Below are 104,833 nucleotides of genomic sequence, written 5' to 3'. Positions count from 1 at the left end.
GTATGGAATTTAAAATGACGCTCTCACAGTATGTATTTGTGTGACACAGGAGTTCAGCAGTGTTAGGAGTAACAGATTAGGCAACAAGTAACGTGAGTAATGTAATCGGATTACTTTTTCAAGTAAAGAGTAAAGTATCACATTACCTTTAAATTTACAACAAAATAGCTGAGTTACTTTTTTTAAATAATGCAAGTTACTTTGTTTTCCCATTGATTGACTGACAGAAATCGGGAGTACGAATGGCAGCACAGACGAAAGGTTTGTGCCTTTTGTCTACAGCCAAAGAATGTACATTTCCTTCAGTCTGAGGCTCATTTATTTCGCTTTACATTTTCTAAAAATATAACTTTTTTTTTTTTGTTATTTAAAACAAACAAACAAGCCCAGCCCAGCCCAGGTGACAAAAAGTAACGCAAAAGTAATGTAACAGATTACTTTCCACAAAAAGTAACTAAGTAACACAATTAGCTACTTTTTTTAGGGGGTAACACAATATTGTAATGCATTACTTTTGTAAGTAACTTTCCATAAGGGACCAAGAAACCTTTGCAACAAGAGATCTGTGTTTGTCAGAGGACAAAATGACTTTAATTAGCTATATATTGTACGTGAGGGGAAGTCGATATTTTAAAACTATTGGTCTTCGTGAAGACAAAGGTGAGATTCTTACTTCCTCAAATTATTAAATCAATCATTACAGATGCACATTTTATACACATATTTACCCAATGCACAGAAATGAAGAAAGTCTGATTTATCTGAATACAACCAACTGTGACAGAGGCAATTTGACTCAGTGGAGCATGTAGTGCTTTTAGGAGGATTGAAGGGTAAAGTCCATGCTGTATGGGAATTAAGGTTTAGGGGTTTCTTAGTTTCAGCAGGATGAATGTGTTTCTGTATGTAGGTCACAGGAACAGCAAGAGCAGAAACATATAGGACAGTGGTTCATCATAAATTAGGCTCCAACTAGGGAGCTTTGGACTTGTACGAAAACAGACCACACTCAAACTGGTTGATATGATGTTTAGATGTTAAAATCCAACATGATCTCATTAGAACTCAAAGATATTTGTTCATATATGAATGTATTAACATATTTTGTCAGCATCTGATACATATAAACAACTTTAGAGATGTTTCTGAATTATTTTAGGTTCATAGAATAATGACTTAAATGAATTAATAGGTTGATTTTGTTGTATTTAATCAGTGAGACTTATTAAATGTTTAATGCATTTACCTAATTTGAGGGTGAGAGTGTATAATAATGTAATGTAATGTAATGTAATATAATATAGGCTAAAAAAGGTTTCAACATAAAGCTGTGCATACATAAATACTTTTATGTTTTAAATAATGTCAGTACATCCATACTGTATGTTTCAGCATATATTGAAACATACAAATGTGTATTTTGTAGGAATACATATGACTACAAATAATTTGTTTCAGTCACCTTTTTCTCAAGTAGAGGGAGATATTGTTAGTGTTTGCAGGTGTTTGTGTGGGCTTTATTACTCTCATACTCCCAAATGTGCTGAAACAAGATACATATACTTTGATTAAAGAAAACAGCTGCTATTCCACAGCACTATTCTATTTTATTGCATTCTATTCAAATCTTTTTAGGAAGATTCTACTACACTCTATCTATTCAATCTAAAACTGAAATAAAGTCATGCTATGTGAATCCCCAGTGTGCACAGTCTGATTAAGCAGTGTATTTCAGAGTATTTCAGCGTGACTGTAATTAATGGTGGATAGATAGATGACTTGGAGTGCACCCAGGAGCCAGTCATCTCCAGAGATACATGTTACGAGTCTTTTTGCTGTTATAAACTGAAGGGATGCCCTTAGGCGGCTTGGTTCCTCTGCTGTATATTGTAAGTGCAAAGATCAGACAGTGAAAGTCTAATTGCATTAGGTTTGGGGGGTAAACCTCCATAACAATTGGAAACCATAGCTAACAAAATAATTTGCCGCTATGGTGTACAACTAGAAAATGTCACGCCTCTAACTTAATGGGAAATTTGTAATTTAATGGTTTGAGGTTGAAATTTATCAGCATTTTTGGTTTTGGTTTGAAGTTATCTTGGGTGGTGAATGCACTTTAATTACCTGGTTCCTGTTGAGTTTTCTCTGGTACTGTTTTGTCAGTTGGAAGAACATCCTCCTCTCTTGAAAGCTTCTGAAGTTGTGCCTCAGATCCAGCCTTCACCTCCTCTCTGCTTGTTTCAACTTCAATCACACTTTGTTCAGTCTTTGCTGCTCCCTGCTCTTCCTCTTCCTGTTCTACTTCATCCATATCAACCACACCACCATCTGTACCCATCTGTGCTGTTACTGCCTGCCATTCCTCTTCTCTACGCTCTGATTCTGTATCCTTTTCTTGCCTTTCCACAGATTCTTCTTCCTGTGGTACTTCTACTTTAACTTCTCCACCACCAATTGTCACCTCTACTTCTATTTTTCCTTTGTCCTCAATAAATCCCTGCCCTGGCTCTTCTGCACCCTCTTCAACCTCTTTGGCTCCCTTGTTCATTTTCGCAGCTCCTCTTCCTGATTCATTTTCCTTTTGTGTGACAGTATATGTCTGGATCGGTGATTCCTCTGACTGGCTTTCTTCTTTCATTGGTTCACCCACTCCAACAATCTCAGGGTCTTGCAAAACTGATTCTTCTGGTTCCTGAATTGAATCTGTTTCCTCAAGGTCCAATGGTTTTATAACTGATTTCTGTTCTGGCTCTGAAATTGATGACTCCTCCTGAGCTATCTGTCCTTGAATCCCCTCTGCAGGCTCTATATCTTGGGCCAGCCCTTTTTGAGCTGTTTCCTCGTATGTTTGTTCATTTGATTCTGACATAAGCACATCTGGTTCTCCTTCATTGAGATGCACTTCTTCAGCTGCTTCTTCTAATGTGTGATCTGCTGTGTTCTCTACTGATGGTGACTCCTGCTCTGCCGGTGTCTTCTGTGGCGTGATTTCCCCTACAACATGCTCCAAGGCTTCGCGTACAGCGCCGGTTGTCGAGATCTGTACTGCATGCTCGAATGCTGCCTTCACTGCATCAATCACATCACCCAGGCTTGGTGGGGCCGGCTCGGGGTCAGGGGACGGGAGAGCATCATCTGTGCAAAGCAGCAAAGAGACTTTAGAGCAGATTTGACCAGGTCAACATTGTCAAGCTGCTAATGTGCAGCAGGTTCACATCTCATCACTCTTTCTGTGAGTTAAAAAAAAAAAAAAAAAAATAAAAATATATATATATATATATATATATATATATATATATATATATATATATATATATATATATATATATATATATATATATATATGAGCAGCAGGGATGGACAGAATTCAGAATTGAAGAACTGGCTTCAGTTTTATGAGTTGGAATTTGTACTGAATTGGTCACAGGAAGTTGAATTGGAGGAAGAATCTATCTATCTATCTATCTATCTATCTATCTATCTATCTATCTATCTATCTATCTATCTATCTATCTATCTATCTATCTATCTATCTATCTATCTATCTATCTATCTATCTATCTATCTATCTATCTATCTATCTATCCATCCATCTTGTCTATCTATCCATCTATCTATCCATCTATCTATCTATCTATCTATCTATCTATCTATCTATCTATCTATCTATCTATCTATCTATCTATCTATCTATCTATCTATCAATCTATCAATCTATCAATCTATCAATCTATCTATCTATCTATCTATCTATCTATCTATCTATCTATCTATCTATCTATCTATCTATCTATCTATCTATCCATCCATCTTGTCTATCTATCTATCTATCCATCCATCTTGTCTATCTATCCATCTATCTATCCATCTATCTATCTATCTATCTATCTATCTATCTATCTATCTATCTATCTATCTATCTATCTATCTATCTATCTATCTATCAATCTATCAATCTATCAATCTATCTATCTATCTATCTATCTATCTATCTATCTATCAATCTATCAATCTATCAATCTATCAATCTATCTATCTATCTATCTATCTATCTATCTATCTATCTATCTATCTATCCATCCATCTTGTCTATCTATCTATCTATCCATCCATCTTGTCTATCTATCCATCTATCTATCCATCTATCTATCTATCTATCTATCTATCTATCTATCTATCTATCTATCTATCTATCTATCTATCTATCTATCTATCTGTCTGTCTGTCTGTCTGTCTGTCTGTCTGTCTGTCTGTCTGTCTGTCTGTCTGTCTGTCTGTCTGTCTGTCTGTCCGTCCATCCATCTTGTCTATCTATCTATCTATCTATCTATCTATCTATCTATCTATCTATCTATCTATCTATCTGTCTGTCTGTCTGTCCGTCCGTCCGTCCGTCCGTCCGTCCGTCCATCCGTCCATCCATCCATCCATCCATCCATCCATCCATCTATCTATCTGTCTGTCTGTCCATCAATCTTGTTTATCTGTCTGTCTGTCTGTCTGTCTGTCTGTCTCTGTCTATCTATCTATCTATCTATCTATCTATCTATCTATCTATCTATCTATCTATCTATCTATCTATCTATCTATCTATCTATCTATCTATCTATCTATCTATCTATCTATCTATCTATCTATCTATCTATCTATCTATCTATCTATCTATGCCTCTGTCTGTCTGTCAGTCATCTAAGGCCCTTTAAAGTCGTAATGAAACGAAAGTACTGACAAATCTTTTCCTCCTTTTGTGGAGCACATTTGAGTGTAACGGATTATCGAAAAAAAAAAAGTAGGGCAGGGACTTGGTTGTATCCATCAGTTGTTGATTGGATTTTGGGATGAGCCCGTTGCATTCAGAAATGAATGTGAGCTTGCAGTCGTTTGGGCGGGGTTTAAGCAGAATAAATCATTGGAGAAGTTTGGAATATGTCACCAGACAGAAGTCGTTATCACTGGAAGATCGAGTTATGTTAGTTTGATTAAACATTCCAAGGCCAAAAAAAAAAACATTAGTTCACAAAGAGATCTATAACATGCCGTTACAAAACAAATAGGATGAATTTTCATCTCATGCCAACTTTAAACTTGTTTCACAACTTTTCACAAGCCAACATTCAAGGTGTGACTTGGTAAAATTTTGTTAAACGGAATATTCCTTTTAAAATGTTGAAAGTCTACCTTTTCTGTTTCCAACATACAGTACACAAGTTCAGTAGCTTTTTTTTCTGATGGATTATTATTAGTGGAAATGTGTGTTGAGTCACAATGGCAATAACTATTTTAAGAAGCTGTAAGATTAAAAGTGAAAGCAATTGTTACCTTGGAGAAAGTGTAAAGCGGAGTCTGACTGTCATCACGAATATGGATCTTAAAATGTATTATATTAATCATTCTAATTAGAAAAAAAAACTAACTGAATGTAAGGAAGTAGAATATTAATTAATTGATATTCACAGAAATTCAAATACTGTAATTTTTAAACTCAAAAATTGTACAAAATTTTCTGAACAACTGAATCAAACTATATATTTAATTTCAGTATAACTTATTTTGTCAAAGACATCTTCAGTGTAGTCTTTGGCTTTCACAGCAATTTTCAAAGGAAAGTGAAATAGATTTGTGTGAATTCCTGTGGAATGTGAGATCTCACAGTTGATGAGCATGAAGGTGTTGCGGTTCTGGGAAAAAGCGAATGAATAACTTTTATAGGCCTGAAATGAAGAAGCTAATGGGATCTCAGTTTGGAGTCTAGAGATATTAGTTTGCTTGTACTACAGCCAAACACAAGCTGAGGCTGCCAGTGCTGTGGTTACTGTCAGCCTAGGAGAACTGATTTGAAGTTGTTATTGGTTTTAGATCTAGTTGACAAGTTGAAAAGTGGGTTTTCAGCCAATCATCAGCAAAAGTGCCTTTGGAATGACCAGGAAAATTGATTATGCAGATAGCACGTCAGAAATTGATTTCAGCCTTAGATGCAGTCCATGAATCAGTGAAACATACTGGCATCTCATGCTGACTCAACATGGACCAAGCTATTTTGCCCTGAGGGTAATTCCCTAAGAATATAGTATCCTTCTTCCCAGTCTTTATATAGACTTTGTAATCCGATTCCTTTACATCTGCTTTCAAGCACAAATTCAGTGTTATTAAAAAAAATGTTACTATACCTTGTGCCTGGCAAAGATGAAACAGCAACATCACTAACAATCCATTATGAGAACACAGTCCCATGGTGGAAAACAGATGTCCAAAGTGGCCTTCTTTCTGTAGGGTCTATTTGTTGGTGTGTTTTTTTAGTGTTTGAGATGGATGAGGGAATTAGCTGGTTCCAGGTGTGTTGAACTCAAAAGCGGAGGTCTCTGGACTGGGATGCTTGATCTCCGTTTGGGATGGCTTCGGGCGCATCGAGGATTTGCCCTCGTCTGGAAAAGTCGCAAGGCTCTGCGGAATGCTGCGTGGAATCCTCGGAGTGGCGGCACCAAGCCATGATGACATGTCTCACTCGTGTAGTAATTAAGGCCTATCTGTGAATTCGTCCGGGCAGTACATCAGAGCACAGGCCCATTCAAGAGTATTCAAGCTCTCAGCCTTTTGTGCCACAGTTTTGATTTGGAACTTCATTTTTTTTTTACTTTGATTAAGGTAAACATGATTAAGGTAAACATTTTTTAAAGTGACCAATACCTTAATTCAAAAAAACATTTTTAAACTTATTATCTATTGTTTTGTTAAATTGGTATCTAAAAAGTATATATATGTATATATATATATATATATATATATATATATATATATATATATATATATGAAGAGTTCAGATGCAAAAGCCTCTAAGTGCCATCTGAAATTTTCTTATAGAATTATCATTTTTATCAAGCTTGTATATTTAAGTTCAGTAATTTCACTTAAATGACAATTAATAGGTCATTTTCATTGCCATTTAAGTGAAATTACTGAACTTATATATACGAGCTTGATAAAAATGATCATTCTATAAGAAAATTTCAGATGGCACTTAGAGGCTTTTGTATCTGAACTCTTCATATATATATTGGTGCTATTGGTGTTAAATTGGTGCTAAGCATATATATATATATATATATATATATATATATATATATATATATATATATATATATATATATATATATATATATATATATATATATATATATATATATATATATATATATATATATATATATATAATGTGATCAATATATATATTGATCACAAGTTCAGTATGTTATGTATTCATTTGCTATTTTTGCTTATTGTTGCCATTTAATTTTTGGTATATCATATACCTACATGCAGTATATATTGTATATTTTTATAAATGTATGACTTCAGGGATGATTTCAGGTGAAAAGTTTTTCCGTGAGATGTGATGGCCATAACATAGCCATAATTATAGCTCTCCAAAAGCAAGTTACATAGACTTTTTAATGATTATTTTTGGAAAGTGAACAAAACATTATTTGAACCATTTAACCATTTGAGTAAAATCAAATTCTTAAATGATTTCATTACACTGAAAAAAAAAAACAGCCAAGAAATCCATTGAATGCTGTTTTGACCCCCTTTATGCTTGCATGCACATCGTGGGTTTGTGAGTTATTAACAGTTGTTTGGATCTATTACAAAGATCCTATTGATTTCCATCATTTTCATTACATAATGTTATAAAAATGACATATATTCAGTTAAAATAGTTTTGGCGATTAGGTCCAGCACCTGAAATTTCTTCTCACTAATGAACAAGCTTTGAATGCCTCATGTGTTCAGTCGACTGGCCTTTACTCGTTCAATTCAAAGAATTCTTGGAATGCTCTTGCCCTCAGTTCACTGTTCTGAATGGGACCCAAAAGCAGGCATGATTGTAGTCATTCAGTTTGCAATTCACATCATAACTAGTTCACATGACCATCATCGTTTCTGGCACATTGCCCCAGCCCTGAAACCCTTAACTTTTTTTTTAGAAGTTTTGTTCCTGCACTTTTTACAGTGTTTTGTATAAGAGTCGCTTTGTGTTTAATAACGCTCGCTCATTTGCTCATATGACAAAACCACTCTTATAAAACAGCTTTATGAAGACTTAATGTATTCCTAAAGGGAAACCGAAGAAGGTGAGAGGGGTCAGACCCCAATCAATGGCTCTGGGTGAGATCGACAATGTCACAAAAGGCACAAATGAATTTTGAATGGTCACTAAAATAGTGTTTCATTATTTCCTAAATAACAAAGTCTGTTTGAAACCCAACGCTGTGGACAGATACTTCTTTTTCAAGAATTTCCTCCTGTTTTATTATTCTCTCAGGCTTTGTTGGTGCTGTGGTTCGTGACTGTACAGAGATTAAACCAGTGTAGTCTGACAGTGAGCTATGCTAATGCAGTCACATGCCGCTCACATTGTGTGTGCTAAGTCCCGGCAGGAGAGAGGCACTGTTAGCTTGTGACTGCACTGGGATTACTGAGCCATGCAACGCAAGACCCAAACACACTCCAACAGCGGGAGAGAGCTGAACTTACACACACACACACACACACACACACACACACACACACACACACACACACGCTTGAGGCCCTGAAATTCACAAGTATAAACAATTCCTTTATTTCAGTTTCAAAGGGAATATTACTGTCACGCTCACTTTTTTAAGATGTTGTCATATATGCATGGACATTGTGACTTGAGATAAGAGATCACCAGAGGGAATGCTTTCGGGACAGTGGCATGATACTCATTTTTTGTATTGTTTTTTTTTTTTTTTTTTTTCTTTGTACAGTATTCATTCAAATGTACTTGAATATCAAGTTTCTATGATTTTTAATTTCTAAACTAAAAATATAATATCCTTATATGACAATAAAGAAAAAGCCCCAATAAAGGAATTCAATTATTGAAAAGAAAACCTTTAATCACAATCTAGTTGTCTGATTCCTAATCCAGTTGTCTAATAAATCTGGCATTGCAAATATATATTTATATAGATGTGGATATTATGTTTCACAGAAGAAAAAAAAATCACACTGGTTTGGAATGACATGATGGTGAATAAATGATCACAGCATTTTCATTTTGGGGTAGACTATTCCTTTAATGATGACAACATAAGGGTTATTTAGAGGACAGCTCTGTCTAACTTTTAAAAGTTTCTGTGGATCAAAGTGCAGACTCTCCTTTAGCCTTCACAGCTTAACGTCACACTCTATCCCCAAAAGTGAGAATTACATAGAGGATACACTTGCACACATCCCTAATACCTTAATTGCAGACAGGTATCAAAGTAGTTCATTCATCATATCTTATTACAGCAGAATCCCTGTGCAAGTTGCGAACAATACGTTTTGCGTATTCTCTAGTAAGATTATGTAGTTGCAGGCATTTTCAAAGAGACCAGCAAAAATAGTATCAAAAGCAGATCATTAAAAACATCACGGCTGATATAAACACCCCAATCGTTAGTGAGTACAGGGTGTGATCAAAGTCTCTCATTTGAATCATTATGACAGCTTCAGCTAAAAAAAATGATTCACTATAGCATATGGCAGCCATGAAAAAAGCAACTAATTATTTTGAAAATCTGACAAAGATGATGTCATGGTACCTAAAAATGGTGGCTTGTGTCCCTGCATGTGAGAGTGTATGTGTGGAACAGAGAGAGGGGGGATGAGAGGGAGAGGAGCATGTTTGATGTGGATTTCGAGGTATCTAGGACATCTTTTTAGGTCAAAAACTTCAGAAATTCTGTTTTCAGAAAGCTTCCATTTTTCATATGTAAATCAGCTTCATGGAAGCAACAGAAACAACAGCTCCAATGATATATGCGTTATTAATATTCAGAGAGAAACTTCTAATTTATGCAGCCTTCGTTAGGAAACTTATCAAAGGAGAGAGCCTGTAACCGTGGCAATACCAGTCGACAGGCAAGCTGATTTTTTGGTGTGTTTGTTGGCATGTATACGTCTAAGAAAGAGATTGTTCCCAACAAAATGGATATTTTGTTGAAAGCTTTCTCTCATTTCCTGTTTACTTCCAATTAGGAGGATATAGGTCTGCTATTGAAACAGTACCTATTTAAAGGTTTATGTTACTTCCTCCTATCTCGGCTGTTGTTTGGCCCTGTGATCCCCTGCTGGTAGATGCTGTAACTACACACACACACACACTTCTTCATTTGTCCTATCGAAGGAAGATGGGGAAACCTGTCTGAAAACAGTGGTTACTTACTGTATACAGTTCCATGTGGTGATCACAGTGGCGCAGAAATTACAATCTTCAAATAATGCAGCCCCTCATCAATGGAAATATATATGCACATCTTAAAAGGATATTTCACCAAAACTTCACGGTTTAGGACTAAACCGATCAATTCATATGGATTCGTTTTACGATCTCTTTATGAACTTTTTAAAGCGTAAAAGTGGTAGTTGCGTAGCTGTCAATGGAGAGTGCAGAAATCGCTCAGATTTCATCAAAAAGATTATCATTTGTGTTCCGAAGATGAACAAAAGTCTTACAGGCTTGGAACGACATGAAGGTGAGTAATTAATTACAACATTTTCATTTTTGGGTGAACTAACCCTTTAATGTATTTACTATACTAATGCTAAATGTATAGTTAATCCATGAGGGAATGTATAGTTAATGCATATGTATAGTTAATTCAATTATTCCTTACATATTCTATTTCAAGAGAAAAAAATATTTATTCAATTCATACATATAATACGAATATGATTTATTCAATTCGTTTTAATTAAAAATATTATCTGCAATAATTGCGAAAACCGTGCAGCAGGATTATCAATTTATATATAGATTCAGTTTAATTTTCTATTGATTATAGATAGGACTATATAGCCTACTTTATTTATCCACATTAAACTGCATGTTTCCATTGATCGTGAAGTTAGACATCGAAATTTGCAGATCAAGCGCATGGGGCTGCATGTTTTTTCTTGTTATGAATTGTATCCTATTTGTATCCTATTGTATCCCGTTATTACGGTCAACTACGCGAAGTGATATGGAACTGTAATGCGGTCAAGACATGCCTGGAACTACTTTAGCCGTGCGTTTCCCTGAAAATAATTGCACATCTTAGAACGTTCGTCAACCAATCAGATTCAAGCATTCAACGGCCCTGTAGTATAAGTAACTGTATGGACCCCTTAACACTCTCTGGTATATTCTGTAACTAATTATAATTAATTATATTTATTTATTTACTTACTTTCAGTTTTCATTTCAATTTTAGTAGTTTTATTGCGTGTTATTGTCATTTCATTATTTTTTTGTTTCCTTTATATTTCTGTTTATATTATTTTTTATTTTTTTGGTTTTAGTTGCTAGCTTGGTGTAGAGCTAACTGAATAATAATAACTGTGTCTCCTGATGATAACGATATCATGATATCTATGGGTTATATATTCCGTTACTTCACCTTTTGACCAGACCTCAGCAGCATTCTTAAATAAAAAAAAGCATATCCAACAATATGAGTTTTTAGAGCTTTTAGGGCCCAAAGATATAATGATATTGTTATCATCAAGAGATTGATAGAGCTATTATTATTCAGTTAGCACCAATAGCTACTAAATCCCAAAAATAAAAATAAAAAAAATAAACAGAAATATTAAGGAAACAAAAACTACACAAACTAGCCTACTATTTAAGAATGCTGCTGAGGTCAAAAGGTGAAGTAATGAAATCTGCTAAGCCTATATGCAAACCTGACCCACCTGCAGCAAAGTCCAATAGCATAGCATATCATTACTTTTTTTCCTCAGTCCATGTGGGACAGCTTGCTCAAATTCATGGGTTTCTGTCCAAATTCTGTTGCTTCATTACCAAACTGATGTCATATTAGTTATCTGAGCCGTATGTAATCAATGGAACCTTTTCGAGAGATCATTAGACAATATCCTGTGCTTAAATGGAGCGCTTATATAAGCATTGTGCATTATGTAAGTACGATGCCTTTATTAATATTTCAGAAATGTGTGGTGGGTGGTCGTCTGTGTCTGATGTCACTCTTGAATTATCTGCGTCCCTTGAACATTCTCGGTGGTCCACAATCACGCCGAGAGCGCGCGCCTGTGAGTCTGTGCGCGTGAGTTCTGCCGTGGGAGGGCGACGGTGTTTTCGCGATCATTATTTAATACAGACAAAGTGTTGAGACAGATATAGACTACTGAGTCAGAGAGGTAGATATCTTTCGTCATTCCTACACGCACACCCTCTTTAAACAAAGAAAGACTGAGGGGATTAAAAAGAGACACGAACGGTGAGATAAAACTGGGTGGGTGCAGAAAAGAGAAAGCAATATCTGTGTCTTGTCGGCAGAGGGCGCATGTGTCTTTATAGAAACCCCCCATATCATCGATGTGAAACCTAAAACCTTACATCAGCATGTCCTTTCTCACACCTCAATAATTTACGCACTTTCTCACACAAACACCTCTGTTTCTTTATTCGTAATATTATTGTTTTAAACTGTCACTATCGCATGCATAATTTGCAGCGAGAGCGAGAAACAGAAGGAGAGAGAAAAGGGAGGAAAGAGAGGGGAAAAGATTCCTCACAGCATCTTCTCTGAGGCAGAATTGGGTCAGGCTGCCTCCAGGGTGTAAGAGCATCTACCTACCAGTCAAAAAACCTGTGTGTGTGTGTGTGTGTGTGTGTGTGTGTGTGTGTGTTTCTATACCAGAGCTGCACTTGAGTGTATAGCGGTATTACATTTTCCAGTGATGTCTTAAGGTCTGATGTGTCTCAGATTTACTTTAATGACTCATAACTGTAACGCCAGCTATCCCAGCTTCCTGAGTCTTAATGGATTTGAGTGTGTGTGTGAGTATGTGAGATGGATGGATGTTAAAGTAAACGACTGACTGAAGGTTATAGCGTTAGAAAGAATGATTGTCCCGAGCGTAACAGCAGGTTCTCTGGCTCTTTGTGTGTGTAGGTCACATTTTACCTTCATTGTTGGGGGTCCAAATGTCCCCACAAGGATAGTTAAACATGAAATCAGCTACAGGACATTGTGGGGACCAGCTAACAGTTCCCATGAAGAAAATGGCTTAATCAACTTACTAAATTGTTTTTTAATTAACACAATCTGACACTTAATTTTACTATACTGAAAGTAGACTACCGGTCAAAAGATACATTGATAACTGATAATAATAACAACAACCATTATTAATAATTGAGCAACAATCATAATTGATCACAATTGAGCACCAAATCAGCATAATGATTTCTGAAGTATCATGTCACGCTAAGTAATGGCTGCTGAAAATTCAGCTTTGACATAAATAGAATACATTACATTTTAAAAGAAATAAAATAAAACACAGTTCTTTTAAATTGCAATCATATTTCACAATATTACTGTTTTTATTGTATTTTGATCAAATAAAAGATTTGGTGAACATAAGAGACTTCTTTCAAAACATTAAAAATGTTTTTTTAATTATTCAAAATTTTGAACTTGTGTATATATAAAGTTTAATATTAACATAAAAAAATGTACATCTGTGTAAGTCTACTGTGGTCTGGTCGTGTCGTCGATTGTACAAAATGAAAGAACAGGTGTTTACATCCCGCTATTGTGGCCACAATTTCATCAACATGTGACATCTGAATCTGGTTCCTTGGCCAAACAGTGGGGGAAGTGGTGCCTTGAATGACAGGCCTCTGGTGTGATGTCATTACAGTCCATGTGGATTGCCTCAAGAAAGTTGATATGGGTTTCAATCATTCATTTTCCATTGCCAGATTGAAAAAAAAAGCCCCAGTCGGATCTAGAAATGGGGGAAATGGTGAACTAAAGTCATCTGAGAGGACAGATGGGTGAACCATTCTTGTATGTGCACTACTGTAAAAGGTGGACACTGGCTTTGTTCTATAAAATAAGATAGGTCATGTGGTCTCCTGTGCCATTTCTCTGGGGGTAGGAATAGATACATACAAGATGTAGTATGGTCTAGCTGTGAGATGACCAAGGGCACGACACATACAGTATTTTTCAGTTTGATACACTGTACATGTTTCACGTAATAATTACCATTAAAAAAAATTCAGATTTTGTTTTTATTTTGAACCAAATTAATACTTTTATTCAGCAAGAACACATTACATTGTTTTAAAGTGACAGAAATATGCATAATGTTACACAAGATTTCAATTTTAAATAAATATATGATGTTCTTCTGAACTTTCTATTAATCAAAAAAGTTGACACAATTCACAGTGATGAGAAGAATTGTCATTTTTCATGGTTGCTGAAAATTGAGCTTTGCTTTGATGGCATCACAGGACTAAAATTAAATAAATTAAAATAGAAAACAGCTAATTAAAAAAACCCACAATGTTATTGTTTTTACTGTATTTTTGATCAAATAAATGCAGCCTTGGTGAACATAAGTGTAACGTATTATCCACTGATGGCGAGTCGAGTTGAGAACTCATGTGCAGTTTATTGAACAAAATACAAAAACTAAAGTACTAGGACTTAGCTTTCGAATCGCTCTCACGGTACAATGATGTCATACACCGATTGGTCTGCACAGCTATTGGCTGCATCCAAAATCGTATACTTCCCTACAATATAGTAGGTGAAAAACAGTATGTGACAAATGATGTTTTATTAACAAGGTTCGGGGGGAGCAGGTGCAGATAATTAACCCAATTAGCACAAGTGGAGATCAATCAGTAATCAACTCAGGACAAGATAAATAACAGCAGAACCCACCTCTGTTCCTTGACAGTTTATCAGCATCCCACCTCCACCCCATTTCCTCACTTCTAGTTCCATCTACCCTTACCAACAGGGGGAGTACTCTGGGTTCGGGCAGAAATTCCAAGCTCGGAACCCTCCACCTGGACAGCACGCCAAATACACATAACCTTTACCGTAATAATTATATATAGATGTGAACTCATGAAAAGAAGTATGTCGGAATTTACAGTAGGCTACTCGTAAAAGAGTAAAAAATAGCCTGATGGCCTACTTCTTCTGGCGAGATTCTGAATACGATGGACAATTTACTATCCCATGAGGCCACGGGAGAGGATTTATGAATGGCAGTGAAGGCTGCAACTGGCGCCGTACAGTAGGTCACATGATGATGACAACATGGCGAATGTAGTACGTCCGAATTACATTCATACTACACGCATTCACACTATAGAACATTCTTTTTTAGCGATCGCAAATTATTTATTCAAAATAAGTACCTACTCAAAAGAGTAGGCCTATGCGATTTCGGACGCAGACATGAAAATTAAAGCTACACTGTGTAGGATTTACTCCCATCTAGCGGTGAAATTGTATATGACTACCAACTGAATATTACTTTAGCTCCTCCCATTCCGAAGGCGTTTTAACTCCTACGGTGGCTGTATTATTTCAAATCTGCCGGCAAACGCGAGCAAATCTCCCTCTCGCATTAAACGCGAAAGGCAAAGCTTGTATGTCCCTCTTTGTATTTTCAAGATGGATGCGCAACATGGCTTCCGCCATTCGAGCGACTCGCTCGTATGTATTCTAAATGGCAGATTATACACTTACGAGAATACTTAATTAGTTGGTTGAAGTGATTACACATTAATGAGAACGTATAATTTTGAAATAACAACGTGTTTTTTGCTAAAAATCAACTTAAAATATTACACAGTGTAGCTTTAACCAATAAACAAAAGCCAAACAGATGTGACATATCCCCCCTCAACGTCTTTGTGAAGGATGCATGACACAAGCCCCGTAACCTATCCTGGAAGAAAACTTGCGTCCTTCTTCTCTGACAAATTTCACCAACTTGAAGGGTTAGGGAACAGGAAATCGCAAGACATGAACATTAACCAATAGACAGGAATTAAAACCCAAACAGACGTGACAAAAAGAGGCTTTCTTTCTTTCAATGTTTTAAGTTTTCTTTCAAAAACATAAAAAAAAAATGTTAAACTGTTTTTTTTATGACAAAATTTTGTTAATGTTAATATTTATTTTATTGTTAGAATAACATGCTTGTAAAATAAGTTTGTATTGATTTAAAAAAAAGATCATGTGAATTTAAAGGGGTAAAATGGATTTTATTATGGGTTTTTGTGGGCGCAAAGCAATCTGACATTACAAATTTGGTGCATCCTATTGAAAAATGTTCCAACGCCCATCCCCGTATCTGTCTTCTTCTCCAAGATATTCCCATGTGATCTAATGAACAGATGATCAAAGCTGTTTCTGGGACTCTGCTATACGTCTAATGGTCCCTCTACTGTTTTAGCCCGTGAAGGAGGAGAATATGAGACAAAGAAGACAGAGGAACATGAAACTGAGGCTGTGTGCGAGAGAAAAAATGAAAAAAAGAGAGTGATAAAGATGTAATGTTGATATAGCGACGATTGGATATAAGACAGGAACAAAATGCAGTGAAAATACCCAGTGCATTGAGCAGTGTGTGTGTGTGTGTGTGTGTGTGTGGCCTGGTAAACCCTAAATTATGGGAACAAAATGTCCCCATAAATTTGGCAATATCCAAAATCCTTGTCCTTGTGGGGACATTTTGTGTGGTCCCCATGAGGAAAACAGCTTATAAATCACAAAGTGATGTTTCTTGAATGCAGAAAGTTTTCTGTAATGGATAGGTTTAGGGGTAGGTTTAGTGTAGCGGATAGAATATTGTACAGGATAAAAATCATTATAATTATGAAAAGTCACTTGCGCGCGTGCGTGTGTGTGTGTGTGTGTGTGTGTGTGTGTGTGTGTGTGTGTGTGAGCGAGCGTGTTCAGACCCTAATTAATCTCTGCACTGTTTCTCTTGAGGGCAAACACATTAAACACCCAAGATGGGTTGAATTTTTTTATTGATCAATAGTGGATCCCATAATTCATATTTCATTGTTTTTAATTGTGTAGCTGAGGCTGCTTTGTAGGATTAATTGTTACCTATTTTATTGTTATTTAGAGAATTATAAACAATAGACATTTAATACATTCTAGGAGTTCCGTGTTGTAATCGTGTTTAATGTGTCCAACATGCTTTATGATCAGGCTTGATTATTTCTTCATTTGCAGTGATGTGTGTATGTGTGTGCGATAAACAGTGGCTCCTGTGTGTGTTATCTGGCAGTGATTCTTATTAGAAATGTGAGACAGTCTTTCACTGAAAGATCCACCACCTGCAGTCTCAGCTGTATGGTGATGAGACACACACACAACCGCACATACTCACACATAAGCTCTCTCTCACACATGTACACAATCAACACACATTCTCCTTCCTCACATGCATTGTCTCCTTATCTCACACTCAGACAAAGCGAGACAAGAAGTGAGAAGAAAGGTGTTTCTTCTTAATTGGGCTTGCATACAAAATCTTATATTTTGTCTATTTCGAATGCTCTTTACTCTTGAGTGTTTTTAATACATTCCTTGACATAGTGGCACACACACACACACACACACACACACACACACACACACACACACACACACACACACACACACACACACACACACACGTAATCACTCCCAGGGGATTGATTCATAGAGAGTTATGGCTGTGCTTCTTTGACCTCTCATCTATTAGAGCAAGGTGCTGAGTTGCAAGTGTGTTCAATATGTGCGTTTGTGTGTTTTCGGACCTTAATAAAGGTGTAGACTCGACCTCTGGGTGTGAGGTCAAAGGAGCTAAAGGGATAGCCCATCCAAAAAATGTCGTTCCAAATTTGTGTTTTCTTTTGTTTTTTGTCCAGATAAAAAACGAATGGCTAACTTTGCCGACATTCTTAAAGAGCTATATAGGCCAGCTAATATCTGAAAAAGCATAATAGGGACACCATTATTTAAAATATATTCATTTGTGTTTCACAGAAGAAAGAAAGGTTTAGAATGGCATGTGGATGACAGAAGGTTTATTTTTTATACAATTTATTTATGTGAATCCAAATACATTTTCAACAATAATTGTTTTAACTCTTGCCATCATTCACAGGTTTTTGCATATTCTCCTTCCCTTTCGTTTATTAAATATTTCAGCTCATTTGATAACGCTTCCAGCTTCCAATAAAAGTGTACAGTACTCTCAGCTCCCTTCATGTAATATATCATATTTGAACTATTATTATATTTCCATTCCACGGATTCTCCCCCAAAATCTGTGCAGAAAGTATATATATAAAAAAAAAATACCGGGTAAGGATTCTGTCTGGGCCTGCTCATTATTCACCTTCTCTCATCATCTGTTTCTTACATATATTTATTTAGCCATGTGAAAACAAGAGATGAAGATAGGATGAAGGCTGGTATTAGGTCATATACATGTTGTGCAATTGAGTGTTTGATGTGTTTGTGTGTGTGTTTTTTTACACAGCCCCCATAAGCACAGGAAGCACTGGGTGGGCTATACGACCTAGTTTTTATTTTCACACAAACACATCCACACTCAAAAAGCATCATACATCGGCACATTGGTGCTCATGGAATATACTTGAATATGTATGCTGTTAAAGCATTGTGTTGTGTTGTTAATGAGCTCACACTCAATCTAATGAAGCCATGGGATGTCCTGGAATAGATGCACTGTGTGTGTGTGTGTGTGTGTGTGTGTGTGTGTGTGTTGTCTTTTGATGAGTTAATGAACGATGATGAGATTTCTATTGCTCTGAGCTGAGCTCCCCTTTGGGCTTGTATTAACATGAAGTTGTTAATTCGGCCCTCTTTTCTTTGTTACATCTCCCACACAAAAACAAGAGGATTTCCTGCTAAAATGCAGTTTAAATGTAATTGAAATCTTTTATGTGAAAAAATCTATTCTAAATCGTCACCCCCCCTTCACGCGCGCGCGCGCACGCGTGTGTGTGTGTGCGTACGGGCTGCATCCTGCATATCTTTGTTCGTGTCTTCATCAGATATGTGTTGAGAATCAACTTGCGCTTCGACTCTTCTGCCTTTTCGCGACCCTGAAGACCACCTGAGAGTCAGGAGAGTATTTTTAAAAGCAGGGTGCGAGCGCGTCGCTTGAAGCTCAGCACTTCAAAAGCTTCTAAAGCCATTCACTTCTGTTGGGCTATGCGCGTGGACTCATCGGGTTTTTGAGAACCGTGCAGACTGCACTCGTCTTTTGTCGGAGTTAGCGGATCTTGGACTCTCACTTGGGCGGATAGAGAGACTGATCTCCACCGGAATCTCCTCGCACCGCGACTGTACCTGGAGAATCCGGTAAGAGCTCGCGCAGCTTCAAAATGATGCGAGGTCGTCCGGTCCTTTGGTCAAGTGTGTGTGTATGTGTGTGTGCACGTGTGAATGTGTGAGAGCTGTGGTATTCGTTGAAAGACAAACTATTGTTAGGCAGTCAGTTAAGAAAAAAATGTCCAGGATGTGCTTTCACAGAACATGTCGTTATTCAGCCACAATGTGCAGAAAGCTCTTAAATTGAATTATTTATTCGATTTGGACGGGCTGTCGAACGTTTTAGGACAGGATGAACTCATTAAAAGTCTCGAAGTTTTGTTGGTTTTCAAACTTGCACTGACTGCGTACTATTACATACAAACCACACTGTAAAAATGTCCGTGATATTAACTGGAATAATGCCAAAGTGCTACAGTAAAACTGTAAGTTACATTAGCATATAGGCCTACGGTACAAAATAGCCTACATTACATTTTAAAAGACAATACATGTAATGGCCTGTATGTAATACATTTTACAATACATGTTAATTGATAAATTATTATAATGTTCGCATTACATTTTGTATTTAACAATAAAGTCTACGGCCTATTATTATTGTTAAAATAATGTTACTTATTTTTAAGTAGGCTATGAATTGAAGGCTATATTTGATGTTTTTAGTTCATGTTTATGGTTATTTTAGTGTCGTATTTGTTATGGTGTTTCTGTGGTGTAGCAAAGAGGCCAATTAAACTTATCTTTGGGTAATCATATGTGACAATTATGTCTTTGTACAGAAAATTAACACGTTTTACAGAAACAAATAGATTTAATAGCTGAAATGTATTATACTAATAATATACCGTTTAATGACATATACAGTCACCAAAATGCACCTTGTGACACTGTCACTGTATTTTTACAGTTCTTTACAATTAAGTCCCCTCCCCCTAAATGTATTTTTTTTTAAATGTGTGTGATTATTTTTGCTTACCTATTGTCTCTATTTTGCCGTCTACTTTTAAATGACATTAAATAATGTTTACATATATGCCTGTGAATGTATATGAATGCTCTTGAGAACCAGAGGTCACTTTAGTCTAGAGATACTCTGAGAGACAAGAGGCTTGCATAAGCAGTTTTTTATTTCTGTTCAGCCCTGTCATATTTTGACATTTTCTCACAAGACTTTTGTAAAGTGCTGACTTCTTCCCGCTGCTCTAATGTGTACTGAAAAGACAGCCCAGTTTGAATATCCACGTCCTCCCTTCCATAACTCAGACACATGACCATATTATTTAAAAAGTAAGAGTAAAATCAAATGGAAAACATCAGTGTTGTCTTAGAATAGAAGCTCTATAGGCGCTTTTTCTCCTATTTTAGCGCCTGTAGATTTAGGCGAAGTGAAAATGAGAGAGAGAGAGATAGAAATGAGCTGTTTCTCCCTCGTGCTGCGAGGATGACTTAGTGTCTCTCACCTTCATCCTGACACCTCATCTATTATCATTAGGCACACAGTCAAACAACTCTCTCAAGATGTGGGTGTGAAAGTGTGTGTACGAATGTGGGGGAGTAGATGAGTGTGAAAAAAAAAGAGAGAAACAGAAAAGGAACTTAAAATCTTCTCTTTCTGAGTTCATGATTGACAGGCCCGGGTCACAGTCTTGACCTGCCCCATTTTCACTCAAACATACATACTAGACTCGTTTGGTGGTCAGTGAATTTACTTGATGTGACCCTTGACCTGTCAGGCAGTTGATCCCTAAATGATTTTACCAACCCGTAGCAGTTCTACACGGGGATAGAGAGACATTAGACCAGTGTTTCCCAACCTTTTTTTTTTTTTGGTCTTAAGTAAAACACCAAACTAGAATTTTACTTGATCAATAGTATACAGTAAAACAGAGCACAGTAAAGCACTGGGCAGAAAATGTATCCTTTAAAGAAAAAAGTCCTGTTTGGGGGATTTATTCTCTTGACATCTGGCAACCCCAAGCAGGAAAGACAGTGGAGGCTTGTTACCAATGCAAGACAAAGGAAACGTCTTAATAGAATAAAAAAGGTTTTCAGGACAAATAATCAGAAGGACAAATATCATGACGATTATTTTTAATTAATCGAGAGAAGCATAAATAGTTATCACGGTATTTATTACAGTAAATACGATACAATACGATTGTGCTGTTTAATATTTTTGTGTAAGCGTGATCATGTTTATTTTGGAATTCTTGAATGAATACAAAAGCAAAAATGGAAATTTTAACGATGTAAATGTCTTTATTGTCATTTTTGATTAATTTAACATGTCGGGCGGAAACCTCAAATGTCCAAAAAAACCCGCTTTTTTCAGGAAATGGAAAACAGTCACTGTATTTAAAAAAAAAATAATAATAATTAAACATTGTGTTGTCAAAGTTAATACTGTGGCTTTATTTGGTCAGACACTTGCATGTGTCATTATATAATTAACAATACTGAAATCAAGCTCAAATGGAGAATGTCGGACATAGCTATAGCCAACGTGTTTTGTCCGCCTTTTGAACGGCCGAACCTAAGGCAGTAAGTGCATCGCATTACATTTTCATCAACTTACAAGGTTACTTCATCAAGGTTATAAAGTTTATTGTAATCTGCTCAAAATCTCATGTAATAAAAGATAAAGTGCTACGTGCGAACAGGCTATTTATGACAGTATTGATATGACTAGATGACAAATGCTAGACTAAAACAGTCTTCTCCGCTCCTCAAATGCATAAAACATTAGCCTTTATATAAAGAGAGTTTCTTGAGTAAAGAAAACAATGTACTTATTCAAACAACCAGTTTATTTACCCTTGCAAACAAGCAGAGACGGTCCAAACTGCATGCGGTATAAGAGTGGTGCAGATACAACGTCACACTGGCTAGGATCACAGTGGTTCCCTCGACAAAAAACCAATAGGATTTTAGGATTTTATTTACCTAATAGGATTCTTACACGTTTTGTCCATCAAGATAATTTTTTACAGATGAACACAACTTTTATGAATTCTGAAGCCTGAATGCAGTCGCCAGAAGTAAAAAGCTAAATGTAGGTTATAAACTAACTACACCACGTCCCACGAATTCAACGTCACCACCAATAAGCTTCCGGCAACTCTTTCAGTTTTTATTTAAAAACATTTTCCCAGAACGTTTGAGTTAGAATAGTTTATAAGAGCACAATTATAAGCATAATGAGGCTGTAATACCGGATTGAGTTTACCTGTTCAGCATGATGACGTTTAATCTCCTCTACAGCCTCTGTAGTCCAATTTAGCCTCTTGTTAGTAACCGCTTTTTTCAAGACACGTAACAGCTTCAGAAATCACGAGTGGGGTAATAGCGATGTGTTTTATGTCGTGTTCACCACAGACCTTATTTCACCCATTCAAAAAACCCATTGACTTCGGGACGATGGAACCGGACATGCTAAAATGCTAACTCGCTAACTCGCTTTGGCCTACAAAGTGATGTCATAACTGCACCACTATACATACAACCGGCACATCCGGGAACTTAACTGTCAATTTCGTAACCGCCCCTTTTTAGGGGAAAACAAGCCAGACTTCCCGTAGACTTCAATACAAAATAGCGGCACAACAACAACGTCCGTACACAGCCGGCAGACGTGTATAACTTCAGAAATCACTTAGATGAAATATGTCGAGTAATTATATGTCCACCCTGCCTTCCATAGAGCGTGAACGATACATTTATAAACTTAATTTGGGCAACTTAAAAACATATCCCGTTTCATTCTACCAGCGTCAAATTGGTCTAACAACCCCACCCAGTGGTTTACCCGGACATTTACTCGTACCTCATCGAGTCACCAGGTAGCCAGTGAATGATTTTACTACGGGTTTAAGAAGTAAACATCTTTAAATGTATAATATTGTATCTTTAAATGTATAATATTGTGTCTTTATATTTAGAGTAGCTACTGAGTGCACTTTTCTGTCCAGCTATACAACTAGCCTGATTTAGCTTTCGATAGCATCATCCGTAATTCATGATATTTCCATAACAGCAAGATATTGATGATGATGGCAGGCAGAGATGGGCATAAATACATGGAAATTTATTTAAAATAAAATAAAAAATACAAAATACTGTGTGGAAAAAAATAATTAAATACAAATACATAATAGGGGTAGCCTACTGTGTGAAAAAAAAATGTTTAAATACAAATTACATGTTTGTAAGGGTTAGTACACGTCCTCAGTCCGTTACTGTGTATGGCGCTCGCCGGATTGTTTTCCCCTAAAAGTGAGCGTGAACCTTTTCAGAGACGTTCTATGACGCTACGCCGGTTGTATGTATAGAGCTGGTAAGTCCCGCCCCTTCCGCTAACCCCACTGGACCTCTAGGTTGAAAAATCGTCAATGCAAGTGAATGTGAGTAAATAATTATTTTCTGGTCCCGTTTGAATTTTGCAATGAATGTGAACATATGTTGTCTATGAATTTTTAATATAATTTTTCGTGTGAAGAATGCTACAATTTAGTGGGTAGAAGTTTGATACGGTTAGACTTTGTGTGAGAGCACTTTGTGGACTACAACTCTTTGCTGCTTTCGACGGGAATCTGAAGAAAGAACAGCCCATTTGGTTTGAATGGTGACATTTGGGTACAAAACACACAGGCATCTCAATCTGTCCCCATAGACTATCGCAGCATTAGCACCGTGATTTGACAAGTGGAGGGAAAATGTGTTATGGGGTGACGTCACATAGGCGACATGTAGTCTTTCTCGTTATGTCTTTTCCACAACTGCTAGCCAAAGAATCATACAATATACTGTCAAACTCGTAACATGAAAAATTATATAAAAAATTCATAGACAACATGTTCACATTAATGGCACAATTCAAACGGGACCAGAAAATAATTATTTTCTCCCATTCACTTGCATTGACAATTTTTCAACCTAGAGGTCCAGTGGGGTTTTACGGATGGGCGGGACTTACCAGCTCTATAGAGGCGGGTGAAGTTATGAGGTTTGATCAGCAGTTTGAGAAACCAATGAAGCTATGAAGTTTACTCACAAGTTTTTTTAAATACGTTTCGTTGGTTAAATATTTGCAAAAACCCATTAACAGATGTAAAGGGTGCCCAATAGTAATGATTTATGAAAAAAAAAAAAAAAAAAAAAGAAATATGGAGATACGAGGTTTCTGCCGGATATTTAAAATTTTGTTAATTTAGATAGTAATTGTCGTACAATTGTTTTACCATTAGATTGAAATTAAAAAAAAATATATATATATATATATTATTTCTCCTCATGCGAGCATAGGCAAGTGTCTAGAATGCTTATGCATAAATCCGGCCCTGTACATGCATAAATCCGGCCCTGTACTTTTGAACGGTAGTTAGTTGTATATATGCAAATATGTTCCATGTCACAAATTGACCAAACTGATACACTTTTTTTTTTTCTTGAAAAAAAAACCCTGAAAATTTAATCTGCAAAAATTGTTTAACATTATTTTAACAATTTGATTGCCCTAATATATTTTATTTTAAAGTCGTGAGTCCTGTTTTAACAGGTTTAAAAAAGCAAAAGCAAAATCTCTCCAAGTATCCTCTTGGGTATTTGTGACCCTGGTTGGGAATCACTGCGTTACATCAACTATGACAGAGCATCTGAAATTGCCACAGTTCATGGAGACTGCATTTTTGATCTTTTGTCTGGAAAACAGTTTGCATGATAATGAAGTGTTGGTGTAATGCTGTCATTTTGGATGACTGTATTCAGCTCACTCCCTTTTCTCTCTTTCTCTCTCTCTCTCTTCCAGATTGACTCAAATAGAACACAGAGGTAAGAGAGGTTTTTTTACAGCTTGAAAAACTAACAAGCAGGGTGACAGAGTAGGAATGAGAGGTGAAATGTGGCACGACAAAGATCAATCTTTACATTTCTGAAACCAGAAACTGTTTTAATTACAAGATATTTGAACAGTCACGAATGAAATCTGCGCAGAGCTCCACAGAATTGGAACACCCGTCTGCACTTATGCCGCTTCTTGTGTGTTTGTTCAGGAAATATTTTGCATAATTTAAAAATGCTTTCAGCTATCACTGAAGACGTAGTACTATCAGCTCCATTTTACACATTTTACTATGATTAAATCCACTAAAATCAGCACAGAAAATGCAAAAAAGTAAGCATATTCCTTCTGGGCCTGGCATGAAAATTATGGTATTCAGTTCAGTTGTTTCATCTACAGTACTTGTCTTCTCTAAATATGAAGAATGCCTATCCAGAGCAGTTAAAAGCATAAAAAGGCCACTTTTGCATATTTTTTTTTTCTTTCATAGCTAGTAGATAAGGCTTGTCTTGTCTCATATTCAACGCTCTAACACTGTTTAGACATTTTAATGTGCCTTTCTGTACAAGGCCATGCTGGAAGGCGCTGATGTCCACTGAGATCAATAAAACCTCCATTCAGTGAGGGGTTGAAATGTCTTCTCTTTCTCACTAAACCCTTTTGGTCTTTCTCTCTCTCTCTCTCTCACACACACACACACACACACACACACACACACACACACACACACACACACACACACACACACACACACACACACACACACACACACACACACACACACACACACAAAGGGCTGACTGTTTTAGACTCTTCAGTTTGTAGACTGTCTCACTCAGGAACGCACACTTTGCATATTAGACCCTACGGATCATGTATTAAACATATTATGTAATAAATAGCCGATGCTGAATTTATGTTCCCAGCATTTCTCAGGTAATATTTACTACCTGTTCACAATCAATATTGTGATTGATGAATGAAAGTGAACAGCACAACCTAGTGGCCACACGTTCTTACTGCATTAACACCTTTCTGCTCTTAAAACCCAAAATACACCCCATCTGTCAGTCATCTCACACGAGAACATGATCTCTCTCGTCGGTGTTCCTCATTTAAAAATAGCTCCTATCCAGATGTTTGCAAGTACAGTATAAAGTGGGGTCTATTATTCTGAGACTGTCATAACATAATGACATATTTTCAGCACTATTTCTAGGTCACTATTCAAATGTAAACAAATTTGTAGCAAAGGTCAGATGTTCTTGCTTCCATTGAAGCACATGAGATGCTCAATGGAATTTTCTCAAATCATGCTAGAAGCTTTTGTCAGCTCGAGTAATTTTAAATTACAATGTCGATTTTATAATCAAATTTTCTATTCTAATCATTTAAAGAGACAAAATGCAAAACAGAAGCATTTTTACTCGTGAACATTTGGGCTCCAAGCAAAATTACTTAAGTTTAAGCTTAAAAAATAACAAATATCTGCCGACGGGGTCAGAAAAATAAACTTAATTCAAAGGGAAAACAAGATTATTTTCCAACCCCATTGGCAGATTATTGTTCTTGTTTTAAGCTTAAATGTGCTTTTTAAATCAGAAAATCTGACTTAATATAGTCATTTTGCTTCTCAATTAAATATATCTTGATTTAAGAACAGGACAAAAATAAGATTTTTTTTTGCGGTTCTCATATGCACAAACACGTTAAAAATACACATACACTATTGTTCAAACATTTGGGGTCAGAAAGATTTATTATGTTTAAAAAAAAAGTATCTTATGCTCACCAAGGCTACATTTATTTGTAGTAATAAATAATTAAATATTATTACAGTGTTAAATAACTCTGTTCTATTTTAATATATGTTAAAATGTAAATATGTTTGATGGCAAAGGCGAATTTTCTGCAGCAATTGTCACCTGATCCTTCAGAAATCATTTTATCATGCTGATTTGGTGCTTAAGAAACATTTATTATTTTCTTTAAAATAAATTAAATGGTTGTTTTCAGGATTCTTGCATAACAGCTTTTGTTTAAAATATATATTTTTTTATCTTTTTTTTTTTTACTGCCACTTTTGATAAATTTAATGCATTCTTGCTAAATAAAAGTATTAATTTCTTAAAAAAAAAACAATCTTACTGAACCCAAACTTTTAAATTGTACATATAGGCTACACTGATTTATATAGATCCATTTTCTGTCATGCAGAGTATATCTTAATACAAAAAGTCTAATAATAGGCAACTTTTCATTCCATCTGGCTAAAGTGACTAGCTCACAGTAAGATCCTCATATTCTGACAGATGTCTGTTGATCTCAGAGCTTTAGTGCTAGAACACCTGAGTCAGCTGTTTCCAAACTAGACTGAAAAAGATCATAAAACAGTCAAATCCCAACTGGTGCTTTCAGTGAGTGTGTGGATGTTTGAGAGAGAAGGATTTAAAAGGGCTGCGTGTTGTGTGTTTAATGAGTTTTTCATCTTTCAGGAGAGTCCTGTGGAGTCTGTCCTTCTTTCACCCAGCGAGAGACATCTGAGTTTAGACTCAGTTTAAACTCATTATAGCCCATGTAAGTTGTTTGCATTCTCACACATTCACTCACACACTGGCTCTGTCCAAAACCTAGTGAGCTTATAGCCTTCTAAGTCATAAACGACTGATTTGGAACTATAGGTAGCAGTAGCAGCTTGTAAAACACACAAGTGACCCGACTTACAATTGTTTTATATATTGTAAGACTGATGCCAGACTGTCTGGACCAAGAGAGGGCTACTCTCTGTAAAGGTTTTAAGATTTTAGAGTTTTAATAATTTGCTTACTGTGGTGGGTGTGCTCCTTTCACAGGGTGTTTCATGCAAATTGTCTTCTGTCCTCAGTAAGGTGCAAACTACCCAAATCTGGGACCCTGATGAATGCAAATTCCTATTGTAAGTGTCTGTCTCACTTTGGGCAATGTTTTGTCTGGGTCTCGATATTTAAAAAATGCTGCAAAGGGCTTGAGTGTAATTTGTAGTCAGATCAGACAAAAGTCCAGATTTGAGTGGATCATAGGGCACGCCAACTTAGATTTTAGTGATCCGGCTAAAGATTGGCACTGGTTCAAGTGAACTTTGACTGTAAAGGCTAATAAAGGGAATTTCTGTTTAGGACAACACAATGTTGCTCGACCAACCTAAATAGGGTGAGCCTTATCTCTGTTTATTGTAAAATTACTCAAGCGCTCAGGAAAAAGTAATATTGGTCGGCTTATATCTGTAGTAGTGGTCATGACCTCTGACTAAAGATAGTGTTACTTTAGTTCAAATTTATATAGATCAATGGGGACTAAACAAAATACTTTCAGAGAGAGCAAGCATGGGAGTGGCCCTCTAAACAGTATAGCAATTACCTCTGTCCAGTGACCAAGACTGGCGAGTTTGTGATCGTGGGATCCGCGTTAAACGAATGGCGTGAGACCCCAAGCGACACTGGTATCCAAATGAACGAGTACAATAAGAGTAAAGAGTTAAATAGAATAATCAAATGTCTAGATAAATTATCATATAAATGACCAATAACCAATTGCCAATCTAACCTAAATTCAAGGTCATGATAAAATGGAGTCAGATAAAAGTAAATTGGAATTAATGCCACACTGAAAAGACAGAACGCGCAGTAACCCTTCACCCGCTCTTTTGGAAACCATAGTTGGGGCGTTTGGGCAGGCCTTACGATATACAGTTTGACGTTAGTATGTTGCCAAGCTAACAACATTATACTATACCCACACAAATAGTAGATAAAATGGTACCATTTTTTAAAGCTACACTGTGTAGGATTTTCTCCCATCTAGCGGTGAAATTGTATATGACTACCAACTGAATATTACTTTCTAGCCCCTCCCATTCCGAGGGTCTTTTAACTCCTACGGTGGCTGTATTATTTACACGGAGTGTAAAAACGCAAAAAGGCGAAGCTTGAATTTCCAGGTATGTCCTTTGGCTAATGTATTTTCAAGATGGAGGCGCAACATGGCTGTCGCCATTCGAGTGACTCGCTCGTATGTATTCTAAATGGCAGATTCTACGCTTACGAGAATACTTAGTAGAAGTATTTACACATTAATGAGCACATATCATTTTGAAAGAACAAAGTGGTTTTTTTTTTGCTAAGAATCAACTTAAAAAAAAATACACAGTGTAGCTTTAAGCTAAAGTATAATTATTATTATTTTTTTATAAATAATTGTTTGCCGACAATCTGCTATAGCCTATTGGTCAGTTAAAAAGATAACTCTGCCCCAAATCATTCTACAAATTTCTTAATTATAACAATCTTTATAACTATCTTATAAGCTTATTAAAGTATTTTAACACTGATTTAACACTGTTTGGATTTAAATAGGCAAATCCTTACTGACTGGTTTATTATTGCAGTGATTATTATGTTTCCAGCATGTTATATGTTGGTGGACAACAGTTCTTCTAACTCTAAGCTTTTAGCTTTTCATTTCTTAAACAACCATGTAGGAAAACACATCATGGCCGTATTCAAATGACAAAGCCAAGATTTATCAGGCTCAAATTATATGTTGTGATGTTGTTTCCATCAAGAGGTGCATCAGTTTTTGGTCAAGATCTTATATTGACAATGCTAGAGTCAAGCACTCTGTAAAGTCTCCTTCAGCACATCCCAAAGACTTTCAATGAATTTAAGGTCTGGACTCAGAGGTGCCAATTCATGTGTGAAAATGATTATTCATGCTCCCTTCACAATTTGAATCTTGACATTGTCATCCTGGAATATGGCCATGATGTGTTTTCCTTGGAAAGGAAAATGGAAAGCTACACGCTCCATCAATAGAAGAACTGTTGCCAAACATATAACATGCTAGAAACATAATAATCACTGCAATAATTATCCAGTATAGACTCTTAAAGGGTTGGTTGATTATGATTTCACTTTTCTAACTTTAGTTAGTGTGTAATGTTGCTGTTTGAGCATAAACAACATCTGCAAAGTTACAAAGCTCAAAGTTCAAAGCAAAGGGAGATATTTTCTTATAAAGAAATAGCTTTTTAAGGACTACAACAAACGGCTGGTATGGACTACACAACATTCCTCCTGGGTTAGTGACATCACCAACCCTAGAATTTACATAAACCCCGCCCCCTGAACACTATTCATAGAGCTGGTAAGTCCCGCCCCTTCCGCTAACCCCACTGGACCTCTAGGTTGAAAAATCGTCAATGCAAGTGAATGGGAGAAAATAATTGAAGAGTTCAGATGCAAAAGCCTCTAAGTGCCATCTGAAATTTTCTTCTAGAATGATCATTTTTATCAAGCTTGTATATTTAAGTCCAGTAATTTCACTTAAATGGCATTGAAAATTACCTATTAATTGTCATTTAAGTGAAATTACTGAACTTAAATATACAAGCTTGATAAAAATGATCATTCTAGAAGAAAATTTCAGATGGCACTTAGAGGCTTTTGCATCTGAACTCTTCAATTATTTTCTGGTCCCGTTTGAATTGTGCCATGAATGTGAACATATGTTGTCTGTGAATTTTTTATATAATTTTTCGTGTAAAGAATGCTACAATTTAACGGGTAGAAGTTTGATACGGTTAGACTTTGTGTGAGAGCACTTTGTGGACTACAACTCTTCGCTGCTTTCGACGCGTTTGAAACGTCAGCACCACTAGCACACGGACACTAGCTCACGGATCCCGCTAAACATGGCTGTGTCTTTGGTGCACTTCACCGCCTTATTTCAGGGAGAGGACAAAATCGTTCAGGTTGGCGAAAACCACGGGTAAGTCAACTTTATGGGGTGACGTCACATAGGCGACATGTAGTCTTTCTCGTTATGTCTTTTCCACAACTGCTAGCTGAAGAATCATACCATATACTGTCAAACTCGTAACATGAAAAGTTATATAAAAAATTCACAGACAACATATGTTCACATTCATGGCACAATTCAAACGGGACCAGAAAATAATTATTTTCTCCCATTCACTTGCATTGACGATTTTTCAACCTAGAGGTCCACTTGGGGTTTTACGGATTGGCGGGACTTACCAGCTCTATAGATTATCAAGACAGAATATGCTAATCAATGACTTGAAGATAACTACACAACAGCTTTACAAACCATTCAGAAATGTCCTGTTGCATTCTACATGTTGTCACTTCATCTTGAGTCTCTCCATCATTGTCCGACTCCGGTTTGAACATAAAAGGCTAACATTTTTGACATTTTCAGTGCATGTCTGTGTGAGGTAAAAGGACACAAGCTGTTGTAGCTCCGCCCTCTGTGCTGGGAGCAGCAGCTCATTTGCATTTAAAGGAACAGACACAAAACGGTGCGTTTTTGCTCACCCACAAAAAGTGACAACTTTAACATAACTAAAAATATCTGTGGGGTATTTTGAGCTAAAACTTCACATACACACTCTGGGGACATCAAAGACTTATTTTACATCTTATGAAAAGGGCATTATACCACCCCTTTAAGTATTTGCCTATTTAAATTGAAATTAAATTAAAATAAAATAAAAATGTTGTCGGGCCGGGCAGTGTAATAAGTAAAAAAAAAAAATAAAATAAAAAGATATGATGCATATGATGAAGAAAAGATGCATTAAATTGATCAAAAGTGAAAGTAAAGACATTATCATTTAACAAAAGTTTTCTATTTCAAATAAATAATGTTTGTTTGAGCTTTCTATTCATCAAAGAACCTGAATAAAATGTATCACGATTTACACAACAAAAAATTAAGCAAAACAACTGTTTCAACACAATAATAAAAATGTATCACCAAACCAGCATATTATTAGAATGATTTCTGAAGGATCATGTGGCACTGAAGACTGGAATAATGATGCTGAAAATTCATTATTTTAATTTTTTTAAATGCAGCTTATAAATCAACATTTCTCTTACTTTATTCACCAACTTGGATGTATTTAATAATAATAATAATGCATTTTATTTAATGGCGCCTTTTCATAACACCCAAGGTCACCTCATATTATTTGCAGCTAAGCTCTTTGCAGTGCATTGTGTGGTACCATTCTCTGTGAATGATACACACTTCACAATTTAGCCTAAACTAGCTATATCAGAAGGAGCACAGCCATATGGAACAACCTTTACATGTTTGATGATGTCTTAAAATGCGGCCTTAGAAGGCAGCTCATTAGGATTTGGAACAGAGCCAGTCTTAGGAGCTTTAGACTGCTCTCCTTTTTACATGTGCAAGTACAAATGCCTCTCTGTATTCCCCACATCCCTGTTTCCCTCTTCCTGTGTTCTCACACAGTTGTTCCTGAAGTAGCTTCTCTCTGTCCAGCTGCTGCCAAGCCTTGCAGCAAATAAGGCGCACATGAATACTGTATTTGACCATAAAACCTCAGCGGATTTAGCGCGTTAAGAGTGCGTGTGTGTTTTATAGTGCATACACTGCTGCATTATTGAGAGCTACTCACAGATGCATCCAACTCTTTTTGACACTGACGATGTAATCCACTAAAAATACTTACTTACCTCATCTCTCACTCTCTGTCTCTCCCTCTTCCTGTGTTGGTTTTCTCTCTTTCTTTCAATCTTACTCCCTCTCTCCAATTATTTTCTTTCACTTCTTGATTCACTCCTCATCTCTCTCTTTCTGGCCCTCTCTAGTGTGTGTGTGCGTGTTCATGTCTGACTGTTTTAATGTGCTAAACTGGAGCTGCATTAGATGCATTAGATCGTTTTTCCCCTCTCCTTTCAGTCGCTCAATAACTATCCCTTTCTTTTTCTCACTCTCCTTTCTCTATCTCTTTATTAGAGGTGGTACTTATGAATCTGGTAGTGCATTAAAGTGATAGATGAATATAGTATATTCCAAATTGCTCATCTATAAATAGGTGCAAATAAACCATAGAGAAAGCAGACACAGCACCTCGTCCTCTTCTGTTTATTGGCACTACTTTTACTGTTGATTTTAAGGCATTATTGCATGCTGTGAGACTGCTGCTGCCCTCCTCTGGAGGCTGATATTTTAACATTTTAAAAGCCAAAAGAAATCAAAATATGTTTCTTCTTTTTGTCTCATATCAGCTTTCGTAACTCTGACCAGCAGCATGTGGGATATTAAAAGGTAAGAACACCTCAAGCTCAACATAACACCAGTTAATCCAGGCTTGGTTTGCAGTTTGTTGTTCTCTATTATATAAATCGTACTATTATGTATCCAACCATGTCTCTCTCAGCCAGTTTTGTGCCTCATATCTTGGTAGGAAGTGGAACGGTTCTGCCATGTTGTGTCAAAGGATGAACTAGACTGGCTAGATCATTTTTGCCTCAGGAGTAGGCCTAAATAGCCCTGGCCACATAGTTCAGTTACAGTATATGCACCCCAATAGACTGGAGTCAGACAAACCTACAACAAAATGGAAATTAGTTGGAGATTTGACTTGAAAAGTAATGCACATGCTCTAAAATTTGGCACAGGTGAGAAAGGTTAAATATGGCTGCATATTATATTATATTATATTATATTATATTATATTATATTATATTATATTATATTATAGGCCACAAGTGTTATTGTACTTAACAACAGCGTGATTGATTGCAAGTGTGATATTGATTTAACAAAACAGTTAATCAAAATAAATTCAAATTGAGTCTACATTTTAAAACTTTTTTCAGCATGGACACATTAAATTGATCAAAAGTGACAGTAAAGCAATTTATAATGTTAGAAAATGTTTCTATTTCAAACAAATGCACCTTTATTTATCAAAGAATACTGAAAAAATGTTTCACGGTTTGTGGTGTACTTCACGTATCACCACAAAAATATTAATCAGCACAAATGTTTTCAAAATTTATAATAAAAATGAATTATTCTTGAGCACCAAATCAATCAATTCAATCAAAATATTTTACAAAAATGTGTTTGTTAATTTTCAGAATATGAAGTAATAAATATTTAGTTCAAAATGACAAGTCGTGGACACTTTCTGGTTGTCAAATATTGTGGGACATGTTTACAGTGTGTAGTTTAATATGATATGGTTAACTTAAGGGGAACTGACTTCATATATCCATAAAAAAATGACCAGTGTGACTCAATTTTCCAAATAAATATAGTTCAGTGTAAGACTGGAGAAATTTCCGAACTCACACACAACTGATGCTCTTAGATGGAATATGAGAATATAAGAAATTACATTTTACTCATAAAGACAAGATATATATTTGAATTTGAGAGATTATTGAACTCTGAGGGGGGAACTTAATTCATAACGTTGATCCTTACTTGTGCACATGCAATCACTCGAGAGAGAGAGAGAGAGAGAGAGAGAGAGAGAGAGAGAGAGAGAATGTGTGTTTTTTTTAGGTGTGCAATAGTGTGGATATAAGTAAATAATCTGATTATTGTCACTTCAGATGAACATGAAAATAGATTAGGATCACACATATATGAACTGTGACTAACAGCCCTTTGTGTGTGTGTGTGTGTGTGTGTGTGTGTGTGTGTGTATGCATGTGTGTGTGTTTCTTTTGCAAGTCTGTTCAATTAGTTGTTTTTTAATTTGAATTAAATGGATACAGTACAGTATAAGATCAGATGGAGTTGATCAGTATGAGAATGATAATTTGGCTCATAAAAAAATAGACACTGGTCATGCACATCTTTGTGTGTACGAGTTTGTTTGTGTGCGTGTTAGAGAGAGATAGGAAGGACGGATATCTGGGGGATGGGTAGGGTTGATTTTTCTCTCTTTCTTTTTCACGTGCTCACACTCACACAAGAAATCAGATTAGTGTGAGGATTACTGAGCACCAACCATTTTAGAGAAATCGTATGAGCATCTAAAACACAAAATCAGTGACGGAGAACACTGAATAATCTATAATCAACAGTTCACCAGTGAATACAGATCACAGATGATAGTTTCTGTTACCCATTCTTCTCTTTCATTTTCAAAGGCCAGATCAAGATTAATTAAATGTCAGCACGCTGATGTCGTGCGCGTGCGAGTGCATACGTTTGGTGTCTTGCTGGGTGTTAATTTGGTGCGAAATTTCGAGTGTCTTCTGCTCTTACGATGATATTCTGATTAAAAGCATTGAATACATCCAACTTTTTTTTTTTATCTGTATGATGCATTATACATAACCTTACATTTGTATGGTCGATTAATGGTGTTTCCAGAAATAACTCTTTTTTTATGTGCGTGCTAGTGTTTGTATGCAAGGGCTGCCGGGTCTGTGGTTACCTGGGCACTTTCTGCAACTAAAGCAAATTAATGCCTTCATTTACATATCGCTGTGGGAACTAGGTTACTGATGAGGCATACATCTTTTTGTGTGTGTGTGTGTGTGTGTGTGTGTTTGTGTGTGTGTGAGAGAGAAAGAGACAGTGAGCATGAGAGAAACAAATTTCATTCTGCATTTATTTTGTGTATTGTTCAAATTCAGCCCACTAGAAAAGTTGGCACCTTAATTTGCATATAATTGAATTCTGCTGCAGTAAACAGTTAATTAAAACAGTTCATCACAAGTGTCCCCGTTATTTCTTGCTTCCTGAGACTGCAAAAAAAGAAAAAATATTTTGCATTTAAATGTTTTATTTTGTGTTGTACATAAAGAGACAATATAACAATATATAATTTCTTTTTTTTTAAATATATATACAGTACCAGTCAAAAGTTTGGAAACATTACTATTTTTTATGTTTTTGAAAGAAGTCTCTTATGCTCATCAAGCCTGCAATTAAAAAAAAACAAACAGTAATATTATGAAATATTATTACAATTTAAAATAATGGTTCTCTTTTTTAATATACTTTAAAATGTAATTTATTTTTGTGATGCAAAGCTGAATTTTCATCAGCAAGTACTCCAGTCTTTGGTGTCTTATGATCCTTCAGAAATCATTCTAATATGATGATTTAATACTCAGTTATTAATGATGGAAACAGTTGTGCTGTTTAATATATTTTTTTGGAATACTTTTTTCAGGATTCATTGAGTAAAACGTTAACAGCATTTATTCATAAAAACAGCATTTATTCAAAATAAAAACATTTCTAAGAATATAAATCGTTATCACCTTTTATCAATTTAACGTGTCCTTGTTGAATTAAAGTACTAATTTCTTAAAAAAAAAAGTTATTGTTCCCAAACTTTTGAACGGTAGTGTATATTGTTGCAAAAGATTTCTATTCTAAATAAATACAGTTCTTTTTAACTTTTTATTCATTAAATAATCCTGAAAAAAGTATCTCAGGTTATAAAAAAAATATTAAGCAGCACAACTGTTTCCAACATTGATCATAAATCAGCATATTAGAATGATTTCTGAAGGATCATAAGACACCAAAGACTGGAGTACTTGCTGATGAAAATTCAGCTTTGCATCACAAAAATAAATTACATTTTAAAGTATATTAAAAAAAGAGAACCATTATTTTAAATTGTAATAATATTTCATAATATTACTGTTTTTTTTTAACTGCAGGCTTGATGAGCATAAGAGACTTCTTTCAAAAACATTAAAAATAGTAATTTTTGCAAACTTTTGACTGGTACTGTATATTTTAAAATATGTCCTTATAACATATTTGCATTACAACTTGAATAAGTATAAGCCAGATGAAATAATATTCACCATTTGTGAATATTATTTCAACAAAATCCAACATAGCGGCCAATGGTGTTGTTTGGGGGTGAGGCTATCTATTTGTTTGACCAATGATAGATGGGTTAGTGTTTGGGGGAAACATGCTTGAAAACAGTACTTAAAAAAATAATAAAAAAAATCCATTTGATGATGCATCCAAACCATTAGTCTCCAGTGCCACCATTTTTCAGAACTGCATCATACCTGGAGTCTCCAGAAAAACAAGGTGTCTGGATCTCAGAGACTCAGAATCCTGAAATAAGACGCACAATTAATAAGAATCACAAGCTGAAGTGTTGTGAAATACATGAAGACTGTTCATAGACAGTTCATAGTCTATGACTATGTCATACTATGTCAGACTGTTCATAGATCTGTCTCAAGGCTTTATAGACATAGGATGAGAGTGACTTTTAAGGGACCAGCACAAGTTCAAGTCAGACAACAGCAGCGGTGGCGAGGGAGTCGTGCTTTGAGCTGCTACTATGAGCAAGACGGACCTTTCAGGGTAGGAGATGGACTTAAAATCAACTCCCAAAACTTACTGCCAGATTCTGGAAGATGAATTCTTGTCGTGCTGGTCCTTCAAGAGTCAGTCCCACCCTTTCTGTCTATCTTCATGTATTTCACAACACTTCAGCTTGTGATTCTTATTAAGTGTGCGTCATATTTCAGGATTCTTTACTAAAGTCTCTGAGATCCGGACACCTACTTCTGGAGACTTTAGGTTGCAGCTCTGGAAAACGGTAGCGCTGAAGACTAAATGGTTCCTAATGGTTTCCCACCAAATTCTTTACCTTAATTCTTTTTTTTTCTTTTCTTTTTTTTTGCAGTTAACATGTGTTTTTTCTTCTTGGCCTATTTTTGACTGACCCTGCTAAAGCAATGAGCATCTTGCTGTCCATTGGTCACGCCTTAATTTAGCAATTTCAAGCATTGCATTAGTATTGCATCCTTCTCATGAGCCCTTAAAGGAGAACTCCGGTCAATTTTAACATTGAGCTCATTTTTTTGTAAATTTGGAGTGCTGTCAATACAGAGAACAACGACAAAAATCGGTGTTGCCTACACCGTGTTATCCTCTTTTTAAAATTTGCACCCTGTTGACTTCAGTGGGGCAAGTTTTAAACCTGCTTTTAGCCTCTTAACATCCTTGATGTGTCATTTATTTCCTGTTTTCGGTCGAAGTCCACAGTAGTCCATTGTCGAGTTCACGCGCGTGATCATAGGTAACTAACTAACTGCGTGAACTCGACAATCGACTACTGTGGACTTCGACCGAAAACAGGAAATAAATACAGGTATGAGCGCTGGCTGAATTAACTTCATTTTTATTCCTATCTTTCACATCTACTGCAGTCAGATTCACCGCGTGTTGACTCTGAAGGAATCACTCACATGGCTGGGCACTTGTAATGACACATCAAGGATGTTAAGAGACTAAAAGCAGGTTTAAAACTTGCCCAATTGAAGTCAACAGGGTGCAAATTTTAAAAAGAGGATAACACGGTGTAGGCAACACCGATTTTTGTCGTTGTTCTCTGTACTGACAGCACTCCAAATGTACAAAAAAATTAGCTCAATGTTAAAATTGACCGGAGTTCTCCTTTAATAATTTTTTACTTTACAGTAAATCTCTTTTTGGCCACTTTACATGTAAAAAAAAACCTGCTTAATAATTATGCAAACCTGAATATAAGGCGTTTTTCACTTCCAGCGTTCCATAACAATTATATATCACTTATAAATGATTAAATATAAAATGAATAATAGTTATTAAGATTGATGTGGTTTGGAATTGGTAAAATGTGCTTGGAGAAAAAATATGATTAGAATATTAACTTGCATAATAGTTATGCATGCATGCATGCACTGTGTGTGTGTGTGTGTGTGTGTGTGTGTGTGTGTGTGTGTGTGTGTATACAGTGCAATGCATAAGTTAATACACCCATGCTAAAGTTGACTAAAAAGAGGAATGAAAAATCATATTTTGGAAATTGAACTTAATGCCTTAATTTAAAAAATTAGGAAAAATCCAACCTTTTAGGACACCTATTTTCTTTGTGAATGAATAATGTATCGTAAATAAATAAATGTTCTTCAAATACTGTACATGGTGCATAAGTGTGTACACCCCTATGTTAAATTCCCTTAGAGGCAGGCAGATTTTTATTTTTAAGTATTTTTTTTTTAAATTAATTTTTAGGATACTATGCATCCTGATAAAGTTCCCTTGGCCTTTGGAATTAAAATAGCCCCACATCATCACATATAGCCTTCACCACACCTAGAGATTGGCATGGTTTTATTTCAGTTAGCCTAAAAGCTAGTTTGATTTGCATTGAGAGATGATCTTATGGAAAGTACCCCATGCCAATCTCTAGGTATGGTGAAGGCTATATGTGATGATGTGGGGCTATTTTAATTCCAAAGGCCAAGGGAACTTTATCAGGATGCATAGTATCCTAAAAATTAATAAAATAAAAAAATACTTAAAAATAAAAATCTGCCTGCCTCTATGGGAATTTAACATAGGGGTGTACACACTTATGCACCATGTATTTTAAGGAAGAACATTTATTTATTTACGATACATTATTCATTCACAAAGAAAATTGGTGTCCTTAAAGGTTGGATTTCTCCTAATTTTTTAAATTAAGGCATTAAGTTCAATTTCCAAAAGATGATTTTTTATTCCTCTTTTTAGTCAAGTTTAGCATGGGTGTATTAACTTATGCATTGCACTGTATATATATATATATATATATATATATATATATATATATATATATATATATATATATATATATATATTACAGTTTATTTTTATAAATTCTACTTTATATTAATATTATTACAAAGACATTTTAGCTGAGCCAAGTGCTAGTTGTCATGCTGCATGATAAAGGTGTCACAAGGCCTATATCTAAGTTTTGAGCGTGCTGGTTGGTACAGGTTGTCAAATGTGTTTTACATTTACACACATAATTAAAATATTTTCTGTTTTAAAATTGTTTTACTTTTATATTTTCCTGAAAAGCCTGTAATAGGCCATTTCATGCAGGGAGGATCAATTGTGACAACTTACCCCTTCTTATTTTGGTAGCCATATGCCTAAACAGAACTTAAGAAAAGAAATATGTTAAAAATGACTGGAGTTAAAAGTGACAACTTACCCCAGTCTCCCAATTCAAATTATTAGCCTACATAGCCTACAGGTTACTTTAGGCTTGTGTCACACATTAATATTAGGCTATCATATAGGCTACCTTTCAAAAAGATGAATAATTCCTTTTTAATATCGGCCAACCATGTGAATTAAAACAGTGCCATGTAGGCTATGGTCTCAGTAGCCTACATCAAACTAAAAAATAAAAATAAAAACTATTCTGGATGAGTGACCTGGTTTCTGGACACTTACCTTAAGTGTCTCCGATGTGCAAATGCAATTCCTCCAAATTATTTATTTTCCCTGAACCGGAGATTCATTCCGGGGCACCTGACGTCACTCCGCCGTCGCCGCTCTGTCCTGCCTCGAGCCCGTCCCTCATATTCCGCTGTGCGTGAGTGTGTGCGTGAGTGAGTGTGTGCGCGAGCGCTTTTGTATGCCCGCGCGCTCGGCTGCACACACAGCATCAGCATCATCAAAAAGAGAGACCTGCGAGCTCTTTACGAGCGCTGGAAACACGCAGTGCTTCTGCTGCTGTTGTGCTTTTTATAGTTCAGCCCTGAACCGGTGAACATCAGAAAGGAGAGGACGGGCTTCTGGATTATATCTCTGGTGCTTATAGATGATTTCACGAAGGTACCGAGCCGGTGAGACCCGAATGAAAACCTGAACCCGACAGCGATGTTGATCAGGTAGGCGAGGAGTAAAAGCCTCATCCGCTCCCTGGTTATTATAGAGGAAATGATGAAATAATTTCATTGTTATGCTCAGTCATCCACTCGAGTCGATGAATCGATTGTCATTTTTATTTTTTAATTTTTTTAATCATTGGCAGGCTAATACAGAAGACCATATTGCATGCACATTCCCACTTTTTGTGGGTGCTGCTTTGCAAGCATATTAACATTATGATAAGGACGGAGTATTGCATCATGTTCCTAATATTTCTATTTGTCATATTGTTTTACAAAATCACAAATATATTATTATATATAAATATATATTATTCATCTATATATACACACACACACACACACACACACACACACACACACAGTATACAATATACAAGCATATGTTGTTAAATGATCATTTAGGCAATTGCAATTGTCTTTATTGTCTTAAGTGGCATGTATTTTTGTGGTGGTTTCCCCACTGCTTTTTAGATCATTCAGTGATGTTCGGGGAACCCAGTGCTCCAGGGTATTATGCTGAGCTTAAAGTATTACTGTTTGTGATGGAACGTTCTCCACGGATCATTAAAAGCATATTCTTAATGGACCAATAAACTGAATGACTCTACATTTGAACAAAGTTCACGTTGAAGGGGATTATGTGTGATGACTTTTGCTATACCTCGTAATGCTCTTAGTGTGTGTGAGAGAGACTGAAGGGGGAGCAGGGAGAGAGTGAGGGATATTATGATGTTAGGGTATTAAGGTTTGCATATGCAAGAGAAAGGAAAGGAGCGGAGAGTTTGGTGGTTGGTCTGAGGTGTAAAAGTTTGACCTGTAATGCCCAGAGCATGAGCCGTGAGAAAATGACAGATGGACGAAGAGAGAGAGAGCGAGAGAGAGAGAGAGTGATTTTCTGACTTTTGAATAATTTATTTCATTCCACCTGCAGACTAAGGGTTGCTCAGAGCACACTTGAAAACCTGCACTATTTGAAAAGCAGATTGCATCAGCTTTGGTGGCATATGGTTTATATTAATAATGTAGATATCACAGAGGCACAATCCCTGTGCTTATTGCCCAGACGTGCGTCTTTGATACCATTTATAGGTGTGGGTCTTAAGTGCTTCTGCTAGTGAAAGTTGTGCTTATGACACTGAGCTGAAAGCTAGCTGTAAAATCTCTTCCTGAAACTGGAGAAGACTTTAATAGCACTGATGTGCTCAGTGCTTAAAGCTTGATCAGCTCAAGTGTTCTGCATGTGCATTACTGTCAAAACCATATGGTTCAAGTACTTTTTGTATATGATTTCTAACCTTCTTGAGAACAGCTTGCACTCAGTAGCCATTAAATAGTGGTAAAGCTGGCCTGATGGACCAGGACAAGTATGACTGAGTTTCAAACAACTTCATGGGACTGTGACTGGCTCAATTGTTGCAATACTGTATTTATGACAGACCTGTAAGTTATGTTTGGGTATGCTTCTGTGTTTAAAGCTAAACTGTTGAGCAATAGATATACAAAAGAGTGAGGAGTCGTCAATGTGTGATGCATCCCTGCTGTTGAATACAGCTAGACGAAGCACAATGGAATAGAACAGAACTTCTGCATGCTTTTTTGTGCTTGACAGTAGAGTTTTAAAAACTGAACGCTCGTAGCGCTAGATGCTAAAAAACAGTAAGATGAATTGCAAAGAAGTCTTATCTGATGCATGTCTAATGTTGACAACAATTAAAAAAGTATAGAACAGGAGCACGTTCTGTCCGTTCACCATCTTAAAGTCAACATTACTTTGCAAACTTACTTGTGGAATGAAATATTCAGTCAGAAAATTGTATATTTGTTTCTTTTCTGTTATTTGATGTAAATTTGTAAATCTTAAAGAAGCCATAATGTTTAATATAAAAAGTATTTTTGTTGAAAAAAACAAATTTTCATGGGCCGTAAAAATGTGTCCTGTCTGTATTTGTTAAATCATATTTGTTGAGTCCTGTTTTGACTGACTACATTATTGTAATATTTGAGCATACACAGTCAGCTCACTCACAGCATGATGAGGATTACAGACAAGAGACAAGATTGTTGCTTTCAGATAAGAGACAGAATAAAGCATGGCTCTCTGGAATATTTCATTGCATTCTGTATTTAAAATGACTAATAAACTGTACAATTGACATCTGATTTCTTACATACTATAGGGCTGTCAAAAGATTAATCACGATTAATCTCATCCAAAATAAAAGTTTGTGTTTAAATAAAATGTGTGTGTACTGTGTATAATTAAATTTGTATATATAAATACACACACATGCTTGTATATATTTAAGAAAAAATTGTAATTTATATATAAAAAAATTATATTTATATATATATAATATAAATATAAATATATAATATAAATTATATATAAATATATACAGTATATGTATGCAAATATTTCTTAAATATATACATGCATGTGTGTGTATTTATATATACAAAATAATTATACACAGTACACACACATATATTATGTAAACACAAACTTTTATTTTGGATGCGATTAATTGCGATTAATCTTTTGACAGCCCTACTACATAGCTGTGCTAGTTTCTTGTTTAGAAAAATACAAAATACAGTCTGATAATTTACAGAGACGATCGTTATTGCAAAGTAAACCTCAACAGGGTGATCCGAAAGTGGGGTTTATTTTCCAGTAATGACTGGCTGACTGTACATTATCACTTACTTGTAAGTCTACGTTTTGAGCATTAACATACAGTAATTATCTAGGAGGCTATTTTTTTACTTCTCTCATGTCACATCTGTATTCAGTCATTATGCTTACCAGTTTAACATTTTTAAGGTGACGCATGTAATTTCAATGACACTATTGTCTCCAAATGGCACCGCAAAATTTTGTCTTTAAACAAGTTTTCCAAACATCTGCCATTGTTCAGAAAAACATAATTCCGGCCCAAATATATGCCATTAACAGCCATTGTTGGTATTTCGGGCTTGTCAGGAAGTAAACAGAGCAATGTTTTGAAAGCGACACAGTAAATTCATATAAATAGCTTCTAGTTGTCTGTACATTAACATTGAACAATTTACCACTTTACCTTTAAAAAAGCTCATAGTATGTGAGGTTCCATGAACTTAAAGGGAGATCTTGCAGGATGCAAGTATTTTCTAGCTTAATTTCCATAAGCTAAACATCAAAGAGTGGTGATCAAGGAGACCTTGTAGTGATGTACAATTCATCAACCAGTTTCAGATCTTTTTTTAAAAAAAATGTATGCCTCTTTTTGGATAGTGGAGCCAACTGTTACATAATCACCATGGCTTAATGTGGTAGGCAATACAAGTTATTCTGACATGTTGTTTTAATGAAACATTGCACCTGATTCACGAAACACACTGAATCGGTCTAAATCACTCATGAGTTAATGCTCATGTTCAGTTCAACAACTCTCAGTTCTTTCAAACTGGTTGTTACATGAATCAGTTTGATTCAGTGATTTGTTTACATATTTTAACATGATGTAGGAAATATATATATATATATATATATATATATATATATATATATATATATATATATGTTTCAGCTGTATATTTTTGAATATGTTAAACCAGTTAAAGAGTATTTATCATATTGACTGTAATTTTGTGTGTTTCAGTCTGTTCAGTTACACCCTAATAGTTATTGTCTTCATGCCACATAAAGGAACACACTGTTAGTAACAGCACTGTTCCTGTTGAATGGAGAAGTCTGATTCAAGGCCCATTTCTCTTTGGACCTGTTTAGAACTACTAATGATTTTACGTTACGTTTTATTTCTAGTTTTTCTGCCCACTATATGGAGATGGAAACTACCTTATGTATTATGCTTTGCATTCCATGTTCCACTGAAAACAAATATAGGAGTATAAAAAGAAGTGTAAAAGTATAAAAAGAATAAAAGTGATCAGGCACTTTAAAAAGGCTTGTTATTGATTATGGTTTGTTTTAACTTGGTGCTGCAAACCCCATTTGTAGGATATAAAACAAAATTATGGTAATCCATTTATACAAGCTGTTTGTCTTCTCAAGTATGTTTTTCCCCATATTATCTAAGAATATTTTGATCTATTCTCAAAATATGTATTTTGGGGGTGTTCAGATATTTGTTTCCTATTTGAACCATTTAGCAATAATTACATAAAAACTGAACTGAAGTTTTGAAATAAACAGGCTTTCATTTGTTTATTCACTGCAAAAAAAAAAAAAAATTCTTCCTCAGTATTTTTGTCTTGTTTTCCAAAAATAAAAATCTTAAATCAAGAAGATACATTTAAATGAGAAGCAGGAGAACCGTTTGACAGATATTGTTCTTGTTTTTTTAGCTTAAACTCACTTAATTTTGGAGATATTTTCAGAAAACAATACTTAATATCATAAGTCATTTTCCTTCTCAAGTAAATGTATCTTGATTTAAGAATGTTTAGATATTTATAATGGAAAACAGGAGAAAAATACTGAGGAAGGACATGTTTTTGCATTTGTGCATATTTGTGACTTACATACAGTATGTAAGGGATAATCTACGGCTAGCTGTGCATTGAATGCTTTTAATGTGACATGGAGACAAGGAATCGCCCGATGTTAAGTATTCAAATTGTCATTTTCCAGCATTAACAAGTTAAAGCTACAATATGCAAGAATTTTGCGAAAGAAAACCGGTGGATCCGAGCTCTCATTTTTGAACTGTTTTGTGCGTCGCGGTTGCCACGGTGAATGCGCGTTGTGCGCGACTTTTGTTTGTTTTGTTTTATTTTAATAAAGTCCCAGTCACTCCGATTCCTGTCTTCTTCCTTCCTTACTCTTGAACCTTATCACACTTTTATTTCATTAAAATTAATTAACAGCAATAAAAGTAAGGTTTAATACTACATTGGTTATCATAGATGTTACTGTATGTCGAATTCATTGTTGTGATAACGCTGCGCAATTTTGCGTGTTCTAAACAAAAGTACATTCGAACATACCCACATCATTTGCCAAAATACTGATTAATCTGTATGTATAACACATGCTATATTTATTTACATTGCCATAAACACCAGATAAACAATGTCAATAAACTAATGTTAAACACAAATCTAAAGCAATAATACTTTACTTACATAAACATAACTGAATGCTACATGTGGAAAATATAAAATTAAGCATGCTTTGTCGACAGAACCAGCTGCAATCGGTAAAGAATAATTGTGTTCCATAACGACAGCACGAAACAAGCTAACGTTTGTTGCTTGATAGACGCTACAACTACAACTTCCGCATTTGTCCAGGACTCCACGTAGTACGAGCGGAAACCGAGGGTAACGCGGATATGACGCAAGTGACTGGAATTTTATTTTTTGCAGGGTGGTAGGTAGCGGAAAACTCATTAATATTCATTAGGGAAGTCATCCCTGATTGGTGACCCCTAACCCCGCCCCTAAACCTACCTGTCACTGGGGTCTATGTGAGGACCTACCCCAGCCCTGCCCCTAAACCTACCCGTCACTGGGGTTAAGACCAATCAGGGATGACTTCCCTAATCAATATTAGTGAGTTTTCCGCTACCACCCTGCAAAAAAAAAATCGCTCCCAGCTCCCCCCTGCTCTAACGGCCCGTTTCCTTGGTTAAAATCGCAATTTTCTCACAATTTAAAAATAGTTGGAAACATTTAGGATATTGAAAGTAATCAACTTAACAAAATATATAACACTGGCCTTGAGATTTTGGGATATTTTAATGCAAAATTCTTACATATTGTACCTTTAAAGCTGTTATTTATGTTTGCTGCGCAATATTTGACTGGAAGGATAAAAATGACAGATATTTCCGTCAGTTATGGCTAGTTAGATCTAGCATTCTGCCCGCTTTAAATCAGACAGAGATATAGTAGTGTGGTAAGATTGCATTAATTTGAATGAATGAAATATTGCATTTATTTGAATACATTTATTGCATTTATTAGCGTAATCATTGATTGAGAGAGAAAGAGCGATAGATGAGACGTGAATTACCTGCATCTGTGCAGCATCTCTCTCTTCTAACAATGAAGCAGTGAGTTTAATTCCTTCAAAAACAACGAAGTTACCCCCTCGTTGCTGAGAAATAGAATGTAGCGATTATGGTTGGGTATCGTTTGAATTTGAGCAATTCTGATTCTGCTTATCGATCCCGATTCTTAACGATTTTAGATTCCAATATAAAAAAAGTCAAACATTTAGATATCAAGCATATTTATCTGTCTTTTTGCAAAACATTCTGTTGCAGCCGAATACCATGAAAAAAACTGCAGCCTAAAGACCTAATTAATAAACTATAGACAAACTAATAAAAATTATGAAAAAGAACAAATTAGCAACTGGACAAATAAATACAACTGAACAAGTTCAGGTTCAGAAATTGAAATCAAATTAAAAAGATTAATCCTTATTAAAGTTACAAAAGTTATTCAGTGAGTGAAAAATAAACTTCAAAGGCAGATTTGTAAAAACCAACAAAGTGTCTTTATAAGGTTTTTATTCTTGCAAGAAGGACCCTCTTACATACAGAGAAGAGACCAAAAGGGAATTCACATTAAAACACTTAAAGTTGCCCTAGAATGTGAAATTGAATTTATCTTGGCATAGTTAAATAACAAGAGTTCAGTACATGGACATGACATACAGTGAGTCTCAAACACCATAGTTTTCTCTTTCTTATTTAAATCTCGTTTTTGAAAAACACCCCTGAAAAACAAGCGAATCTCCACATAACACCAACTGTGACGCAACAGTTGGGATCATTAATATGTACGCCTCTAAATATTTGCATAAGCCAGCCCATGCTCAGTGCCAGGCGAAACTGCACAGCCGAATCATCGGAAGTTCTGCAGGTGAAGAAACAAGCGAGGATCATAGAGAAAATGGCAGATCTATCTATAATCTATCTATAATCGGATACCGCTACAGTTTAATTCGAAGTTGTTAGTTGCTCTGCCCGTTTCACCACGGACTGTTTTTCTAACCTGGAACAATATCAAGCAGCCAGGCTTCTCTCGGCGTCTCAAACGGACGAAGGGTGCAATTTCAACTAACGTTATATTCCCGCAAGCGGTAAGTAGTGATTTTATTAACGATAATTTACACTGTGTTATCTAGATCCAGCGCGATATTGTTTTTTCCTCGAGAGACATCGTGGCTTGCAGACGAGCGAACAAAGCATGGCAGTTGTTCAGTGTTTGGATGTAACTACAAATGAACACAAAAATATTTGTTTAGCTCCTTCATCCGAGCCTCTGGAGAACCAGTGGGTTATGTGAATTTCTGATGTGTAATTGTTCAAGTCCAGACAGATAATCTTTCTCTCAAAGTCGTTCAACACTGTTTATGCATCAGTAAATCGCGTTGCAGTGAAAAGATCTTCATTCACGCGATCAACAGGCTGTCATCTGCTCAATGCTGGAATAGATCTAAATACTTAAAAAAACTTATCATGATTCGTTAATCCCGATAGCTGTAATAGTAAAAACGTATAATCGTTGTAATAGTAAATGTTTTCCAGATAGCTCTACATGTAATGCCAGATATTTCATATGCAAGCATGTCAGCCAATCACAGCAGTGGGCGTTTACACTGAAGTCTCACAGCAGACACGCCCCTTCAAACAGAGTGTCCAGATCAGGGTATGAAATCAGGCTAGGAAATATGCCTTTTATTTCTAAATTATAACAAATTTTGATCTAATAAACATACTAACATTATAAGGGCACCCCAGGAAACATTATAAAATAATAAAATAATCCATTCTACGGCACCTTTAAAGGCCACCCATCCCCTGTGGTCGTTAGATGTGTGAGAGCTTCCTACAGTATTAGTCAGGTAAAACAGCTCCTTACATGGTATTCTGTTATCTGCACATGTGGCACTAACAAAAAAAAAAAAGAAAAAAAGATGCACATAGATTGCTCAAGGCTGAGCCACCAAACATGTTTTTCACCTGTCTGGTTTAATTTCCCTAATATTGGACAAAACAAATTCTAATACTTACCATGTTAAAATGTCCATCACATTTATTTAATTCATTTAACAGTAATGACACAGACAGCAGCAGGTTTAGTAGCCTGCTGTAACTTTAAGACAATGCACAGTAGGGATGTTGCGGTGACGGATTTTTTCCACCGGTTAATCGACGTGTAAAAAAACCGGTAATCCCGGTGTCACCGGGGTTGCGTGTCGGGGATTTCGGGTGGCCGAAAATGCGGACGTGCACACGTCTCAATTTACTTTCACTTTAATTAGCGGCAATTCAGTAGCATTTGTTTGAATTAATCATGGGTTAATTTATTTTATTCTTAATAAAAATACACAAAACAATAAGATAGCCTACTCGCTTGTATTAGGCTACACACATCTTTATTGCAAAATGAATAATAACTTAACACACCATGTAAAAACTAAACAAAAGCACTTATGAAACACCTTTAAAGTGCATTTATTAACAAAACGAACCACTGCACACATCGTGCAAGTATCAAACAAGAAATTATATAAAAAAAATCACTATTCGTTAAATAAAGTGCCTGCCTTTTTCAGCAAAAAAAAAACAAAACAAAACAAAAAACACCGCACAACCATCGAATATGAAACGAACGAACATCAAAAACTTCGTTAAATAAGGTAGCCTACCCGAATAATCACTGGACACTTAAGTGCAAAAAAAAACTAATATAAAAATTAAACTCACGTTTGCATTTCTCTTTGAAACCAGATCTTCCGCCATCCTTTGCCAGTTAGCTCGCCTCACTCTCCTCAAATGATAAATGAAATCGGACACCTGCTGCTTTACTGCGGCGCTCGTTCCGCTTAAATTACGAAGGCACGTAGTCACTAACTGAATTAAGTGCTTTATTATATATAGGCTAAAACTTCAACACGATGGGGACGGTGCCGGTGGTCAAGTGCTATGACCGGTAGGTGGGTTAAACACCGTGTATCACCGGTAACACCGACTATCGCAACAAGCCTAATGCACAGATCCAATATACTGTTACACATGTGTTTTCTTTCTCAACTGTTTACGTTCACTTATTAAGACATAACTAACTGTGTTTACAAGGATATTTGGACATCATTTTTGTGTGTTTGTCCGTTCAACCGCAAGAAGACACGGAAGAGGAATCAATTCAGTACTCGTGCACTACATGAGAGGCGGCTTTTCAACAAATTACAGGCATAGATAAATACAATAGAACAAAGATACAAATGAAATAAGCAGTGCTTTATGTTTTTCAGGTTAACCTAACAGTATTCAGGTACAGAAATTTAATAATCAAATGTAGAATAACACTGCCCTCACTTAATAAATGAAATATAATTAATTCATTAATACAATTCGTCTTTATAAAAGCTTCAAAAAGGGGTTTTCTCTTTCTCTTTTGTTGGTTGATTAACATTGGTGACACAAACAGATGCAGGTTTATTAGGCTGCTGTCACTTTAAGACGAATGCGCGGATCCAATATAATGATGATATCTGTTTTCTTTTTCAATTGTTTACTGTGTTTACCAGGATTCTCGCAGAGATGGGCCTTTTGACTTAATTTTGTGTGTATGTGTCCCTTCAAGCACAAATAGATGAGAAAGACAACAGAATTCGGTGTTCCAGTCTTCTTGTGCTCGATGTTTAAACTGACAGGACTTAAAAACGTGCAAATTATAAACTTATATGATGGATAAACTTTGCAATTAATCCGTGAATCACATGTATTCCGGGGGGGCAGCTAGCCTGTTCGTATCATGGTTCAGCTACGATCACTACTTGACATCGCACATCCTGCGATGTGACACGTGTTATCGATGCTCAAACAATATATCGTGCAGCCCTACTGTGCATTAAACAGTTTTAATGCACACTTTCCAGCCAATCAGAATCGAGTATTTAGAGTCTAGTGAGACAGACCATGGTATAAAGTTATTTAGGCATACATTTTATTTGTAATAATTGTAAGTTCTGCACATCCAGGCAAGTAGTTCTTTTAGTTTTTTTCTGTTGAAAAAAAAAGTGGAATATAACATCTAGAAGGTCTTTAAATGTTGCATTGAAGTATAACAGAAGCCACTTGAAGTACGCAGAGGACCCATATGATTGTGTCATGCAGGGCGTTCCATATGTAGAAGCTTCGGGTCACTTTTCGTCAGGGTGAGACAGATGTGTGTACCTGTTAACTGTCTCAGCTGCTCCATGTCAAAGTAGCTCTAATTGGAGTTCTGCATTGTCAAGGCAATGAGCGCCTGCCAGCAAGACTGTCCCACATCTACATGTCATTTTGTCCTCATCTGTCTCTTGCCCTGACAGCTGCATCTGTTGTACTGAGACTTAATGAGGGGTTTTGTAGAGTATGTGGTTGTAACAGACTTACATGTTCTTGTGTTGAGTTACAGCGGCCATATGGCCAAAGAATTGTTTTTCCTTGCTGTTATATGTCTGAGTGCTCATGTGATGGGATGCATATTAGAGAAGCTGTTTGAAAATGAGAAAACTTGGATTTGATTCAGCTACTACTAGGTACCTAGTACACAATGGTAATCTCTCTTTCCAGTTAGTGATTATATCCGATTCAGTGTGCGTTTTTGTATGTTAGAGAACAAACATTAGGAAACACATAGCAATTTTCCTCCCCAATACTGCAAATCACGTTATGTAACTGCCGTTATTACCATGTCCTCATCTGAGGCACACACACATACACACTCTATATGCACAAACAAATATAAACAAGTTTCACTAGTCTTCTACATGAATAAACAGATTTGCTTGGAAGATCAGCAGGGGTCTTTAACCTTTTTCAGGCCAAGGACCCCCTGGTGGATAAAAGACAGAGCAGGGACCCCCTGTTACATTTGAAGTCTGGCCTTCAAATATGCGTATAGTATCAAATGAATGTATGCTATAATGCTTACATTACATAACCATTCAAATGATCATTAACTATGTACAGAGTGTTTTAATTTTACTTAATGCATTCTATTGTGGAAGTGGGAATTAATACATAATTTAGCTAAGCTTCATTTTTATTAACTTTAGCTTAATTGTGTTGAAGTTTACTCACCATATTTTTTTTTACAAAAACTACTGCAGTACTGTCACAAACTTCCCGTTGAAGACCCCTGCTGTTCTGCATTAATAGATCAGAAGTTGTATGTATTAGTATTGCAGCTCCATCTATAGTTATAAGCTACATTTTAAATTGCCGCTCATGTCCATGGACCTTAGAGCACAAATTGATTTAATAGTTAAAAACTGACATGGTTCAGCAAAATAAGAGTGCATCACTCAGGCAGGGTTTGCGAGGGAGTTCAGAGGCTTGTCTATTGAGCTTTAACTGTAGCCATTCAAAGCCTACATTATTCTGGTTCCTTTTTTCACTTGAAATACAGGGGACGTGGTTTAATACAGTATAAAAGTTGTGTGGATGTTAAAGGAATGGTTCATCCAAATTCTCTGAAAATTCCAAACCCATGTGACTTTCTTTTTTATGTGGAGCACAAAAGGTGAATTTTTAAAGCATATCCTGGTCAAACATTTCTTTATAACGAAAAGTGCTCCATGATGACAAAAAACACTATAAAAGCATCATCAAATGTGGCAGATTTTGAATGTATTTAGATAAAGTAGATTTAGATGTTGATGTAGATTTTTAAAGGTGCTGTATGTAGCTTTTCTACCAAAACGAATCCTTTTTTTATTGCCTATGTGTGAAGGGGTTGTAATCTCACATTAAAGGAGAACTTGGTAGCTTTTTTAACTTAATAAAACTGTCTAGAAATCATTTGGATGGTTAAACAACCTGTTCTGGTGATATTGGTGACTTTCCCCGCTCCCCCCAGCGTTCCCAGGCGGAAAACCAACCTTGCAACTTGTTCACTACCGTCCCGGCAAGATAGAAATTGGAAGTCTCGTGAGAAGCGAAAGCGAGAACGAGAACGAGCGCGAAACACAAATTGCTTTACGGCAATTCGACATAAACACACACGCATGTATGATGTATTACCAGATTACCCACCTCGGTAGACATAGCTCCACACGATACAGTTGGCTTGCTCCGATCAAAACAAACGCACATTAGCAGCGGTAGAGAGGGGGAGGTGGCTGCCGCAAGTGAGTTTTTTACGACTGTGTTGTGAAATATACGCCCCCCCCACAGCTGTAGGGGGAGCTCGTGGGGAAAACATGCGACAACAAAAGGGAAAATCGGCGAAGAAGTGACTAGAGTTCGCTAGAGTTGCCGAGTTCTCCTTTAAAATTATCCACTTTGCGGGTTTTGCTATTACCTCTGAAAGCAAGTATTCTTATTTTTATGTGAAGGACCCGGGTCGGATTTACCGCCAGTGACGTCAACCGCATGCGCGCTCCCGAGCCTCTCGCCTCGTCTAGCTTACTGACTTTACACTCAACAGCGACGACACTGCAACTTATGATATGGACTTATGACTTATGCAACTTATGACATGTCTGATAACACTAAAAAAAGACCTGCGCACCTTTAATGTAGACCTTGTGTTAGGTTTGATTTAGATGTTTTGCTTGGTTTGACGTCAAAGACATCAAGCAGCATTGCTTCTCGCATATTTTGTGATTGAACGCCGGTAAGTGTGTTTCATGATGACAAAAAGCACCATCATTATCAAATGTGGCAGATTTAGCTGTTGTGTTAGGTTAAATGTCAATGGCATCAAACAGCATTGCTTCTTACAAATCTTGTGACCAACGTCAATGAGTGCGTTTACGTACATGCATGTTCTTAAACCGATTATGCTTAATAAGCTGAAACACCTGTGGTCATGCTAACGCATTAAACCATTTTCCTTTATTAGCATAAAACTGCTAAACAATAAACCAATCGTCACTACTAGATTTTTGCATCCTTCCTGCAGATATAAGCGCATCCAACCAGAGTGAGTGTTTCTGGTTGTATATATATCATAGAAATACCCAAGAAATTATAAAAATGTATTCTCATCTTGTGTAGGCGAATGAGAAGTTGTACAGTCATAGAAACTGCAAACATGAGAGGAGAATATGAGTGTACAAGTTTCCTACTGACATTTAACATTACAACTCACATCATCGAAAACTGAATGAAATATAATAGAGTGGTGGAATACATAAATGCTTACATTTTGGCATCGCCACTGTGAAATAACCTGATCTTGCATTGCATGGTTATTGTTTTGCATGTATGATCATGTCTGAATCAGGAATCCTGTCTGAATCATGTCTGAAGATAACAAAAGAGGAAATGAAACTAGACAGATATCTAAATTTATAAACTCATGACTTCGAGTAACAAAGTGAAGTAAATCAAGCAGTCAGAGTTTGCTTCTACCTAGTATCAGAAAGGTTTGCTGAATTATGCTAATGAAGAACCAATCTTATTGTAGGAAAAATAATGTAATGTATCATGTCACCTTTGCCATGCTCCTATTCTATAAAAACTGTTGTATTCTTTTTGCTGGTGGGATTCTCTCTGAAATTTGTCTGAGATCCTCCGGTCGTGAAGGCATTCGAAGGCATTGTCTGGAGTCTGTTTAGTTATTGCTGTGCAGCAGGTTAGTGGAACACTAGAGACCTTATTCCCAAGTGATTGTGTTCAAAAAGGAACGAGACGTCGTTCGACTTGGTGTAAGACTCTTAGGAAGGGTCAGGTAACTATTATATGCGTTCAGAATAGCTATCTTAGGCATCAACCAACTTGATCAGAGGTGAATTCACCAGAGTATAATTTTGCAAGTGTCGACTATAGACGTTTGGGTGTCGACTGGAGACACCCAGGTAAACTTAAAGGGTTAGTTCACCCAAAAATGAAAATTATGTCATTAATGACTCACCCTCATGTCGTTCCAAGCCCGTAAGACCTCCGTTCATCTTCGGAACACAGTTTAAGATATTTTAGATTTAGTCCGAGAGCCTTCTGTTCCTCCATTGAAAGTCAATGGACGGCATACTGTCCATGTCCAGAAAGGCAATACAGACATCATCAAAGTAGTCCATGTGACATCAGTGGCTCAATCTTAAGTTTATCAAGCGACGAGAATACTTTTTGTGTGCAAAAAGTAAACAAAAATAACGACTTTATTCCACTATTCATTTCCTTCTCTCTAGGCCTCGAGTGAGTTCACGTAGTGTTTTTGCGTTGCGCGTCTGTGTTGTACGTCACACGCATCACACATGACCAGCGTCGGCCAATAGTGAGCCTACGTGTGACGTACAACACAGACGCGCTGCGCAAAAACACTACGTGAAATAGCTTGAGGCCTAGAGAGAAGGAAATGATAGTGGAATAAAGTCGTTATTTTTGTTTACTTTTTGCGCACAAAAAGTATTCTCGTCGCTTGATAAACTTAAGATTGAGCCACTGATGTCACATGGACTACTTTGATGATGTCTGTATTACCTTTCTGGACATGGACAGTATGCCGTCCATTGACTTTCAATGGAGGAACAGAAAGCTCTCGGACTAAATCTAAAATATCTTAAACTGTGTTCCGAAGATGAACGGAGCTCTTACGGGCTTGGAACGACATGAGGGTGAGTCATTAATGACATAATTTTCATTTTTGGGTGAACTAACCCTTTAAGTCTTGTGTGTAGGGGGAAATCTACATGTAAACTGGTCAAAAGCCAGGATATTCTTCAAAATATCTCAATTTGTGTTCCATGCAAGAAAGGAGGCTGTACGAGTTTGGAACGACATGAGGGTGAATAAATACTAAAAGAAGTGTAATTTTTTTTGTTAACTATCCCTTTAACAATGGACGACGAGGGTCTCTCAAAAGAAAGCTCATCATTCACTGTTGTTTGATATGCTGTTAGCCCTCTCATCACTTAATTGCAGGCTAATTGTGTCGGTGCATGTTAACATGATTGGTGCCTTAGTAATAAATATCAATTATTTGACTCGTTGCATCTGAATAAGTAATTAAGATGCAGATTTGTTTAGTCAGTAGCTATGTCTCGCTGTTCCACAAATACACACATATATGCGCTTGCTGATGGCTTACTTTCATAGTCTCTTATGTTTCTCTCTCTCTGTCTCTCTCATATGCACACAGACGTAGCCACAAAGCTTAGCTATCGACTTCTGACACAAATGGAGTTGAAGCAGGAAATATCAGGTTATCATAATGATCTCTGTTCTTTTCAGATTAGGCAGGGTAGCATATGGCTCTAACACAGGGGAGAGGAATATAATCCACCCCCCCCCCCCCACACACACACGTCTGGTTTACTATCTTTGTGGGGACTCTCCATAGACGTAATGGTTTTTATACTGTACAAACTGTATCTCCCTTTACACTAACCTGACCCCTAAACCTAACCTACCCATCTCAGAAAACTTTCTGCATTTTTACATTGTCAAAAAAACTCTTTCTGTATGATTTAGAAGCTTGTTTCCTCATGGGGACCTCAACTGTGTGACACAAGTCACCGTGAGTCTGTGTGCATTCAGGTTGAAGTCCCCACCGGGGTAGAAAAACATGTACACACACAAACATGAGTTTTTTTATGTTTTATGGGGACTTTCCATAGACAATGATTTTTATACTGTACAAACTGTATATTGTATCCCCTTACACTAACCCTACCCCTAAACCTACCGTTTTGTCCCGATAATGTAGGGTTTACCAGGACACACACACACACACACACACACACACACACAATATCCACATTGTCCAAATCGAAAAATAAATTTTGATTTAACCTGTAAATAAACAGTTAGTTCTAGGATACATATTTCAGCAAGAGTCAGCACTATTGTGACCTTTGTGCAAAAAGTCAGATTTTCTTTCAAAGAAGAGGCTCTTTCAAACAGTACTGAACATGGATAATCAGACTTGTGAAGTTTGTGAAGTGCATGCTGTAAAAAAAAAATTCTATCTGACTTTGAATTTTATTTATTTATTTATTTATTGTTAAATAATGTAATTTTTTACAGAAACTGTTATACTCATTAAATTATAAATATATAAATTAGAAGAAAATGTAAGCATTTTCATTAGTGGTCTTAGACTTTTAGATGTGACGCATCTTTGGTGGATATACTCAGTGTATTTGTGCGTTTGCGTATGCCTTGCGTGCATTTACGTATTTTCCTGATAATAATGTGTATTAGGGATTGTGTTAAGCTGCTGTGGAGTGTTTTCCAAATGAGGCAGATGGTGTGTGTGTGTAGGTTTAGGGGTTTGAAGGGCTTCAGTTTTACATGAGTCAGAGATCAGATTGACCCATTTCCTCCACAGTCGAATCCAGACATGTGGAAACACACACTCATTTGGGGTTTGTATGTGTCACCGTTCTCCTCCTTCACTCCCCGTTTCCTACATCATCACGATTCCCTGCAGGAAGTAACACGTGTGGTCTTTTCTCTCTCAGCACTGTAAAAGTGAAGGAAGCCTCAGAGTGCAGTGGAGGAATTAAATATGGATAGGCAGCACGGATGAGGGGGTCTGCAACCACTCTCTCTCCTAATGATGTGATGTGATGTGACAAGCGTGGTGCTCATGGGGGCAGAGTTACCATAGCGATTCCCAACACACCCCCATCTGTGGCAATCTCCCATGCACAGCATCCATATTTAATGCAACTTTTACTTAGTGCAGTTCAACTGCCCACCCAACTCTTTCTCTCTCTCTCTCTTTCTTTCTCGTTCTCTTCGTTATATTTTCAGAAGTAAGATACATTATATATTTATGGGCTCTGGGTTATAATTATTGAGTTTATGGTAAAGTTTTCTGGCCTGCTGGGGAGAGAGAGAGGCCTTTAGGAGCTGTCATGTATTATCATATATTCCATGCTGTTATTTTACTTAAAGTTTTACAGAGTTATTGTAATCTGAACTTTGTATAACTTCCCAGTTATTTTTTGTCCCACTTTTGTTATAACCAGAACAGATGTTAACAGTTTTTGTTTGTCCAACTATCAGCTATTTCCCCCCCAAAAAACGTTTCTGCTAACTCGCTAACTCGGCTGACAGCTTTGAAGTGAGAGAAATGGCAAATTGTTTTAAAGTTTATCGCTTAGAAATGTTTAGCACACTGGAGGACAATTACTGTCAGTATTCTCTGAACTAAATTAAAGAAATAGTTAATCCAAAAAGGAACATCATTAATTCACCCTCATGCCATTCCGAACACATACACCACTCTTCAAAAGTTGGGTAAGATGTTTTTTGAAAGAAGATTCTTATGCTCCAAAAGGCTGCATTTGTTCGATCTAAAATACAGTAAAAACAGAAATATTGAGAAATAATATTACAATCTAAAATAACTCTTATCTATTTTAAATTTTAATGTATACCTGTGATAGCAAAGCTGAATTTTCAGCAAACATTACTGCAGTTTTCAGTGTCACATGATCCTTCAAAAATAATTCTGATATGCTGATTTGCTTCTCAATAACATTTCTTCTTATTATTCTCAATATTGAAAAAACTTGTGCTGCTTAATATTTTTGTGGAAACCTTAATTCATATTTGATGAGGATATCTGTTGCAGGATGTATTCATGGAAATTTTCTGTAAATGAAATTAAATGGGGACTAGGGCTGTCAAGCTTAAAAAACACTATGATTTTAAATAAATCTATAAAAATCATAAAAATACATAATTTGTGCCAGTTTTGATGTCAGCGACAATTGGCCTTGATGCACCATATTTGAATATACCCAAACATGAATGACCGAACTTATGCAAAGATTTTCATTAAGTTGTACAGCTTCAGAAGATTTTTATTCATTCATTCATTCATTCATTCATTCATTCATTCATTCATTCATTCATTCATTCATTCATTCATTCATTCATTCATTCATTCATTCATTCATTCATTCATTCATTCATTCATTCATTCATTCATTCATTCATTCATTCATTCATTCATTCATTCATTCATTCATTCTTTGTGGAGCTCAACAACCCCCATTCGGTTTGGAACAACATTAGGGTGTGTAAATGGGTGAACTATTCCTTTAATGCAAGCTAGACTACTCTCTGCCTGTGAAGGCTCTATGTTAAATGATATGATCATTGTTCAGGAATTGATTGACCACTCAGTAATTTGTTATCTGATCCTCAGAGAAAGTCTCACACACAGAGTACTAATTGATTAATGCGATCGATTCATGTCATGTGCTGTGGCCTACACATTTGACTGACAGATACGGTTGCTTGTTCACATGTGTATTTTAGGTTATGAGTGCACTTACAGCTTGGTGATCCACATAAACAGACAAGCCAATCAGAGGATGGCCAGAGGTCACATGATCTACAGAAGCGCCTACCAGCCGGTACTACTGATTCTACTGAGCGTGCTCCAGCTGGCGCATACGCAAAGTGAGTATACAGGCATCAAAAACATATCAAACAGTGGCAGAATCCTCTGAAACTCAGAATAATTGCTGGCTCTTTTCATGAAATGCTCTAGTTCCCCAATATACTGAGGATAAAGGCAAACTTTAATGCAGCTTACAACGTAGTATGTAATTAAAAAAATAAGGTTTGTGGACATTCTAAGCAATTTCATAATGCTAAACCAGTTGGATGGATTATAATACTATCCTCCAATGTTTCTTTCACTGCACCAAATGTCCGGATCAGTGTTTACAAGACAACTGTGCCCTTCGCTGACTACGTAAAGAAATGACGTCAACATTTAATACATGGATTTAATACATCTTTTCATTTGATGACCATGGCAAAACATTTAAGCAGATAATCAGGCTTGCATTTTGTTATACTCTAGTAGATGAGGGAAAAAATACCATTGTGTTTTTAGTTGTTAAGAATTTAAATGCAGAAAAAATTATTACATTTCATTCAAATTTAGGTAATTGTATTCATTTAATTTATTAAATAGATTTATTATGTGGGTGTAAAAAAATAATTATTTTATTAATTATTTTTATTTAATCATTTTATAATAATAATTGTAAAATTTGTATTGTTCTATCTATGGTCTTTGTAATTGAATATAAAATATAAATATAAAAATGGAAAAGTAGTTGCACTCAATGGCTTTGTTGTGCAGATGTTATCTGCGCCTGTGTAGATTAAAGCATGTAAAGTTAAGATGAAGAGATTTCATTGCACATCATCTGGGGTGATGACATGAACATTCAACCACGCTCGTACATTGTTCTGTTTGACCCGGAGCTGAACCTTTGGTTAGTTACACGTGCCATTAGTTTAGAGCTGCTGGTCAGTGGGTTATAGAGCAGATTAATGTGACATCCGTAGAGCGAGTGGATTAGCAAGCGCTGCAGAATGTGTCAATCACACTGCTAATCCGCACTTTTCCTCATCTACAAGTTAATTCACTCTGTCTTTCGTATTAACTGTAATGCACTTTTAATGCACGCATGAAGTCACTGCCTGATTTTTAAAGAGGTTTTATGACTTTAAGTCAAAGTCAGGTTTATTGTCATTTTCAACAATGGCGATCAATGTGGTCATTATTTTTAAAGGGGTCTTCACATATGATTCTTTCTTGCATCTAATTGCATCCAATCCATTTTGTTTTATTTGATTTAAAATGACTGATTTGAGTTTTTAATTTAATTGTCACAATAGTATAGAATTTTAGTATTTGACACACTGTAAAAATAATTATTCGGCTTACATGTAGGGTTACATGCAGGGTTTAAAGGAGAACTCGGCAACTCTAGCGAACTCTAGTCACTTCTTCGCTGATTTTTCCTTTTGTTGTCGCATGTTTTCCCCACGAGCTCCCCCTACAGCTGTGGGGGGGTGTATATTTCACAACACGGTCGTAAAAAACTCACTTGCGGCGGCCTCCTCCCCCTCTCTACCGCTGCTCATGTGCGTTTGTTTTGATCGGAGCAAGCCAACTGTATCATGTGGAGCTTTGTCTACCGAGGTGGGTAATCTGGTAATGCATCATACATGCGTGTGTGTTTATGTCGAATTGCCGTAAAGCAATTCGTGTTTCGCGCTCGTTCTCGTTCTCGCTTCTCACGAGACTTCCCATTTCTATCTTGCCGGGACAGTAGTCCCCAAGTTGCAAGGTTGGTTTTCCGCCTGGGAACGCTGGGGGGAGCGGGGAAAGTCACCAGTATCACCAGAACAGGTTGTTTCACCATCCAAATGAATTCTAGACAGTTTTATTAAGTTAAAAAAGTTACCAAGTTCTCCTTTAAAATTAACAAGCGCCAAATGCAGGTAAAACTTTCTTGCAAATAATTTTTAACTTAAATGCAAAATTCTATATATTTTTTTTTTTTTTTTTAAAAACCAATAGCATTTAAAACATGAAAATAATTATTGGCTTAACTGTGCATGTCATGACATGTATATATGCAGTAAACTTATTATACTGTTATATTAAGTGCATTTGTTGCTTGTTCATTTTAAATCCTACCTTTAAGTTATACTATATGAGAACTTAAAAATGTATGGATGCATTCATATTTATAATGGAGATTTTTTAATACTAGAAGAGAGTTTCCCCATCCTCAAGACACTTTTGCACTTGCACCCACAAATGAAAATTCTTTCATCATTTTCATCAAGTTGTTCCAGACCTGTATGAATTTCAATACTCTGCTGAACACAAAAGATTATGTTTGTATCGATATGTTGGAAACGAAACAGTTGTTTGGCCCCATTGACTTCCATAGTATATAAAAATATTATGGAACTCAATGGGGCCCATCAACTGTTTGGTTTCCCATATTCTTTAAAATATCTTTGTGTTCAGCAGAAAAAAAAAAAAATCATACAGGTTTGGAACAATTGTAGGGTGAGTAAATGATGAAAGAATTAAAATTTTTGGGTGAACTATCCCTTTAACTGGGCTTGTATTGACCCAGTCATAGTTAATTATGGGTCACCTTATACAAACCACTAATCTCTGTCCTTCTTGGCAGGTGCTCCTCGGTTCACTCGTATGCCCACTGATCAGATAGGTGTTCAGGGGGGCGTGGCCTCCTTCGTATGTCAAGCCACAGGAGATCCACTACCCAAAATCACATGGAGCAGAAAAGGCAAAAAAGTCACCAACCAGAGATTTGAGGTAAACTCTCGAACCCCGAATGCACAAACACAAACCGTACAGACAGCCTGCTTACACATTTGCTGCAAGCAGTGATATGAGGTTGTAACACTAGTAAAGTGAGATTCCCATAGTACACTTCCTGTAATTTCACACATTTGTCCTGGCTCAGTGGATTCAATACACATGGTCTATAAAGGCACACAAGCTATTCAGGGAGTTACTAACACATTTTTCTCTGTCTGTCTGTAGGTGATAGAGTTTGAGGATGGTTCAGGGTCTGTGTTGCGAGTGCAGCCGCTACGGACTCCGCGAGATGAGGCTATATATGAATGTGTGGCATCTAATGATAGAGGGGAGATCAGCGCCTCCACACGTCTCAGTGTTCTCCGCGGTAGGTAATGGATCTGACTGGAAGCTTCAAAAATTTGCTTTAGCTTGGAGTTCTGAAGTGCGCTTCTGTCAAGCTTGCCTGATACATGGCATTTCTGCTATTAGTACCACAGAATTTTTGGAAATTCCAATTAGAATTTATAATTTCTAGTAATTGTTTTCATGCAGTGACCAATAATCAATATAATGGCCAATATACAGCTATAGGCCAACACTGAATCTACACTTTTTACACATTTTCTATGCTGATTTTGTGGTAAATTTTGCAGATATTATGCATTAAACCATTTTTTTAAGTGACAAGGATCCCAAAATATGATGATCCCCTTACCCCCTTCCTGAAACATCAGCAGCTGTATGATTTCATGTATAAAGACCAATTTAAAAATGTTTAGAATGTTGTAAATACATTATTTCCTAAATTCAAAAGCTTGCTTTTTTGTTCTCACTATACTAAAGCCAGAGCTAATTTTTTTAATATTATTTAGAAAATATGTACTTTTTATTAAGTTGACTGCATATTATATACAATAAAAACAGCTCTAATTTTAAGTAAGAAATAAAAACCAAATATGTCTATAGAATCAAATAATTGTGATGCATTTTGTATTTTCTGACTTCAGTAACAATATCAAATTTGGATAAATATGTGTAAATCATTTAATTAATATATTTTAGGGATGCACCGATATCATTATGTAACCAATATGACAGCCTTTATGAGAGAACTTGTTGCAGTTAACTGTATTTTCCTTTTTTGAAGTGATTCCAATCAAATTTCAAGCAATTCAAAACCATCATGACGAACAGTGTCTCAGCATCTGAAGCGTTTCAGCTCAAGGAAATAATCCATTATTTATCGACTTTAATATATCGGCCAAATTTTTGTATTGGACCGATAACGATAATATTAAAAATGAACAAATATCGGCCGATAACCGATATGGTGGGCGATATATTGTGCATCCCTAGTATATTTCAATTAATATCTTATATTGAGATGTTAACTTTGACAAACCCCAAACATATTTTTTTTGTAATGAGTGAACAACTTTTGAAAATAATTATCGGCTTATGTTACAGACAAGATTTAAAATGAGCAAGTGGTTGTTGTTTTTTTTGTAAAATGAAAAATAATCTTAGTTACTATTGTGCATTTTCTATTTATTTTGTAGTTTGTGGTCTATAATAGTACAGGCTGTTTATGGTCTACGGGAATTGGACTTTAAGGTGCAGTAAGTGATTTCTGAGAAACACTGTTAAAGTGGATCAGACCAAGAACCAAAACACACTTGTTTCATTGTTTGCAGGAGCAAACAAATCAGCGGGAGCGTATACACTCATGATGGGGGAGGTGCCTGTGTTGCATCGTGTTTGTTTTGGTGATTTCCAATATCAGCAGAGATGTGAGCGTAATGTTTGTTTGTATTTATTTATTTCAGAGGACCAGCTTCCCACTGGTTTCCCTAATATTGATATGGGTCCTCAGCTGAAGGTGGTGGAGCGTTCTCGCACCGCTACCATGCTGTGTGCAGCCAGCGGAACACCTGACCCAGAGATCACCTGGTTTAAAGATTACCTCCCCATAGATACACACACTCATGGCCGGATCAAACAACTACGCTCAGGTGTGTGTGCTCTGAAGGATTTGCAGTCTTTGTTCTCTTATTCTCGTCATTTGTTTAAAGGTGCACTTAGCTAATTTTCCTCTTTAAAAAATAAATAGTACATTTTATTAATACGTTTTAAATTATGTACACTCTCATGAGATGAAGAGTCATATCAGCTTTATAAAAATATGGTTCAGTCTGCATGGAGCTGGTCTCCTCATGGGGACAGCCATGTTGATGTCACATGACCAGCTGTGTTTTGCTGAGCTTGAAACAAGTTACAAATAATACTAATAATAATGTTGTAAGTTTACTTAATATATATAGGAATGCACCAATATTAATATTCTGGCTGATACGATACTGGAAAGCCTATCATTTTTTCATGCTGTGCCTAATATTAAAATGATATACTACTGTGTCTAAATAAATTAAAATCAATCATCTAAATAAATCATCTTAAATGCTAAAAAAATAAATGTATGCATCACAGCATTATGATGTACAGTATAAAAAAACGATATTTATTTTAAAATTTGTTAAAGATTTAAAAGATCTAACAGTGCAAGTTAAATTGTAAGTGCTTTTAAAGAGTAACTTTAAGTGAGTGTTAAATGCTGGTAGATGTAATGTAAATGTAACCGGAAAATTGAAATATCGGCTGATACCGATAAATTATTTTTTTTTAGTATTGGACTATAATCAACGTGGAACCGACATATACATATAATATACTATATACTTAAAAAAAACATAATTATAAAAGTACCTGTAAAAAGGAAACCAGACAATACAATAGACATATAAAAGACACAACATAACAGTGGGAAATTTTTTATGTCCAGACACTCAGTCACTGCAAGACCAATGAAACAATCCATGAGATCCCATGCCGCAAACTTACACACATAACCTCTCTGAGTGCATCTTTAAAGAAATCCTGTAGCCTAATGTCCTTTCAAACACACACACACAGTCTCAAACACACTGTTTTTGCTGTGTGACGACCTTAAGTGATAAATGTGCTGTCTCTCTTTCTGTGTTTTAATCTACAGAGTCCTTTGGTAAGTGTGTTATTCTGAGGCACAACACACACTCACTCATGTTCAACCACAAAACACACAAACAAGTCGTTATTGGTAAAGCGCATGATATATCTACAGTACATATTGAATTTCCCCTAACAATATAGTCACCCTCTCTCCACACACATATAGTCAGAACATAGTTTAACACAGTATTCACGTACAGTAGATAGTTCTCCTTACCCAAGCGCTGCCCCTCTAACGTGTGGTACTGAGCCTCTCGCTTCCACTCTCACTTACGTTTTCTTGCTCCCTCCTTCACTAGCTCACTCTTTCACTTCTCCAAACACTCACTGCCCTTGGCATTGGATTTCCTGCATCACTACCCCCTTCTCACTCTTTCAGATCTCTCTCTTTCTCTCTTTCTTTCTCTTACTTTGTTGCCTAGATAGGTTTGAATGTCCTAATGCTGAATGTTACAGTGGCTTTTCACCCAAAACCGTGGCCTTTTTGGCTTTCCTCTTTCTCTGGGCTCGAGTCTGCCTGTCTTAAGTCTCTGTGTTCTTTTCCATGAATTTCATGATCAACTTTTTTAGAAAACAGGTGTCATCCAGAGGTTGTGCTACGAATAATCGTTATCCGTCACTGAGAGGACTTGGTTGTACATTTTTCCGTCATGACCAAACACTTGGTATTTTTGCTGAGAAATTGATATTATAATAACTTTTGTGGAAATTGTTTTTTAGTGGCAGATTCTTGGTTTTTATTCCACTCTTTGTTTTTGTAATCTGGTCATCTGATTTAATAAACAATAATAATAAACTATTGTTTTTCTCCTCAAAAAATCATTTAGATTTCACAAGGGTTCTTTAAGGGTATGTTCACACTTGTCAGGTTTGGTTCAATTAAAAACAAACTCTGTTGCGATTGCTCTTAGTGTGGTTCATTTGAATAAGTGTGAGCTTATTTAACGCTTCAAATGAATACGGACCAAAGACATCTAAATGAACCCAAAATAGTATGTGATGATGTGAGCCTAAAAAGGAAAGAATTCTCAAGCATACGTGTTTTTTCTCATTATGGGAGCTACGTTGTTTATCAGTTCGGCACAGGCATCAGAAACAGCGTCTCCTCGCAGCATTTTGTTTGTGTGCGCAACGGAGCAATTTCTGGCGCTCTTTTGATTCCTTTACACATTTTATAAGCTCTTTGTGAGTTCTCAGCTGGTAAAAATACCATCATATGTATGCACATACAAGGAGCACATTTAGTACACAGCATTGTTTTGGATGTTCGGTAAGTTCTGTCTCAAAATATACATGTATGTCATAAAAGCTATTTTTTTCTTTCTTTGTTTTGTATATTTAGGTTTACAAAATGACAAGTGTGAACGCTAAGCGAAACAGGACTAAATGTATCATTTTCTTTTTTGGTTCAGAGACTCCAAAGTGTGAAGCAAACTACAAGTGTGAACCTAAAACGTTTTTTCCACTTTTTTTCTTTAGTTCTAATTAGGGTTGTGCCCGAAGCTTAAAGGAGCTGTATGTAAGAAATCTATTTCAATTAATCATAAAATTGCCCTGATGTGTCACTAGACATTAAGAAATCATGTTCATTTCAAATACTTATATCACTGACAACAGTAGTATGGCTAGGATATTGTCATTTAAAAAGTGGACTTGCAGCCCTCAACTGATGTTGATGTTGTCATTTTGTGTTTTGGCCTGAGCGCCTCCCTCCACCTATCTACCAATCACGAAGTCAGTAGTGTTTCGGGATCCGGGTTGCCAGCTTTGCTCTAACCTAAACCTAACCTACCCTAACTCTAGTCGGATAAAAATGTCTAACGTTACTAAATCAAAAAGACCTCGTTATAATTCAGAAATTCGTTGTGACAAAGTCCGAAATAAAACCAGAATTTGTATAGGAGATGCTTTTGAAAGATGGAGGCGGCTGAAAACGGAGAAGAATTTGAACACAGACGCCAACGTTGCTAATTTTCTCCTAGACAGGTAAGATTCATCTATGCTTGGCTAACTTGTACTGGATGTCAATGGACATTTCATATATTCATGACAGTCGAACAAAGTTATGCGTGTTCAAGCAACGTAACGTTAGCTCACATGGACGTATGCATTTGCAATGCATTATAGGAGCCCGTTTCTCTGTCATTATGCTGAGACGCTGATGAAAACATTAGCACGACCATTATGGCAATTTGAAACGTAATTGAGACAAGCCTAACTTTACTTCAGAAAACATTATTCGTCATTCGTTCTTCACGTATATCGTGGACTAAGTTACACATGCTGCAAGTTGACCTGTATGACCATTGCTAATGTAATTTAGTTACTCTAACAATATTTTCTGATGGGACTGAAAACAACCCTGTGATAGCCATTGGTGATATTGAATTTGTCCCGTGTTTTAATTTCTGTGGCAAATGTTTATTCTGTTTTTAGCCTATAATATGACAAAAACTTTAGCACTTGTAAATCAAGGTTTTTTTTTCGTATTGAAAAATAAGGAAGTATTATTTTGTTGTTTAAGTCTATATGTTTTTTTGTTTTCTTTTACTATTATCCTTTTTTTTTCCTCAGATTTTTTTTGAATTGTAATTGTATTTATATGTTCAAAATAAAGAAATCAAATCAAATTAAATATCAAATCAAAAACGCTTATCTCTTCAGCTATTATGTCCCCAGCACCTCAACAATTAGTACATTTTTTAAATAAGTAATTACTCATCAAAATATCTCTCATAAAGCATAAACACAATTAACAGAAAAAAAAACTTACTGTGTACGTCTCGTCATCACTTGCCATTGGAAGCTCATTGAAGCAGCATACGTTTCTGCTGAATCCTGCAGCTTATCTGGCAACCTCGAGTCAGGGGGGAGGGGGAGGGGATACACGGCTCTACAGTATTTTTAAAGTGATTGCAGTACCAGTTTTGGCCACAATCCTACATACGGTACCTTTAAATCCGAATTCACAAAGGCACAGAAAACGCATTCTACGAAGCCCCTTAAGGGACATGGTTAGGCTTGCAGCGGTAGTCGGTTACATTACAGTACGTCAGATTTCACTTGTCACGTGAAGATAGTAGGAGAGATAACTGACAGGACGATGTCAGAAGATTTGGTGCACAACAGATCCTGAGCGTCACTATGAAATATTTTATCTTGGAAAATGTGGTGTCAGTACCGCGCGCGTGATTGCAAATTCGAAAGGGAAAGGGAAAGTGAAAAGCGAGCACGCATTCAAAAGACATTTCAATACCCCGCATATTGATAGCTACTTCCTGATGCCTGAAAATTCTATACAATATAATTACCCAACTAAATAATTGCGAGAGAACGCAAAAGCATTTAAATATATATTTTTTCATCCCATTTCGTGTTTTTTACATCACAATGTCCCTTTACTATTTTCCGAGCATATTCGGCTTCGGGCACATCTCTACTTCTAATCCCTATTTGCATACTATAAGTAACTTTGCAACTGCATGTCAATTATTAATGCATTAGTAGACTGGGTTAGGTTTAGAGTTAGTAGAATAAGTTGACATGTACATGCAAAGTTAATTACATGAAGTAGAAGGTCTGTTGGGGAACCATCAAAATAAATATTAGCAGATATTAAGCAGATAGTCTACTAATACTCTAATGACGGGTACTTGACATGTTGTTGCAAAGGAACTTATAGTTAGTAGTACTATGAGAATGGCTAAAAATATTTCTGAAATAGGGATACACAATAGACCAGATTTTGTTTATTAAAGCATTTTTTTATTATTTGTAAAATTGTTATATTTGAAAATATTTATAAAGTATAACCTTTATAATCATTAAAACGTGCTAAATGACGGAAAATGTTCAGTTCTTTTTGCTTAAGACAACCTCTGTTGCCATCTCATAAAATCCCAACATACACTTTGCACTTAAGACACGAAGAGTCTCCCTACTCCCCTTTTTCTCTTTCTTGCACACTTTATTTTTGCTGTTTCTATTTTATCCCTCTATCTTTCTGTTTTCTTTCTCTGTATCTACTTTTCACTCTCTCTCTGTCACTTTGTTTTTTTCTTCTCATTCTCCCTCGCTGCACTAACTCGTCTTCTCTTTAATCTCCCATCTGCTTTCATTCTCACACATCCAGGGGGTACGCCTATCCGAGGTAAGAGACTAAAGCAACCCACCACATCTATCCTCACCTTATCGCTCTCTTTCTTTCTTCCTTTTCCCCTCTCTCTCTTTCTTCCTTTTCCCCTCTCTCTCTCTCTCTCTCTCTCTCTCTCTCTCTCTCTCTCTCTCTCTCTCTCTCTCTATCTCTCTCTCTTTCTCTCTTTCTCTCTTTCTCTCTTTCTCTCTCTCTCTCTCTCTCTCTCTCTCTCTCTCTCTCTCTCTCTCTCTCTGATTGTTTGACTAACCGTGTCATTTTCAGAGATTGTGTTTATCATGATTAATGTTTGGGTTCTGATACCATGATAAAACTACCTCCCCTTTATGCAGATCTTATCTGAATGTGTTATTTTCATGGTGAATTAAAATCAAATAGACATTAATTTTGTAAGTTGATAAAAATGATTTGAAATCTCTACTTTAGGGGAGAAAAATGAAAGAGGATTTACTTTACTGGTTGTTCAATATGGTTTTTAAAGGCCCCATTACATTGTCTGATGCCGTTTTCTTTCTTGTGCTGATGTATTACCTATTGAAAAGGGAAGCATGGGCAGGACATATTGAAAGGCTCATCCCTAAAACATATGTACGAGGTAATAAAAGGAGGGATGTTCTCATTCTAGTTAGCATATTCTCTAACCAAAAATCGATAGATGAGTCATCTTTTGTTTTTGGCCTGTTGTCCCAAAAGGCTATACATTTAAATTGTGTGTATCCTCTAAAAGTGCATAGCATTTAAACATATTCAAAGCTAACTGCCATGGATTACATTTTTAGAATATAAAATTTTTATGGGATCTTTAAAGTTTTATGTTTAGTCCCCTTTCCAACATTTGAATGGTTGCATCATTGCTTGAAACTGAAAAAAAAAAAAATTGATATGCCATAATTTTTTGTAGAATAGCAGATATCAGAGATGACTTAAGGCCCCGATATACTCAAGCGAAATCGAAGTACGAACTGATGTGATGAAATGAAATTCGTTTGGAGTTCGTTTTGGGAGATCAAAACAGCTTGCCAAAGCGAACTTTCCGGAAAAGTTTGCTACGGTTGGTAAACACCTTTATACTCCCATTGGTCCGTGGCGATTATGTAATAGGTGGGTGTGAACTGAGGCTCCGCCTTCTTTCTCGTGGAAATCTTTTCTGGTTCATTTCTCCTGCTCAGTCTGTTGAGGTCAGACGTCCGCAAGAAAAACATGAACACACTGGAGAGCTGCTTTATAGTAGAAAATCAAGTTGTATTTCTTGATTTTAAGCAATTTATTGTATAAAGTGCTATATAAATAAACATGACGTAACTTTACTAGAGCGCCGTAAACTTTACAACTTTACTTGTGACAACATTTCCACGTTGCTTTGATCAGATACTTTTCTTATGCTTTATTAAAGGTGAACTAAGTAACTTTTTTACCTTAACCGAACAGCTTCGGAGTCATTGGAATAGTTATATGACTTTTTTCGCGTTGAATGGTGGTCGTCACGCACCCCCCAAGCGCCTGTGAGACAAAAAAAACCACCCTTGCAACTTTGAGCTGGCGGGCCGCCGGCCTCAGCGTCAGGAAGTATCGCGTGATATCAGGTCTCGCGATGTAACGAATTGCTTTACGGCACTGCACACATACACTATCTAAACATTTATTTGCTAGCTTTCTGTGTATCATACCTCAGTGGACATGGCTCCGTGCGTTTGCCGGGTTCTTTGAAAACAAATGCACATGACCAGCGGGAGAAGATGGGAGGGGGGAGAGTCGCCAGCGAGTTTTGACGACAGTGTTGTCAAATATCTATTCCGAAGCTGTAGGGGGAGCTCTATAGAGAAACCTGCGAGCAAAAAGCGAGAAAACAGCGAAGAAATCGGCAAAGCTGCATAGTGCTGCTTTAAAATGCTTTCTGTCTCAGTTTCATTGTGTGTTTATTTTATTATTGAGAGGAAAGCGCGCAGCATGTATTTACATATTCATTTTGCTATTTCACTTTGCTCTCAGCAGTATTGGACAGTTTTAGAAGTTCATTAACAGTATATTACTGGTCACATATTTTGAACTTTGTTTTACCCCTAAACTTCGCCATGAGTATATCGGGGCCTTTATGAATTTTCCAGATGAATGATGGGAAAAGAGAAGCTTATTATTAAATGAACTTATTATATATTGTGAAAATATTTTTTCAAGTAATTTCCATGACTCATTTTACTGTTACTAACATTACAGAAAATATTGATATTTTTCTGAAATGCTGTTAATTTATTCCAATTAAAACATTTTTCCTGCTTTTGCTGTTTTTCTCACGCTCTTCTGATCCCTCTGCGGATCTTTTCACTTCTTTCTCTCTCTAATTAAACAGCACTTCATTTTTCAGCTAGAAATTTCTACTTGGATGAAAAACCAGGCTTTTTATTATTTTTATCTTGTCTTTTTAATGAAGCCTTTTTAGAATCTGCTCTACAAGCTGTGCAACAGCCTGTGTCTTTTCTATCTGTTTGTGTCTATATCTAAATATTAATATATAAAAAAAAATGATTGAAAGAGACTTGACTGCTTTGTTTCTCTTTGGTAAGAACCAAATTATTATTGGCAGACTTATTCCAGGAGTTTTTCTAAATACTCTGATGATTTATATGTTGTTTTAACTCTCTTGGCCACTGTAATTTGTCCTGATATTTACATGTAAACCAGTTTGTGTGGTGTTGGTATGTCTGAGTTACAGTTAACAAAATTGTTGAGCTCTATGGACAGCATCTGTGACATACTTTTGATTTTCCATGCAAAATAATTTGTACTCATCCCTTAGTTTGAAAACAAACAGAAATTGTGTGTACAGTAATGAACTCATAATAGATGTCAATAGAGCAAGGCAAGCCTGAGAAAGGTCGACTGATCGAAACGTTGCAAATAACTTTTTTAATGTGTGCAGGATTTATAATTTTCTTTTAATAGATTAGTTTAAAATGATAAATTAATTAATTTTTTTTCATTAGTTTATATTGGACTTTTTTCCGACACATGATTCGACTAATAATTTGGTTGTGCAAGACACTGTATTTTTCTAGCTGGGTACATCTAAATATGTACTTAGAAAGTATTGCTACTGTATATGACATTACACTAGCGTTATAGAATCTCTTACTAACGTTGTGAAAAGTATATGAAATTACAGTAAGTATATTAACTTAAATAAAACAATATACAGTATATAAAATGTCTTTGTTTGGCGAGTTAAATTATTTTCTGTGATGATCAACAACAGGCCACAGATATTGTCGATAGAGCTTAACTTGTACAGAACATGGAACATTCGATCCAAAGGACTGGGCTGGTGATAAAGTATGTGCATGTGTCGTTGTGTTGTAAATGTTTAACCTTTTTATGTGCATATGTATCCAGGTGCACTTCAGATTGATCAGAGTGAAGAAACTGATCAGGGTAAATACGAGTGTGTCGCAACCAACAGTGAAGGAACGCGCTACTCGACACCAGCTAACCTTTACGTCAGAGGTACAGCTTTGAGTTACTTATTTGAGCGCTGTAGAATAAAAATGTTTAACCTGTAACTACACATTCTTATGAATAGATACATGTCAAAGCAAATCTCTGTAGTCTGTTCTGTCTGATTCTTCTTAGATCATCTCCTCTTATCAAGGTCGTAACCATGTCTTGAACATTGGGGGGGATCAATTTTTTTTTCTTTTCTTTTTTGGTATTTTTATTTAAAGAAATTAAATAATTAAAGGATTAAAATGAATTTAAGGGAATAAAGTTGAAATAAGAACGCTAATAAAGTTCCAGGTCTAATTGTAGCCTATATAGTTGTGAAGTAATCCATTTAAACTCCTTGCAAATAATATTTTATTTAAAAATATGCACACATTCACTCTTGTTTGTATGTCTAATATGTCAAAAATGTTTCTTGTCTCGTCACATTCAGTTATTTTCCATTCAAAATGCCGAAATTAAAGCAAAGAAGTTGAGTAGTTTGCATCTCTGTATATTACTGTGGGTCGTTAAACGTATATCCGTCGTAAAACAGTTGTCAATTATTAAATGTTTAGCTACTTGTATCTTATTACGCACACACTCTTTCCCTGTAAAAACTAAAAGCGTTGCGTTGGAATTCTCACTCGTCGTCAGTGAATAGTAAGCCCCGCCTTCTTTGATCTGATTGGCCATCATTTTGACATTGACAAGCGCTGTTAGACCGCTGAGGCAGACCAGCCTAAAAATGTAATTTTTTAAACTTTCTGTCATCTTAACAACAAACAGAGCGGTGTGTAATGGAGAGCAGCATTAAGAAATATCATATATTGTGGGGGGTGGGAGGGGGAATGGCAATTTGTCCATTTCTATTTAAATACTTGTCCCCCTCAATGCCTATGGTGGTTACGGCCCTGCCTCTTACGTACCTTAGACATGTTGTCATTGTTTGTTTGTTTCTCCCTGTTGGCTCACGTCTCACTGCTGGACCCCTGTGTAGAATTAAGAGATGGTAAGTGCTCTTCAAACCAGTGCTCTGTTTCTTACTCTAATCTGAGTTTCAGACCCTCACATCTACATAATCCTTTTCCTCCACTGGGATTCCCTCCCTCTGGACAGTCTAACTCACTTTCCAGATCCTAATACTGCATATGTCATTTGACACTAATCCACCACATTTTACCTGATCCTTCTTAACCGCATTCCATAACATTATGCTGATAGCAAATGATATCATAGTAATGCCATGTACCCATTTGAACTTCTGTCCAGTTACAATTTACAAAATTACAATTTATTTCATACATTCATCCTAAGTTATTTGTGTGTTTGTAATAGTATACTGTGAAGTTACTGCTCCATTTTCCCAAATTATTTTCACAATTTGTAAGCAGAGAAAAGTGGGGGAATTTTATTTTGAAAGGAAAATAAGATAGAAGTAAAATTTATTATATAATATATTTCTTGGACTCATCAAGAAATCATATATAACATAGGACCATCATTTAAAAATATTACCGAAAAAGGGGTTACACTTCACAATAAGGTTCAATTTAACATGAACTAATGAATGAAAAATACTTAACCAGCAAAATAAGTTAATTTCAGCATTTACTATTACATTATTAAAATCAAAAGTTTTATCTGTTAAAATGATTTAATGGTCATTGGCTAACATGAACTAACAATGAACAGTTTTATTTTTATTAACTTATGTTAACAAAGATTAATAAATACTGTAACAAATGTACAGAGAATACAGTTTCATTTCAAATAAAAATACATCCCAGTATTGTTATTAGCATTTTCATAAACCAGCCAGTATTTTAAAAACTAAAATGTACCTGTATTTGTACTCCAGCAATTCACCTATTTGGCCTTATATTATATTTATGAAATATGATATTTTTAGACTTGGATAAATTTGCTTTGATTAAAAAAAGATAAAATGAAAAAAAAAAAAAACTGTAGACAGAATATGTACTTTGACGTCAAATACAGTGTTTAGCATATCACTTTTTAATGTGCATCTCTCGATCACAGGCAGCTATATTTGATGGCTTGTTTTCTTTATATAACATTTATATACATATTTGATGGCTTTTTCTAGTATATAGTCACCTGACAACAATTATGCATAGTTTGACCCATTAAAGAGGTAACACAGCCTAACCCTAAACCTAACTTCTACATAACACATTAATAATCTGCCGTGTACAACACTCTGAGGGCGTATCTTATTAGAAGCGGTGCTCTCTGTAGCATTAATAATGTCTTTAGCATGAGTTAGTAAATGGCTCACTGTCTTTTACACCCTCAGTGCGTCGCATCCCTCCTCGGTTCTCAGTGCCACCGATGGATTATGAGATCATGCCGGGAGGAAGTGTGAATATCTCCTGTCAGGCAGTGGGCGTTCCCATGCCATATGTCAAGTGGATGCTGGGAGCCGAGGATTTGACACCAGAAGATGACATGCCTATTGGGCGAAATGTTTTGGAGCTCACAGATGTACGCCAGTCTGCCAACTACACGTGTGTGGCAATGTCTACACTTGGAGTTATTGAAACTGTTGCCCAGATCACAGTTAAAGGTACACAGGAGTGATGTTAAAAGACTCTCAAAGACAATGCCTAATGTTATTGAAGAAAAAAAACATTTAGTTAAACAATAAGTTCCATTTGTGGAGCCAATATTAAGGAAGCAGGGGGGCTGATGGTTGTTCCAAAACCTAGTGAGCTGCCTTGCTGTCTCTTACCTGGCTAGCTAAAATGTAACCTCATATAAGTCAATGACTTGGAACACTCTTCATAGGCTATGACTCACTCTGAGTGCACATCAAACACATTTGATTTCAAAAGGTTTGTTCTTTTTAAAAAAAAGAAGCAAACAAGCTGAAATAAGCATAAAAATTGCTTTAGTTTCTGCTTCAGAATTTGGCAAGTAGTAGCTATTATATAGGAGGCAGTATAACTGCTGTCTATCTTTTGTTACAACCTTTGCATTAGGAGCGTCTGTAATGCCTTCAAATGCTATTATATGTCATGTCATTTCATGATACGTTAAATAAGTTAAATAGTATTTAAATTTTTCTGAAAGTAAGTAATTTTATTTTTCACTACCATTCATAAGTTTGGGGTTGGTATGATTTTTAAAAAAAAATGTTTTAGAAAGAATTCTCTTATGCTCACCAAGGCTGCAATTATTTGAACATGCATTCAAACTGTAACATTGTTAAATAGTATTACAAATTAATATATATATATATATATATATTTTTAAATATCTTAAAATGTAATTTATTCCTGTTAAATCAGAGCTGACTTTTTATCAGCCATTGCTTCAGTCTTCAGTGTCATTTTATTATATTATATTATAATACAGTCCGTTTGTGCTGCTTAATATTTTGTGGAAATCGTGATACATTTTTTTCAAGATTCTTTGATGAATATAAATTATAAAATAAGATTTTTTTGTAAATCTTTGTAGAAATGTTCCCTAATTTATTTCTCTCCCTCTTCAACTCCATAGCCCTCCCCAATCCTCCAGGAGCTCCAATTGTCATGGAGCGATCTGCCACCAGCATTACTCTGATGTGGGACAGTGGAAATCCACTTGCTGTTTCTTATTACATCATTCAGTATCGCCCCTTCTCCTCCACCGACACTTTTAAAGAAATTGATGCCATAGCAACAACTCGCTACAGCGTGGGTGGACTCAGCCCCTACTCGCACTACCATTTCCGGGTCATGGCGGTGAATTCGATTGGCCGCGGCCCACCAAGTCAGATGATAGATGCTCGCACAGCCGAACAGGCGCCTAGTTCCCCTCCTCGCCGTGTCAGAGGTCGCATGCTGAGTGGTTCCACAGCGATGGTGCAGTGGGAGGAGCCAGAGGAAGCCAACGGTCAGGTGGTTGGGTACAGGGTGTATTACACGTCGGATTCGTCTCTGTCTGTGAGCCAATGGGACAAGGAAATGGTTCGAGGGGCTAATTTTTTAAACATACGAGACCTGACACCCAACAAAACATATTATATTAGAGTGCTTGCCTTTACCGCAGTCGGAGATGGACCTCTTTCCAGCGATCTGCACATCATTGCCAAGACAGGAGGTGTGCAGTTTGTGAAGTTGGGATTATTTTATAGCTTCTAATATTGCAGCTTATTTTGTTTCGGTTGCATCATTCTCTACGCATTGTCTTTCTGCCTCATTTCTAGTCCCATCCCAGCCCACAGAACTGAAGGCAGAGGTGAAATCAGAGACCAGCATTCTTCTGTCGTGGATCCCTCCTGCTCACAGCGGCACAGATGCCATCACTGGCTATGAGCTCATTTACAGGCTTGGAGACCAGCCAGAGCAGGTACGTACACAGACACACACACACACACACACACACACACACACACACACATACAAAACGTTTTCATTTTGTAGTGTCTGGTTTAATCCTATTTCCTTTAAACCTCTCTCTTCCAGAAAATATCATTTGATCCAAGTTCCAGTTATCTGCTGAAGAATCTGAAGCCGTTTTCCACCTACATATTTCAACTAGCAGCGCGCAGTAAACACGGCCTGGGGGCATTCACCAGTGAAATCACCGTTCAGACTCCACAGACACGTATGAGCGATTCTATAATTGGAGTTACATTTTGCATTTCAAAAAGATAAGGGAAAAAACTGTTCAGTCACAGAAGTTATTTCCAGTATCTTATTGAAAACGTATTCAATTTTAATAATTCAGTGCTTGCCAAACATAAGTTACTGTCAGCATTATCCTACCTTGGTAACAGAGTTTGACGGTAACAGAACAGGTTTTACAAAATAACTCTCTGTGTAAGAACTTTTTAGATTAAAATATATTCTCAGAGAGTACACATAGCCTACCTTTCAGTGCTTCAGATCTTATCAGTGGGAAAGTGACATCATTTCCTGTATCTTACATAGTTGTGGGAGATAATTCCACCAATTTAAAGGCAAAGTTTGGTGTGGAAACTTAATTGACACAAGATTTATAAACACATTTAAAAAGTTTATCTTTGAAAAAACAAGGACTTCAAATGGGGTGACAGCATTAAACTTGAACAGAATCATTAAACATAATTAAAGAGATAAATACAGCTAATAAAACTATAATCTATACCTAGATTTTTATTTATATAAATTATAACTGTATCAGAAACACATGTAATGAATCTTGTGTACTCACTGAATCCATCAGTATGAATTGACTCCTTAAATGAATCAGATTTTTTCATGCTAGACATAGAGAGTACAGTTTATAGAGCATGTTGTTCATTGCCTTTGTTCACCCGGCTGTAAAGACTTGGATTCTGCTACTGGTTAGAAGTTGTTTGGGAAACATACAGTAAACAGCTGTCAGGCTATTGAAAATTTAGTAAAGTGTAAAGAGCAGGTAAGAACATGAGACACTCAGTGAAAGGATCTGGAAAGAGGGAGTCAAACAAGTAAGTTTTACGTTGAATGTATTCGTTTTTCATTTCAGTTCACCATATGTGGACGATCATTTGCAGTTTGATGTCTTGCTTTATTTTACCTGTGTGTGACACCACATTTTACGTGTCAATTTTGTCCTTTTATGTCTTTTTTTTTTTTTTTTTCCTCTGATTTCATTTCATTTCCACACATTATCATCCACAACAACACTTAAACTAACCACCGCTGCCTCAACACACACAATTAAACCCACCCAATTCTCTAACCACCCAATCAGAGTCCACACCCCCTCCCCAGGAAGTCACATGCATAAGCCCCTCCTCCACAAGTCTACTGCTCAGCTGGGCTCCACCCCTCACAGATGAAAACGGAATCGTAACAGGATACTCCATCCGATATGTGGCAGTGGAACGGGAGAAAGACCCCGTGCAGAGGATCCCGAACATCCCATCCAACTGTTTCCGGTACCGGATAGAGGGGCTGAAGAAAGGGACCCTGTACTCTGTGACAGTTGCTGCCCACACTGACACAGGTCAAGGGCCTGAGAGCCTACCAATATTGGTCCGCACAGAGGAAGACGGTATGTGACAGTGCCTTAATTTGACCCTTGACCTGAAGCTGAGCCTTTCCCAAAAGTCCTTCAACATTTGCCTTGGAACCTAGTGGTTGCAATATTTCTGACTTCTCCCAAGTTCCTCTTTGGATTTCCTTCTTTCAGAATTTTTCCATCTGCATAAATAATTGCATTTTTGGCTTATTCACCCCGGTGATAACATGTTCAGATCCCGTTCCATGGCTAAAGCTTTTTCCCAAAGGATTTATCAAGATAATTGAACCCCAGTACAATACCTCTTTCCCTGACCTTTCCTTGTCCTTCTCCTGTGAGCTGAAAGGAATGTTCAGCTGTGACTACATGTCCTTTACTCAAATGCCCCTTTAGTGCCCAGCGCACCGCCGCGGGGTGTGGATGTGGTGGTCTTAAACGCCACCTCTGCTAGAGTGTCATGGAAACCTCCGGTTGCTGAGCGACAGCATGGAAAGATCCGTGGTTACCAGGTGACATACGCCAGACGAACAGCAGGGGAGAGAACAGTCTCTCCCAGAATTAGGGAACACCTACTGGGAGAGCCACAGGTAGGAGACTTCACCTCATGGACACACACACACACACACACACACACAAATACTCTTCTGTAGTCAATGTGTGTTCTTTAGAAATGTAGTGTTTATTTTTTGAGTTGTTCTCAGTTTGAAAATAACGAATGCTTGATCTCAAAAATCAAGGACTCTCAAAATTCAAAGACATTTGACAAAAGTTTTTTTCTGGTTGCGTAGAAAATCTTAAAATAATGTTTTATGGTAATTTCTTATTCAAACTTTTAAACAGGTCTTCAGTAAATCTATAAAAAGTGTTGAAGTAGGTAAATGTGACTTTTCATAAGAAATGAGATCATATTTTAAAGTTTTTGGTAAACTTTACTTTTGGTTAAAAAAATTCAATGCTTCAGATTCTTCATGCATTCAGATTAGGTTCTCTTTCTTAAAAATGGTCCTTAGTAACACTACTTTGTTTTGGCAATTTGAATTTGTTAAATGTAAAATGGCTCATTCAACCAATAAATTCATCAAGGCAACTATACAGATTTCCTGTTCAACACATTTTCATTCAACATCATTTTGTTAGCCATTATATATAGGTCTATATGACAATATGTGAAGTGAACTTTGATTCTAATGGTGCAATTACTTTACAAAGTAAAGATGTCTAGGATATAATACATAGACCTCAACACTTGACACATAATAACAGTCACAATCAACATGTAAAAAGATGAGCTCTTAACATCACAACGCAACAAATATCTAACAATAATACTGACAAAACAAAAGTTTAAATAAAGAGTCAGCAAACAGCAAAACAGCAATAACAGTAACCACATAATTTATGCATGCTGCAGTGTATGCTGTGAACTCACAAACCCTTAACATTTCAGCATTTTTTTCCCAGACAACTGTGCTTGAACTAGTCAGTAGTGGTACAACATTTGGGCAGATTTTCTTTATTTTATATACTCATAATTTACTGCTAGCTAATTGTTGTGTTAATAAGTACAAGGTTTATCCAATCCTTTCTCTAAAACTTTAAAAAAGGTAATTTCCATCACATAAAATATAAAAATTCACACATACCAAAATCAACTTGATCAAAGTCATAAAAAATTTTTTCACATAGTTTGAAAATGTTTCATTTTTCAAGGTTTAAAGTAGTGCCAGTAACACTTGACTAGAAACATGATGTAGAATCCTAACTATCACTTGATCTGGATGAGCTGTTTGTTTGTCAGTAATTACGCTTCTTAGCTCAGCTAATGCTCTCTAAATGGACTTTCATTTTGCTTTAATCATCAGATAACATCAGTATCTGCTTATTATCCACATGCTGAGACAGAACCTCCGATAACTATCTTAGAATCTAAGAGCCTTAAAACCACTATGTAATTGTTCCAGTGAACCTTTCACACTATTTATTCTCAGTAGACCTTTATTCATTGTGTTGTTGGGAGTAATCGTATTACATCTTGGCATTCAAATTCATTTTACTTCTTTTTGTGTGTGTGTGTGTGTGTGTGTGTGTGTGTAAACAGCCACAGAATGACTCGAAACAATATGTGAGTATTACTATTTTGAACATGACCCAGAATTTTAATACATTTACTTGAACCAAAGTCCCTTTTAAGGCACATCAATTCATTCTGCGACCATCTTGGTAATGTTCCAATCCAGACTGCTAGATTGTATCTAGGCAATAGGCATGTACAGCTCCTATACTTGAATTGGAGAAAAATGGAATCTGTATGTCAAGATTATTTTTCAATAATTAATTTAAAATAAAATGGACATTTTATTTTCTTTGATTTTTTTTTTTTTTTTTTAAGTATTGTTTTAGTAAGTGCATGTGTTTATTAGGACCTGATTTTGACTGATTTATGGCCAAACACTGAATACTCTGTGACCGTGGCTGCGTTCACCTCAAAAGGCGATGGAGCACGCAGCAAGCCTATCGTCATCAGAACTAAACCATCATGTGTGTACACCCTCACACATACATGCACGTTCATGTTTTGGTATACACACTTATGTTTATCTCAGTGTTAAATGGAAAGTTCACCCAAAAATGAAAAGCATTTACTTATCATCATATCATTCCAAATCCAAACCCATATGACTTTCTTTTTTCCACAGAACACTAAAGGAGAAAATTTGAAAATAGTTTTATGTTCTTTTCAATTACAATTCCCCTTCCCCTCATGTGAGCTGTTGAACGTTTCAAATTGTAAGGTGTGACTGTGAGCTCAACTTTTTTATTCATAAACGAATCATTGAGACCAATTCTGTGAACCAATTCTAGAAATTATTTGCTAACAAATCTACTTTTATTAACTTAAAAATGCTTGAAAGAAAGAAGGCAGATGTCAAGATTTTTAGTGAATAACACTGGATTTTGAATCCATGTGCTGAAATTTTCAAATTTATAAATCATTTACACAATTTGTGAACCTGGTCAAACGATTCACTGACTAAAAATAATTATTTGCTTACAACTTGGACTACTACTTATAGTGTGTGTCAATATTTGTAGTGATTTATCTATATTGGATATTGAGTCTGTGATTTCAACTTTTAAACTTTTCAATTCACAAACAAATCATTCAGACCAATTTTGTGAACTGGATCAAACGATTCTGATTCAAAAGAATTATCTGTTAACAAACTTGACTACTTCTCTTATTCACTCTTAACCAAGGAAGTATATATTTACCAAGGAAAGCTATGGTAAATGTCAAGATTTTCAATGAATTAATTTTGTAGTGAATTTCAGTGAGTCTTTTCATTTTAAAGGGGTCCTATTATGCTCTTTTATGAAGTCTTGATTTAGTTTTTGGGGTGTACTAGAATATGTTTTCATGCTTGATTGTTAAAAAACGCATTATTTTTCACATATTTTACATTTATTACAGCACTTCTCTCCCCATTCTGCCTCAAACACGTCATTTTCGATGAAGCCCCTCCTTTCTAGAATACGAAATGTACTGTGATTGGTTAGCTGGCCCAGTGTGTTGTGATTGGCAGTGCTTAGCGCATGTTCGGGAAATGTCCCGCTCCTCTATAACTGAGTTCTTCTCTAGTGTAAGTATTGATGATGGTGTCAATTTCAAACCAATTCAAGCCTGATTCAGACCCTGACAATGTTAACAAACAAGAGAATCATGCAGAATGAATTTCATGCACAGACTTTGCAAGCACGGATTTCACAGGACGTTTCAGAGTGCTATGTTTTTTTGTAATTTTCTACATTATAGATACAATGTTATCCACCATTTAATCATGATATTTGTCGGAAAACTAAGGTAATACAAACAGTAATCGATCACTAAACTATGGTTAATTTTCCTAAGAAGCAGTGAACTGTCTTACAGAATTGAGAGCTTACAAAAGCTGTTCTCCATAAAATGTGCAGCACACAGATAAGCGTTAAGCCTTAGGAAGGTCAAACAAATGAGCTTTGGAAACGGGGTGGACAAAACAGCATCTCTTTGACATAGTGACAACACTGTCTTCTCTAATGCAGCTCATCCAGGCCGTGTCCCCTTTTTTGGGTATTCAGTGGGCGGAGATTATTTAAATGAGGAATATTATGACTTCATAAGATCCAGAAAACGTTGTAGTCCAAACTAGCCGTTCGTTGTAGTTCTTGAAAAGTTCTCCCTTTATATCTCCCTTTGGAATGTACTTACTTTGAGCTTTGTAAGCTTGCAGATCTTTTTTATGCACAAACAGCAACATTTCACACTTACTAAAGTGGAAAACCATAATAGGACCCCTTTAAAGGTTGAAAGCTTCGGCCCCTATTCATTGTAATTCAGTTGAAAAGAGCACTGTCTTCTTTTTTTAATTGCGCAAGAAAGTCTTTTTTGGAGCTGTGAAGAAAATAAAGACAGAGCTTTCATTTTTGAGTGAACTATTGTAATAACCAGAAAGTCAAGTATTTCACTCAACACATCATGATTTCACTACAGCACTACATATTTAGTGTTGATCTTAAGTATTGTTCTCTACTCCACAGTGCCAGGTTTGCCCCTGCTTACAGTCTCGCCATCAGAGGATGGCACTGCCCTACTAAAATGGCGGCCTCCCCCTGCTGGTCTGTCTCCTGTGCTGGGCTACAGGCTCTCATATGGCCAGGCTGACCCGACCTCAGACTCCTTCATGGTGCAGGAGCTAGACGCTACGGAGCGCACCTACACCGTCTCCTCTTTGAGTGCAGGGGTGCTGTATGTGTTTCGGCTCGCGGCCCGTACCATATGGGGTTATGGTTCAAGCGCTCAGGTCACATTTTTAACACCAAACATGGTGCAAACAACCACAGATGACATGGTAACAATCCCGGGGACAACAGACGGTCAAAATGTGAGCATACAGGAAACCTTGCCGCTTTTGGCTAACTTAACAGCTGAAAACATCAACTCCTCATCTGTGATCCTGAGGTGGGAGCGACCAAGAAGCTATGACCGGATCCAAGGTTACCGCGTGTGGTTCGCTGTCACCTATAGTAATGGCACGGATATTGCCATGGAATCAGACGTTTCGGAGGCTACAGTGGTTCTTAATGGCCTACGGGCAAATACTGAGTATGTGGCGAGAGTGTGCGTGCTTAGCAAACACGGCCCTGGGGCCTATAGTCTCCCCATATCCATCAAAACACAACCAGCACAGGAAGGTATGGCACTTGTATATCCTCACATACAAACATTTACTGTCAGGCAACCCTTCCTTATCAAAACCACTACATTTTCTTTACTCTGGAAGGATATTTTCTGTTTATGTCTGGTCATTTTTGTCTGTCTTTGTTGGTCTGAGTCTCTTGTTTGGTGACGTTCACTAAGCGCAGATAAAAGGTGAGAATCTTTCTGAAAATGGGTCTAGGTAAACGTGGAGTGCTCCATAATCTCATAAAACAACTATGGTAAAGGTGAGCCCTTGGAGAAGAGAGGCAAATTCTTATCAGCACTACTGTATGAGAAAAGACTGACCAGCTCTTTTTTCTCCTTTCGGTTCTGTGCACCCTTTGTAGATAACAACCTGATGTGGTAAATGTTTTTAGTAGAAACGGTTGAAAAGATTCTTTGATGTTCTGCTCATGCTGGAGGCCAGAGTTTCTGCTCAGGTGAGCTGAAGTATTGAAGTTTGTTGTGTTGATCTTTTGTTTTATTTCTCTTTAATAGTGTTTGCCGTGAACTTCAGAGTGAAAGCTGCTATGAAGAGTTCTGTGCTGCTGACCTGGGAGCCACGAACCGCCAGTAATAAAGCACAGTCTCTCATTGTAAGTACTGCAAAAAACTGTGTATGTGTCTGCACGAGTCAGGTTTGGCCTATTTTGGGGTCTACATGAAGAAAACGACTTGATAAACATGAAATTTGATGTTGAAAATCTAAATGTGTGAAAGATTTAAGGCAGTGGTTCTCAACCTTTTCTCCAAAGCCTTTCATTATCCAAGACAATATTCAAAAGCCTCTCATATAGACAAAGATATTTCAGCTTGTTTTCAAACTTCTGCATTGACTGACTAAGGCAGAACAGCGAAAACGTTTGTCTTTGTATCTCCTGTTTTAAGTCAATACATTCATTTTAGAGTGCAGACCTTTTGTATTGTCAAACATCTGTATTAACACAAACTAGTATTGGGAATATATTAACATTATAAAATACAATAATTATAAATAATCCACATTAAAATAATTAAATTGGTAATTCTAGAAGTTTCAAGAACTGAATGTTTTTTCAGGGTTCACATTCTTTATAAGCAATACATTTACATTACTTTTCCTGTCATTTGTTTTATATATTTTTAAATATATGTTTTACTCAAAATAGCAATTTCTCAGTGGTTTATACATGCTAAAATATTTAGAGCTTGTCTTAACTAGAAAAATTTACATTCAGAATTGACATTTTGGTAACACTTTAGTTTGGGTCCAATGCTCACTGTTAACTAGTTGCTTATTAGCATGCATATTACTAGGATATTGGCTGTTTATTAGTACTTATAAAGCACATATTAATGCCTTATTCTGCATGACCATATTCTACATCCCTTAATCCTACCCAATACCTTAACTTAACAACTTCTTACTAACTATTAGCAATTAGGAGTTTATTGAGGCAAAAACTGTAGTTAATAATTAGTTAATAGTGAGAATTGGACCCTAATCTTAAGTGTGACCAAGTTAGATTTTAATAAATTCTTTTCGAGGTCTAGAAATCACACTTAAACATTTCCTCATACTGTATATCCCATTTTTCCAAGACCATGGGAACTCCGTTCTTTATATAAAAATGGTTAATTAAAATAAGAAACAGGATGTCGGTTTGCTCTTTGATTTTTATCTGTGTTATCTTATTTTAAAGCTGTTTTTTTTTTTTTTTTTTTTTTTTTAATAATTTAAAGTCATCTTGTGACGGCTGGGTTATGTGATAGACAATATTTTTAGCTCAGTATAAAAACAAACAGGGCGTGTGTGTTGTTCCTCCATTGCTACCCTTCATGCAACATATTGAGGTGGAATTGTGTTCGACAGTGTTGGTATAAACGTGCGAGCGTGTGCATGTCAGCAAGTGTCTGAGGTGTCAGTCTTAATCTCACTCTGCCTTCCTCGAAAGTGTGTGTGTCACAACATGCTCATAGTCTTTGCTGGTTAATTGTGCTTTTTATTGTGTTAAATGCTTTTCCAATCTCACCTTTTCCCTCAGATCTCATATGGTGATGGTGAAAGTGTGGAGGTGGATGGGCGGCTCGGGCAGAAGTTAGTGACCAAGCTGAAGCCCCAGTCTCTATACACCTTCTTGTTAACCAGTAAAGCTGATGGCACTGGAGGCCTGCAGCACCGCGCAGACGCCATGACCGCTCCAAACCTGCTGACCAAGAAACCCCAGCTCCTGGACAAGACTAGCTCTCAGAGCATCGCTACCCTACAGCTGCCCACTCTCCAGGGACAGGCTAATGTCAGGTCAGCATTCCAATTTTCAAAATGATTTCTGACATTTTTTTTAACTCTTTATTTCCAGCTTTAAATAAGAATAGGCTCTATGCACGATCGCTTCTGCGTTTTGTCTCAGCCTGCCCAGTTACATCCGGTGCTGCGTCGGAAGCCATTTTTGCATTCGGTGGAGATAATGGCTAATTACACTCATTGTTTACAATAACTTCCAGCGGTTAATGTGAATGATGTTAACAATATTATGAGGCAGTTAGCTGTCACACCTAAGAGTAAGAAAGAGAAGGGCTTTAAATGATATATTTCGAGCTACGTCGACAACTTTGAGGGTGAGTATTCTCTCGTATCATGCAAAATCCGACTAGCGAATCGGTTTCTAAAATCGTTGTCAACGTTTCTGACAAAATGAATTTTATGAAAGTTTTGCTGCTAGAACACTTCGCTATAGAACGCTCTATGCGGAAGTAAAGACGCTGGCTGAGATTATACCGGAAATACGTCAGCAGCGTTCGTGCATAGAGCGTATTTAAAGTCCAGATTTTCAGTGTGGTCTCGGAATTTTAAACTCAACTGAATAATGTATATTATTATGTATAAAATATACACTACTGTTTAAAAGTTTGGGGTCAGTAAGATTTTCTCTCTTATGCTCATCAAGGCTGCATTTGATAAAAAATACAGTAAAACTGTAATACTGTGAAATATTAATAGAATTTAAAATAACAGTTTTAATATATTATACATTATCATATATTAGATGTTTATATATTTCAAAATATATTTTTATTCCTTTGATGGCAAAGCAGAACTTTCAGCAGCCTATACTCCAGTCTTCAGTGTCACGTTATTCTTCAGAAATCATTCTAATGTGGGCTACTGATATGGTTTGCAAAATATTTTATTTTATTTATACATTTATAATAAAAAAATATATTTTATATATATATATATATATATAAAAAATATATATATGTATATATATATATGTATGTTTTTTTATATCTTATATTTATATATCTTTATATATATATATCAGTTTCTTTTGTACTGAATTCAGTTTATGCTAATTTTAATAATAATAAAAAAAATATATATATATATATATATATATATATATATTTAATTATTTATTACAGTTATCAGAATGATATTTTTTCATATTTTCACAATGCAAAAATATTTAACTGCCTTCATTTGATTTTTGTGCGTGCAAATAAACAGACTTTTCTTCATGAGATTCACCCATAATAATATAATATCATGTTTTTAATTGAAGGGGTTTCTACATTGTGGTTGTCCCTCTGAAGAGGCAGAGAGGAGGAAACTTCCAGAATTTATGGAGCGATCCAGATGAGATGAACATTGATGAGGTACTGCATTTTTGTAATGAAATGCTGATGTCGCAATTGAAATATTTTTTTACAGTTTTGATCAAGTCGTTCACTGTCTTTGCTGAACACATGTTGGTTCAGCATAAGGCAGTTGCAGCGTCTGTTGTGATTAGCGTGGCTCATGTCATGTGCTTGTCCTGTTGTCTGGTTTCTCCAGCTACTGAGGGAGATTAATGGCACCGGTCGCTCTGTGCGTCTACGGAGACAGGCGGAGGCAAAGGCATACATCAGTTCTCATTTCCAGAATCTTCCAGCCGAGTTTAAACTAGGAGACGGCAGTGTGTATGGAGCATTCATGAACCGACCGCTTGTGAACGGACAGGAGTATGTGTGCTTCGTGCTGGCTATTCTTGAACTGGGCCAGAACGTAAGTCCTTCTTTTCTCTCTCATTTTTAAGGTCCACAATTCAATATTTAAGTAATAATTTATTAAAAACAATGTTATGTTTTGAGTACAGTGCCTGCAACCCTTCGGCTGTCTCTGTATTCACCTTTTCTTTTTTTATTAATATATATATATATATTTTTTATTGAAATGTTTATATATATATATATATTATCCTAATATGCTGTTTGATCCTTGATTGACAGACTGTGTACTCCACAAGTCCATTCTCTGATGCCGTGCTGTTCTCCGATGTTGAGCCGCAGCCGATCGTAGACGAGGAGGAGGGGCTTCTGTGGGTGGTTGGGCCAGTGCTGGCTGTCATCTTCATCATCAGCATTGTCATCCTCATCCTCCTCTTTAAAAGGTGAGATTGAAGGAGAATTGAGAAGGAAAGTGATTTAGAATTTGAAAAGGTGTATGACATCAATGGGAGTTCCCACAGTGGAAATATCAGAGAATTTTCAAATTTAAAATGGAAAAATCATAGTGAGCATGCATTGTTCTAATTATTCTCTGCTCTAAAATTTTACCTGCTAGATATTGCTTTTGTGTAAGAGTAAAACTTGAAACCAGCAATTCAGTCAATCCTTTTCAATGAATCTCTTGAACGATTCACAAATTGGCATGAATGATTCATTCATTTGAATTATTTTTTTTAAAAAGGATGATAAGCAAAGGAATAAAAAATGCTAGATGTTTTATGTTTTACTTAGGCAGAAGCTGATTTTATGTATCCCTATTTCTTTTGTCTTCCCTCGCTTTATCTGTGCACAAACCAGCAAACCAGACAGGTCTGTGTATTATGTTTCTCTGTAAATCTAATTATGCTCGAAATGCAATATAAACTATTTCCTACTAAGTGAGTGTTGCTTTAATGCTCCTACGCGTGTGATGTTACAGGAAGCGGGCAGAGCTGGAGGGCAGGAAGTGCAGCTTTCCCAGCAGCAGTAAAGCCATGAGTTCCCAGCATCCATCTGATCCAGTGGAGCTGCGTAGAATCAACTTCCCAACGGCTGGTAATATACTGATGAAAAGATATGTCACTAACACACACACACAGGTACAGAGTGCTGAAGAATCAATTTTCCAGTCCCTATTTAATGCTCACACACTGTCGGTATCAACACAGTGTTGTCTCTTTTCTAGGTTTGCGTGCATCTATCATCGGTTATCGACGGTTATCAAGTTAGTTATTTGTTTTGTAGTCTATATTGACTGATTAACCCCCATATGCTCGCACATATGCAGTAACTGGTTTGGCTTTTTTCATCCTCTTAACTCATAATAGGGGTGTATGTGAACACCTGTTGCAGCGTGTGAAGCTTTTCTCTCTGCTCTGACTGACGTCACAACACCTTACACACACCAGCAAACACACTTTCCATATAGTTGAACTGTCCTTTTTTTATTTTTATATATTAGCTAATGATATTTTCTATCCCCTAACCCTTCCTCTAAACCCTCACACAAACCTTTCTACATTTTTAGATTTTCATTAAGACATTGTTTATTGTTTGTTGTGGACATTTAGTCCCCTCAATGATAGTGGAAATTGATCTAAAATACACACACACATAACTAGTTATCTACAGGAGGATATGCCAGAGACATTTTCAAATAAAGCTATCTATAATAAAGATTACAGTAAATCATAAGTTTGGTGTTGAATCAATTTTGATCTATGACTTTGTTCTTTGTTAAACAGATAACTATTGCAGACATTAAATTAACTCTTCTCAATTATATTCCAAATGCGGCAATATTGATTTTTTTTTGCTTTAAGTTTAATTTGATCTGATTCAGCAGTTTCAATGCTAATTCCATCTTGGTTAATACTTCTGACTGTATTATAATCTATACCCTCCACCACACATTATTCAGTAATGTTCAGACTTAGAGATTTTATAGTGGGATGTGAATATGAGGCCCTGCCCACAGCCACCAAAAAAAAGTTTTATCATGAAATCATATTAATCAAGTTTTCTGTGAGGCTGTTTACTTCACTTAATAAAACATTTGTGTATATTCTTTCCCACTGAGTAGGTAAAAAGTAAATAATCTAAACAATTCTATTTAAATAGTATTATTCAAATTAATTAATTTATAGATGTCTAATCGTATTACTTTACAGGATTTGTCATTAAAAAACAACATATTTTATGTGGAATTACCTGTTTTATAGCTGTTCATTGCACATTTAAATGTATTAAAACAGGAACTATTTACAAATGTCCCACTAAAAGTACAATTAGCCCAAACTGTCCACTCCATTTAAATTGGTCTAAACCATCAGTGTTATTACATTTAGAAAATGAATCTCTGGGTACAAACAACTAGTCTACAACACAAATCCTTTTACATTCTTTTAGCAATTTCTATCCTCAAAGCACACACACTCATGAACCCAAGTGATAAAATATAGATGATATCACTAACATTCTCTCACACTGCTCAGAGCACTTAATCCAGTAGCATGTCGTGTTCTCAGAGTGTGAACTGATCTTTGTGTTTGTGTGATGTGATTGACAGGCATGACCAGTCACCCTCCAGTATCTATCTCAGAACTGCCAGCTCACATAGAGAGGATGAAAGCCAATGACAACCTGAGGTTCTCTCAAGAGTATGAGGTCAGATCTCACACGCACATACATTCGCACCCCGCGGATGTACATTAAAAACATATTGGCCAATGAATGATGTACGTTAGCACTACATTTCTGCATGCTATAGCGTGCTTTAAGTTCATTTTCATGTGCTTTTTTGTGTGTGTGAGCACTAACTTCATTGCATAGGCCATGTGATGTTTGTAACGTGTGAAGTACAATATGTGGTATGTCCAGCGTGATGTGAAATTCATGGCGTGCTTCTCTCTTGCAGTCTATTGATCCAGGGCAACAGTTCTCATGGGAACAGTCTAACCTTGAGATTAACAAGTCAAAGAACAGATATGCCAACGTCATCGCCTACGACCACACCAGAGTATCACTCTCCAACAATGATGGTGAGAGCGTGTGTGCTCAATATTGCTGTTTCTGGGTGTATTCATTAGAAATAACACGTTTTAATCGTACAGGAGTATTAACATGGGAAATCAACTTAAAGCTATTTCCTGTTGACATGGCATCTAGCACCATTGCTGTTTGTTATCTCTAAATGGTCGCAGTGTTGGTACAGTAAAAGCCATTTTCAGTAAACTAAATGAAGCTGAAGTCAAATAAAATATAAATATTAAAGAAAATAATTTAATTTCAAATTGCCGATTTTTCCAACTTTAGCAACTTACTGAAATAAATATATTCAAGAACTAAAATGACTAAAATTGAAATAAAAATGATTGAAAACTAAATAGAAATATAAAAAAAACTAATTAAAAGTAAAAAAAGCACATAACAAACTAAATAAACCTTAAACTAAAAATAATATAACTGAAAATATAAAAAGCTAAAGCTATATTAAAGCTAATTTAAAATATTAATAAATACTATGATTGTACATAAATAATAGTAAAATAACCCTGATTCATATGACTTTGTCCTTGATCTAAATCGTCTCTGACACATTAATAGAATTTTTTTTTTTAAATCCTGTTCTCATTTTCCAGTTAATATCCCATATACTGTGGACTTCTGAGCTTGATTTGTGCTGCTAATTAATTTTTAAATATTAGATCTGACACACCACTTATGGAATTGAATAATATCTCTCATTTACACTCATTAAATGAAAGGCATTTTAGATTTTTTCTTTTTCTCTTGTTAGGTTGAATGTGATTTTGTTTTTTCCCATTCCATCTTGTTATGCAGGTGTTCCTGGCGGTGACTACATCAATGCCAACTTCATAGACGGGTACCGCCGACAGGGCGCTTACATCGCCACCCAGGGCCCCATGCCAGACACGTTTAGTGATTTCTGGAGAATGGTGTGGGAACAACACACAGCAAATATCATCATGATCACCAAACTTGAGGAGAAATCCAGGGTGAGAGCACTAAATCATACATACCACCATGTGTGGAGTCACACAAGCTCTGTTCCAAAACCTAGTATAAATCCTTACTGTCTACTACCTATATAGGTAGAATCTTAAAAATAAAATAAAAAAAGCACACTTACCTCTTGATTGAATCATTTGAAAGACATTAGCTGCAGCTCCTCAAAGCACACTCCTCTTGTTAGCATGTTGCTAAGCTAACAACAACAACATAGTCTAATTAGCACAAAAATACTCTGCACACACATTTATCAATCATTTTCTATGTTTAATAAAATAAATATTATGTATTTCTAATCACTTCTCAGCTTCACTTTTTTGATTTTTTCACTGACCTTGTTGCAATGGATTCTGTGAAGGATATCTGCAACACTGTATTAAGCTCTATTCACAATGATTACACTGCAGTAGTGCATCTTATATCTTACAGAACAATGTACACTATCATTCAAATGTTTGGGGTCAGTATGATTATTACAATTACAAATAACTATGTTCTAATTCAATATATTTTGAAATGCAATTTATTCCTGTGATGGAAAAGCTGGATTTTCAGCATCATAACTCCGTCTTCAGTTCAGAGATCATTCTAATATGCTGATTTGGTGCTCATGAAACATTTCTTGGTATTATTATTAATGTTTATTATTTATTATTAATTATTAACAGTTGTGCTGCTTAATATTTTTACATTTATTTGAAATATAAAACATTATAAATGTCTTTACTGTCACTTTTGATCAATTTAATGCATTCCTCCTGAATAAAATATTATTTCCAACCCAAAACTACCGGTAGTGTATTTGCAAATACTAACCGCAGGATGTAAAGTTTTAACAGCAAGAAAGCTAAATGCTTGTCAAAATCACATTTTTATCAGGAATGTAACAGATTTTCAGAAGCAGCCCACCAAAACATTAAACTAACCAAAAACTGTTTGATTAAAATCTGAAACAGTCTTTGCATCAGGATGGCTAAAAGGCTGTCAAGGTAGGCAGCTGACTAGATTTTGGAACAGAACTACTGAGACACTGAACACTTAATCAAACTCATAAACACACACACACACACATACATACAAACATACATACACACACACAGACACACACACACACACACACACACACACACACACACACATACATACTAACCTTACTAACCTTGTTTTAATCAAACACATTGATATTTTGCGTATTTCTCAGTGAGTCTGTTGTGTGATGTTACGGAGCAGAGTAAGTCTTATGATGTTTGTCTGTTACTCTCCAGATGCCTTCGTATTTCTTCTCAAAGGCAAGACGTCTCACTTGGCTAATTAGACCACTCTCACTTTTCACTTGAATGGTTGATATTTCGTGTCTCACCTCTTACTCCTTTTTATCTCTGCCTCATCCTTTATTTACACCTACTCTCTCTTCTTCTGATCTGTCTCTCCTCGCTTCCTCTTTCCCACTGACTTCAGAGACACATTTTGCAACAAGTCACAAAGTGTAACTTGATATTTTTGGCTGATTATCACACTATCACTGCATGCCAAAATGTACTCGCAAAGGGTGTGTCTCAGTCCATTCCCTAGTTCCCTTTTATGGGAATTTTGTAAAAATGAGTTGAGTTAAAAAGGCATTCTGTTCCTTTCTAGGGAGTGAACTGTTCAATGAAGTGGAATGATTTTAATAACGAGGCAACCCACTCCCTGGGTAGTATACCTACTTTTGAACTAGTGAGCAGACTGACACATAGCCATAGTGAGTACTGTTTGATGGAAAGCAGCCAAGCTTAAGAGCAGCTGACTGTCAGTTTATCTCAGCTGGTTCTTCAGCTCTCCTCTAATGTTTCCTTTATCACTGAGACATATGCAGCTGTGAGAGGTTAACTAAGTGTCTGCTGAACTGTGTGCAGAATAAGTGTGATCAGTACTGGCCCAGCAGAGGCACAGAGACATACGGACTCATGCAAGTCTCTTTACTGGACACGGTGGAGCTTGCGACCTACTGCGTCAGGACTTTTGCCCTGTTTAAGGTAATGAAACAGCAGTGATAAGCAGCGCATAAACACAGTATACCAACACTTCATTGCTCTCACAAATGTAACCTTATGGCAGGGTCAACCTGTAGGTTTGTGGAACCCTAGACGAGTTATGATGAGTTATTCCACTGGTGAAAATATTGCCGTAACATAAAAGCACATCACTTTTTTGTTTTTACCTTGGAATGTTTGAAAGGAGGTGTATATTTTAGGTACTGTAACTTTTTGTATACCTTTTTAATCAACTTTCAATTACATTTAATGGAGTTTTTTTTATACTTTTTAAACTATTTGTCACATTGCATTACTATGTAGTGACATTACTATGTATTTAAATGCAAAAAAAATGATCGTAAAAAACAAAACTATGAAAATGCTCTACACTGTTCAAAAGTGAATACATTAGTCAGGTACAGCCACTGTCAGTGATGAAAAAAATACATATGAAATAATGAATAAATAATTTAAACAAAACCTATATATTGTATAGAAACACAACACTTCAAAAAGATATAGAAAATTTACATTTTGCAGATGAAATGCTCTCTCATCACTTCGGCAATGTCTGATTTTCTTCTCCATATTCTTGATAAAGTCGTACAAAAGTACTTTAAACATTAAGCAGCGAGTTCACCAAACACTAGCTTATTTTTCTGCTAAGCTCAGGAATTTTTGAGAAAGCTATGGAGTCTGGGGATAAAACATGTGATAAAACAGTATTCAAATTCACTGCAATGCATTAATAAATTATGCAGATTACTGTGTTACTGTTTTGCTATTTTGAGCTTTTATTTATGCTATTGTATTTGTCAACTGTTTCAATTATTTGTCATGTGTTGATTATTCAGAAGTCAAGTCATCCTGTGAAGTTTTGTTTTAGTTTGTCACTGTTAAGATCATACACGCTAGATGGGAAATATGTTAAATAAAATAAGATTGAACTACTTTAGCTGTTGATTGGATGAGTAGTTTGGATGAGATTATGTTGGATGTTATGATTTGTGCATTTATATATATATGACTTAATGCATTATTCTATTCTAGAAGTATATGGTGCTGTACTGAATTGTGTTTGTTTCTATGTGCAGAGTGGGAGTGGTGAGAAAAGGGAGGTTCGTCAGTTCCAGTTTACAGCATGGCCAGATCAGGGGGTTCCTGAACATCCCACTCCCTTCCTGGCCTTCCTCAGACGGGTAAAAGCCTGCAACCCCCCAGACGCCGGACCCATCGCGGTCCACTGCAGGTAACTAGTACAGAATTAAGCTAACATATTTATATCCAGTCAGACATGCAGGGTACGATTCTGAGAAACTATTGGTAAGTTTGTTTTGTTTTTCCCTTTACCAATAAAATGGGCTCTTACATTGGAGGGAGTATCAAATCATTGGCCTAAATTGTATTGACTATTCACGAAATGCTGCAGCTCAGTGTTTTGTCTCTGTCGATGCACTCAATGCTTTTTGTAGAGTATGAGGTTTTTTATTTATTTTGCTTGGACACAACAAAGCAACATTACTATATACATCGCTATGGTTTTTACAAATGAACTGACACAGGAAAAATGTAGATTACATAAAATTACATGTCAGAATACCAGAGTAGAACGCTAGCTCAAACCCTCTTTTGACATTAAAAACTACTGTTAGGATTTACTAAAGGCACGCAGTGAAAAATTAGTGCTGCAAAGGTGTGTACAGGGGTATTTTTGCGGCTGACCTTAATGCATATGCATTTTTAGGAGTTTCTAACGCAACATTTATGGGAGGAGACTATTTACATGAATCACTCAAGATGATTTACTAAGGTTTGCGCTAGTCAACTTAATGGTATTTGCGCCATTATTTACCACCCCCAAAAGAGTATGTCTTAAACCAGACTCTAATTTGCGTTGCTTTTGGTAGATTGCGTTGGTTATTATAGAAATGTAAATAAACATAAATAAAAAAATCTTTTTTATTAACATTGTAACCACTGACAACATAAACAAAACTGACTGAACAAAGCAGGCACTTACAACAATAGAGGGGGAAAATACATGGGAAAAGAAGAAAGCAAGGAGAAATGTGAATGTTTTTATGATATCAAACTATTAAGCGAGAGAAAATCACAAATACTTTTTCATACAACCTTTACATCAGAATGTGCAACTGTGAGTGCTTGTGACAGAAGCATTTTCTCTCTCTCTCTGTCTTTCTCAGTGCTGGTGTGGGTCGAACGGGCTGCTTCATTGTGATTGATGCCATGTTGGAACGTGTGAAGCAGGAGAAGGCGATAGATGTTTATGGTCATGTGACTCTGATGCGATCTCAGCGAAACTACATGGTGCAGACAGAGGAGCAGTACATCTTTATTTATGATGCGCTGCTGGAGGCCGTTTCCTGCGGCAACACAGAGGTTCCGGCACGAAACCTTTACGCCTACATCCAGAGACTGTCACAGACGGAGCCGCCAGAGCACATCAGCGGAATGGAGCAGGAGTTTAAAGTGAGTTCATCACACCAATGTAATTCGTGAATTTAACAGAAACATTAACTGAAAACATTAAAAACAGAAACAAAAAAATTATAATTTTAAAAAGTAACAATCCACAACAGTTTAAGTTTTTAGATCCATTTATCTTCTAAGCAATATAAATTACTATATTATTTCTTGTTGCTGGCAGTTGTACATTGCTTTTTATTGTTCATAAAGTTAAAATTTTTTTTTTTTTTCTGTATCTCCTTTTCAGCGGTTAGCTAATGCCAAAGCGCATAACTCCAGATTCGTCAGTGCCAGCCTTCCATGCAATAAGTTCAAAAACCGACTGGTCAATATCATGCCATATGAAAGCACACGTGTGTGTCTGCAGCCAATCAGAGGAGTGGAGGGCTCAGACTATGTCAATGGCAGTTTTATAGATGGCTACAGGTACATTGTGATCTCTTTATATTTACTAGAAAAAACTAAAACAACACAACTACAAAATGAACCACTGACACATCAACATTTGCTGGTGAAATTCTCCATTTTTGAAGCTTTAATTTCTTTCTCATCACTCCCTAGGCAACAGAGGGCGTATATTGGGACTCAGGGGCCGCTGGCAGAGACTGTTGAAGACTACTGGCGGATGCTTTGGGAACATAATTCTACTATAGTAGTTATGCTTACTAAACTCAGAGAAATGGGAAGGGTTAGTTCACACATACACAAACGTCAATAGTGTCTAGATGCTGTCGTTCACATCAAGAACGATAACTATAATGCTAACTTTATTAGTGTCCACACCAGCGGGCGATATCGTTGTTTATTCTCTTTTGTCGTCTGCCCCTTTAAATGTTCGAGCTCTTTAAAGCAGGATGGATTCTGATTGGCTGTCAATGTTTTTATCATTCATCAGCTGGAAAAAATCGTTTTGAAAGTGATTCCAACAATATCGTTTCTCTGTGCAGTTATTGTTATATTTGTGGTGTGTACGATTTATATCTTTATCATTATAGTTATCATCCTTGGTATAGAGGTGGTATTAGCATCCCTGTTGATGCTAATCAGTGTTATTTTAGTATTGTTTATTCATATATATTGAATTTAGTTTTATAGGTTTTAGTTTTGATTTTGTGCTTTTTTCATTTTTATTAGGTTTTGTTCTTTTTTAATATTACTTTTTAGGTTTAATTCATTTTTCAGATTTCAGTATTACTTTTTATTTAGATCCAGTTAGTAATTTTTGTGAACTAATTCCAGTTAGGGAGCATTTCAAATTTTCATTTGATTTGCATTTTTCATCTAACATTTATATTTTGTTTTTGAATTTCAATTGAGAAAAATAGATTTAGTTTTAGGTAACGGTAATAGAAGCTAATGTGTGAACTTCTTTCTTATGCAGGAGAAATGTCATCAGTATTGGCCATCTGACAGGTCAGCACGGTATCAGTACTTTGTGGTGGATCCCATGGCGGAGTACAACATGCCTCAGTATATACTCCGAGAGTTTAAAGTCACAGACGCAAGGGTAGGTCAAACACTCTTTAAAATATCATGGAAACTTATAAAGTGAATATATATTTGCCTATCTACTGTGAAGTAATACCTGGCCATTAAAATATTCTCAACTCTTTCCCCACCAGCGTTTACTTAAAAAAGTTGCCAGTTAGTGCCAGCATTTTTTATCATATTCACACAATTTCATGGCCCCCAGAATATTTTGTTGTATGAATATGTAAAAAGTTAATATATCAAAAGAAAGAACTGAGCCTCTGTTTTTTTTTAAAGCCCATTTTATTCTAGCTGAATTTATTCTTTTTTATCAAGACAACAAACAACAAAACAAAAAGCTGAGAAAATCTTGTTTTTTTCAAAGACTTCACCCAGATCAGATTCAGAACGAGGATCTAAACATAGATAGTAGGCCGACACCATCAACACCCCCAAAGATTCACAGTCCTATACCTCTTTGTGGGATCGACATTTTTCCCTGTAACTTTTGGCAGTTTTGATTTTATATGCTGTTGAATATTTGATGATCATATATGTATGAGATGAAAACATATGAACCTATGTATAAACCTTAATTAAACAATTTAATAATTAATTAAAAAGGAATTTATAACTGTATGATATTATGCTGTCGCCACATTGGACCAGCGGTTTGGAAAATGGATGGATGGATGGTTCGGCTGTGGGCGCCACCTTCTGGTCAGACGCGGGAATTAATACGGCACGCGGCACTCACAGTGCATTATGGGTATTCTCTAGCGTTTTATGTACATTGGTTGTACACTCGTTATTGTGGTGCATTGTGGGATTGAATGAATGTACTCGTTAATGTCCTCTATGGTTTCGGACACCACTACAAATGGCTGCATTTAAGGGTATATTGGGTGATTTCAGACACAGCCCTGGTTTACACAGATCTTCGTAACTTGTTTTAGAATCCTGAGATGTTGTACTCTTTCGGAAAATCTGTAACAGTGCCTCCTACCATATAACAGTGAAAACACAGATTACTGAAAAAATGTAGGGTGGGGAAATGGTGGGGAAGCGTTATATCATAAATAATGGAAAATCTCTTCAATGGTGGAGAAAGAGTTAAGTGGCTTTTATTGCTTTTGTGTGAAAATTTGTGCAGTCTGATGCTTTGAGTTGGTTCTTAAAAAAAAAAAAAAAAAATATATATATATATATATATATATATATATATATATATATATATAAATATATATATATACACACACACACACACACACACACACACACACATGGTGTGAGTTGGTTCTTTTGAATGATTCAGTCAGATTGATTGGTCTGCATTAATCATTAGCATTGGGATTTCCAACTTTTACAGACCAGAGGCTTCCAGCATAAAAAAGCTAGTTTTTTTCGATTACACTTTATGAAACTTTAATTTGGAACATTAACTAACATTACTACAATATATAGGCTAATGCTTAAAAGTCAGCTGGCAAATTATTTATTAGTTAGAAATGTCATGAAAATGTAATATGATTCCATGTTTTATATAACTTTTCCACACAGAACCCAGGTTGAAATGCTGCTGCTGTCTGTCTCTCACTGGTGTGTCTCTCTTCTAGGACGGTCAATCCAGAACGGTCCGGCAGTTTCAGTTCACGGATTGGCCAGAGCAGGGTGTGCCAAAATCTGGTGAAGGCTTCATTGATTTCATCGGTCAAGTGCACAAAACAAAAGAGCAGTTCGGTCAGGATGGGCCGATCTCAGTACATTGCAGGTGAGGAAAATAAGTGCTAAAGAATTTAGGATGTATTTCTATTATGTGTTCAGTGCAGTAGTCTGTGTTCAGGGGTTATTTCGGCTTTTTTAAAATCTTTTTGCAAGGTTACCTACTGAATAAAAAAAAAGGGAAATTACATATGAAGAGTTCAGATGCAAATGCCTCTAAGTGCCATCTGAAATTTTCTTCTAGAATGATCATTTTTATCAAGCTTGTATATTTAAGTTCAGTAATTTCCCTTAAATGGCAATGAAGATTACCTATTAATTGTCATTTAAGTGAAATTACTGAACTTAAATATACAAGCTAGATAAAAATGATCATTCTAGAAGAAATTTTCAGATGGCACTTAGAGGCTTTTGCATCTGAACTCTTCATATATATACAGTAGATTTTAGTCAAATTACTTCATTATGTGCTTACAGTTCAGGTCAACATTGTACAAAAATATTTAACCGCAAAATGTCATGATTCCAAATGCCAATCAGAGTCAAGTCTTACAAAGAGCTGTGAAATAAAATGAATTCTCACATTTTCTGGCATGTGTGTGTGCAGTGCTGGCGTTGGCAGGACAGGTGTATTTATCACTCTGAGTATAGTATTGGAGAGGATGCGTTATGAGGGAGTGGTCGATATCTTCCAGACTGTCAAAATGTTGCGTACTCAAAGACCAGCCATGGTGCAGACAGAGGTAAGCTTTTCACGCAGTGCTGATGTCTTTCTACCCATAATTCCATGGAACTACTCGTAGATCCATAATTTCTTTAGACTAGTAAGAGTTCATCACTTTTAAAACCGCTGAAAAATTCTGTTGATGTTAAAGTACCTTTTCTTATCGTAGCTTAACATGCAGTTGTTGGTTGATTCTCCCTAAAAGCTCTATTTTGAAACATTGGCTCAAGCAAGTTTTTTCTTTTTCAGTATTGTGACTTTATATGCCATCATTTATTTTATTTCTTACTATAGTGACTTTATATCTCACACATGACTTTTCTCATCATTTTGACTTAATGTATCATAAATACAACTTTCTTACAATTTACTTTATTTTTCATTATTGTGACTTTTTATCTGCTATTTCTCATAATCTCCTAATTTATTTAATAGTTGACTTTAGTTCTTACAATTGTGACTTTATTTTTCACAATTGTGCTTTATTACTTGCATATCTCATAATTTACTTTATTTCTTGCAATTGTTTGTGACTATTGTTATTCATGTAATTATTAGACAAAGTCACAATTGTAAGAAATAAAACCAATCATGAGATATGTTGTTATTGTGACTTTATAGCTCATAATTCTATTTCTTACAATTGTGACTTTATCATTCGTTATTATGACTTTATATCCCTCTACTGTGACTTTCTAGTAACTGATTTTTATATATAATAATTACAACATTATTTCTTATAATTATGACTTTATTTCTCATTGTGACTTCATATGACGTAATTGATTATTTCTTACAATTGACCCTTCGCTAAGCCCCGCCCTCCTTAGTTACTGTTGCTACGCCTGTCAAGCTTTTGCGCCTGGCACGTCTATTACAGTATGTATGCACCGGTGTCAGACATTCCCAAGGAGATAATTAGTCATTTTTGGCAAACAGGTGAAATATCTGAGAGAGCAAGACAAAAGGGACTGCAGTATTCATTCGAGGGATATATCCACGACATAATATGCAACCGATTAGAGAATAATTTCATCAAAATTGAAGCTAAAGCCTATATTTCCCAGCGCAAGCAGCATCCGCCTCATACCCTGACCATTCAAATGGGAAACATAAATTGAGGAACAGGTATATTCATGCACAGCAGGGTAAGTGAAATTTAAAAATAATCCAATAATTATAAATCAAACAGCTTATCCATAAATCTTGTGGAATAAACACAAGACATTAGCCTGACCACTTTATTTTTAGCACGCCAGGCTACTGCTCACACGTCGTGGGTCACATAAGTGTCTAACTGTTAATGAACTGATTAAGTTTGCATACCAACCTTTTCCCTGGAGATCTCCGGCAAGCCCCCTGATGTTCCCTCCTTAGAACTAACACCAGGAGAGTCGCGATCGGATTGGGGTACTCAGGGGTAGGCCGTCGATTAACAAAATGCTGAAATATCTTTTAAAATATTTCAGTGAGCCTCCGCCTTGCCTTTAATCACACTGCTTGATCCACGCCCGGCATTTCTCCCCTTGGGTTTTAGGTTTCGAGAAGGGAAAAAATTCCGACACCCCGTCCAAACTTTTAGGATACCGGGTGTTGGATTTGCACAATCCATACGCACAACGCTTCGGCATGTTTTCCTCGCTTGAAAGCTTGCCAGACCTCCTGCGCCTAGTTACGGTTGCTAAGCCAAGATTGGCCTGTGGCGGTTTTCGGGCGTGGCTTAGCAAAGGGTCAATTGTGACTTTATCACTCATAATTATGACTTCATATCTCAAAATTGCATCTTTCCCAAAAAATATACAAGTTTATATCACTTTCAATTTTACTTTTACCCTGAGGCGTACACCAATTTCAGTAGTATACAGATCAGCTCTGAGATTCGGATCAAATGATGTGTGTGTGTGTGTGTGTGTGTGTGTGCGTGCCCTCCACAGGAGCAGTACCAGTTCTGCTATCGTGCAGCGCTGGAATACCTGGGCAGTTTTGATCACTATGCAACCTAAAACCTTCCCCTGGACCAAGGGCCACATCATCACACACCGAGACCTGCGTCTGATCAATCTGACTGCCTCTTTGTGTTGCCCACAGCTCCAGAGTCTGTTTGATTTCTCCAGACAGCACACAATTTAACAGCCAGTCAGGGAGGGCAGCTGAGATACAGAATTGTCACAACACATTGTAGCTGCAATCATATAGCTGAAAGTTGTCAAGTCATATTTGGGGTTGAGTACAGATTTTGCATTACAGCTAACAGGCCAACAGATCCAATGAAATCTCCTGAAGCTAACCATGTGCCGTCTGGACCAATTCAACAGGCCAATGAGTCTCTGAAATTGTGGGAGACGACAACAATCAAACAATTTGATGGTACTTCTTATGTGTCATAATTTGTTTAACAAAAAAAAAAAAAAAAAAGCAGTAAGGGGATGCAGTCCGGGGTTTAGAGTTTCCACTGTTTTTTTGTCACCAGTTGTATAGTGGATCCACCAACTCACTTGTTTAAGTGATACATACAAAATGAAATTCAAAAGAACCCTAAGTATTGGTGCTTACGCCAGTATCCTGTTCGTTTATCTGTAGCACACACACATAGATATACGTACATATCTATCACAGATTTAAGGCAAGGAAAAATAACAAGCTGAAAATGGAGATTTGTCTCAAAAACTGTGCAATATTGAACGTGACGGCACCTTCAAGTTTTAAACCACTCAAGTATTAGAGATATTCTCACTGTAATTATATTGTCTCATTAATCCTATATGATATAAAGTATAAAACAAACGTGTTATTATGCATATTAGCAATACATATACATATATACATATATACATATATATATATATATATATATATATATATATATATATATATATATATATATATATATATAAACTGTCAATGTATTGAGTGATATTTATACTATGTGAGTGAGGTTCTTGTCAATGCACATACGTTAAGAAAAGTACTGATTGCGGTAAAATTTAAAGAGTTTTTTTTTTTTTTCACTAAACTGTTACCAAAACAACTATTTAGATGCTTTCAATCAGGTTTGGAAGTTAAAATGTCGATGCTAAACTCTCTAAACATGAGCTGATGAGCTGTTCAAAACAATAACATAATGGATCATTTGACACTGGTAGTGCCTTATCATAGTCACATGTTTAAAATGGTTATATGTTCAATATTTATGGATATGAACCTGATTTATCTTTAAAAAAAACACATATAAAACAATATATATATATATATATATACAATGCGTAATAAAACAGAATCAAATACAGTTATATCCACCTGAGCGAATTTTAATATATATTTCACACACAGACCAATTTTAAGTACCAGTGCGGTTTATTCATTCAAGTGAAGTACTGCCAAGAAGACTAGACAATTATATTATTGAAAGCCAATATGTGTCCATTTTTGAGAGGGCACGCGTTTATTGCATCTATATTGGGCCAAGAGAACTGCATATTCCATTAAATATATAATAGCTATTACATTATAAATGATTTGTATTTGAAATTATAATTCAGTAATGTTTTTCACAGTTTCAGTCCATACCGCTGCAGGAAACTTTCATTTCTAACGGTTAATGTCTGCTGTCTTGTTTATCAGCGTTGTGAGGTGTCATCATCTTCACATATGTTTGAAAGCATCAGTGATGTTGGTGTGTCAACATCCACAAAAAGACGATATGACGCATTCAAAAGGGAGATTTCAAAGCCAGAGCTAGTTGCTTCAAACTAAATTAAATTGAAAAGTGTTCACTGTAAGTTTGATGTCTAAAATTTGATTCATAAAACATCAATGCATGACGAATTAGACCTACAACTTGTATTACAACACATAAAAGTGACCCTGACGTGTCTATATGAGTACCATGGCCCATGACAGTCTGGTTATGGTTTTGGAAATGACTGCACTCTTGTTCTATGCACTAACCCTTACTATTTCTTCAACACAGAATGTTATTTGTATTGAATGAGATTAATTTCACAGTGTTGCTCACAGTGTGTGCATGTTAAGAGAAAAATAAGTTTTGGTTACAAAGCTTAAGACAACATGCGCATAATGTTATTGTTGAATACTTAAGATGACAGGGTGGTATAAAATGAGTGATTTTCCTTCTAATAGTCATCACTCAGTAATTCCCAAGGAAGTCTGGTCACTGCGAACTTCAGCTCATTTTACTTTCCGTGTAAGGACATTTTTCTTTATTTGCAACATCTTTGTCTTTTTTTAAACCAGAGTTGAGTTTTTTTATTTGAAAATCTATCTTGCAGATCTACCTTCTCCTTATGATTACACATTACAACATATTAATATCACAACCAAGTTTCAGGGTTTTTCAAATTTCAACTTTTGTTGAAACTAGCTATGCTTATTTTTTCAAGAGGATATAAATTAGCATTTGTGTAATGGGACATTATCTGCTAATGTCAAAAAAAGAAATAAATTCATCTATTTTCCAGTGCATGACAGTCCCCATTTGTACAATACGAAGGCACCATCTGATTTTGATGAATCATGACATTGTTTCATGTGATAAACTAGCACAATCTATATCATGTAATCTGACCAAATATGCATTGTATCACAATTTTCATATTGTCAAATGTTGTGAGTGGTTTTACAATTTCACCCATCAAGTAATGTGAAACACAAAAGGGAAAATCTTTTACCTCTGATTTTGTAGTAAATGTAAATATTTCAGAGGACGTTTTCTTTTTTAATTTTCCTACTTTATGTTGTAAGGACAGCTGTGTGAGAATACAATTGTACTGGAAAAGTTTTATTTGTTTCAAATAAAATGGTAAG

At 36.1% G+C, this 104,833-nt stretch overlaps 1 protein-coding gene across 1 annotated transcript; it reads left to right on the top strand.

Annotated features, from left to right (window-relative positions):
- Nucleotides 1-40,291: 40,291 nt before the first annotated feature.
- On the top strand, nucleotides 40,292-102,403 carry ptprdb (protein tyrosine phosphatase receptor type Db). Its single transcript, XM_081362476.1, has 35 exons — nucleotides 40,292-40,577; nucleotides 58,811-58,954; nucleotides 61,507-61,652; nucleotides 61,884-62,025; nucleotides 63,467-63,652; nucleotides 72,226-72,336; nucleotides 73,313-73,324; nucleotides 74,633-74,902; nucleotides 75,841-76,422; nucleotides 76,529-76,671; nucleotides 76,788-76,929; nucleotides 78,043-78,345; nucleotides 78,706-78,899; nucleotides 80,411-80,434; nucleotides 80,733-80,850; nucleotides 82,891-83,544; nucleotides 84,050-84,147; nucleotides 85,576-85,832; nucleotides 87,097-87,190; nucleotides 87,369-87,578; nucleotides 87,803-87,963; nucleotides 88,500-88,615; nucleotides 90,129-90,226; nucleotides 90,477-90,600; nucleotides 91,403-91,578; nucleotides 92,857-92,880; nucleotides 93,487-93,606; nucleotides 94,701-94,855; nucleotides 95,811-96,096; nucleotides 96,341-96,519; nucleotides 96,655-96,781; nucleotides 97,475-97,600; nucleotides 99,180-99,334; nucleotides 99,893-100,028; nucleotides 101,944-102,403. The coding sequence occupies exons 2-35, from the start codon at nucleotides 58,867-58,869 to the stop codon at nucleotides 102,010-102,012; spliced, it is 5,826 nt and encodes a 1,941-aa protein (XP_081218602.1). The 5' UTR covers nucleotides 40,292-40,577; nucleotides 58,811-58,866; the 3' UTR covers nucleotides 102,013-102,403.
- The last annotated feature ends 2,430 nt before the right edge of the window (nucleotides 102,404-104,833 follow it).

This window comes from Scardinius erythrophthalmus (genome assembly GCF_964197995.2).
Source record: "Scardinius erythrophthalmus genome assembly, chromosome: 3".
NCBI classification, from domain to species: domain Eukaryota; kingdom Metazoa; phylum Chordata; class Actinopteri; order Cypriniformes; family Leuciscidae; genus Scardinius; species Scardinius erythrophthalmus.
This window is presented reverse-complemented; position numbering and strand designations above follow the sequence as displayed.

What these genes read in the sequence shown, in the direction of transcription:
- ptprdb (XM_081362476.1), top strand. Translation starts at nt 58,867, where the DNA reads ATGGCCAGAGGTCACATGATCTACAGAAGCGCCTACCAGCCGGTACTA. An exon ending in AACACAACCAGCACAGGAAG is followed by an intron (nt 83,545 to 84,049) that starts GTATGGCACTTG and finishes TCTCTTTAATAG; the next exon opens with TGTTTGCCGTGAACTTCAGA. An exon ending in GAATGGAGCAGGAGTTTAAA is followed by an intron (nt 96,097 to 96,340) that starts GTGAGTTCATCA and finishes TCTCCTTTTCAG; the next exon opens with CGGTTAGCTAATGCCAAAGC.